At 41.9% G+C, this 144,179-nt stretch overlaps 1 protein-coding gene across 1 annotated transcript; it reads right to left on the bottom strand.

The window, feature by feature from the left end:
- Positions 1-66,591: 66,591 nt before the first annotated feature.
- On the bottom strand, positions 66,592-117,663 carry LOC126161778 (odorant receptor 43a-like). The gene is made up of 5 exons (XM_049917851.1): positions 117,587-117,663; positions 106,748-106,847; positions 82,052-82,165; positions 79,291-79,446; positions 66,592-66,701 (listed from the first exon to the last, which is right to left on the bottom strand). Exons 1-5 carry the CDS (start codon positions 117,634-117,636, stop codon positions 66,642-66,644), a joined length of 480 nt encoding a protein of 159 aa, XP_049773808.1. The 5' UTR covers positions 117,637-117,663; the 3' UTR covers positions 66,592-66,641.
- Between the last annotated feature and the right edge of the window lie 26,516 nt (positions 117,664-144,179).

The following is a 144,179-nucleotide window of genomic DNA, read 5'->3' as shown; positions in this document are numbered from 1 at the left end:
CATCAACTAACATCCGGCAGCCGTAGAACACAATGCACGCTCGTTCGCATGCTCGCATTTAGCATTCTGGCTCTTATACCTACCAGCATTTCACGTTTCCAACGGATAACTTCGAGCTTACATTAACCTGTGTCACTTTAGTGTCAGACACTTCAGTATGTTACCTAGACAAATGTATTTCCGAAACTTCATTACTCTAATTACTTTATGGTGTTGCGACTTCTTCCTGTCAGTGTATATGAAGTAAATATTTGTAATAAAAAACAGCTACACACTATATACCCAAAGTTGTAAGAAACGTAACTCAGCGCAGGAAACGATGGCGTTAAGAAACTGAGTCCGGCACATCCTCGAACCAAATCCATGAACGTAACTTTCGGAAAGGAGTTTAGTAGAAGGTAATCTGGTCCCGAAGTAACCAATCAAAACAATATCCGGCAGTCAGCATTGGTAATTTCTATGGACGGCCAATTGCTTTGTTGTGAAAGAAGTTTCTGCTTTCCTATAGATCGCGCGAGGAGCGAATCCTAGAAATTCGAAAGAAAACCGCATTGGCATTTTCAAGGACTGTCGTCGAATAGACGGCCAAGCAGTAGTCTATATTGCTGATGTCACACTGTATCATAATTTTGGAAGGCATTTTATGTTCCCGCATTATGACATTTCTCGAAACTGAAACATTCTTCTCTATTTATTTACTTACTCGATCGGAATTTACAAGGCGAAATATCAGACTAGGGCATTACACCATTAAAATGACACATTCAGCATTACTTGATTACATAATATAATATAATTTTTTTTTATACAGCATGACTTTTTTTAGGCCATTACATGGCACTGTACGTGAGGCTATGTTTATCCTCCAGTTCACCGTTAAAACTATGCACAGTACTTCATCTACTTCGTGTGCACCAACGCTGACGTTAAATTTCTCGTTGTTCCCATTCCTGCTACTTCTCATTATTTTCGTCTTTCTTCAATTCACCCTCAATCCGTATTCTTGTCCTGTAAGTCTTCACTTTCACTGAGGATAGCAATGTCATCAGTGGATTATATCACCTTGAATTTTAATCCCATTCTTGCACCTCTCTTTTACTTCCGTCATTGCATTTCGATGTATAGATTGAACAATAGGGGCAAAAGACTACATGCACGATTTACACTCTTATTAATTCAAGCAATTCGTTCTTTGTCTTCCATTTTAATTGTTGTCTCTTGGTTGTTGCATATATTATACATTACCCGTCTCTCCCTATAGGCCGGCCGGAGTGGCCGAGCGGTTCTAGGCGCTACAGTCTGGAACCGCGTGACCGCTACGGTCGCAGGTTCGAATCCTGCCTCGGGCATGGGTGATGTCCTTAGGTTAGTTAGGTTTAAGTAGTTCTAAGTCATATGGAACTGATGACCTTAGCAGTTAAGTCCCATAGTGCTCAGAGCCATTTGAACCATTTTTTTCCCTATAGCTTATTGCTATTTTTTCATAATTTCAAACATTCGACACTGTAGAACGCTTTTTCTAGGTCGACAAATCCTATGAACGTGTCTTGATGTTTCTTGAGACTTGGTTACATTATCAAGCTCAAAGTCAGGAGTGTATCTGTGTTACCTTTACTTTTCCTAAAGCTGAACTGATCGTAGTCTAACACATGATCAGTTTTATATTCCAATCTTCTCGGAACTGTGTGGATCATGTTTTTCCAGAAGTCTGATGGTATATCGCCTGTCTCAGACATTCTACAGCCCAACGTGAATAGTCGTTTTGAGGGTACTTTCCACAATGGTTTTAGAAATTTCGATGAAAATGTGTTCTATCCCTTCTGCTTTATCTGATAAGTCTTCCAAAGCTCTTTGAAGTTGTGATTGTAATACTGGATGCCCTATCTCTACCGTATCGACTCCCGTTTCTTCTTCTATCATGTCATCAGACAACTCCACCTTCACAGAGGCCTTCGGAGTACTCTTTCCACTTACCCGCTCTCTCTTCTGCATTTAAGATTGGAATTCCCATTGAACAGTTAAAGTTACCACCTTTGCTCTTAATTTTGCCAAAAAGTGTTTTAACTATTCTGTATGTCCTTGCCACAGTCATTTCTTACTCGACTGCTTCACATTTTTCATGCAACAATGTCGCCTTCGCTTCCCTACACTGCTTATTTATTTCAAGTCTGCTAACTGAAGCATTTCTTCTGTTAACCATGGTGTATCTGCAGTTATCTTCCTTGTACCTATATTTTTCTTCCAACGTCTGTGATTCCACTTTTTAGAGATGTCAATTCCTCTTCAATTAAAATGCTTGCTGAGCTATTCACTATCGCAGTACTACAGGTTCAGAGAACTTCAAGCGTATCTCTTATTACCACTTCTTTGGGTACTGATTCTTCCAGACTAGTCTCTTCAACTTCAGCTTATTCTTCATCAACATTAAATTGTGATCTAGGTCTGTATCTGCTCCTGGTTGCTCCTTACAAACCAATATCTGGTTTCGGAATCTTTGCCAGAGAATGATGTAACTTATTGGAATCTTCCCGTATCTACCGGCCTTTTCCAAGTATACCTCCATCTCTTGTGATTCTTGAACTGAGTATTCGCCGTTAACAGGTGAAGTTCAATTTAAGAATTCGTTTATTCTGTCTCCTCTGTCACTCCAACTATTATCCCGCAACCCTTTCTGCTACTTCTTCCCCTACAACCGCATTCCAGTCACCCATATCTATTAGATTTTCATCTTCCTTTACGTACTGTATTACCCATTCAGTATCCTCATATACATTTTGTATCACTTCATATCATGGTTGCGATGTCGGCATGTATACCTGAACTATTGTTGTCGGTGTTGGTTTGCTGTCGATTCTAATGAGAACAGTTTTATCAGTAAATAGTTTCCATTGACTCACTCTCTGCCTACCGTCCAAATCATAACGATTTCTTCTCCTTTTATACCGTTTTCTGCTGCATTTGATATTATCCTATACTCATCTGACGGGAATTCCTTGTGTTCTCTCCATTTAATTTCATTGAGACCCACTGTACCTAGATTGAACCTTGTATTCCCTTTTCAGATTTTCTGGCTTCCCTACTACGTCCAAACTTCTGGCATTCCATGCTTTGACTCGTAGAGCGCATTCTTGTCTTGATTTTTAAATTTTTTTTTCTCATGGTCACCTCTTACTTGGCAATCCCTTCCCGCAAATCCGAACGAGGGACTAGTCCAGAATCTTTTGCCAAAGGAGAGATCATCATGACACTTTTCCAATTGCAGGCCACATGTGCTGTAGATAAACATTATGTGTCCTTAATGTAATGGTTTCCATGGGCTTCTGCATCCTGAAGCCATTGATCATAGCTGATTCTTCTGCAGAGAGTGCCCTAAACCTCTCTCCGCTGCTCCGCTCTGCCTGATAATGCCATTGGCAGAATGAGAATGACTTCTCCGGTCGACATTGCTGAAGATTCTTATTCGAAGTCTGAGCAGCGGTGAGCTTCGAACCCTGGACTGAGGACTATTTTTGGTTGTTAGCCAAGGACACTACCCGTAGACCACCGGTGTTCTCCTTTTCCGTCACAGAAATAACCTAGTGGATTGCGTCGGAAGTTCCATTAGGCTTTCCGCGATTGGTGCTGTTATATACACAAAAATTTTGGAGCGGTATGAAATTGTAGCGAAATGCAGGAAGACCCGCAGAGTTTTGACTACTGGCGCAGAGAAGGGCACAATGTGTTATCATTCTAACAATTTGTATGAGCGGAAAATTAGTGTTACTGAAACTGTGATATAATAAAACTATTTAGTTTTACTTTCATGATAGGGCTCCAGAAATTGGTTAATTGCGACCATTCAATCGGTAGTTCCTCCTCGTATAATTCCGTCACTGCTTGTACCTCAAAATTGGATATAGTGAACGGAGTGTCCCCACAGAGCTACCCTTGTGGTTGCTCCGTTGTCCAGCCTGTCAGTATTCATTTAAATACTGCCGATAGAAACAATTAAAGGGAAACAGAACAAAAAGTCTAATTTCCGGTCAACATCGACATCATCAGAGAACGAACTCTAACTCAGATGGGCGAAAGTAGCAACATCAATCAATTTTTGGCCTTATAGAAGAAACTAGTCGGCTGTTCGCTTTAAAATATTGAAGGAAACAAAAAGTAAAAATTTCTGAAGCGTAATTTTAATGCCTATCTTCGCGAATACGAGTGCAATGTAATAATAATTTCAGTTCGTCAGTTGGTGACAAAAGAGGAAGCTGCTGCACAATGATACGGTACAGTAATTCTTAACGCAGGTGCTGAATAGTCGCACAAATATTGCTGCATATCGAATCACATTATCTCCAGAATACCTGGAAAGAGACCTGGTGGTATCTTTAGGTGAGACGACTGCGGTGTTTGAACCGCAGTTTCAGCAGCTTGCGTACCGTCAGGAGAATCTACACTTCACTGTGCGTACCACTTGGTATGTGATAGGAAACAATCAAAAGGCTCTTCATATACCGTTGGAAAAGAACGAGTTTTTGAGCTCATTGCAGATTACCGTGGACTTGCGAAAGATTGCTGGATATAACGACCATCCGAGAAAAGCAACCAAAAACAACATTGGGGTGCCTATTGCATGAAGTTGCTTTTACGGTCATCCACGCAAACTGGGAATGTTGTCGTCTTGGTAGTATGACTCGACTATAATCTGAGAGGATTATGAGACCTAAGTAGTCCTGGACTGAAATTTTATTCAGCATGCAGCTTGGCAGAAGCTGTTGGAGGAGGCTGTAGTTAGCGGCTCGCACAGCGCCTGTTGCATACACGGACAACCGTGGTCCAGAGACGTCTCCAGCAGAATGATCGCTGCCGTTCGTTTGACCACAGTCTCCTCGGTGCCGAGGCTTTAGTAATATCTACCGAGGCTCTATGTTCAGCAGGGGCATCAGCATCTACATCTACATTTATACTCCGCAAGCCACCCATTGGTGTGTGGCGGAGGGCACTTTACGTGCCACTGTCATTACCTCCCTTTCCTGTTCCAGTCGCTTATGGATCGCGGGAAGAATGACTGCCGGAAAGCCTCCGTGCGCGCTCGAATCTCTCTAATTTTACATATGTGATCTCCTCGGGAGGTATAAGTAGGGGGAAGCAATATATTCGTTACCTCATCCAGAAACGCACCCTCTCGAAACCTGGACAGCAAGCTACACCGCAGTGCAGAGCGCCTCTCTTGCAGAGTCTGCCACTTGAGTTTGCTAAACATCTCCGTAACGCTATCAAGCTTACCAAATAACCCTGTGACGAAAAACGCCGCTCTTCTTTGGATCTTCTTTATCTCCTCAGTCAACCCGACCTGGTACGGATCCCACACTGATGAGCAATACTCAAGTATAGGTTGAACGAGTGTTTTGTACGCCAACTCCTTTGTTGATGGACTACATTTTCTAAGGACTTTCCCAATGAATCTCAACCTGGCACCCACCTTACCAACAATTAATTTTATATGATCACAAATCAAATCGTTCCGTACTCATACTCCCAGATATTTTACAGAAGTAACTGCTACTAGTGTTTGTTCCGCTATCATATAATCATACAATAAAGGACCCTTCTTTCAATGTATTCGCAATACATTTCATTTGTCTATGTTAAGGGTCAGTCCCCACTCCCTGCACCAAGTGAATATCCGCCGCAGATAACGTTTATGGAACGAGATAGCCTCCCGATACACAATGTTTAAGGAGTGGACTATTATTCGTTTTGAGATAAATAAAAATCCCTTTGCTGTGGTGCACATTTACCTTTTTCATAATTTTGCTAAATCGCTTAGGGAAAATTTTGAAATGGTTCCCTTGAAAAGCCATTGTCGCCAATGTCTTGCGGCTGTTTGTTGTATTTCTCTGAATTTGTGCTTCTTCGTCATCTAAAAGCTATCCACTTGATATCGGAATCTCGAACTAGTGAACTCATCTACAGGTTGTTACATTAAACTACATTGTGTTGCGGTAGCGTTCTCGCTTCCCACGCCCGGGTTCCCGGGTTCGATTCCCGGCGGGGTCAGGCATTTTCTCTGCCTCGTGTTGGCTGGGTGTTGTGTGCTGTCCTTAGGTTAGTTAGGTTTAAGTAGTTCTAAGTTCTAGGGGACTGATGACCATAGATGTTAAGTCCCATAGTGCTCAGAGCCATTTGAACCATTTTTTTTACATTGTGTTACTAAGTTGCATACGTATTGCAAATCACTCCATCGAATCTCTGTCTCATAATACACTCCTGGAAATGGAAAAAAGAACACATTGACACCGGTGTGTCAGACCCACCATACTTGCTCCGGACACTGCGAGAGGGCTGTACAAGCAATGATCACACGCACGGCACAGCGGACACACCAGGAACCGCGGTGTTGGCCGTCGAATGGCGCTAGCTGCGCAGCATTTGTGCACTGCCGCCGTCAGTGTCAGCCAGTTTGCCGTGGCATACGGAGCTCCATCGCAGTCTTTAACACTGGTAGCATGCCGCGACAGCGTGGACGTGAACCGTATGTGCAGTTGAAGGACTTTGAGCGAGGGCGTATAGTGGGCATGCGGGAGGCCGGGTGGACGTACCGCCGAATTGCTCAACACGTGGGGCGTGAGGTCTCCACAGTACATCGATGTTGTAGCCAGTGGTCGGCGGAAGGTGCACGTGCCCGTCGACCTGGGACCGGACCGCAGCGACGCACGGATGCACGCCAAGACCGTAGGATCCTACGCAGTGCCGTAGGGGACCGCACCGCCACTTCCCAGCAAATAAGGGACACTCTTGCTCCTGGGGTATCGGCGAGGACCATTCGCAACCGTCTCCATGAAGCTGGGCTACGATCCCGCACACCGTTAGGCCGTCTTCCGCTCACGCCCCAACATCGTGCAGCCCGCCTCCAGTGGTGTCGCGACAGGCGTGAATGGAGGGACGAATGGAGACGTGTCGTCTTCAGCGATGAGAGTCGCTTCTGCCTTGGTGCCAATGATGGTCGTATGCGTGTTTGGCGCCGTGCAGGTGAGCGCCACAATCAGGACTGCATACGACCGAGGCACACAGAGCCAACACCCGGCATCATGGTGTGGGGAGCGATCTCCTACACTGGCCGTACACCACTGGTGATCGTCGAGGGGACACTGAATAGTGCACGGTACATCCAAACCGTCATCGAACCCATCGTTCTACCATTCCTAGACCGGCAAGGGAACTTGCTGTTCCAACAGGACAATGCACGTCCGCATGTATCCCGTGCCACCCAACGTGCTCTAGAAGGTGTAAGTCAACTACCCTGGCCAGCAAGATCTCCGGATCTGTCCCCCATTGAGCATGTTTGGGACTGGATGAAGCGTCGTCTCACGCGGTCTGCACGTCCAGCACGAACGCTGGTCCAACTGAGGCGCCAGGTGGAAATGGCATGGCAAGCCGTTCCACAGGACTACATCCAGCATCTCTACGATCGTCTCCATGGGAGAATAGCAGCCTGCATTGCTGCGAAAGGCGGATATACACTGTACTAGTGCCGACATTGTGCATGCTCTGTTGCCTGTGTCTATGTGCCTGTGGTTCTGTCAGTGTGATCATGTGATGTATCTGACCCCAGGAATGTGTCAATAAAGTTTCCCCTTCCTGGGACAATGAATTCACGGTGTTCTTATTTCAATTTCCAGGAGTGTAAATAGGAAGTGAGATTTTACTCCATCCGTCTTTACTCCATTAATACCCTGGAAATCAACTGTATTAGCCACAAAGCCCATTTATCGCTAAGCTGGTTACTTCTGTGTGGTCTATGGATAAAAAGTGTAAGCATTCTATTGACGTAACTATGTTTGCGTTCTGTGTACATTTCTTGCGAAGTGAAGGTCAAGAGAATATTCGGTTTAGATCTTCAATAACACGGCATCCTCAAAATTGTTGAGTGTTTTTGTCAAATGTTTTGTGACGAATTCATAAAGACTATTCTGTGAATTCGTATTTCTGTGCAGTTTTCCCTGTAAGATAGAAATTTTGACCGTGGAATTCCCATTAATAACATTCCAAAAGATAACAGTAACGTATTTTCTGTCCATGTTTTTGCCGGCCAGAGTGGCCAAGCGGTTCTAGGCGCTACAGTCTAGAACCGCGCGAACGCTACGGTCGCAGGTTCGAATCCTGCCTCGGGCATGGATATGTGTGATGTCCTTAGGTTAGTTAGGTTTAAGTAGTTCTAAGTTCTTGGGGACTGATGACCTCAGAAGTTAAGTCCCATAGTGCTCAGAGCCATTTGAACCATTTTGTCCATGTTTTTAGTTTCATCTAGTATGCCATTCGTAATGTAGCGATTTTTATTCTTCGAAATTACCTGCACTGTGTAATACTATTTATGATAAAGTGAGAGTTCTACAATGCCGAACCATCCTCAGTGACTTTCTATTCAGCTAATCTAAATAATTGATTAAGCTTATCCATTACGGACATTTTAGAAACCGTGACTGTTAACTGAATGTAAATACATAAAACTGGAACCAGTCACTGATTTTGAATAATTATTTATTATTCCATGAACAGGTTTTCGAATCTTTTTAGGTTCATTTTCAGATGTTTTCTGGAAGTTACATAATTATTTTTAGCGTAATCCTGGATGCTGGTTCTGTGACAAGAAGATGCAAACGCTTTAATGTATCTCCATGACATTGTTTGTCGATATGGATATAAATTTAGTTTTTTGCTTACTGCGACGGTTGCCAGCTTGCAAAGTTTCACTGTCACAGTGTAACTCAATATAGATTCTGTAAAAGACAGACAGACACTAACGAAAAAAGCCGCCTGTACTGTCGCAGCAAGTAAGAAACTAAATTTACATCCATATCGAAAAATAAACAATAGTCATGATTATACATACATTAAAGCGTGTTCCAGCCTCTTCTCACAGAGCCAGCACCCGGCATTCTGCTAGAAATAATGATGTAACCTCCAGAAACCTCCACCGCTTTATTGAATAATAAATAATTATTCAAAAATAGTGACTGGTTATAGTTTTATTTATTTACATTCAAATCTAAATAATGTTTTTCTGTGTTTACTAATATTTGTCTTATTTCTCATTTCTCAAACTAGTATGTTATCTTAAGGCGCTGCGTCAACAAACATTTTCTGTAAGACATAGCTTTCTTATTTTTGAGTACCAACAGACATGCTGAAACTTCTTCTTCTAATATTTTGGCCGAATACCGTCCAGCCATCTTGTGAGTGACCTGAGGTCACTATTTTAGAAACAGTCCTTGTGTCGCGAAAACATGAAGATGCAGACATGCTGAAATTCTGAAATCGGATTATTCGAAAGGTTTGTGGGATTCATTGAGCAACTAAGGTGTATTCAGTAGTAACAACTATAACAGCCATATTTTCAGCCCTCTTCTGTGATTACACAACAGCCCCTTACCAGCTGGTACCTAGCAGGTACGTAAAGTGAGTTCGTGTTTTTGCTATCCTTTTATACATCCGTTATATAAATGCACATATTAATGTAAAAAGAAAAAAATATTATATGAATTTATAATATTATTCTGGCATTATATTTATTAATTATCCTATTGTATTTTGAAACTTTGGTCCGGTAGAGAACAGGTTATCTATGTAAAAATTGCCAGCATAGAAGTAACAGATGAAGTAGAATCAGTTTATGGTGGAACGTGGAAGTGATGGGATGGGTGAAGATGGCATGTTGAATTATTAGTGGAAAATTCGTTATAGATGGCAAGAGGAAGGTGTTTTCCGTGCAGTGAGGGACGTGCGAAGTATTTTGAAGTACGGATGTGCAGTCAGTTCACCGCTGCGCTCGAGTATGCTAGAATGGACGGATATGGCTTGTGTGATTACTGGTGGAATATCAGTTAATTTTGTGTGAAGGAGCTGGTTTCTACGTATTAACGAGTGGAAGATGAAATGTGGTGAAGACAATTCGAAGTGTTGAAGTGGAGTCTAGTCCACAGAGTGATTCAGATGTATGTTAACAGATAGGAGCAAGCACGGAGTTAATGAATGGAGAATTAATTATTTTGATGAAGTTGGAACAGTTTCCGTAGCGATTGAAATAAAAGAATTTAAGACCATAAGCACATTGTACGGAGACAGAAGATGCGATTATAGTGTGAAGAGGCAATAAGATTTCAGAACTTCCTAGAACACAATTGGTTCGTCATTCTTGCAGCGGCTTACTAACATTTCGAGAAGAACAACTATGCTGAAGCTCAACACAGAAGAAGATTTCTCAAGAGTTGAAGAAGCTTGATGAAAAGAAGAATTGCAAAAGAGAAGATTTATTTCAAGAGTGTTTCAGCTACCATCTGTTTTGTATCGAGTGAAAGCAGAACTTCGACAAACCATTAAGTAAACTTGGACAAAGGTAGAAGAACGTTGTTAGCGTTCCCAAAGAGATATAATTTCGTTTCATATCAGTTACATTAGCAACAAAGAACTCTCTCTAACCATTCGGCTTTGGAGGCATACCATGTAACCAGAACTGTGTAAACATTGTGACTTGTGTATGAATTATCGTATTGTACTTGTATGTTTGTGAGTTATCAACGGAAAGGATTGACAAGGTGAAATATTACAGAAATTTCCTTAGACATATAATGTCCACTTTCCAGCACCTTTGATCTGAAGAGTTTATCGGAAGTCCTTTTGTCATTCGGTGTGTTAAGTGTCATTCCATAAAACAATAATCTGTCTCATGTTAAGTACTGTGCATACATATGAAAGCAACATTTTCAGTTGTCAGTATTCTGTTATTCACATTCAATATCAGTATCTCACACAATACCAAACAGCCAATAAATATCAGTAGTTTACATCTATTCACTTGCTGTTTGGATGACACCACGACAAACGTAACTAATAAACTTAACCACATAGTGGTTGTCAATATCAAACAGTTCACGTTTTAGTACTTATCAACAGAATAGACTTTCTGATATATGTGTATGGATATATAGGTATTCGTTATTTTGTAATAATGCAAAAAGTGCGTGAGAGAGTTGCTTTGCCCATAGCCGACAGAAGTATGAGGAAAGCTGGCCACACGACGATTTCACAAGCATGTACATTCTGATGTAAAGCATTATCTGGCTAAGCTGAATCTGGGAAACGGGCGTGGGCTGCGAATCAATTTTGGTCAGGAAGGTTTAGTTGTGGCCACGTTGTGATGTAAGGTGCTACGAATATGTGACGGTTACTATCGCTGGATTATAGGCAGCGAGTCGAGAGTACTGAACTCCTTTATACTCGTCAACTGTAACAGGAGATTTTTGTTTTATGTGAACGATCTGAAAGCTTAATAAAAATTTTGTGGAAATATTAACGAATGCAATACGGATACGTAGTTGTCAGACAACAAATAGCAATACAAGAACCAAGTAAGTTCGGACGTTTTGCAGTTACATCTCGTTTTAATTCCCCTACCGTCGAGATGCTGCATTGTTTTCTAAAATGTAAAAATGCAATAACTAAACAGATCTGTGATCTATATTTTCCCAATACCCGTCAACGAATGACTAAATGCTATCAACTAAGAGGTTTACGTAAGATTCGTAACATGGATAATCATATAATGAAAACAAAAAGTTTTCGGAATATGACTGCAGCTATCAAGACCCTTACTGTTAATATCATAGTATGAAATAAAAAGTTATATAATTAAAAATATACTGAAGACTACTAATTACGAGAAAGTAAAAGTGAGTACCGTTTTAAATGCCAAATGGAAACAGTGCTGCCATTAATTCTCAGAGAAATGAAGTATTTATTTTGAATTTCTGTACCAACGATAAAAGTTATGTCTCCCTCACTGTCTCCCTCAATGTTAAAAAAATACTGTAACTTCATTTCTTTCTTTAATATGTAAGATATAATAATAATAATAATAATACCCGATAACATCAATGCTCAAGAATAATATCTTTTTTTGTGTGGAGTTTTGGACAATAATAATGCCGTCACGGAACTGGTATATAAAATTACAGTTCTTAGAATTAATGCAAATTTTATTTATTCCTGTACTTAAATTTGGCTTTCAGATATTGTTACTTATACATTGTTATTTGCCCAAATTTTAGGAAACGGTATTGCTTTCTCACGTAATAGATAATGTTCTGCAATTGAAAATAGGTGGACGAGCTTCAAATAAAATAACTATATTATCTGTCTCTCCGCAGGAATTTAATGACGTTACGAGTTCGAATCCTTAGGTAGTTTTCGGGAACACAAAAAAGTTGTATATCATTTCTGTCAAAGGGCATTGTTTAATTTCACGATTATGACGAAAACTATTGCAAAATATGAGTATCGATGACGTATATATACTAAACGATGTAGCTGAAAATAAATTTGATGCTACATTAATCTGTTCAATACTTCATTCAAGAGATGCCGTTATTAATGTGGTAAAGCCTAGGAAATTTTTAGGAGATGTTGAAGAGGGTTACGTAAGATCAGTAATTGAATTTAGAAATCAGTGAAAGTTCGTTATATGACTGGCTCTATTCTGTTCTGACTTACGTTTTGCGCCAGTGGCTTTGAATTGATCATTCCTGCTTCTATGTTAAACGCTTCACAGAAAAAGAGGAACTGACAGTAAAGTTCGGAATACGCCGTGAAACTCCGATACAGGCGTTTGAAAATACGTTTGAAGAAGACAGCTCGCGGACATATTTGACACTGGAAGGAGAATTTCAGGACGATCTGTTGACATGAATAGCCAAAGTTCCAGATGTCAGGCAATAAGATCGCTACCAGTTGTTGTATATTGAGATAGTATCAAAGAAAGCACCGATTTAGTTTGTGCTACGTGCTCTCGTCCAGTAGAAGGTGCGTAATCCGCAATTAAAAGTAACACCAGAACTACGGAGCAGAGGGAAAACGTTTCTCTGAGGCAAGGTCTCACGTGGGTGAATTGACTGAGCGTGAGGTCGTCGCGGAAAGGGTCCCGAGTTCAAACTCCCCAGCACCATACTTACAGTTTTTTTTTAAAATGTTTACGCGTGAAAGTGTTATATGGGACAACATTTTCCTAATATTTAAAAGGACTTTTAGGAGTTTTTAGCAATGTTCTTTTGGCAGTCTGCTTTCGCTTCATCATATACTATAGAGTATATCTGTAGAGACAGGTGTGGAGTTCTGACGGACAAATACGACTCAACACCACGCCTATCTATACATATATTCTTAGAGGTTTGCTACTTTCAACTAACGTAGCGCAAGCAGACCGCCAAAAGAAAGTTGCTACAAATTCCGAAAAGTCCTTTTAAATGTCAGGAAAATGTTCCCCCATGTAACGGTTTCATGCCTAAACAATTAAAAAAAACATTTTTATCATTGGGGTTTGAACGGGGGACCTTTAGTTGCGATGACTTCAAGCTCTTCCAACTCACCCGCGAGATATCTAGAAAACAAGCACCCACAGATAATATTTTCCTGTCTCCGTAGTTCTGGTGATACTTCTGCTTACAGTTTACGCGTGTTCTACTGGACAGCAGCACACAGCATGAACCAAATCGGCGTTCTGGTTGATACTCTAGCGACGTACAGCATTTGCTATCGATCTGAGTGTCTGACATCTCGAGCTTTGATTGTTAGCACCTTACTTTTTCAGTAAATGACGAGCATGTGCGACCGACCGTGCACTTCAAGCTCAGATGTAAATCACTTTTACTTATCACTAAAAGAGCACTAAATGGACGCTAATGACATATTTATTGAGGCTCTTGAACTCTCTAGCCCTGAGACGTTTCTTGTTAACAAAAAACAGTAGCTTGACATGAGTAGAATAGTAAATGGTGTTTAAGAACGTGCTCCCATACATCAGAAGTAAACATTAAAGTGTAGTGACATGTGAAGAAGGGGAGGCAAGGCATCGATAGGACTTTTTTGGCGTGGTAAAGGGAGAAGGCTGGAAATAAAATTTCTGCAAGAAATTATCTTAAAGTAACACTGATTCTTGTCCTGGTTTTGAAAGACTTGCTATAAGTGATATAGTTATCTCAAATAAAGAAATAGAAATCTGTAAATTTACAAATCGTTCCTGACCGTCTGATTAGCTGGAATACTTTATTCTTATTTAGAATATGAGTGAAAAGAACCGGCCCAATACAGAAATGAATAAGAATAAGAAATGTGAACGTTCGATGTGTGCAGACCTTGAGTCAGTCCGTGTCACTGCTCCACCAGCCGCTGTCTCCGGCCCTCACGTGGCAATGGAGGAGAGAGTGGTCTTGCCTGCTTCGTTTAAAGGATTAGTCTTCAGTCACGTGCTGGATGCTATTTGAAGAGAAGGATGCCCCAGCCTTCTCAGGCCGTCATTTCATACTCTTAAAAATACCCAGCGTTTTCCGAAGTGCTCTCTGTATCGCCTGATACAAGGCTTTCGAGACATTTGAGTTATTCATACTGGCGCCTACAAATAGTTCGTTAACCTAGTAAACAAAAGCCTTATTAGAAATATCAGCTACACAATTTAGTGTCACGGCACGTGACTCGTTACATGTCCTCGAGTCGTTTCCGAGGCAAACTGTATTTTTTCCACACGATGGGCTGTTATTGATGCTTGATTGGCAGTTAAAAAGGACGACAATGGCGTATCCGGAATTCCGCCCTGTTGATCGTCAATAATGCCGTCCAAAGTGTACTAAACGGTTGCGTAATGCTTGTTTAGTACATGTATCATGCACAGCGGCTGTGGATCAGAAGCGTACCGTTTAATGCGCAAGCGACAGCTTTTGTAATGTATGAAATTACGTAATAACTAAGATTTGGTACGAGAAATTGCTGTATAAAAGAAAGAATGTTTGAAATATAAGACTGAGTCGTTAGAGATTGCGACGAGGTCTGCCGATGCGATTTTCACAGTGTGGAGTTTCACAGTTACTGGTATTGCTCTGCAGAGCAATTTTGGTTCGTTCGCTGAGTTCGTCAGCAACGTTATCTTGTTGTCAAAAGAGATGCATGGTCAGAGCCCACAGATGCTCTCTGACATTATTGAAATTTTGTGGAATTCATTCTATAGTGTCAAACGAATGAAACGAAAGCAAATTTTCTGTAATTATCCAGATAGGTACAGTTATAAAGTCAGCAGTAGTACGTAATGGAAAAGGGAAGTGCAATGTTGACCCAATAGATACTTCCGTGAGTACTGAACCTGAGAAGTATTTCACGAAAGAACACACTTTTGCCGATGTTTCACACATGCTTATTTCACTCGGTCTATATTCCGTTGCCAAATCCATTTTCTACTTTTACACTGCTGTAAGCATTTTATAGAATGGATGTTACCTGTTTCACTTAAGCATTAAGAAAATAAATGGTGGCATCATTACACAGTGTTAATTATTGAGTAACATTTACTACAAACACAAGAGTGTTTTGAGGTTTTATTGACCATTCCAGTCGCATTTAACTTTGGCAAGTATTACCAGAAAGCGTAATAACCGGAAAGGTTAACATAAAATAAATAAACTGAGTAGCAGGAGTGAACCAGGTCTTTCTTTAACAGTTTCTGGATTGTTAGTGACGGATATTTAGGTGATTTTAGTCTCTAGTATTTCTAGTTTCTTATATATGGAAACCGCAGTTTAAAGTGTAGCATTTTAGTTAATGTAATGTATTTATCTCTCGTCTCTAAACAATGCTTCGTGAAAGTGGAGTCAGTTTTCAATAGTTGTCGCGTATATGACGTGGTTACAGTCTAATACAGACTGATATCCTGTAACTCATTTTTGATTTTAGCAACACTCCCTGCAAGCGATATTAGGTACACCCTATATGTTTATTGGTGGCCGTATATCTTTATTAACAAACAAATTCTTGACTTCACACTCTTTAGTATAGTAGCCTACTCAATAACTTTTTACCTTCAAAATACCGCGCTTTTTAGGAAATAGTATTATGAAATACTCACAATTATATGTTTTTACTAATAATTTACAACGATTCATCAAGAACTCAAAAAAAAGTGATGTAATTGTTGTCGAGTAATGGAGAATATACATTATCTTATTTATATGTAAGCAGTATTTAGTATCTCAGCAGCTTTCAGTTTACATATTCCGTATTTATTTACTCTGAAAACCAGAAAATGTGATGAATTAAGAGCATGTGACATGACAGTAGTGATGCACGCTGAAAATTAAGCACACTGATACGATAAGAAATAATGATGTCCACCACAGAATGTATGTTACATCAGGAAATAACATCCCTCAGGAATCTGTAGACATCAAAATTACAGGGAGATATAGAGACATTGGAAAATATACGGAAAATAACTGAGAAGGTAGAGAGTAAGTGCTTCTCTAAGATGAACAGATTAGTAGGAGGGAATAAATTTTGCCGGGGCATATTTAACCATTTAGAAGAGTGTTTTGCTCTCCACCCTCTTACCCCTTCTCCCCCTTCCCCCGCCCCCCCCCCCCACACACAGACGAAATATGATACTAATCTTTGCTTGTAACATATTATTCTGATGTACGTCTGTTGCGCACTTAATAATAAAGTTGGAAATACTATTTCCTCTGCCACATGCCACTAGTGTTTCGTTTTGATAATATAAAAAGTTGTCACAAGTAAAAGGCTCTAACCTTTTGATGAATTGTGGAGTGAGGAACTTAACCCCCGTATCTGTGATTGTGACAAATTGGAACGCCTGACCATATCGATCAGCACCACATTAGTTTCAGAGATATCACCCAGTATAAAAAAGCGACGATAGGTGGTGAAAAGACACACACAGTATGAAATGAAACGAAGTGGCAGAACAGAACAGCAGAGAAGATATCGAGGACGTAGCGGGAGATCTGTATTCCAAGACAGGACACGAACAACAATGGTTCTCCATAAAGAACCAAATTTTAGTGAACTTGAAGACGTAGACATGTGTTGGGTTGCATGTAGGAGTGTAATAACAACTGGGGAACCCCAGGAGTTATTTCTGTAGCCACAGGGTATACGTCCGTGACATGTCACTGTGCTGCGACCAAAGTAAATTTAAAAAACTCGGCACTCTTCGTTTTTGTAGCGAGCTTTCTTACAGGAGTCACGGGCAAATTCAGAGCCGGACCTTATAGCTGCACAAGTAGGTACACCTGTCAGTGGAAATTTTTAGAGAACTCCAGAAGTTACCGATTTCTACTATTCAGTCCGGTCCTGACCTTATTCCAGAAACACTACGCTAGGGCCCGAGGCGCTAAATGTGGCATTGTCTGTTTCTCAAGTAAGTGCAGTTAAGAACCACGGAAATCTTAGTTAGTAGTAAGAGAGTAGCTAACTTCGTAATAACTTTAGTCAGTAAGTAATGTTACGTTAGTAAACAATGAATCACGGGGATTATCTTTCAGATAATTACCAAATAAAATTGTAGTATTACTTATAATACAAAATAAATATGACATTCGTTAATTTCTGTGTACCGGCTCCTAATGTACAACAAGCGATAGATAAATCAATCTGAAATCACGGTAGCTTTCAGATATTCCACGAAGATGCTCATTTCTTCCTAGAAGCAGCGGTGGGAAACGATAACATCATAAGACTATCGTATCGGACTGCCTTCTCGTGGGCGTGTACGAAGTGATTCGAGGGCTGCTTTTACATTTATTTAGGCCTAATGATTCCAGGGCTCTCCATCTGAGTGATTAGAAAAAACAACGCGTACTTAGCTGTACGAAGATGAACGCCCAGGTAAGCAATTTGTCATGGATGTTTGAAGGAGCCACTTTCTTATTAAGTATGGTGATTACAGAAACGTTGGAGGTACTACATGAGGCTGGCCTGACTCCAATCGTAATGAATTACAGATTCCATCTTCATACACAGAACAGATTTCTGCAAATACGTGGTGCTGTTGAGTTTCCTATCTAATTATACTATTACAGTAAGCATGACTATATCTTTCGGTTGTTATTATTATGATACTTCTGCTTACTTCTAAAAGGTTTATCTTATTCACTGCCTCTGAACATAGGACGGCCAGCCGTTGTGACCGAGCGATTCTGGGCGCTTCAGTCTGGAACCGCGCGACTACTAGGTCGCAGATTCGAATGCTGCCTCGGGCTTGGATGTGTGTGATGTCCTTAGGTTAGTTAGGTTTAAGTAGTTCTAAGTTCTAGGGGACTGATGACCTCAGATGTCAAGTCCCATAGGGCTCAGAGCCATTTGAATTTGAACCATAGATAGGACTACCATACAGTTCGCAGCACATAACATGGTGACCAAATTTTTGCTAGTTGTCTCGTTCATTAATCTTACCGTACTTATTATTCATCAATGAGAAGTTCATGTTTCATGAGCAGTAATGGACTTATAATATATGTCTCTTCGTTTATTTCTCGCAGTTCGCACTTTACTGGGAACAGTAAAGCAATTTTTATAGAATTTCATTAATCTCAAGCTTCACTCTGAAGACTTTCTTCCGAATAGGAATGATCAATTTGCTTCCAAATCCGGCAATAAATGTAACACATCCCCTTTTCTAACACAATCTGTCTTTTATACTAACATCACGACAACTATCATTGTTTGTCAGATTGTTTATAAGTCACTTTAACGTAATAAACCGCATTAATTATGATTCTCTAACATTCTGCGTGGTGTCTGTTTGTTCTATATCGTGTCTCCCAACCACTTTCGCGCAACGACGCTTTGAGCGTGTTTTTTAGGAAATTGACTAGTTTGAACCTGGGACCTGTTGCTGGTAAGGAGACGCCAGACCACACATGACATGTAGAATTCAGAAGAGTTCAGTGAGACTAGCGATGATATAACCAAATACTTAATGATTTCAGCGTCAGCTCCACTGCACTCCCTGTAAAAGAATCTTAATACTAACTAAATTTAGTGGAAGGGGTTCAAGGCTTTCCTATTTTTAGTTAGCTGGTAAAATAACGTCGAAAAAGCAGTTAAGTTTACCATTGGAAATTTTATTCTACTCACAAAACATTGTTTATAAATTGCACTATTGATAAAAGGAAATGTTTTAATACAGGATGGTTAAAACCCACTGTGTTCAACAAAAATGTGAACGAATATTCCCTGAGTGGGTTTCCAAGTTCTACAATGGATCGAAGGATGACCTATGCCATATCACATCTATAATCTAGGTTTAAATTAAGTTTCACAAGAGAGAAAACTATCAAAATGGTCTACAGTGAGCCTCAATTATCTTTAATTACTTATCTAACTTGTCGTAAATTACAGTGGCTGATGTGGCTTCTCAATAACTATATAACAGAAAAATCATCGAGTTTCAGATTTTTACTTCAAGTGGCAAATGTGAACACCATGAGCTTTAATTGACGATCAACACTAGTATTACGTAAAAAGGGGATGTAACAGATGAGACTTCTGCAGTTTTGAGTGAAGCCTTATGCGTTCAAAAATGCGGCATCGTGTGCATTCATTACCTTGTCGGTGTTCGTCAGGGGGCGGCGGTCGGCGCAGCTCCGCTCACCTCGCCGTCTTGGAAGCAACTCTTCTCCTAACTTCTCCTTACTGCAATTTACCGAAGTTGGTTTAAAAAAAAAACTATCTGGCTGTGTTTTCATCTGACCAATCAGGGTCTCAATGTTAACCTTAAGCTCCGCCTACAAAAATTCTGTCTATCCAATGAGAAACGTTATGCTTTTCGTGGTGGGGCAATGTTTTTAAAGTTTGCGACGTAACAGAGACGCGAAAAAGTCTCACGCTAAAACTTGCGGGTGGTGTGGCCCTTTTTGTGTTATCGTAAGATCTATACTGTTCTTCTGGAGGGCTCTAGCTTTTAACATGGGCTGGGGGTGGTCCTGACGTAAGAGAGACGCGAAAAATTCTCACGCTAAAACTTGCTGGTGGTGGGGTCCTAGCGGTTAGCTGGCGACGTGGGTGTCCGTCCGTCCCTTATCGTAGGGCCTTCCAGCTTAATACGGTTCTGCTCTCGGCTTCTGTTCTCGTTTCTCCCCTCGGAACTGCGTCTGTCTCATGGTGGGAAGGTATGACATGCATTTAGGCATTCTTGTGTTAAGTCTGTGGTATTCCATTTGCTCACTCGTTACTTGTATTACTTTGGTTAATTTAATGTCATGGTTTATTCGAAGCTATGTGACATACTACTGGATTTGCTTATCATGTCAGAGTTTTCATGGAAGGTACTGGATTTGCCTGACACCTTACAATTCTTGTGTCATTTAGTAGTCATTGAATTCCTAATTCTCTGTTTTGGAGGGTGTCTAGGTACTGGATTTGCCTGACACCTTACAATTCTTGTGTCATTTAGTAGTCATTGAATTCCTAATTCTCTGTTTTGGAGGGTGTCTAGTTAATTCATGTCATATAACAGAGCCAATTAGAACATATTCAGACTAAACAACCCAACCATCCTCCTACACGTCACATGTGGAATTTGTAGATGATTTGATCCTATTGCACAGGACTGTTTCGAGTCCCACCGAGCCATCATAAGCCATAAATACTCATTAATTTATTTTTTGCTGTGTACTGGTAGTGCAATTTTTCTCATTTCGTCTTTTGCTGGTACGGCAGTTGTGGAATACACAAAATGCCGGATACATGTGCAGCTACTATGGGGCGAGACTGTTGAATCTTTAACGGAACTGAACTAGGTTTCTGAAAATTAATTCTTACGGTTAGTATAATGAATAGAATGAGGAAATACATTGGCAGGTGGAAGTAACGTATGCTTTTCACCATCTGATACAATCAGGATCAGAGCAAGCAAAGTGTTGACTCTACTCCTTCCTTCTGTGGATCCATTAGCAGCCAAGATGATAACGTCTTTGCCGGCCGCTTTGGCCGAGCGGTTCTAGGCGCTTCAGTCCGGAACTGCACTGCTGCTACGGTCGCAGGTTCGAATCCTGCCTCGGGCATGGATGTGTGTGATGTTCTTAGGTTAGTTAGGTTTAAGTAGTTCTAAGTCTAGGGGACGGATGACCTCAGATGTTAAGTCCCATAGTGCGTAGAACCATTTGAACCATTCTGATAACGTCTTTTCCCAGGAAAACGTCGCAGTATGTAAGTGAGCCGTGTGCGGCTCGAGTTGATGCCATTTATAGCTTGGCACCTTGTAAATGCGATAGTTGCGTCTCGTTTTCTTAGTATGTTCACCGGCGCCACTACCTTTGCTCACCTTGCCTGTCCGTGAGTAGCAGCACCAAAGCTTATAGATAGCGCGTATTATGGTATCATCTTTGGAGTGGCCCCTAGTATTTCCGGGTCGTTGTGTGTCGAACCAGTGGTGTTTGGATAGACCAGCAGAGACGTCCGGACAGCCAGTACTCGCCCGACCGCTGGCGACACACATGCACTGTCCGGCGGAAAGACGTGGTCGCGAGGGTGAACGGTGACTGACTTCAGTGGGGGCGACCGTTGGTTGGTCGTTCGGTCAGTCGTCGCAGCGGACGACGTGCATTTTGTCTTCCGACCGCTTCTGGCTTCTCTGTGTTTGTGCCGACTGATAATTCGTCCGCGTTATTTCACAGTGACTGGTTTTAGTAAGGTGAGTTGTTGGTGGAATTGTTTTCCTAGATCCGTGTGTATCTTGTGGTTTTGAATGAGCGGTTATTTTAATGCTGTCTACATACTGGATTTAGTGAACGGTTGCGAACGGACAGCAGTTCGGCTTGGGATGGAGCAGCGAGGAGGCCCGCAGCGCTAGGGCAGCCGGGACCGCTGGTGACGTGCAGGCACTGTCGGACCGAGGGCTGTAGCCGACGACCGAACCCAGGACGTTTGAAGTTGAGTGAATTGTGTCCAGTACTGAAACCTCCACCGTTTAATATCTCGCTGTGGTTTGCGTGTTGCTGCTCCCAGGTTCGGTAAGACCAACCACAACAAGTGGAGTTTGTCAGGTTGGCGGAAGCTATTAGCCGCCTTCTGCTCCTTGATGTTAGTTTGAATTTAGTTCAAATGGTTCAAATGGCTCTGAGCACTATGGGACTTAACTTCTAAGGTCATCAGTCCCCTAGAACTTAGAACTACTTTAACCTAACTAACCTAAGGACATTACCCACATCCATGCCCGAGGCAGTATTCGAACCTGCGACTGTAGTGGTCGCGCGGCTCCAGACTTTAGCGCCTAGAACCGCTCGGCCACTCCGGCCGGCTTGAATTTAGTATTATTCTTATTAGAGAAATGCAACCAACGGTATTTTCTGCCTTGTGGTCGCTAACGCCCCAGTTACCTGCCCTGGAGCTTAGCGTACGTTACCGGCAGTGTACCTTTCCTCGTTGTGTTCATGCTGTCCGACACGGCGTGTAGTTCGACAGGCATACGACAGCCTCTTGAATTGTACTGTGCATACGTTTTTTGGAGGTCTACCTTGGCTCTAGTATTTCCTTCGGCCTTGGGTGTGTTTCTGAAGACTTGATGCTGTCCGACTCTTCGCCCTTGCCTAAATATATTCCATCGTTGTACCGGTGATCGGACGTTAGGAGGATTGGTTAGTCGGTCGGTCGGCGTTTAAGCTACCCCTAGTGTGAGTTGCCATCCTGTTACTTGAGTACAACTCTTGGCTGCCTGTCTCACCTCTTACACAGCTGTGGTCACCTTCCTTAGGTCGATCCAGGGAGCACTTTCTGTGGATCACTCCGTCCTCTTCGGGCAAGTTATCACAATTGTTTAAAATTTACCCTAATGTCTTAACATGTTATTGACTTTCTCACTTGTAATTCCGGCCTTCAGTCGTTAATTGTTTGTAACATTGCTTGTGGAATTAAAAAAAAAGATGGTTCAAATGGCTCTGAGCACTAACATCTGTGGTCATCAGTCCCATAGAACTTAGAACTACTTAAACCTAACTAACCTAATGACATCACACACATCCATGCCCTAGGCAGGATTCGAACCTGCGACCTTAGCGGTCACGCTATTCCAGACTGAAGCGCCTAGAACCGCACGGCCACACCGGCCGGCGCTTGTGGCGTCCAGCCGACAAATTATTTTCAATTTTCTGTTAATAAGGCCTGCAGCCGTCACTATAGCCTGTTACAGTTTGAAACGTCCCCTTTGAACAATTCTACACGACTGTGCTTAAACTGACACACAATATTTTTAGCGCAACGCAATCTGACTTTCAAAAATCCCTACAAAAGAATGGCCCTGACTAATATTAACCTATACCTTTCACAAATCACTTACCTCACAAAAATCTTCATTACTCGAACTACGGCAATACAGCGAGAGCCACTACTGCCAGCTAAATAAAGGGTTCAAACTACGGAAGGCACTAACTACTGATAGGGATAGTTAGCAAATGAAAGATTTTAATAGAGAAAAAACAATGTATTTAACTTAATAGTCATAATATATATAGCAGTTCATGACATCCAGTCTTACAAATTTCAAAACTCCGCCATCTCTCTCCCCACATCCACCACTGCTGGCGGCTCACCTCCAACTGCGCAACGCTACGCGCTGTTCACGTCCAGCTGCCCAACACTACAATGGCAGACAACAATGCAAACTAGCCACAGACTGCACACAGCACAGCCAGTGATTTTCATACAGAGAGCGCTACGTGGCGGCGGCGTTACCAATATAAGAACCTAAACAGCCTACATATAAGAACCTAAACAGCCTACTTACATAGCCCCCATGCTCCCCACCAAAAATTTTACAAATTGTTTTGGGCACTGGGCAATACATATGTGTTAAAATTTTTCATAATCGTAATTACAATAACAAAGAAATCAAATGCACACTTTTATTGATACAATGTTGGTCAAAAGCTAAAATTTTCTCACAGTCCATAAAGATAGTCCTGATCATTCATCATAATAGTAATTACAGTTTCTTTTTCACAAAGTCTCATTAGTAAAAGAAATTGCACACAGAAGTAGTGGATTTCCATGCAGTCTTGAAGAAGTAGTGTTGTCCTTCCAACGGAAAGACAGTGCTGACTCTTGACATGCAGACAGGTAATGGGCCACAACAGAGCAAACCCACCGCAGAGTCAGTCGAAGTTGATGAATATTGGCAGGTAGGTCATCACAGAGTAGACCAACTGTAGTCCTGGTAGAGATTGTGGTATTGGTGGGCCACCAGAGGTGCAGACCCACTGCAGTCCTTGTAGAAATAATGGGATTGATGGGTCATCAAAGGTGTAGACCCACTGTAGTCCTTGTAGAAATAATGGTATTGGTGGGTCATCAAAGGTGCAGACCCACTGTAGTCCTTGTAGAAATAATGGTATTGGTGGGTCATCAAAGGTGTAGACCCACTGTAGTCCTTGTAGAGATGGCCAGCAGCCATCTGCTGCGACTGTGCAGGTGCACAATCACCATCGAAGAGTCTTGCAGAGAAGATAGCAAGTCCATAAACCACCACTTGCGCACGCACAAAGTTTTTGGAATTGTCCTTAGAACCAGCAATGCTGTTATCCAGTCCCTTGCTGAATTAGTAACACACGTGCAAACACTAACAGTCCCAACTTCTCACATATTGTGCATTACTATGACCAGCAGAAATGTGTGCAGTGAAATGAATGCTTACAAGTTACTTAATTTGATGAAGTGGTGTCAATTACAATAATATAACATGAGAATACAATTACAAAGGTACAAAATACATCATTAAAAACATAACAATACAGATAACATTTGTAGTAATACAGGCTTTACAAAAGAATAGAAATAACATATACATCAGTGTTACAGGAATTATGACATGAATACATACATAAAAGATCAGAATAACTTTCGAAACATCAACTTCACACAAGAGCATTAAAACAAAACAGAATAAATAATGTCTAAGCATATTTACAAAGAAAATAACATATTATCAGAAAAATTCTACAACATAGCTCTCATCAGCTAAACACATAAAGACAGGAAAAAGACAAATAAACAAGGGTACATAAACACATAGTGGGATAACGCAAAAGGAAAGGACAGGGTTCGTTTTCAGTGTAACATTTGGTACTGCAGTCCAACCCAAAACTTCATTCCATAGATCTTTCGTCTTATTTCGATATTTGCTCCAGCCAAAAAAAAAAAAAATCCTATCCAAGCATGCTTTCTGTATTTTTCTCGTATAACCTCTCAGTGCATTTCTTCAAATTCATCGCAACTCATTCTCTTATAGGCTACCCCCTCTTAAGCTAACTTAAATCTACTGAGCTCAAATGCTAAATTAAGGGACGAGGCAATGCAGCAGCACAAAACAATTAACGCAAACAGCAATGAAAAAAATGCAGATTTGCGAAGCAAGCAGCATTATAGAAATTAGCAAAGCAATTGCAATATTACAACTAATATAAGGCAATGTGCAGCAAACAAGAAAAATAAATCAGTAGTAAACTGGCTTAGAAGAGTAACACAAATTAAAATTCAGCAGCACTATGCCTGGCAAACAGCACTAGCAAGTGCAATAACTTATATCTAAACATGAGAAAGCTCAAGCAGAAAAAATATTACAGTAAAAACGGCCATGTTTAATACCTATGTCACATCTTAACACTAGAGTGATGCATCACAAAAACTTACGCTAGCAGATAAGTTACCAAATCGTAAAAAATTTATTTATGCAATTCCTGTAAAGGGAAACGTCTTTTTGTGCTCCCTCATTTTTTTTGGAGTACATCCATTATAAAGTTATTTTTTACTGGATCTGTAGGCATAAAATATTTATCTTAGTACATCTATTAAATTTTATTTTAACCAATGCTGCTGCAGCTAGAAACTAGATATGAAACAAAATGAGCAATTATGAAAAGCAAAGCATAAAAATATCAGTCAATAGTCATGTGACATTTCATAAGTTAGTAGAAATTCTCTCAATTCTCATAGAAAGACGCTTGTCATAATCAGGTGTGCAGATGCAAGTATCTTTCCAAGTAATGAGCGTGTCGTATTTGCGATGTTTTCGCTAAAGGAATGTCAATGGCGAGGATAATGGCCTCTTTTTTTTTCTCCAGCTAATGGCTTTCTTTTGTCAGACGACTACCTCTCAGCTGGGTGCCCAAAACGCATTATGTCAAGGTCACTCACCTTTCTTACTGAAATATTTATGACAGCAGTTTCTGCTACAGTGGCAGTCTCATATAAAAAAAATTCCACAAGTTGAGAATTTGCGTTACAAATGTGTAGAAACAAAATCCTATTGATATAACAGTGTCCAAAAAGTTTCGTTGGCATTGTGATACATTCATGCATTTACATACATTTCATAACTCTTAAAGTACGATTCTTGGTTTCCAACAACCTTTTTCACAAATCAGCGTCCCTAACCACTACTCATTATTCCTTACCTTATTACACATATACATATTCGTCGACACTTCTTCAATATTTCATCATAACAGATATGTAGCATAATCAAATAACACATATAGCATCAGCTTATTAATCATAAACATACCTCAGCAGCATAATACACATCGTCGTTGTAATAATAACATCATAACACCTCAGTCAAATCTCATAAACGTCCTAGCTTTCTGCAATAATTTCAAAACGTAAAAAAATTCTCTGCTCATGTCAAAAGTATCATCTGCCTCAAACGTACTTTAAAAATCATGATCCCATACCAAATATATCATTCAAAGCTCTCATAATATCACAATGGTTCCGAAAAAATAAGAACATTTCACAAAGTACAGACGAAATACAATTTCATAAGTGTGAAGTTATCCAACTCTGTAATTGCATAAACATGTGTCACTGACGTAATAAAAAAGTTTGTCTCTCTCAGTTAAATGATCAGATAGCTGTGTAATTACGTGTTAGAGAAATATGGTACCGATGTGTAACGTTGTGTAAGCAAATACCATATTAGCTAGGGCTCCTTGTGCTTGCCAAACACATGATACACAAAGTAAGCGTGTACCCCCCTGAGGATAAATGTAATTATACCCTCAGGTGTTACAGATTACAGCAATGGAATGAAATGTATCACGGAAAACCTTTGTATCATTGTACTTCAAATATCTTTAAAAATAAATGTTTCAAGTACAAAATTAATCACGCAGATACGTGTACTGTAGCGGTAAACTGTGCGTCTTGTTGTAAGATAATCTCTGTGGAAGTGTCGTAGTTATTGTCCTCCAAAAGCTAAGTTCTGCGGAAGTCAATGTACTTACCTCATGATAAACAAAAGTGAAATGCTTTGCGTATAGATATCTTAGTTATTACGCTTATTGTTGTGATGAAGAAATTACTGTGCTGTAACGTATTGTTGTGCTACGGAAAAGGTTGTCTCATTGTAGCTATACCACAAAAGTTACTACTAAAACATGTTTTACTTTCCAGAATAATACAGAAAAACTGTGCAGATATGAAACAGAAACACCGCAAAAGCAACATTGTAAATTGTCACTCATTAGTAGCGTCGTGATAAAATCGTGTAGCTGTCACATAAACTAACCACTGTCTCATCTGGTATCTCACAGAAAGTACCTTAAATCCAGAATGTATTTTCAAGTAAACCAAAATGTTGCATTAGAATCTCATTAGCAGTACCAGTATATGTACTAAGTATGTGAGCCTTATAGTCATTACGTAATCGTGCAACTAACAAGCAAGAATGTACACACACAATAACACTGTGTCGTCTATTCGCAATACCAATGCATTCGTAATTTCTGTTTAAATAAGTTCTCTTGGTTCTTGACTGGATATTTAACTTCAAACATGGTTGCATGTTAACAGATTCTCAGTGTGGCAAATTGTACTAGTAATGTGAAGTGAAAAGTTTTGTGGCAAAGACTAAGTTAAAAAGCAGATTATCTTTCAATAAATGGTTTTACATGTGAAATGTGGTGCAGTCCTTTACCCTTTCTAGTGCACAGAGTTTCAACTTCAAAGCAATTATCATGTTGTATACATTGGTAAGGAATGCTAAAATTTTCTCAAAGTTAGCGTCTGTTATTTTCCTCTGAGCCAGCCAGTGCACGTGGCTGCCTGCAGTGTGAGTCATTGTCTGCTATCTCTTTGTTGGCGCGCGTCGTTATTGGGAAGAGGAGACCTAACTTCCACAAATTCACGTCGTCGAGAGTGCCCTGCTCTGTTTGAATCCCGCCAGTTCTGATGAAATTCAGGTCTGTCGTTATGATTATATCGTCTGTCGTCATGTCGGTAGTTCCTGTACTTTCTTTCTTGTCGGTTAAGTGGTGGAGAATTTCTCCCTGAATTATCACTGCACGGTGGACCGTTGCGTCTGAAGTTATTCTGTCTCCCTTGATAATAATTGTTTTGGTTCCCATATTGTCTGTTTCTAAGGTAATCTCTGTCATATTCATTACTACGGAAATGCGATGTTTCTCTGTAACTACACTCCTGGAAATTGAAATAAGAACACCGTGAATTCATTGTCCCAGGAAGGGGAAACTTTATTGACACATTCCTGGGGTCAGATACATCACATGATCACACTGACAGAACCACAGGCACATAGACACAGGCAACAGAGCATGCACAATGTCGGAACTAGTACAGTGTATATCCACCTTTCGCAGCAATGCAGGCTGCTATTCTCCCATGGAGACGATCGTAGAGATGCTGGATGTAGTCCTGTGGAACGGCTTGCCATGCCATTTCCACCTGGCGCCTCAGTTGGACCAGCGTTCGTGCTGGACGTGCAGACCGCGTGAGACGACGCTTCATCCAGTCCCAAACATGCTCAATGGGGGACAGATCCGGAGATCTTGCTGGCCAGGGTAGTTGACTTACACCTTCTAGAGCACGTTGGGTGGCACGGGATACATGCGGACGTGCATTGCCCTGTTGGAACAGCAAGTTCCCTTGCCGGTCTAGGAATGGTAGAACGATGGGTTCGATGACGGTTTGGATGTACCGTGCACTATTCAGTGTCCCCTCGACGATCACCAGTGGTGTACGGCCAGTGTAGGAGATTGCTCCCCACACCATGATGCCGGGTGTTGGCCCTGTGTGCCTCGGTCGTATGCAGTCCTGATTGTGGCGCTCACCTGCACGGCGCCAAACACGCATACGACCATCATTGGCACCAAGGCAGAAGCGACTCTCATCGCTGAAGACGACACGTCTCCATTCGTCCCTCCATTCACGCCTGTCGCGACACCACTGGGGGCGGGCTGCACGATGTTGGGGCGTGAGCGGAAAACGGCCTAACGGTGTGCGGGACCGTAGCCCAGCTTCATGGAGACGGTTGCGAATGGTCCTCGCCGATACCCCAGGAGCAACAGTGTCCCTAATTTGCTGGGAAGTGGCGGTGCGGTCCCCTACGGCACTGCGTAGGATCCTACGGTCTTGGCGTGCATCCGTGCGTCGCTGCGGTCCGGTCCCAGGTCGACGGGCACGTGCACCTTCCGCCGACCACTGGCGACAACATCGATGTACTGTGGAGACCTCACGCCCCACGTGTTGAGCAATTCGGCGGTACGTCCACCCGGCCTCCCGCATGCCCACTATACGCCCTCGCTCAAAGTCCGTCAACTGCACATACGGTTCACGTCCACGCTGTCGCGGCATGCTACCAGTGTTAAAGACTGCGATGGAGCTCCGTATGCCACGGCAAACTGGCTGACACTGACGGCGGCGGTGCACAAATGCTGCGCAGCTAGCGCCATTCGACGGCCACCACCGCGGTTCCTGGTGTGTCCACTGTGCCGTGCGTGTGATCATTGCTTGTACAGCCCTCTCGCAGTGTCCGGAGCAAGTATGGTGGGTCTGACACACCGGTGTCAATGTGTTCTTTTTTCCATTTCCAGGAGTGTATTATTACTCTGCCAGTGGTTGTCATATGGGTGGTGTCTGTTTTGGTAACGATTTGCGTTGTAAGAATAGACTTGTCGTGGTCAGTTATTGTTTCAGTCGTCACGGAATTGTGACGGATGTGACCTGTAGTGATTGTTTTCTTGTTTTTGCATCCCGCGAGTGTCTGTGTCAATTTCTAATTCTTGTAACAGTCCCTGAAAAGCTTCAATGTCGTCATTGCAACGTCCTGCTAAAATGATATGTCGTAAATGTTCAGGCAGTTTGATTAAGCAAATGCGGATGAGTTCTGAGGGGCTGTATGGGTTTGAAAGATACTGATTCTTATGCAACATGTCTTCAAAATATTTCATAAGACTGGAAAATTCAGATTGTTCGAAACGTTTCATCATTATGATGCTATGTTTTACTCAGTCTTGTGTAGCTTGCGACCAATACGCTGAGAGGAAGGCATGATAAAATTCTCCTTCATTGTGACAATCGTGAATGACCGATCGCATTCTTACAGCTGGTTCATTCTCCAAGTAGCCACACATAAATTCTAACCTGTGCTCCAATGACCAGTTGGGAGGAAAACAATGAGAAAATTTATGAAGCCATGCTTGTGGATGAATGTCGTTGTCAGAATTCTTAAATGTTTTGAATTTACGTGTAGTAATGAACAGCTTATAGTCGAAATCATCGTGTCGGCGAGTCGCACATCGCTCATTGTTACTTCGTTTCGGCGGTTCCATCTCAAGATCCAATGCGCCTTGCCAATTTCTTTCATAATTTGCGAAGTGTCCTGTATTATTATTTTGTGGTTGTCCCGTATTTCTATGTCCCTCTTCCCGTACTGGAGCGCGAGTGTCCTCTGAAATATGTAATTCTTGTATTACCTGCGTCAACTGATCTTGTACTTCCCGGATTTCTCTTTTGTACTGCGTATTGATTTGATTTTGATTTTGTTTGAATTTTCTAATTTGTTCATACACTTCTGTGTCAGTGAAGGCTATGGGTCTTGTGTCATTCAGATCATCATCTACCTTTGTAGATAAGTTAGTGACCTGATCCGAAAGTTCGGCTATTTTCTCTGATAGTGAACACATTTCCTCAGGGTGTTTTTCTGAACCAAGTTTCAGAGTGTCCATTTGTGTTGAAATCGAATCTACTGTGTCCTTTAAGTTTTCCTGAGTTTTTGCAAGTTGCGTAACCGAATCGGTAGATGCAACTGAGTCAATTTTAGCCCACAAGGTCTCATGATTTTCGTGAACAATGGTTTGCAGTTCTTTTATGGCTGCTTCGTGATTCTGTAATGCATTTTCATGCCGCGAAAAAATAGGTTGAAAATGCTCACAAATTTGTGTTTTTACGTCATTACAGACTTTTTGACATTTCGATTCAATGTTATGTAACTCAGTAGTTAAATCTTCACGTGTTTGTTCAAGTGTGGTGTCTAACTTCCAAAGATTTTGTTCCATTGTGTCTAACTGTTGCTGTGTTTGTCTCTGGTGTTGTTCCATTGTGTCTAACTTTTGAAGATTTTGTTCCATTGTGTCTAACTGTTGCTGTGTTTGTTTCTGGTGTTGTTCCATTTTGTCTAACTTTTGAAGCCTTTATCCCATTTGTCTCTGATTTTGTTCCATTTGTTGCATTAATTGCAATAATAATGTATTAGTGTCTGGAATCTGTTTCTCTATGCTTTTTGGCAGTGCATTTTCACCGGCAACATTCACATTTTGACAAGCAGAAAATGTGTCTTGACTCATTTGAGAAAACGGTGAGGACCCTAAACCTAAGTCCACAGTATTTGCAATATTGTGTTCTGTCATTTCGGATTCCTGAGGCGAGCTGTTGCCGACCGATCGATCGATAATGCTTCCTTGTTCACTACCTGTTTCACTGTCTACACCATTATTTGCCGCCCGCTCCATTTCCCTATGCACAATTACCACATTACTACTTCGAATGTCTGTTAATTCACAGTGGTGCCGATAAGCTACGCTCTTCGTCACTATTATTTCTCAGTTTACTTTGAAGCCTAGTGTTACATTTTTCACACGCCATTATTTTCACAATATTTCACACGATAACACAGAAAAGCACAATTTGAAGAGCAAAAATAAGAGAACACATTAACATAGCACTGAAAATAATGTGTAGTTAATTGCAAGCGCAGTATCGAAATACTTGGTGCAAATCTACATGCATGCCACAACTGTTTTACTGTACAACAATGAAAGACTTCAACTACTAAGGAGATTCTCTCTACAATTACACACTAGCAATAAACAATAGCTACACTAATTACACAAACTACAAGAAAAAATCAGAAGATTCCAGTGAGGTATCCTGGCAGGGTCGCCATATGAAACGTCCCCTTTGAACAATTATACACGACTGTGCTTAAACTGACACACAATATTTTTAGTGCAACGCAATCTGACTTTCAAAAATCCCTACAAAAGAATGGCCCTGACTAACATTAACCTATACCTTTCACAAATCACTTATCTCACAAAAATCTTCATTACTCGAACTACGGCAATACAGCGAGCGTCACTACTGCCAGCTAAATAAAGGGTTCAAACTACGGAAGGCACTAACTACTGATAGGGATAGTTAGCAAATGAAAGATTTTAATAGAGAACAAACAATGTATTTAACTTAATAGTCATAATATATATAGCAGTTCATGACATCCAGTCTTACAAATTTCAAAACTCCGCCATCCCTCTCTCCACATCCACCACTGCTGGTGGCTCACCTCCAACTGCGCAACACTACGTGCTGTTCACGTCCAGCTGCCCAACACTACAATGGCAGACAACAATGCAAACTAGCCACAGACTGCACACAGCACAGCCAGTGATTTTCATACAGAGAGCGCTACATGGCGGCGGCGTTACCAATATAAGAACCTAAACAGCCTACATATAAGAACCTAAACAGCCTACTTACAAGTTCGTTAAGATTGTTTTAAAAAGATTTAGTATTTTAACCTGCAACTGCCTTCCTTACTTGTAATTCAGGCCTTCAGCCGTTGAGTATTCTGAAAACTGCTTGTGGTCTTCAGCCCCCAATAATTTTGAATCCTTTCTTAATCAGGACTTCAGCCATTAATTGTTTCAAATATTACTTGTGGCCTTCAGCTGACAATTAATTTTGAATCCTGTTTTAGTGAGGCCTTCAGCCGTCACTACAGCTTGTTACAGTTATTAAGATTGTTAAAAGGGTTTTTGGAATTTTTAAGGTGCAATTAACCGGCCGCGGTGGTCTAGCGGTGCTGCAGTCCAGAACCGCGGGACTGCTACGGTCGCAGGTTCGAATCCTGCCTCGGGCATGGGTGTGTGTGATGTCCTTAGGTTAGTTAGGTTTAAGTAGTTCTGAGTTCTAGGGGACTTATGACCTAAGATGTTGAGTCCCATAGGGCTCAGAGCCATTTGAACCACTTAAGGTGCAATTGTGCACCTTATTGGTAATTCAGGACTTCAGCCGTTGTGTATTTTTGAAATTGCTTTTGGCCTTCAGAAGACGAATAATTTTGAACATTCTTAATCAGGCGTTCAGCCGTTGATTGTGTGTAACATTGCTTGTGGCTTGCAGCGGACTAAAACTTGCAATTCTTCTAATAAGGCTTTCAGCCACCAATGTGGTAAAATCCTTTTAAAAATGATTGTTGAGAGTTTTGTTTTTTATAAATAAAGTATATGTGTTTTTCTGTGCAACCAGCGGTAACTGCAGCCCCTAAGTCCCACGTTCAGTAACTGTGTTTATTAACGACATTATAGCTATCGCCGATAGAACAATTGGTGAGGCATAATAGCACGACAGTCTTAGGGAAAATCTTAGGGGTCTGACACAGAAAACACAATGAATCAGTGGAGTCATTGAGTCGTTCTCGGATAGAACCCGGAACACCAATGCGCAAAAGTATGCACTGGTGCAGAGGCTAACAGAGCCATCCTGCATGGAGCTGAAATTAGGGCTCATGATGTTTTTGTATTGGGAATGCCTGCTACCATGTCATACAGAATTAGAATGGGGAATCCGTCTGATGTATTTGCGGCTATTGGAATTCCATACAGTTAGAGGAAATTGATATTGCTTCTAAAGGGTGTAATGACTCTCAATTCCCGCCTCTGGAGTAAAATGTTACTGATTTGGACGTCAGGGCCATCTATAGAAGCACTGGCGTCAGCCGCAGTGTTAAGACTCTGGACAAGTGAAACATGAAGCACGGCAGCACAGATATAAGGAATAGGAAAAATACACTCCTGGAAATGGAAAAAAAACCACATTGACACCGGTGTGTCAGACCCACCATACTTGCTCCGGACACTGCGAGAGGGCTGTACAAGCAATGATCACACGCACGGCACAGCGGACACACCAGGTGTTGGCCGTCGAATGGCGCTAGCTGCGCAGCATTTGTGCAACGGAGCTCCATCGCAGTCTTTAACACTGGTAGCATGCCGCGACAGCGTGGACGTGAACCGTATGTGCAGTTGACGGACTTTGAGCGAGGGCGTATAGTGGGCATGCGGGAGGCCGGGTGGACGTACCGCCGAATTGCTCAACACGTGGGGCGTGAGGTCTCCACAGTACATCGATGTTGTCGCCAGTGGTCGGCGGAAAGTGCACGTGCCCGTCGACCTGGGACCGGACCGCAGCGACGCACCGATGCACGCCAAGACCGTAGGATCCTACGCAGTGCCGTAGGGGACCGCACCGCCACTTCCCAGCAAATTAGGGACACTGTTGCTCCTGGGGTATCGGCGAGGACCATTCGCAACCGTCTCCATGAAGCTGGGCTACGGTCCCGCACACCGTTAGTCCGTCTTCCGCTCACGCCCCAACATCGTGCAGCCCGCCTCCAGTGGTGTCGCGACAGGCGTGAATGGAGGGACGAATGGAGACGTGTCGTCTTCAGCGATGAGAGTCGCTTCTGCCTTGGTGCCAATGATGGTCGTATGCGTGTTTGGCGCCGTGCAGGTGAGCGCCACAATCAGGACTGCATACGACCGAGGCACACAGGGCCAACACCCGGCATCATGGTGTGGGGAGCGATCTCCTACACTGGCCGTACACCACTGGTGATCGTCGAGGGGACACTGAATAGTGCACGGTACATCCAAACCGTCATCGAACCCATCGTTCTACCATTCCTAGACCGACAAGGGAACTTGCTGTTCCAACAGGACAACGCACGTCCGCATGTATCCCGTGCCACCCAACGTGCTCTAGAAGGTGTAAGTCAACTACCCTGGCCAGCAAGATCTCCGGATCTGTCCCCCATTGAGCATGTTTGGGACTGGATGAAGCGTCGTCTCACGCGGTCTGCACGTCCAGCACGAACGCTGGTCCAACTGAGACGCCAGGTGGAAATGGCATGGCAAGCCGTTCCACAGGACTACATCCAGCATCTCTACGATCGTCTCCATGGGAGAATAGCAGCCTGCATTGCTGCGAAAGGTGGATATACACTGTACTAGTTCCGACATTGTGCGTGCTCTGTTGCCTGTGTCTATGTGCCTGTGGTTCTGTCAGTGTGATCATGTGATGTATCTGACCCCAGGAATGTGTCAATAAAGTTTCCCCTTCCTGGGAAAATGAATTCACGGTGTTCTTATTTCAATTTCCAGGAGTGTAGCATCGGCGGAAGCGTCCGTTGCACACAAGCAGGAACGCGTCGCCCGTGAAAATGCATTCTCAGTAACACGTAATACTGCACAGACATATGTTTCCTAGGCTTCGTACATGGTAAGCAACATAAAGATTTAGTAGACACGGGTGTGCACGTGTCGGTGATTAATCTGGACTGCCGGCCTTTGGTGGCCGACCGGTTCTAGGCGCTTCCGTCTGGAACCGCGCGACCGCTACGGTGGCAGTTTCGAATCCTACCTCGGGCATGGATGTGTGTGATGTCCTTAGGTTAGTTAGGTTTAAGTAGTTCTAAGTTCTAGGGGACTGATGACCTGAGATGTTAAGTCCCATAGTGCTCAGAGCCAATATCTGGACCTCTTAGATAGACAGATACACAGGTCTCCAAATTACAGGTGCCCAGCGTAGGTGAAAATGTCGTAAAGTAGTTAGGGATATCACTGCTCATGTTAACCATTGGATCTAAGCGTTTTCATAAACACATGGATGTGTTGGTGGGGGTTATTTTGCAGTTATCAGACTTCAAATGGTTCAAATGTTTCTGAGCACTGTGGGACTTAACTGCTGAGGTCATCAGTCCCCTAGAACTTTGAACTACTTAAACATAACTAACCTAAGGACATCACACACATCCATGCCCGAGGCAGGATTCGAACCTGTGACCGTAACGGTCTTGCGGTTCCAGACTGTAGCGCCTAGAACAAATCGGCCACTCCGGCCGGCTATCAGACTCACTTACTAGACAAACATCACGGTAAACTCTATCTTTTGCGAACCACAGTTGAAGTCGGCAGAACTTTATTTCCCCTGGCAGCAACAATGCCATGCAAAACAATGCGCAAGGTGCACTGATGATCAAAGTGTTGCCAACTGATCTCCGAACATGTGCCCTAAATACTGGTTCACATGACTACTTTCCATCAGAAACGGATTAGTTTGCGTTACTGTGAGTACCGTTACGTGAACAAAGTTAGTAAGGGAACGTGAGAATGAAAAGTTTCGAACGGCTGGCGTTACTCGTCCACTAGAGATTGTAGCCACGCGCAAGTCGAGAAGCATAAACATTTCGACACTGTTACTGTATCAGGCAGAACAGCTGCCTTGCCACCCTTAAGAGAGACTGTAAGTACACTACTGGCCATTAAAATTGCTACACCAAGAAGAAATGCAGATGATAAACGGGTATTCATTGGACAAATATATTATACTAGAACTGACATGTGATAACATTTTCACGCAATTTGGATGCATAGATCCTGAGAAATCAGTACCCAGAACAGCCACTTCTGGCCGTAATAACGGCCTTGATATGCCTGCGCATTGAGTCAAACAGAGCTTGGATGGCGTGTACAGGTACAGCTGCCCATGCAGGTTCAACACGATACCACAGTTCATCAAGAGTAGTGACTGGATTGTTGTGACGAGCCAGTTGCTCAGCTACCATTGACCAGACGTTTTCAATTGGTGAGAGATCTGGAGAATGTTCTGGCCAGGGCAGCAGTCGAACATTTTCTGTCTCCAGAAAGGCCCGTACAGGACCTGCAACATGCGGTCGTGGATTATCCTGCTGAAATGTAGGGTTTCGCAGGGATCGAATGAAGGGTAGAGACACGGGTCGTAACACATCTGAAATGTAACGTCCACTGTACAAAGTGCAGTCAGTGCGAACAAGAGGTGACCGAGACGTGTAACCAATGACACCCCATACCATCACGCCGGGTGATACGCCATTATGGTGATGACGAATACATTCTTCCAATGTGCGTTTACCGCGATGTCGCCAAACACGGATGCGACCATCATGATGCTGTAAACAGAACCTGGATTCATCCGAAAAAATGACGTTTTGCCATTCGTTGAGTACACCATCGCAGGCACTCCTGTCTGTGATGCAGCGTCAAGGGTAACCGCAGCAATGGTCTCAGAGCTGATAATCCATGCTGCTACAAATGTCGTCGAACTGTTCGTGCAGATGGTTGTTGTCTTGCAAACGCCGCCATCTGTTGACTCAGGGATTGAGACGTGGCTGCACGATCCGTTACAGCCATGCGGATAAGATGCCTGTCATCTCGAATGCTAGTGATAGGAGACTGTTGGGATCCAGCACGGCCGTCCGTATTACCCTCCTGAACCCACCGATTCCATATTCTGCTTACAGTAATTGGATCTCGACCAACGCGAGCAGCAATGTCGTGATACGATAAACCTGAATAGCGATAGGCTACAATCCGACATTTATCAAAGTCGGAAAGGTGATGGTACGCATTTCTCCTCCTTACACTAGGCATCACAACAACGTTTCACGCCGTTCAACTGCTGTTTGTGTATGAGAAATCGGTTAGAAACTTTCCTCATGTCAGCATGTTGTAGGTGTCGCCACCGGCGCCAAGCTTGTGTGAATGCTCTGAAAAGCTAATTATTTGCATATCACAGCATCTTCTTCCTGTCGGTTAAATTTCGCGTCTGTAGCACGTCACCTTCGTGGTGTAGCAATTTTAATGGTTAGTCGTGTAGTCCGGCAGAAAATTGTTAGAACAGTGCAAACAGAAGTGCGTTCTTTACTTACGTAACGTTATGCAAGAAACATCAGGTAGTACGCGACAACGCCTAGCGAAGATTTAATTAGTAAAGACCGTCTAACAAACTCGTTAAGCAAATGTAACGGAACTAAAGATCGATGACGACTCGGAGAACAGAATGAATTTGGTCGTCAAAAATGACGCCATAGAGCACAGTGTCTTTCTGGCGACATAAATACCCCACCCGATTAGCTTTTGACACTCTATCAGTACGATAGATGGCGGTCATGTCGTTCGCACTCGATTCTCTGGTTACAGTATAGTAACATTTTGCGTGTGAGATTGTTCTAGTGTTGATCCTGAACTTGCTGCCCACTATACCGATATCCGAAATTCTGGTCCACCGGAGGTATCAATGTGAGCAGTGACCTGGGAGGAATCGAGAACTTCGCAAAACGGCGTATGAATCAAAACACACGTGGTCTCTGCCCTCTCCCAAAGCAGAGCTCCCGTCAGGGTGTGTCTTCATCGCCAGTGGCTGCAGCAGTGAGTCATCAGCTTCCGCTCCATACTGGCACAGCGGTTTTCGCAAAAAAAAAAAAAAAAAAAAAAAAAAAAATGGTTCAAATGGCTCTGAGCACTATGGGACTCAACTGCTGAGGTCATTAGTCCCCTAGAACTTAGAACTAGTTAAACCTAACTAACCTAAGGACATCACACACATCCATGCCCGAGGCAGGATTCGAACCTGCGACCGTAGCGGTCTCGCGGTTCCAGACTGCAGCGCCAGAACCGCGCGGCCACTTCGGCCGGCGCGGTTTTCGCAGCAGCGATGTCTCTACTGCCAACAGATTCTTCTCTGGATGACGTAGCTGCCAGTCGGAGTCCAGCGTCTAGTACTGACTACAGCATAGTATCCAGCGCTGATGATATACTAAGATCACTAAAGTACATGCTCTACGTTCCAGCTTCAAATGAGTCTGATAGCCTTCCGTACCGGCTGCCCAGATTCTCTACTCAGCACGGCGACATGACATCCGACATTGCGGTTCACCTGAAGATGCAATGTGGGTTGTGATATGGAAGGGACCGAGAACTCGCCAAAATGGCGTGTGAACCAAAAGACACGCATCTTCGTCACTGCCATCACAAATGGCTACCGACAGGGCATGTCTTTCTCGCTAGCGGTCGTCAAAACCACTGCATCAGAGAGACACTGGCTTCCGCACCATGCTGACACAGAGTTCTTGACACCAGCGAGTCCGCTACTGGCTGGATTCAGTGGATTCTTCTCCGGATTATGTAGGCTCCAGTTGGAGCAGGAGAAGCAGCAACTACTTGTATTTTCAACAATAAATGTAATGATTATGAATATTGTTTTATTGTGTTTGATGGCACTGCACAGGTCCTTGATGTGCATCCTGATAATTAAGTAGGAATTTCCAACCCAGCAGAGGGCGGTCCCTACAAGAGGTATTTAGCACAAGAAGTTTGACGCAGAAATACTAGAGAATAATGAGGAATTGGGTAAAGTGCATTGTCGTGTGCACAGAAGAATTGTGTAGTGCCGCAACAGTCTTTGGCCAGAAAATTATTGGTCTTTAACAAAATTAGCATGGAAGCGCCATAGAGCTTCGTGTCAACAGCCGCAGGTCACTGTCCGCCAGTGTGACGACAAGTGGATCACAATATCAGGCTCTCCAGTAATTTCGGCGGTGAGGATAACCAAGTGTAGCGGTAAATGGCACCATGCATTGGTAACTATGTACGAAGCAGGGAGGTGTCACCACACGAGGAGGAGTCTCTTGTTAGGGCTCTGTGACTAAGCGCCGGCTTTAAAGAAGCAAATCGACACAGGAGCCATATAAGTAAATTTGGATTTTGTGACAGGGATCACTTGTCATTGCTGAAAGCATATAGTACCACAATGACGGAAGGGTGCTGCCGGACAGGGAGACGATAGGGTTCTGGGAGTCACTACTCACTGCCAACTGACCACTTCATCTGACGTCAGAAGTGAGATCTTCATGACCATCAACACGCCGTTTTGGTGACGCAATAACGCCTTCGTTGTGTGATAAGTGCAGTCTCTTTGTTTTTTCTTTTTTTTTTTTTTACTACGAGTCTCAGGGAAAAGGATTGGGTTTTGCCATGGGATTAGTTGTTATTGCAAGTTGCGTGGGTGACTGGGAGTTGCCTAAAGTATAGGGAGGAGGCTAAAGACAAATGTTGTCATGAGCGAGAGGTATGGCACAGTGTCTACTAGTATATAGGCTGCTAACCATGAGTAGTGATTTTAGAGGTGAGGCTGAATTAAATCATTGTTCCAGTGTATAACAATAGGGAGTACGAGCAGCCACGCAGATGAGATTAATTAAGTTGTCGTGAGGAGTAATATGTTAGTGTTACGGTTAGGTATCCTTGTAATTTTATTTATTTATTTATTTGGTGTGAAGCAACGAGTATGACACAGTATTTTAGCATGTATGTTAGTAAGGAGTATTTGGATAGTAGTATGTTTTAGTGTTTGTTTCTTTCTCTCTCTCTTCATCGTTGTGTAACTGATAGGAGGACCTCCAGAGTATAGGGAATATAGTAGGAGGAATGCATAATGGTAAGTGGGCTTCTGGATGTGAAGAATAGGTTAATTTTTGATAGGATAGAAAGAACGAAAGAAGAGGAAGCAGAGAGAAAGCAGGAGGAGGAAGCTAAAACGAAGAGGAGCCGTGGATGGTTTACCCACTACTGCAGAACATCCTAATACTGTTGATGAAGTTAAACCTGAAGAACCTGGGAGGAGTAGGACAGGATGTTCCATTTATTTGACGACTTTTTTAAATGGGAAGATTAAATTGACTGTAGATGGTGTTGAAGTATGAGTTCCGGAAACTTCAATTAAGGCAAAGAATAATTACGTTATAGAAATGAAGGAGAGTTGTGTAGAAGTACCAGCTCCAATGCCATGGAACTCTGAGGTCTAAAATGACTGTAGTGCCAAACAGAATGTGTGTGGGTGGCACCAAAGCTATTCAGTGTGGTGGTTGCGACATGGGTAATTGCAGTGCAATAGTATCTGCCCCATTTGTTGACAATAGCTGTTCTCTGGAGGCCATGTCGTCTGAACTGGATGCACAGGGAAGTGCAAGTGCTGGTGGTTTTTGCGTCGTGCAGAGTGGAACTGCAGACGATTTGTTGTTTTAGATACTACAAGGAATTCAGAAGAATTTGTTGATAGCTATGTTTCAGATGCTGTGGATGAATCGGTACAGGCACATATCCATCTTGGAAAGCAGGAGGAACAGAGGAAAAGGAAGAGGAGGCGAGCTAGGCAAATGCTTACTCAAGTAGACAGAGAGCTGAATCTGTTAAAGAGAGTACGCCAGAGGTTCAGAATTTAGCGCGAATGCAAGTACTGCGTCACAACCTTGCAGGGAAAACTGGTGACATGCGCAGCGAGCTGTTTACAGCACGACAAAGTCTGATGTATAAAACGAGTATGAAATGGGCGAAGGGGAAAGAACCAGAAGCAAAGGTTCTGACTGAATATCGTGCCAAAGCTACGCCTCGGCGAGAGAATGCTGTTGCCCATGTAGGGTTGTCATGAGCTGAGTATAGTGTACAAGAAAAACCAGTTAAAGCGTAAGACGGCCAGGGTGGCCGAGCGGTTCTAGGCATTACAGTCTGGAACCGCGAGACCGCTACGGTCGCAGGTTCGAATCCTGCCTCGGGCATGGATGTGTGTGATGTCCTTAGATTAGTTAGGTTTAAGTAGTTCTAAGTTCTACGGGACTAGTGACCTCAGAAGTCCCATAGTGCTCAAAGCCATTTTTTTAGTTAAAGCGTAATCAAATACATTGTAGCGTAATTTTCATGATGCACACCAGGAAGTTGTATTGGGTGAGCAGGAATACAAGCATTTTGAGGAGAATTCAACCTGCGAAGAGTGCTACAGTGGGAGAAATAAGTTCCAAAATTGCTCCAAATAAAGGGATAAGAAACCGCCAGATGGACATATGAGATGCCAAGCACAAGAATTTAATGAAACCAGACAAGGTTTTGTTGAAAGTTAAGTATAGTTTACTAAGAAAGAAACAGTTTTATTTTTAGTTTTTGTGTTTTAGTATGGGAAAAGCCTAAGCAGTGAAATATGTTTCGGAGTATTTAGGTTAATGAGTAGAGCAAGGGACCCTTGATAGATGTGAGATTAACCAATGTGAGCGAGGGATGAATGATAAATTTACAGAGCTAGGGGCTAATGCATTAATTCGTGTAGTGGTTAAGAATAGTCGATTTAGTATCGGGTATTTGTTTTATGGAGTATAGGTAGAAGTCTTCCCCCTATGAACCATGGACCTTGACGTTGGTGGGGAGGCTTGCGTGCCACAACGATACAAATAGCCGTACCGTAGGTGCAACCACAACGGAGGGGTATCTGTTGAGAGGCCAGACAAACGTGTGGTTCCTGAAGAGGGGCAGCAGCCTTTTCAGTAGTTGCAGGGGCAACAGTCTAGATGATTGACTGATCTGGCCTTGTAACACTAACCGAAATGGCCTTGCTGTTCTGGTACTGCGAACGGCTGAAAGCAAGGGGAAACTACAGCCGTAATTTTTCCCGAGGGCATGCAGCTTTACTGTATGATTAAATGATGATGGCGTCCTCTTGGGTAAAATATTCCAGAGGTAAAATAGACCCCCATTCGGATCTCCGGGCGGGGACTACTCAAGAGGACGTTGTTATCAGGAGAAAGAAAACTGACGTTCTACGGATCGGAGCGTGGAATGTCAGATCCCTTAATCGGGCAGGTAGGTTAGAAAATTTAAAAAGGGAAATGGATAGGTTAAAGTTAGATATAGTGGGAATTAGTGAAGTTCGGTGGCAGGAGGAACAAGACTACTGGTCAGGTGAATACAGGGTTATAAACACAAAATCAAATAGGGGTAATGCAGGAGTAGGTTTAATAATGAATAAAAAAATAGGAGTGCGGGTAAGCTGCTACAAACAGCATAGTGAACGCATTATTGTGGCCAAGATAGACACGAAGCCCACACCTACTACAGTAGTACAAGTTTATATGCCAACTAGCTCTGCAGATGACGAAGAAATTGATGAAATGTACGATGAGATAAAAGAAATTATTCAGGTAGTGAAGGGAGATGAAAATTTAATAGTGATGGGTGACTGGAATTCGAGAGTAGGAAAAGGGAAAGAAGGAAACATAGTAGGTGAGTTTGGCTTGGGGCTAAGAAATGAAAGAGGAAGCCGCCTGGTAGAATTCTGCGGAGAGCATAACATAGTCATAGCAAACACTTGGTTTAAGAATCATGAAAGAAGGTTGTATACATGGAAGAACCCTGGAGATACTAGTAGGCATCAGATAGATTATATAATGGTAAGACAGAGATTTAGGAATCAGGTTTTAAATTGTAAGACATTTCCAGGGGCAGATGTGGACTCTGACCATAATCTATTGGTTATAAACTGTAGATTAAAACTGAAGAAACTGCAAAAAGGTGGGAATTTAAGGAGATGGGACCTGGATAAACTGAAAGAACCAGAGGTTGTAGAGAGTTTCAGGGAGAGCATAAGGGAACAACTGACAGGAATGGGGGAAAGGAATATAGTAGAAGAAGAATGGGTAGCTTTGAGAGACAAAATAGTGAAGGCAGCAGAGGATCAAATAGGTAAAAAGACGAGGGCTAGTAGAAACCCTTGGGTAACAGAAGAAATATTGAATTTAATTGATGAAAGAAAATGTAAAAATGCAGTAAATGAAGCAGGCAAAATGGAATACAAACGTCTGAAAAATGAGATCGACAGAAAGTGCAAAATGGCTAAGCAGAGATGGCTAGAGGGCAAATGTAAGGATGTAGAGGCTTATCTCACTAGGGGTAAGATAGATATTGCCTACAGGAAAAATAAAGAGACCTCTGGAGAAAGGAGAACCACTTGCATGAACATCAAGAGCTTTGATGGAAACCCAGCGCTAAGCAAAGAAGGGAAAGCAGAAAGGTGGAAGGAGTATATAGAGGGTCTATACAAGGGTGATGTACTTGAGGACAATATTATGGAAATGGAAGAGGATGTAGATGAAGATGAAATGGGAGATATGATATTGCGTGAAGAGTTTGACAGATCACTGAAAGACCTGAGTCGAAACAAGGCCCCCGTAGTAGACAACACTCAATTAGAACTACTGACAGCCTTGGGAGAGCCAGTCCTGACAAAACTCTATCATCTGGTGAGCAAGATGTATGAGACAGGCGAAATACCCTCAGACTTCAAGAAGAATATAATAATCCCAATCCCAAAGAAAGCAGGTGTTGACAGATGTGAAAATTACCGAACTATCAGTTTAATAAGTCACAGCTGCAAAATACTAACGCGAATTCTTTACAGACGAATGGAAAAACTGATGGAAGCCGACCTCGGGGAAGATCAGTTTGGATTCCGTAGAAATGTTGGAACACGTGAGGCAATACTGACCCTACGACTTATCTTAGAAGAAAGGTTAAAGAAAAGCAAACCTACGTTTCTAGCATTTGTAGACTTAGAGAAAGCTTTTGACAATGTTGATTGGAATACTCTCTTTCAAATTCTGAAGGTGGCAGGGGTAAAATACAGAGAGCGAAAGGGTATTTACAATTTGTACAGAAACCAGATGGCAGTTATAAGAGTCGAGGGTCACGAAACGGAAGCAGTGGTTGGGAAGGGAGTGAGGCAGGGTTGTAGCCTATCCCAGATGTTATTCAATCTGTATATTGAGCAAGCAATAAAGGAAACAAAAGAAAAGTTCGGAGTAGGTATTAAAATCCATTGAGAAGAAATAAAAACTTTGAGGTTCGCCGACGACACTGTAATTCTTTCAGAGACAGCAAAGGACTTGGAAGAGCAGTTGAACGGAATGGACAGTGTCTTGAAAGGAGGAAATAAGATGAACATCAACAAAAGCAAAACGGGGATAATGGAATGTAGTCGAACTAAGTCGGGTGATGCTGAGGGAATTAGATTAGGAAATGAGACACTTAAAGTAGTAAAGGAGTTTTGCTATTTGGGGAGCAAAATAACTGATGGTGGTCGAAGTAGAGAGGATATAAAATGTAGACAGGCAATGGCAAGGAAAGCGTTTCTGAAGAAGAAAAATTTGTTAACTTCGAATATAGATTTAAATGTCAGGAAGTCGTTTCTGAAAGTATTTGTATGGAGTGTAGCTATGTATGGGAGTGAAACGTGGACGATAAATAGCTTAGACAAGAAGAGAATAGAAGCTTTAGAAATGTGGTGCTACAGAAGAATGCTGAAGACTAGATGGTAGATCACATAACTAATGAGGAGGTATTGAATAGAATTGGGGAGAAGAGGAGCTTGTGGCACAACTTGACTAGAAGAAGGGATCAGTTGGTAGGACATGTTCTGAGACATGGAGGGATCACCAATTTAGTATTGGAGGGCAGCGTGGAGGGTAAAAATCGTAGAGGGAGACCAAGAGATGAATACACTAAGCAGATTCAGAAGGATGTAGGCTGCAGTAGGTACTGGAAGATGAAGAAGCTTGCATAGGATAGAGTAGCATGGAGAGCTGCATCAAACCGGTCTCATGACTGAAGACCACAACAACAGGTAGAAGTAATCACAACAGAGGTCTAAGCCACTTTAAGACCCGGACTGGGTATTCTTCATAGGGGTGTGCACTATGGCGATGTGATCCAATCTTTGGTCAGAAAATTCTTCTTCTTTAACAAGAGTAAGGAGAAGTAGCATGGAAGCGCCATAGAGCATTACGTTAACAGCGGCGGATGGATAGCCGCCAGTGTGACAACATGGGGGTCACAAAAACAGACACAGCAGTGGATTGCGCAATGAGGATAGCTGAGCTCAGTAGTGAAAGGCGGCATGCAGCGGTAACCGTAGCAGGCATGGATGTGTCACCACAACAGGGCGAGTCTCTTGTGGCAACAGGGCTAGGACCCATGTTCTAGTGAATCACATGGGCACTGGAGGCAAATGACTAACTCTGAATTTTAGGGCAGGGATGAACTGTCATCGCTGGAAGTCTGCAGTACCACCACAATGCCAGGGCGCCACTGCACATTGAGATGACTGGGCCTTACCAGTTGCATCTATGGGTTTGAGACCGTGCTGAACCTACTATCTACACTAAGTCCCTAACGAGACCTGACGTAACTGCCCTGCCAACCTGCTACCTATGCCTGCCGCCCATGCCAACCACTGAGTGTCTTTTGGTTGACATAGTGGGCTGAAACTCGTGCATAGCAGACTCCACATACTGACACCATGACCACATGCAGAGCTGAGTGGCTGTCTCCTGAGTGGGACACCGTCGCGGCACAACAGGGTGTGCAGCTGTAGTCAATGGTCGTGGCCTAAATAGGCCTCTGGCATTAGCAGCGCTGGACTCCAGCACATCAACAACAGGCAGAGAGGCATGCGTGCCTTACTGTGCCATGTATCGAAATCTATAAAATTTCTTTGTAACTGTTAATAGTGTTTGCCCTGGGCCCCACAGCCTGTCACCGCCATTTGCTGCCACCCGACCACTTCACTAGTGTCATTAGCAATATAGTTGATGAGTTAATTTTTCCTGTTAGCCTACATAATTTTGGCATGGATGAGGTTAGTCTAGCAAGGAGTTTAATTACTGTAAAAATGTGAATCACTTACCAGGTTGTGATCAACAAACGATGCAAGTTGTACTGCTATGATTCATAGTTTTGTTTAGTACAAATGGCATCTGCAGAGATTAATGGAAAAATTCATTAATAAGCAACGAGCAGAGGGAACAACAAAACATCGTGATACTCCGTAGGGTGCAGTGGCAATCGTTACCATTCCCAAAAAATCAGCAGACAGCACTGCAAAATATAGATTCTGTTGTGACTACCTACATCTGAACGAAAAAACTGTCACTGACGTACATCTCATCCTTAATACCACCGAGTGTTTGGACAACGTAGACCAATTCAGTTGCTTTTCATTGATCGACCTGAGGAGCAGATATCACCAACTAAAAGCAGTCCCGGAAGACGGATTATAAACTGCTTTCACAATATCATGTGGCTACTAACAATATTGTAGAATGCCATTTGGACTCGAGAATGCAACAGCTACATTTCAGAGACTGTTATACCGAGTACTTCCTTGATTAAAGCCAAAGATGTGTACGGTATTCTTGGCTGACAGCTCGAAAGATATGGAAGAACACACAACATTCGTGTCAGAGTTAGTTGATACACTATGAACAGTGTAGCTAGTGGTCGTCGTTAATTAAAGCCATTTTGCAAAGACAGAGGTGAACTTTCTCAGACATGTAATTAGTGGAAACGATTTAAAAACTAATCCTGATTACGTCAGCAGTCTTTGAAATATCGACACCACGACCAATGAAGCAGTTATCATCGTTTCTAGTCTATGTGACTATTAAAAGGGATGAAGTGTCATAAATTTTGCAGAATTCGCGAAGTCAATGAATCGTTTATTAAGTAAAGGTGAAAAATTTGAGTTGTCGACGGAGAGCCAATCAGAATTTGAAGTGCTGAATAAAGATTTGTTATCAGATCCTGTACTGATATTTCCTGACTTAGAGAAAGAGTTCTCTTATTGTGTGATACCAGCAATGTAGTGGTTGGCTGTATTTTAAGTCAATAGACATGGGGAGAATGCAGCTATCCACTACATAAAAGGAGACGATAGCCATTAGTTTTGGGATCAGCTACCTTTTACGCTATTTGTATGGTCAGAATGTTAAGTCAGTAACAGATCATGTATCACTAAAATGTTTGTTAGAATTAAGAGGATCTTCGGGCAGGTGGACGAGATGGGCATTAGAAGTGAGTGAATTCGACTATGAAGTGCATAAACGAGGTAGGAAGCATACGAATGTGTGTACTTTAAGCAGGAAAATCGGAGTACTGGGCAAAAGCATGGCTGAATGGCAGAAAGTGCCAGCACCTGATGCAAGCTGTCAGGCACTCAGTTGAAACTTCAGTTTATATCACATGATTTATTGAGCTCCATGTAAAAAAAAATGGACTAAGTTACCCTGCGTCTCCACATACGAAAATGACTAATTATGTTTGTATTGTGTTTACCGATTGCTGAAAAGTAAAACCTCTAAATTTTTTATGTAGAAACTCTTAAGGCTCTTGAAATAAAACAAAAGTTATTAACATTCTACATATTTATGCTTCATATTTACCTTTTCATTTATCAATATAGGCGCCCCAATAACTAACGCATTTCTCCCAATAAGAGAGCAGGTTGTTAACAGCGTCACTGTAGTATATAGTCACCTTTGTTCGCACCGCTTCATGACTATCAATGTGAGGTTCTCGAAGGTGTTCTTTAAGTTTTGGAAGCAGACGAAAATTGAATGTACACACATAAGGACTGTATGGAGGATGATCAATGACAGTGAACCGAAAGTTTTGGTGTTGTTGTAGATGTCGCAGCGCTTGTGTTTGGTCTGGCATTGTCATGTTACTGGAGAAGGTGCCATGTGTGGACGAACTCTTCGAATTGCAAAGTCGAGTGCAGCACACTGTTTCTCACACAATTACATAGTTGCGTTACACACTACCGTGCCACACGCTACAATTCAGAACACTCTGGCAGCAGAGGGCTGCAATTACTTGTACGTAGGCATAAAGAATGATGATGTAGAATGTCAATAATGTGTTTTCTTAAAGTTTTAAGACTTTTCTCATAAAATATTCAAATGCTTTGCGTTTCAGCACACGCTAGTGTTTAGGAAAATTCTCTGATAAAATAACATTGTGTGCAAGTTTTCAATATTGCTTTTTGTTATCTCCTAACACCTTCTTGCTCGTTTGCTGAATAACGTATCAAAATACAAGAAAATTTATTTTCGTCTTGAAAGGTGACTGTTCATTTTCATGGTCATTTCTCTTCATTATACTCTGCTCCTGGTAGATCGTGATATTTACCCTTGATATACTTAACACGAGTCTACTACAATCAGCTATGATGCACTGTAACAAACTGTTTGCTTGCTCACTGACGTAATTTTACATCTTCGAGGCATCAGTTTACTTTGAGCTATGGAAATACTTTGTGGGCCTAAGGTGCCTTTGCTTTACATTCCAGCCTGTGTGCTGTTCTGGCTTTGGTAGAATGCTAGTTGGTGGAGTTGTGTTTGCAGAGAAGTCTGCCTTTTTTTTGGTGGAGGTCCAGGCTGTTGTGGAGACTGTCCAGTAAATGACGAACTGCGTGAGACCATTTCAGTTTAATAGCTGTGGCGAAGCTTAGTTGTTATGATGGGGTTACACTGACTTTACCTGGTTCCGATCACTCTCGGAGTAGAAATCGAGAGACATGATTATGCACTGAAAAATGTAAGCTTATAGGCTGCTTATACTTAGTTGAATAAGAGGATTAAAGTCTCGTATATTATTATTTCAGTCCCCCGTGCTGTAAATTCAAAGATGTCTCATCTCCTAAAAGTATAAAGTAGTGTTTATTTATTTCAAGTACTGTGAGATGATAATGTGATGCAATTATTGCTTGTCATACTCTAATTCTTGTACCCTTAGCTTTGAGTATTCCTGTTGGGTTGTAAAATTATTTTCATCTGTTCCGTCAAAATGAACTTTTACTCAATCTACTTCTTTCTGTTACTTTGCAAAACATACACATATCATTCTTTGTTTAAGGCTGCTCTAGTGCGACATGTTGCACAGGCGCTATCTTGGTAAACCTTGTGGAGCAATTTGGGATCCACAATCAGTTAGGGTATATCGGAAATAATTTACTGAATTCTGAACTCACAAAACATTGGTAGTAAGCGATTTTTGTTTGAGTACTATTAGGTTTCAGATACAGTCAAGTTAGGATAACGGTAGCTGTTCCTCCACTTGCTTTTCAATTGTTTGTCATACAGATAGATTTCTAACATATAATTTTTATACTACATAAAAGCGACGCTTCTGAATTACCTTTGAGTAAGATGGTTTACAAATCCAGCTCCGGTGGGTGCTATAAGCCAAACAGCTATAGCAAATTTTCGTATTTACAGTTCTTTATGAATCAGTGCTCTGTCTGCCATATTCAAGTATAAGCTATGCAACAATATTTATTTTTGTGCTGAGTTATGAAATTACTTGTGTGTGTGACTATATACATTCACCTGCACGGACCAAGTAGCGTTTGCAAACTGTTTCTCTGGGACATGAGAATTCTACTTCGTGCGGAACATGAACGATTCTAGGCTTGATTACTTACTGGATTGGTCTTCACTTTTTATGTCACAGTCATCTTTCATACCGAAATATAAAAATTTTAATTATCTTTCTTCGTTGCCTTCATTTCCTGTGGATTACGTGAATAGTCTGTTCTGCAATGAGAACACAATATGCTGGTTGCGACCTTTGCCAGGACTAACTGTAGCACACCTACATTCATTGCCCTCTAGCAATTCAAGCTGTTTCTCTCCAACTAAATGATTAATCTTCATCATTCCTGTTCTAGGGATAGAATTTGGTTTTTCTCTCACAGTTATGGTCTTTAATAAAGTGTCCTTAATGACAGAATGGTCCCAACTTTTGGATTTAGTTTTTATTAATGAAACTTATTTGACAGTAGTCTAGATTTTTTTGATTGAGTATATTGATATGCATTTCTAACCAAAACAAGAAATGAATTTTATGGAAACACTGAAATGCATCTCGAAGCACAGAGTACACTCTGCATCTCACAAAATTCATCGACACAGCGATTCCAATAGTCACGGGAAGAAATGAAATATGGCCTCTTAGCAGGGAGGCCATGAAGTGTGGGTTCAGCTAAGTAATTATAAAGAGTTTTCTTTCTCTTTGCACAACAATGCTTCCCATGTGATGCGTAAGAGTTCTACCTTATGCATTTCAGTTAAGTGTAAATGAGTCTAATGGGTGGACATAAATACCTGTTTTGATATTTAAGGTTTCATAAAAAATAGCAAATATAACATTTTTCTTGTAAATGAAAAATATTGTTGTGATCTAGGGAGCTGGTCTCTGCTTGTGGACAGGACGCCGATCATGGAGTGTAGATGAGTGGTCCAGTTCATGCCTGGAGACGACAATGACACAGTGATCCCTGCAATAACATTATTTATCACACAGAGTGTACAGAGTTATAAGTGACTTCAGAATAACAACTGGCAGCAAGGTGTAAACATGCATGCAACGAAGAAGTTCTGATACATTGTCATTGGTCGTAACGTCATCCTGCAGGTCAGTGCCATGGCCACAAACTGTGCTGGCAGAACTGTAGGGACGAGGCGTTGCCTGCCTAAACATTCTGTGATACAATGTGGTTCCCACCTCAGCATTGCCGTAGATAGCCTGTTGCACATTCAGGTGAGGACAGACTGTGGTCCAGGATGTCAGTTGTGTTGAAGACTAGATCCTGGTCTTCCACCATGGATCGACCAAGACTAGAGCAGACACTCGGCTATGAGGCTGCACAATTGTGCCAAGTCTGGTCAGGTGGAAATGGCAGCTTTCAGGTCATCCACAATGACCTGGTATGGAGGAGGGCTGCCTGCACACCAGTTGTCTCACCATGATGAACCACTGCACAGCAGCATCAGTCCATGGCTGTGGTATGCATCAGGTTGGCTGAATCTCAGTGCTTAAGTGAGCAAGCAAATAGCAGGCAGACCGTTTATCGAGCAACTTGTCGTTGTTTCACTGAAACTCATAAGATTTATTCTCTCTGGTTCCAGTGACACTGGGAGAAGGCAGCATGAGTGATTGTGTCTCTGAGTTCTGAAAGCCTCGTTATTTGTATAGCTAAGCTTCTGCCTCTGACGCAGAGGCTCTGGATGTGGTATGCACACTTATTTTATCAGAGTTATCATTGCTCCTTGCCTCCTTATGATAACTCAGTAATTAATTTCTGACAGAGAGCTCGAATCTTTCTGCCTTCATTCGATTTTATAGTGGCACATGGATGTGGAAGTAACATAGTGTTATGTCATGGTATCTTGTTATGTAGTATGGCAACGCTTTATGTGCTGTCAGGTTGTGTGACAATGGGCGCCTTTTGCCCTGATGTCTGTTTAAATTAGTGATATTTCTTGTTGACATACTGACTGGCTTACTAGCCTGCAGCTAACCTTCTCTGTTTGGAACTCACCACATAGAAACTTCAAAAAATTTGAACATGTGCAGTAAACATATTCTCCTGTGCAACAACAGGATTAAAGGAAGACGAGTTGCATGGAGAACCTACAACTGAATTTGTTGGACTAAGACTAAAAACATATGCACTGGAGATAGAATAACAACATGTAATGTGGACATAAACTTTACACATTTATTCTTCTTATTGGGAACTGTATTGTTAACTTATTTGAACTGTAGACAGTCAGTTAGGCGTTCAGTATTTCACAGTTATATTCATATATATATATATATATATATATATATATATATATATATATATATATATATGCTGGTATAATCATAAAATCCTTTTTATTTGCCTCAGTCATCTTACATTATAATTATCGATTATGCTAACTTGTCAATGGGCTGTCATTTGGCTGTTATCGAAGACGTGTACAGCGTGGTGCATACATATAACCACTGGATAGAGTAAGTGGAAGAGGACAGTTACAGAGTGAAATAGAAGTGGATAGGCAGTATGAAGTGAAGATTTGGAAGTACCTGTGACCACCACTAAAGAAAGTGCCATTGTGAGAATAGCTGTCCCTCAGCACACACAGACAGAGGCCAGAGTGTGAACTCTGGAGGCGAGATGGCAATATTGTGATGGCAGCCCTGTCTGTTGGTACCAGTGCCACAGACCTACATTGTTGTGCATGAATTTGGAATGCATCCACCATGAATGATGAACATTGAAGCTGGCGATCAACTACTTTGCATAAGGACACAGTGTGTTAACCTTGACAATCTTCAAAAGACGTTGTGAAGATTTAAAGCAAATGTATCGGTTATGTGATATTTCACACCAGTAGGAACTGTTTTCGTTGAAGAACATAATAGGACTGTATTATAGTGCTGTGTCTGTTCAAGTGTGACCGACCTGACAAAGAATTGTTGCACTAGTTTTAATAATAATGAAAATTGGCTTTAACAGCTGCTCTGAAATTTGGGTCTCATTATTATACACCTTGTTAACTTTAAGACCACAGAGATAGGATACTAGAACTGCTAGGAACCTCACCATTCATAACAGGTCCACAATTTTGTATTTTTATTGGTAGATAAGTGTGATATAAAATGTGTTTAAAAGTTTTTTATTGACAACCAGTAACCATCCAGTATGTTCCACTTCCCAATATCTGTGTCTCTTCCTGACTATTTTCCTTCCTACCCCCTCAAGATCCACTCATTCTGTTCCTCTTTCTTTCTTTTTTTCTGTGGTACTACACCATATTTATTTTTCTCTTCCTTTGTACTGTGTAACTTGTCTTGTTTGTGTTGCGGTATGGGTTTTCTGGTTTGTGTGTTCATATGTGTTACTGTTTTGAATTAGTATATCTTGACTGTTCTTTTTTATGATGTCCTCCATTGGCATCTTATTTTAACTGTGTTGTGTAGCTTGCGTACTATAATGCTCCTTTGTTCATTTCTTATGCTATGTTCACGAACTCGCTTAGCACTTCTCAGTAGTTGTGTTCGTTCAAGGCGTTTTATGTTGCCTGTATACCGTATGCCTGATAGCTACTGTTTTTTGATAATGTGGGTGGTTTGATGTCTGTAGCTGTTTAAATTCTGAACCTGCTACAGGTGTCTGTTGTTGGTAATATGAACTGAATGTAGTGTTGTATGTTACACATCTGTACATGTAAACTGTTTGTATTTTCTTGTGGGTCGTCTTTGCACTGTACAGCTAAGTGTCAGCGTGTAAACTTCGCTGTGTGGTAAGTCAAAGCGTTCTAGAAATTGATAAATGGTTACATGAGGATACTGTCTTCATGTATTTTCGTCTGGTGCCTGAGTGCTATAGTTACTGAGTTGTTTTTATACAATACTTTGTTTCTGTATTCTTGTAACTTTTTGACGTCTAGGTTTGGGATCAAAATTTAGTTTGTAAATATGATTTTTTGTTGTGATATAGCAGCGAGATTGATAACTCCTGGGTAAAGTTTGTGTAGGAAGTCTTGATATATGGTTATGTATATGTGTTCCACTGCAGTTGTTCCCTCATGATCATTGAGTGCCATAGGACTTCGGTAAGTTGCTATGTATAGTGGGATCCTCATCCAGAGCATAAAGATCCAAGGGAGTTCTACTAACCTCTCGCCATCCCTAGTGTTGCAGCGCTGTGTGTATGTAGACTGGATGGGCATGTGATCAGCACACCGCTTTCCTGGACATTTTGCAGATCTTGTAGCCGCTACTTTTCGCACAAGTAGCTACTCTATTAGCATCACGAGGTTGAGTGGACCCTGCACCAATATTCCCATCATGCAACATAGTTTGGTAGCACCCCAAATCGAGTACAGGTCCTCTGCATGCCAGCCATATATGCTGGCTACTCAACTACTGAGGCGGACAGGTTGCTGTGTGCTGGCAGAAACTGTAAAGTTTTTTTGTTTGGTTTATATTTTTTTTGCACAATGTTACCAAGTGTTATGTGACCAAGATGTATCCACGAATCTAGCTTTGCATACTGCTTGAGAATCTTGTCCTGTGGAGTTGGGTGACGGTCTTCTTGTGTGTGTTGTGGGTCTGAGATGGAAATAATTGGCAGGGAGCAATAATGTTTTGAATATCTACAGCCATTCTTCATCACTTTTTACTTCAATTATGTCTGTCACTTAAATCGGATAAATGTCACAGTGGAACATAATTTAAAGTAGACCTAAAATAATAAAATAATTTGAAGCTATATTAACCAGACAGTAACGTCAGGTATATTTATGTAGTGTAATGTGATGAATTATAATCTTCGTCCCTAAAACAGTGTTTTGTTAAGTGAACCATTACTGAAAAACGCCTAACAGTGTCAGCTGGAGAGAGACTTTATGATGTACCCAACGCTCCTTGAACCTTACTTTGAGTAAATGATGCAGCTCACATAACAAAGATAGCATTGTTACCAAATATAAGTGCAATTAAAAAGAAACATAGTGTATTAGTAGCACAAAATTGTAGTATATAATAAGTACACAGTCACTTTTATATCTGAATCACATTTACTTTCAGATATAGCAAAACAAAAATCGGTTATTGGTTAACGTATGGAATACTCGAGAAAGAAAAACAGTTCTGTGGTAAAATAGTTAGGAAGATGATACTTGTTGCAGAAACAGTAGTAAGTATGAGCTGACGAAGATGTAACTTGTTGTATGCGCATACTCATGTGCCTATGCAGACGCGCGCGGGCGTTTCTGTGTCTGTGTGTGTGTGTGTGTCTACGTATCAACTCCCATTTGCAACATTTACTGTAGCTTGTAAAACAAAACGTCTGTACAATAATGTGTTTACTTACCGAACTTTCATTATTATTGTGATGAGATGTGTTATGGAAAAGCATGTTCCCTTTACTACAAATAACTTTTTACTTACTCCACTGATTACATTGAAGTGGACCTCGCTGCCTTCTTTTCAGAGGACTGACAACGTTCACAAGTCTTGATTGAACGAAGAAATGTTTCCATGACTGTGGATGTTTGATGAATCATTAATTACAAAATTAAATAATATATCTACATCTTCAACCCTTTGTCCTTTCAACTCTTTAAACATCAGGTTGACAAAATTTAACATCCATTCACACCCCTGAGCCACTACTTCCAACTAAACGTATCTGGTTTCTACGTAATGACAGGCATCATTTGACTCCATTACACAACAGCTTCCCACCAAGTGCAAACAACAAGAAAGACCAAAGATTACATTTAAAGCAACTTTTAGCTTATTGTGTTACATGAATACAACAACGACGTCAATTAATTGGATTTTAGCAACGCTTAGTAGAAATAATTTCACATTTTTATGTTAAAATTTTGCATTCATCCGAGTCGCAGAAAATAAAAATAGCTATGCATGAAATAACGAATTTTATTTAACAAGTTTTTATATTTATAAACGAAATTATCGATACCCATTGGTACTGAAGGGTTCAAAATGTGTGTCAGACTCGATTACATCACAAGATGCAGTGGTGTCAGATGGCCGAGAGGCACATGACATCACTGTTGCAGTACAAAGAACAGTACGATGGTAACTTTAAAAAAAAATGGTTCAAATGGCTCTGAGCACTATGGGACTCAACTGCTGTGGTCATCAGTCCCCTAGAACTTAGAACTACTTAAACCTAACTAACCTAAGGACATCACATACACCCATGCCCGAGGTATCATTCGAACCTGCGACCGTAGCAACAGCGCGGCTCCGGACTGGAGCGCCTAGAACCGCACGGCCACCGCAGCCGGCCGGTAACTTTAAAAACCGGGGGTCAGGAGCTGTGTGACCTTACTTCCAACGTGACATTAAAAAACAGGGACAGAAGCCTGTACAGCCTTACTTCTAAAGTGACATCAAAGGAGAGGGTAGAAATGTTGTGGTAATTGTGGCGAATTCAAAGTTTGTGGAGGAAGCCAATGTATGAAACGGGTAGTTCAGCCACGACCACAACAAAGCAATTAGCGACGCCAAGGTGAAACTATAATGCAATTGCATGACGGACAGTGATGAAAGTTTAGCAGGAACAGGAAGAAGTGCAGGAAAGAAACTTCAGAAACAGAACCAAAGAGGCAAACAAGTGAAAAAGGATATCCGTTAGTAACTGGAGAAACTGTTTCATGCAATACGAATAAAGCAAGTCAGGATCGAAACGAAATACCAGAGCTTCAAGGTGAGATAGCTGAGGAACTCACCAACAAACAAAAAAATTTAAACAAGAAAAGCAATAATTTAAATGACAATTGATTACCTGTTTTTTAAGATCGGTATGTGGCCGAGCGGTTCTAGGCGCTTCAGTCCGGAACCACGCGGCTGCTGTTAGTTAGGTTTAAGTAGTTCTAAGTCTAGGGGACTAATGACCTCAGATGTTAAGTCCTATAGTGCTTAGAGCCATTTGAACCATTTTTAATATCGGTAATGGCAGAATACAAGTATGTGACCTTATGAATATACGTAAAACTGTTATTTATTGCGTCAGGTTCAACTTACGTTGGGTTGGTGCATAAATTCGTGCCGCTTTCCCGTAAGCTTAACAAACACAACATATAACACAGACTTATGTAATAAATAATATATTGTCCTTCAGAATTTACAACAATCTGCCAAACCTGGGGTAACTTTTCGATTCTGCTACAGTGGAAATCACGTGTTTCGAGGCCAAGAACTCTTCGAACCACGTTCGCATTTTCACTCGGAAAGGAAATGCGGAAAACGTGAAAAACTGTGGGAACGAGACTAGATGAATAAGGGGGCGGGGATGTGGGGGGTGGAATGACTTCTAAACCCAATCCCTCTACAGCGTTTTCTGTTGGTCTATTAGAATGTGGGAGGGCGTCATCGTGGAGTAGCATCACTTCATGCAGTTTTTCTGGTCGTTGTTCCTAACTTTCGTTTGCAAGACGCCTCTGTTGTCGACAGTAAAATAATGTCACCAGTGATGGTTACAGCTCGGGAAAGCAATTCGTATCGTTGTGCCACCAGATGCATAACATTATCTTTCGCGATTGGGCTAAGGCCTTTGTACGGCAAGTTGTTGTTTTGATTGGCTTCAGTCACTCCTTTCTTTTCCTTACGTTAGCGTTAAGACACCATATAACGATAGAGGCTAGGAATGGTCGGTATTGTTCACGAGCCAGTTGACGACGATCAAGCCATGATGTATACATAACCACACGCTGATTTTTATGGTTTTGGTTTAGAGCGAGCAGTACCTATACACCAGATGTTTGAACCTTCGCAATTTCGTGCAGATATCGCACGATTGTGATATGATCACATTTCATCACATTTTCCAATTCTCAAGTACACATTCGAGGATCACTGTGGATTAATCCGTTTAAACGATTTGCATCAAACCCCGAATGTTTTCCTGAACGTGGTGAGTTACTAATGCCAAAACGATCCTTCTTAAAACGAGGGAACCATTTTCCTGACATGCTCTATCCAGTGGCATTATCCCCATACGAGGCACAAATGTTGCTGGCTGCATCCACTGCTGTCAGGCATCTGTTGAGCTGAATCAGAAGAATTTGTCGGAAATGTTCCGATTTCTGCACTTGTCGATCCATTTGTTAAGGTGCATAGCTCCACTCACTATCTCCAAATGAAAAAATGGCGATATGTTAATTCAAAAGGCAATAGTGAACTACAAATAAAAAATGACAGTGGAGAAATAAACCCATAGCAACCGGATTACCGACATGCAAAATAAAAACACAACAAATTTATGCACTAACCTAATAATTCGCAATGCGATGAATGTAGTTCTAATGCGATCTTGACGTAAGCATTAATAACCGTGTAAGCGTACAGAGCAATGTTAGAGAGACCGGTCAATCTACTAATACATCTAAGACATCATTAATAGTAAGTGAAAAGCGCTAGAAGACCCCAGATTCGAACTGACAAAAGTGGAGAGAGAGAGCTGCCTCAACACCCATCTTAAAGTATTTAGGGAAAAAAAATCACGATGTCCTAACGCTTACTTGGACAATGGTCTTCACGATCTCGTGTGTAGTGCCGTAATTAATGTAGCACCTCATTCGGTGGGAGGATATTCTGGATTGTGGAGACGACCAGATGTCATTTTCAGTATTTTACATATTCAGCTGCGTTGCCAAGTCTACAAGTATTGCACCTTCCTTCTCTAACCTACATGAATCGTTGCCCTCATTAATCTATTTGGCAACATTAATCTATCTGGCAAGAACATTTCTTCCGTATGTAAAATTCTAATGACAAAATGCTGCAGGAAAGAGGACGAAAGTAATACAAGCGGGAGCAGTGATAATCATGGAATTATGTTCACTACTTTGAAGCACTCCTTGGCATTCCATTCATCATTACAGTATTACATACGGAAGAAATTATCTTCCTAAATAGATTAATGAGGGCAACGATCCACGTGGATGAGTGTGATGCAGTGTATTGTCCCCCTGCAGTTTAGGGAAGGAAGGTGCAGTACTTGTATGCTTGACAACGAGGCTGAATATGTAAAATATTGAAAATGATATCTGGTCGTCACCATAATCCAGAATATCCTCCCACCGAATGAGGTCGTACATTAGTTTTATAATGTACCTCTGTATATATAGCTTTTGTTTATAAAAGAGTATATAGCTTATTGTAATTTGTAAATACGAATACCTTCCATAACGTAATTGTATAAATTTAGTTTAATAGGGACCACTGGATAGTTTATGTAAATTTAATTCGTAATTTTCTTAGCTACAATTCAGTTCTTAAATTATTTTGGTAGCACCCAGATTGTGAGATCATGAGACAGGGGTAACGAACGATGCGGTATCCAAACAAGAAACTAAACGAAGATGGCATCTAAGTGAGGATAGGATCAGGCTTCGATTACAAGGGGACAATAACGTGGCTCTACTGCTTGCTCTGAGGAGGTCCGAAAGCTACGGGAATACGAGTGGAACTGTATTGGAAAGATGAACTGACACTACGGTATTGCTTTTAATCTATGCTAGATAGTCACGGACGTAACTAAGTAAACTAATTGAAACATCAGAATCCGCATCCGATCTCTGACAATTACTATACGGGTGGGAGTGGGAGAAAAAGGGATGGACGGGGGCGTTGGTGGTGGCCATCACAGGTGTATGAGTGTGTATCTGTCTAAGCCACTCTTGGATCCCACTTTGTATCAGCAGTCGTCAAAACTTCCCAGCCGGTCTTCTTCAGTAGACAGAAATTCTTTTCAATACCTTTCTGGGCAGTTATCCATGATAGAAAGATTGTGATGAAGGAGTAGTTTAGCTGCTGTAGTTTCCTCGCCAAACTCGCGCAGAAATTGGCAGGCAGTCTGAAGTCTTCAGGAAGCTATTGTTAGACGCTGTCTGAACGTATGTTAACCCTGCTACTGGTAACTCGCATGAAAAACTGCTGAGATCATTCAGAACAGCTTTTAGGGCATCCCTGATCTATCTGTTTGTTACGAGTGATCCAGGTCTAGAGTTTCAGAGTAAAATCGTGCCACTTCGGCACAGTGTGCCTTGTGACAGGTATCTCGTATTGATTAACTGTACAGTTACTGTTAGCGACTTTCCTACTATAAAATGGCAGCCGCACGGTACAATAAACTCTTATAGTCAACGAAGCGAAAGGTGTGCCGTCTCCGTGATAATTTCTATGTCTCACTCTTCTTATCATTACTGTGCTTTAGCTGAGCTACTTTGTTAACGCACAGTGTCGTAAAAACATACAGAACAAAATTTAGAATAATTCGAAGCTATTATTTTGTTTTGAGAAATAATGTTAAAAGAAATCTATGCAGTCGATGCGTCTCGGATCTGGAAAGGGTCCAGCTGCATTCTTGGCTTCAACATTCCTGATTGTGAACATCCAAGGGCTTTTTTAGTCGCCAGTGCAAGACGGGAGAAGCCTGAGAATGTAATTCAGTGCCCTGGAAGACACATTACAGATTCTTAATAGAAATAAAAGATATATTCAAAGCAAAAACAATGACTAATTATAACTGAGATATAACATTAGCTACATTTCAGTAGTGATCTTTTGCATTTCTTTAGTTATTTAAAATTTAAACTCACAAGAAAGGAAGTCCAAAACACATAAAAACTGCTGACCTATGAACATAATTTCCGTAATGTACAAGACAGTGACTAAAATTCTCATCACCTGCATATAACAAAGACTGGAATTTAATCAAGCCTAGAAACAGTCACAATTTAAAAATGGATGTAGCGTAAGAGTCCACTTACATGTTATGAACGAAACTCTAAATCGTTACATGTGTAAATGATCTATTTGCCTAGAATTCACAGATTAAATCTCTACTAAGAGACCTAGAAAACAAGGGAAAGAAACTTACGTGACTAGAATGTGGAACATGTACGTAAATGCTTACATTAGAGTTCATCAGGATATTGACAGAAGTCGTCATCAAAACATTTCTTAACTACAATAGATTCCAGATCCTTAAATGGAAACATTTGTCCTGTTTGACTGTAATAAGTGTCAACAAAAGCAAAGCAAGTTTTCATGTGGGTCTGAAAGTGATTCGAACAAGACTACAGTAAAGTAAAACTGACTAATCGAAAATAAGTTGGTACTAATTAAATATTGTCACAAAGCAGTCGATATTTTTTTTGTATTTAGGACAGTTGAAGGCAAAGACTGTAAGGAGAGGGAGATAAATACACAAACAAGTAAAGATGATTAGATATACTTCTCTTAATCTGGAAAGGTTTTCCAAAACTCAGTTATCGAAATGCTTCCAACAGAAAGTTTGCAGTCCGTGTCACGCAGCCTGTGGCTCAGAGAGCAAGACTATTTGCTCGCTCCCACAACTGCAGGAGCCACATACATTCAGCAGGCGGCGAGTCCAAGGTCTCCTCGGCTGCATAAAGCTGCCCACTCTGCGACCACAGCTCACTGTCGTACTCCGTCTACATTAGCAGTCGTCGAAAATTTTTGTTCAGGAGCCAGTACTGAGACTGCACCTACCCCGTGCCGCATACCTACCGATCTTATCATTAGTTGGTTACCCACATATACAGTATTACCACGTTGTGAGCCACCAATAGACTACCTGCAACAAGGGTGGGAAGACTTGGCTGCCGGCCCCCAAGTACTAATCCTTAAAAGTCAGCACCCTTCGGAAGACATCGTTTCGACTGCTCTCCATTTCAGATTGCTACCATCCTCAGCAATTCAAAAGATATGAGACCGTAATTGCCTAACTAAGTGTTTTTGCGTTGTCTGATTGACCGGATGATTAACTGGCTAATACCAGTATTTGTATTTGTATTGTATAATGGATCTAAATCTGAGACACCATGAAAAGTGTTTAATAAATGATCTGAATGTCATTTAACTTCTAGTCATTTCATTCAATTAGAACAGCGTTAATTTAATTTAATATTCCTTGGTATAACTATGTACCGCATTTGATGATGACCGACTGTATAACGTACATTCTAAGTAATTTCCATTTGAAACTTTTACTGTAGCACCTGATGGGTACGAGGCACATAATCGGTGAGTTGTCAGTCCTGGAGGACAAACAATGTAACATTCGACCTGTTCTCATCCTCTAACGCAACTAGGGCCGCAGTTCTTTCCCCTCTGCTCCTGAGGTAAGTGGCCAACTTTACTTAGCTCATGGCGAAATTCACCAACGTCCATTATAAGCAGCACATTTTTATGTATTAATGTGTCTGTACGTATTTTTGTTTGTTACTGAACACTCTCAAGAAGTTCCGAAGGATTTTGGATTGCGCTGCTAGTTGCTGTATACATATTATTATAAAATACAGCTGACAAACGCGGGCTGCTGCACGAATAATTGATTCACGAGCAGCAGTTTGACGGACAATGATCTACATGCTTACAACATTCGTGTTGACTGCCCTCTTGCTGACGAATTGAGCTTTGTGCTTGGACTATGTTTGGTGCTTGACTGTGGCTGAGAATTTGCATGGGAGTACTACGGATTGTTGTTTTATTCACAGACTTGCTGTATTTTACAGTGTTTACTCTTTGCAAAACTGCAGGCAACAGAAGTTTGTGTTGTGCACCGAACTATTAACCTCTACTGAAGTTGTACGTAGGTCAATAAGTGTTTTTGTTCAAACAAAAGGAGCGGAAGCACCATTAATACACAGTGTCTTTTTACCAATTATAATGTATGCCACGGAGATAGAGAACTGTGGTTTACACATCTTCGAATGGGGAGCTGCGCCTTGGGAATAACTAAGAGAGACACGAAGACGCACAAATGGACCATGGAAACTGACTGAGTGGAAGATGTAACAATAACTGTAATGAAAATGTTTTTCAGTTGGGCAGGATTTGTAATCAGCCAAATGGGTGGTAAATGAATAAACGAAGTTCTTTGATGGATTACAAGATACGAGGAATCAGCACGAGCATGACACAGTATTAAGTGGACAGAATGCATTAGGGAAGATCATGGAACAGAACGGATGAGCATAGATGAAGACCATCTTGTGTGGAAAAACCGTAAATGAGGCACTTATCCTGCTGTTCTTCGTGATGGATAATAACGATGATTTAACAATTGCTGCACATTCCGTTTAACGCATGAAAGACACCTGATACACTGATGAATCATTCCATTTCACTAAGTAGTACCATATACGTGAATGCAAACCGTCCAGTCTCACTAATGTGATCTCCTGTCAAAGGCGGAATAATCCCTTTCTTTAGCACGGACCGTTGCGAGACGTATAGGAAGAGAGTCAGTGAAGTTCTGGAAGGTATCGACAGGGATCTGGAGCCATGCCGACTCCAGGGCCGTGGCCAGCTGCTCTACGTTTCTCCGCTGAAGAACGGCGCGTACATCTCGATCGAGTTGGTCTCACGGATACTCGACTGGGTTTAAACTTGGGGAGTCTGATGGCCAGGGAAGTACGGTAAACTCATCCTGGTGCTATTCGAATCACACACGTAAAGTGCGAGCTGTGTGACACTCTTCACTGTCTGCTGGTAGATGCCATTGTGCTGAGGGAAAACAAACTGCATGTAGGGAAGGACAAGATCCCCTAGGTAGATGCAGACTTGTAACAAACCACTGACCTTGATTCATATGGCCGGCAGGTGTGGCCAGGTGGTTCTAGGTGCTTCCGTCTGGAACCGCGCGACCGCTACGGTCGCAGGTTCGAATCCTGCCTCGGGCATGGATGTGTGTGATGTCCTTAGGTTAGTTAGGTTTAAGTACTTCTAAATTCTAGGGAACTGATGACCTCAGATGTTAAGTCCCATAGTGCTCAGAGCCATTTGAACCATTTGGTTCATCTGGGCAGTCAGTTGCTCATTTGTTGCAAATTTATTCGCCTGGACACATTGATCCTTGTCATCTATGGCCTTTGGTGTACCACAGTTGTTTCGGCACCAGTCCCGTATAGCACGATTTCGCCCCATTTTGCACGTTGGCATTGAATGTAGTCGGTGATCACGTAAATGTGATCGCGTAAAGTAAGCAACAGGTGGCGTCTATGGTTACAGTGTCATAGGAGTTCAGCTGCACCACAACACAGCCACATCTCCCTATGAATAATAACACTGGCTGGTACCTATTGCAATAAAACTGGTCGGCGTCCACCACTGATGTATACAACATGCTTAATGGCTGCGCTGAGAGGAGAGCTGCACAAACTCGCAGTGCCAGCGTCTCTTCCCCAGACCGTGCGTTGCGACTGGTGGGACTACAGTCAGTCGACTGTTTCACTAAACCGGAGTACCACGCTGGATTTCGAACAAACCGTTCCACAACTGATAATCTGTTTACTATACGACAAATATTTGAGAAATACTGGGAATTGAATAAAAACATCCAATGTCTCTTCATTGACTTCCAGCGAGCCTACGACAGCATCCACAGAAGTAGCCTCTACAACCCTTTACGAGAATTTACTATATCCAGCAAAATTGTTAGGATGATACAACTGTGCATGGATGGCTCCCAGGCAGCAGTGAAGTTCAGAGGATCCACATCCCCCACCATTACAATTAAAACAGGCTTACGGGAGGGAGACGCTTTTTCATGTGTCCTCTTCAACCTTGCATTAGATAAAGTGGTTCGCGAGAGTTTTTACACCTATAAAACGGTCTCCGATTGGAACACAGTGCAGTAAAACTGCTGGCTTATGCAGATGATATAGTGTTGCTCAGTGAAACTGAAGAACTGAAAGACATGTGCAGATCTCTCAGGCACAGTGCCAGCAAAATGAGGCTTTTGATTAACCAAGAGAAAACCGAATATACGGAAATAGGTAGAGTCATAAACCCAAATGCTTACTCTGAAATTGACCTGTATTCTAAATTCAGAAAAGTTCTCCAGTTTAAATACCTTGGATCACGTTTCAACAGTAAAAATACCATAACAGTGGATATAAATGAAAGAATAGCCTCAGATGTCTGTACTCACTAAGCAGCTCATTCAAAAGTAAAGCTTTGTCTATCACCACAAAGATGAAGATCTACAACACTATTATCTGCCGCATAGTACTGTACGGTTCAGAAAGCTGGTCGCTTGCAAAGAATAAAAGAGAAAAACTGAATGTTTCTGAAAGAAAAGTAATGAGAAAAATCTGGGGACCTGTGTTGGAGAATGGTGTATGAGGAATTCGAGAGAACAATAGAATTTATCAGTTAATGAAGCAACCCAATATCATCCAGAAATTAAAAAGTAGGAAACTGCAATGGGCTGGACATGTGGCTAGAATGGAAAACAACAGAGTCACCAAGAAAGCATTTGAAGGAACTCTCCAGGCAACAAGACCAATGGGCCGACCCCGTACAAGGTGGAAAGATGACAGAGAGAAAAGGATATCGCAGCATTAGGAATTTCCACGGGGTGGAGAGAGGCTGCGAGAGATAGAAGGCGGTGGAAGCAGATCGTTGATGCAGCGCGTGGTCTACAGGGCCTGTGAGAGAGAGGTATTGTGCTCGCCTGGGAATGGGCCAAGTGACCTTTCGTGCAGTGCATGTTTAAGAGACTGTACCACACCTAGCCAGCCAGTACCAATTGCGGAGCAGTACTGAATACTCTCGACTACAGTGTGTTCAATGAATAACCAAGTTGCAGCTGTTGCTCCCGCCATTTACCAATTCCTTGTTGGACTCCGCCTGTAACGGACAGTAGACTTTTAAGTGGACTTAGCCTCTCCATAAAGACCTTCCTGAATTTAGCATTGGTGATAAATTTTGTAGTTGATTTAATGTGGCAGTGTTTAATTAAATATACATTTGTACTTAACTGATATGTGCAGGTTTGTTTCTGCTTTTGAACTCTGCGTGAGAATATTTATCTACTAAGTGAATCAGTTTTAGTTATGTGGAATTGTGTCTGAACTAACTCTTGTATTGTGGTTAACTGTATGCAAAATGACTTAAAAAAGTGATTGTTTGTATCTGTCTGCTTCGGTCACAACAACGGTGTTCACACCATTACAAGAATCCTCCTGGTCCTGATCTGACAGACTGATCTGACAGACTGATCTGACATTGCAACGCAACTCCACTGTGCTGGGTCGACTTGCTTGTTTATCGCCTCGTCATACTTTATGTAAACCAGTAATACTATTATAATTTTGTATACGTGATTTCTGTTCGTCATACTCAGCTAGTTAATGTAAAGCTACAGTGTTTTTACACAGTTTTAGATTAAAACTAGATTTTCCATATGATGTTGTAAACTTACATTAGTAACACACTTTTTTTTAGTTCACATATACTTCGGCCAAGGTCTAGGGAATCATGTGCTGTTTCTTAGTTTATGGTCTTATTTTTTTGTCTAATGTGTACTATGAATTCACATACAAGGTAAGAGATATAGATGTGAAATAATCTTAAGATACATTTTGCCTTTCGACGAAATTTATTCTCAGATATACATACTTTTCCCTGAATGTTATGCTGCTGTTTTATTACAGAAAAAATAGGGAATTTTTCTACATTTGATTTTGAAAATTTGGTTTGGGCTCTGCATATCTGATTTCCGTCGATATATCAAAGCTTTGGTGACATGAAATTACATTTCATGCATGGCATTTCTACAGTGGTATGGATTTCATATCTTGTCCGTTTTATGTCATTTCACTGAGTACCATGAAAATGATACAGCAAGTTCAACAGGCCGTATGTTCCATTCAGCACCTGTGGTGAAAAAAGGACACTTTAGTAGCAAAATCCTTGTTTATTCTTCTATTATTCTTAAATATATTGTATTTTATACTTTTAGAGTGCCTGTGATGAATACACCACAATCACTTGAGGTAACAAAATAGTCGTCGAAACAATCTGACTGGTGTATCTTCACTTCGTGTAATGAACATCAGTTTTTGTAACTGACAACACTTATGAAGAAAAGTTACAAGTAGCAGGTGAGTTTATCTCGTTTATCGAATCAGTACAGAAAGAGAGTACTTGGTAAGGGAATGTTAGGGAACATTTGATAGCGCTATTCTTGCTCGCGAATGGGAATACACACGTTCGTTAATACGAAAAGAGTGCAGTGTCAGTCACGACAATGAATATGCTTATTGACACTCGTAACTCTATTTCTGCTTAATTTGATGTTAGGTACAAGATTGTACTTTAGAGACTCAAGATAACATTTCACTGAGTTGGGCTATTTCATATTTATTTTTCTTGACCTTGTGTGACCAATATCTAAACACCGTTGTTTACAAAATTCTAACAATCTGAATATGGATTTGCAAGGAAGCCACTATAATTGAAAGTAATACAACAAAATTTAGTTAGAGATTGTCGTTGCTTTTCCTGCTATAATTAAACTTGAATATTTTCACATTTCTTACTTTAGGAAAGCTACAGTTATGCTTCATTTCAGCGGGTCGCTGCAATAGAAGATTAACACAGTGTTTGTAAAAATCTGCGCTCTCGCACTCACATATGCTGCACAAGGGTACTGTATTTTACAGTAGTCCGAAGAATCAACGTAACGCTGAACAAAATTTAAATAATTAGTTGGGAAATAAACCTTAAAGTTCAACAAATTCTGTGTTCAGTAAGGTCCTGCTTATACATATCTACATATCTAATGAAAGCTTTCACAGTATCGACCTGGAAATGAATATGTCACAGTTAGAGGTTCAAAGCGGAGATAAAAGACAAGTCAGTCAAAGAGACAAGGAAGTGTTCGTCGACAAAGATATAATTAATCGATTTCAGTACATTAAAATAAATTCATGCGGCTTCTCACTAGAAATAATTACTATGGTTCTCTGCATGAAAATTTCTGTGGTACGGAAGATGCGTGTTACTTGTAGGATGTGGACAAATAGTAAAATCTTAAATGAGAAAAACTCCTTGAAGATACAGTCCCACGCGAATGAAGACATTTACATGTTATACATATTGTTTAGTGTATACGATCACTGGGCCATAAATCTAACATAAGAAGAAACAGCCTTAAATAAAAATTTCTGATTTTCTATAGAATGGTAGAGTTGCAACACAATCGTATAGTTGGGCGCGAGGTGATGATACATTCGTTAGATGTCGTCGTAGAGAGTGTGGTGTGGCGTTCAGCTAGCTGTACATAGCGTGTGGGACATTGAGCCATACTTTGTCGGTCATGCTCCATCTCGTATTTTTAAAAGTATCGTCTTCTGAAAGGGAACATGTGAGTTTTGCAAATGAACTGAAAAACTGTTCCAAAGCACGAAATGGTTATGTACCTAACAACTGTTGTTTTAATCACATTTAAAAGTGTCGCAATATAGAAAATTACTCTACTACATACCAATAATCAACAAATGAAACCAAATTAAGAGGAAGTATTATCAAAAGACTTACAAGTTAGAAACATTTTGAAGTAGAAGCAATTGTCAGATATTACAGATTTCCATTTTCAACATAGAAAAAAGATTTTAAGACATTTAACAAACTCTTTTCATTTGAAAGTCTCACGTGTTCCATCGCGGAAGATTTTCCAATTCGTGATATAAGATCGTATACGACCGAGGAAGTAAAGCTCACCTATCCACACGTCGTGTAACTAGTTTTACATGCATACATAACCGAGCGAGGTGGCGCAGTGGTTAGACACTGGACTCGCATTCGGGAGGACGACGGTTCAATCCCGGGTCCGGCCATCCTGATTTAGGTTTTCCGTGATTTCCCTAAATCACTCCAGGCAAATGTCGGGATGGTTCCTCTGAAAGGGCACGGCCGACTTCCTTCCCTAATCCGATGAGACCGATGACCACGATGTCTGGTCTCCTTCACCAAACAACCAACCAACCAACCAACATGCATACATAGTTTTAGTTACCACAAACTCTGTAACTGAAGAATTAACGACAGTATCCAAGATATTGTGAAAGGTTATGTAGTACTTAAATAGAACTCATTATATTCAGAAACACTTCACATAGATCACCCTCCTATCTTACACCAACAAAAAGTAGAAAATGCCGGAAATTGGTTATGCCAGTTTTTGGAGCACGTTACTTCATGTGATTCTAAAAGCAGTGATCAGACTGGAACACCGACCAGGTGTATTATCCTTCAGGTACAGCAATCACCCAAAATCTTGATCTACCGCTCTACTTTGCCTCAAGGAAACACATGGGAAAATTTCACATACTAACCGTAATAGGGGAAGAGAAACTTACAGAAGGTAGGGCATTAAAACTTTACCGTGAGGTAAATGGTGAAATTAATATGCAGCTAGAGTACAAAGTGTCAATAAAAACAGCTGCAAGGCATATGAACGGTGCGAAGTACCATTATAGATGCTACTGCCAAACTTTTTGTGTACCAGATCAGTACTACGGATTCTTGTCTAGGATTCAGGATAGAGTTTTATATTCTGGTGCAGTTGCTGACAGAGGTACGGTTTACACTGGAAATTCCTAGATAGGCTAAAACTTATGTGGCCTAACCATTCTATCAATTATTTATCAGATTAATTGGAAAATATAATTTAGGAGTAAAGTTACTATTATACAGATTTGTAACTCACCCTGTATGTAGATAGTTGATAATGATCTCTGAAATGAATAAGGTTACGTAAATTCTTAATTGTTTTTTGCCGGCCGGAGTGGCCGAGCCGCTCTAGGCACTTCAGTCTGGAACCGCGCGACCGCTACGGACGCAGGTTCGAATACTGCCTCGGGCATGGATGTGTTATGTCCTTAGGTTAGTTAGGTTTAAGTAGTTCTAAGTTCTAGAGGACTGATAACCTCAGAAGTTAAGTCCAATAGTGCTTAATTTTTAATTGATTTTTGAGTTATCAATCTTCTGACTGGTTTGACGCAGTCCGCCAACAATTACTCTTTTGTGCCAACCTTCTCATCTCAGAGTAGCACTTGTAATCTACGTCCTCAATTATTTACTGGATGTATTATAATCTCTGCTTTCCTCTATAGTTTTTGCCCTCTATAGCTCCCTCTAGTACCATGGAAGTTATTCCCTGATGTCTTAACAGAGGTCCTATCATCTTGTCCCTTCTCCTTGTCAGTTTTTTCCACATATTTCTCTCCTCTCCGATTCTGCGCAGAACCTCCTCAGTCCTTACCTTACCAGTCCACCTAATTTTCAACATCACTGTGTAACGCCACATCTCAAATTCGGGTTCCCACAGTCTATGTTTCACTACCATACAATGCTGTGCTCCAAACGTATATTATCAGGAATTTCTTCCTCAAATTAAGGGCTATGTTTGATACTAATAGACTTCTCTTGGCCAGAAATGCTCTTTTTCCAGTGCTAGTCTGCTTTTGCCTTGCTTCGTCCATCGCTGATTATTTTGCTGCCTAGGTATCAGAATCCCTTAACTTCATATATTTCGTGACCACCAATGGTGATGTTAAGTTTCTCCCAGTTATCATTTCTGCTACATCACATTACTTTCGTCTTTCTTCGATTTACTCTCAATCCATTTTCTGTACTCATCAGATTGTTCATTCCATTCAGCAGCTCCGTAATTCTTCTTCACTTTCACTCAGGACAGCAATGTCATGAGTGAATCGTGTCATTGATATACTTTCACCTTGAATTTTGATTCCAATCCTGAAGCTTTCTTTTATTTCCATCATTGCTTCTTCAGTGTACAGATTGAACAATAGGAGCGAAGTACTATATCCCTGTCTTACATCCTTTTTAATCCGAGCACTTCGTTATTATTCCCTCTTGGCTCTAGTACATATTGTATATTACCTATCTCTCCCAAAAGCTTACCCCAATTTTTCTCAGAATTTCGAACATCTTGCACATTTTCCTCTTTGTCGAAGTCTTTCTCCAAGTCAACAAATCTATGATCGTTCTTGATTTTACTTTAGTCTTGCTTCCATTATCAACTTCTACGTCAGAATTGCTTCTCTCGAGCCTTTACCTTCCCTAAAGCCGAATTGATCGTCATCTAATACACTATTAGTTTCCTTTTCCATTCTTCTATATATTACCCTTGTAAGCGACTTCGATGCATGAGCTGTGAAGCTGATTGTGCGATAATTCTCGCACTTGTCAGCTCTTGCAGTCTCCGGAATTGTGTGGATGATACGTTTCCGAAAGTTAGATGCTATGTCGCCGGAATCATACATTCTACACACCAACGTGAATAGTCGTTTTGTTGCCACATCCCCCAATGACTTAAGAAATTCTGATCTAATGTTATAAATCACTTCTACTTTATTTGATCTTAAGTCCTCCAAAGCTCTTTTAAATTCTGATTGTAATACTAGATCTCCTACCTCTTCTAAATCAATTCCTGTTTTTTCTTCTATCACATCAGACTAATATTGTCGCTCATAAAGGCCTTCAATGTACTTTTTCCACCTATCCGCTCTCTCCTCTACATTTAACAGTGGAATTTCCGTTGCACTCTTAATTTGACCACCCTTGCCTTTAATTTCATTGACGGTCGTTTTGACTTTCCTACATGTTGAGACAGTCCTTACGACAATCAATTCTTTTTCGATTTCTTCACGTTTTTCATACAGCCATTTTGGCTTTGATGCCTGCACTTCCTATTCATTTCATTCTTCAGCGACTTGTATTTCTGTATTCCCGAATTTCTCTGAACATTTTTGTACTTTCGTCTTTCATCAATTAACAGAAGTATTTCTTCTGTTATCCACGGTTTCTTCACAGTTACTTTCTTTGTACCAATGTTTTTCTTTCCAGTTTATCAAATTTGCTTTTAGTAGATATCCATTCCTCTTCAACTGTTATGCCTACTGAGCTGTTCGTTATTACTGTGTCTACAGTCTTAGCGCACTTGAAGCGTTTCTCTTCATTCTTTTGTAGTCCTCTATCCCACTTCTTTGCGTATTGATTCTTCCTGACTAATCTCTTAAAATTCAGCCTATTTTTCATCTCTACTGTATTGTGAACTGAGTCTGTATCGTCTCCTGGGTACTCCTTACAATCCAGTATCTGATTTCGGAATCTATGTGTGACAATGATGTAATCTAACTGAAATCTTCCCGTATCACCCGGTCTTTTCCGTGTATACCTCCTCTTCTTGTGATTCTTGAACGAAGTATTCGCTGTTACTAGCTGAAACTTGTTACAGAACTCAATTAGTCTTTCTACTCCCTCATTTCTTGTCTTGTCACAAGCCAATACTCTCCTGTAACCTTTTCTTTTACTCCCTCCCCTACAGCTGCATTCCAGTTACCCATGACTACTAGATTTTCATCTCCCTTTACGTACTGTATTACCCTTTCAGTATCCTCATACACTTTCTCTATCTCTTCATCTTCAGCTTACGACGTCGGCATGTATACCTGAACTATTTTGGTCGGTGTTGGTTTGAGGTCGATTATGATAAAAACAACTCTATGCCCTGCGGATCGACATGTCGTGTAGATACACTTTGTGTGTCTTCCGCTTCCTCCTGCCGTTGATTATTGCTGATTCTTCTTCCTTTAGGTGAAGTTTCCCACCCCAAGGACAAGAAGTGCCCTGACCCATTGTCCGCTCATCCGCCGTCTTTGACAAGTCCGTTGGCAGAATGAGGGTGTCTTCTTATGTCGAAGCCTTCGGCCGTCAGTGCTGATTATTAACCAAAATTTAAGCGGTAGCGGGTTTAGAACTCGGGACCGAGGACTTTTTGATTACTAATCAAGGTCGCTGCCCCTTAAACGCTTATTAAGAAATAGTACAAGGGGCAATCAAAAAGTTTCGATTTCAGGGCGTTCCTGCAGCTTACATGCAGCGTAGTGAGACTCCGAAGCGGTTGTATAAGCTCCTACATCTAGGCAAGAGATTAGTCTGGTATTTGTGTCTTTCCGACGTGCTTGTTGTACATTCGGAAATGAGAACTATGGCGACGTTATTACCAAATGGGTCCAGACAGGACTAACGAGCTGCCACTCTTCTGGAGGACAAACACCGTTAGACATCCATCGTAGACTGAGGAATGTGTACTGGACAGTTTGTCTGTAGCAAACCAGCTTCAACAAGGAGTGCTGGTGGTTCATGATAACGGAAGTCCCCTCATCGCAAATGTTGCAAGCAGAAGTTACACCAACTAAAGTATGAGGTAGTCGAGATAGTGCTGCTCTCACACCCATACAATTTTCGCGCCTTCAGCCCCACTAAAAAGCCCTTGAAGTGTCAGCGATACCTGTGCAGCAGGTACTTGCGGACTTCTTCTCAAAGCAGGATACGGTGTTTAATCGAACGGGTATCTTCAAACTGGTGCGTCGGTGGGATGATTGCCTCGAGGCCGACGGACACTTTGCCAGATTACCATACCGATTCTCGACTGTACGGCCTTCGTACGGAAAGTTTTTGATTTTCTCCTTATAGTTAAAAACAGTAGCTGAGTATCGTGTAAGAGTAAGAGCAGTGGCTTTTTTTTTCATGGCAGCTTCTTGGACATCCACCCGCATACCCATAGACAGACACCCAGTCACCTACACAGCTGTAATCACACACACACACACACACACACACACACACACACACACACACACACACACACGTCCGCAGCTCGTGGTCGTGCGGTAGCGTTCTCGCTCCCCACGCCCGGGTTCCCGGGTTCGATTCCCGGCGGGGTCAGGGATTTTCTCTGCCTCGTGATGACTGGGTGTTGTGTGATGTCCTTAGGTTAGTTAGGTTTAAGTAGTTCTAAGTTCTAGGGGACTGATGACCATAGATGTTAAGTCCCATAGTGTTCAGAGCTATTTGAACACACACACACACACACACACACACACACACACACACACACACATATACACATGCGCACACACCCATCCCCCCCCTCCCCCCCCCTCACACACACACAACACAAACATATATTTCCTGGCCTTATTCTATGTCTTAACGGGATATGACTGGTAAAATGGATTTTGCAATGTTAGTGGTCCGACACTTTGAGCTTTCTTTAGCTAACTGAAGAAGGACTTACCATTGTGACGATGGGAGCATAGTTCTAGAGTCATAGCCACAAGTGCAATGCTCGTCACCTTCCATAACATTTGAAATAAAGTTTGAGTGGTTATCATTAAAATTTTCTGGTTACGGTACTGCGTCGTAGTGTAAAAACTCCACAGTAAAAATTGTATCGTCAGTGATAATTACTTACAATATAACGCTTTACCGTACCCAGAAAACTTTCATGTCAAGTGACTCTGCCCACGGAAGCCTAAGATATTATAAAAATCTGGATCATCATGAGGCAGTTCTTCAAGTTCCCTGCAGAGTCGTGACACATATTTCGACACAGTCCCTCCCATGTTTAGTTTCTGTGACTGTATTTACAGTCTACACATCATTTCCTTCTCCCTGTTTTTCTGTTCCAGTCGCAAATACTCTAGACGAAAGTTTGTTGGTAAGCCTCTGTATGAGCTCAAATCTCTCTAATTTTGCTTTAGTGGTTTTTTCGCTAGATGTACGTAGCAGGAGGCAGTATATTCGTTTACTTTTCTGGGAACACGCGCTCTCAGAAACAGATAGTAAACCGCACAGTGGTGCACAACACCTCACTTGTAGCGTCTGCCACTAGAACTCGATGAGCATATTCCGTAACTTATTGGCAAGATGCTTCAGAGGTCTTGGATGATCTGTCTTTGGTCTTGCAGAATCAAATACCTCGCTTTCTTTGCTCTCCGTCTGGCGACAGCTGAAAGGCCCTCATCGCCTGTCACTGTTGGCCAGATTTTGAAGTGATTATACCAGTCGTCACACAGCGTGTGAGCTAAAATACTAAGTTCAAGCACTTGCTTCAACTTTTGGTGCATATCTCCTGTGTTCATTTCAAGTTTAAAACAACAAAACTTTACACAGGCAAGCAACTCATTCAAGTCAGCGTACTACCTCATATATATGAGTATAGGGTCTTATAATTGAACTTTCGCTTCTTAAAGGGGCCCCATGAAAAACGAGTGATCGTAGGAAATGAAATTTTGTGGAAACATTTACGAGTATAAGAACACGCAAATGACAAACGACGAATAAATCATTGAGAGAAACACTGGTCACTTTCCACATAAGAGGTTAACATTTGCTAATAGCGCACCATGTTTACGTTCGAGAATGGAAGCGTTGCTCATAAAGACCATCTGCATTAACGACAGCATGAAACTGCATGAGACATTGCTCTACTGCCATCCGAAACATGTCATGTGGGTTGTTGGCTACTTCCCTCGCTACACTCATCTTCAACCTCCAAAGCGTATTAGTGTCCCGCTGATAAACTCTGTCCTTCGGGTAAGCCCACAGTCAGAAATCACACTGTTTCGAATGTGGTGATCTTGTTGGCCATACTGTTTGGAACGATTGGCCAATGATTCAATTTTCTCCAAACGTGCTACCGAGTAACCGAGTGACTTCACGAGCAATGCGAGATGGGGAGCCCCATCGTGCATCAAAACAGATCAGTCAAAACCACGTACAGCAGGGATCACATCTTGGCGAAGCAGATAACAGACGTATGCCATTCACGTTGTATGTCCTTGGTCCTTGCGGTCCGAGTTTCTTCCGCTTCGCTCAGTCTGTACCTGCCCCTGACTGCAGGTCATGACACTAACACTACCAACAACACAAATCCTACAGCGCACAGTCTGAACATCATTCCTATAAATTTGGATACTCGTACAGTAAATAGTTTCCCATTTCACTGGCTCAAGAAGTTAAATTACAACCATTCTGTACATAGGCTCCAATAGGTATAAGTGTAGATATCTATTGGTGACTGACGATGATGTACTGTACAATATTATAGCAATATTTACGTCATTTGCAGACGAATAAGTATATTTATTAGGAGTAGTATGGTTTTAGGTTGGTTAGTACCATCAAGAACGTGTGGCAGGAGGAAGCCGTTAATGCTTATTTTCCATTTTGCAACATGTCAGGTGCAGAAGTGTGGTCACCTGAAAGGAAAAGGTTGATCCATGCTGAAGGCTTAGTTCACTTTGTCTTGTAGCCATGCCCATGGACAAAACATCAGTTAGTAAATTATATGGGAACTCTGTTTGGTGCACTACACTCAGCTGGCGGCTACACGGGTAGCAGAGGCTGTGTGGCGTGGACTGGGCGGTTTTTTAGGTTAGAAGGCCTCGGGAAAGTACGGGGTGGGCTGCAATCTCAAAGGGTGCATGGCAAATACAGGACGTGCTTGGATCAAGGAACAGTCGGAACTGTAGTTGTGCTGGGAAAGTCCCTGATCTTCAAGCGCTAATAGAAAGCACAGAAGCTGAAATCGTTATAGGTACAGAAAGCTCGCTAAAGCCTGAAATAAGTTCTGCAGAAATTTTTACGAAGTCTCAGACGGTGTTCAGGAAAGATAGATTAGGCAGAATTGGTGGTGGAGTGTTTGTGTCTGTCAGTAGTGGTTTATCTTGTAGTGAAGTCGAAGTAGATACTCCGTGCGAATTGGTATGGGTGGAGGTTATACTTAACAGCCGAACTAAGTTAATAATTGGCTCCTTCTACCGACCCCCAGACTCCGATGATATAGTTGCTGAACAGTTCAGAGAAAATCTGAGTCTCGTAACAAATAAATACCCCACTCATACGGTTATAGTTGGTGGGGACTTCAACATTCCGTCGATATGTTGGCAAAAATACTTGTTCAAAACCGGTGGTAGGCAGAAAACATCTTGCGAGATTGTCCTAAATGCTTTCTCCGAAAATTATTTCGAGCAGTTAGTCCACGAACCCACGCGAATTTTAAATGGTTGCGAAAACACACTTGACCTCTTAGCCACAAACAATCCAGAGCTAACAGAGAGCATCATGACTGATACAGGGATTAGTGATCACAAGGTCGTTGTAGCTAGGCTCAATACAGTTTCTTCCAAATCCCCAGAAACAAACGCAAAATAATTTTATTTAACAAAGCGGATAAAGTGTCACTAGAAGCCTTCCTAAAAGACAATCTCCATTCCTTCCGAACCGACTATGCAAATGTAGACGAGATGTGGCTCAAATTCAAAGATATAGTAGCAACAGCAACTGAGAGATTCATACCTCATAAATTAGTAAGAGATAGAACTGATCCCCCATGGTACACAAAACAGGTCCGAACGCTGTTGCAAAGGCAACGGAAAAAGCATGCGAAGTTCAGAAGAACGCGAAATCCCGAAGATTGACTAAAATTTACAGACGCGCGAAATTTGGCACGGACTTCAATGCGATATGCCTTTGATAGGTTCCACAACGAAACATTGTCTCGAAATTTGGTAGAAAATCCGAAGAAATTCTGGTCGTATGTAAAGTACACAAGCGGCAAGACGCAGTCAATACCTTCGCTGCCCAGTGCCGATGGTACTGTTACCGACGACTGTGCCGCTAAAGCGGAGTTATTGAACGCAGTTTTCCGAAATTCCTTCACCAGGGAAGACGAATGGAATATTCCAGAATTTGAAACACGAACAGCTGCTAGCATGAGTTTCTTAGAAGTAGATACCTTAGGGGTTGCGAAGAAATTCTAATCGCTTGATACGGGCAAGTCTTCAGGTCCAGATTGTATACCGATTAGGTTCCTTTCAGATTACGCTGATACAATAGCTCCCTACTTAGCACTCATATACAACCGCTCGCTCACCGATAGATCTGTTCCTACAGATTGGAAAATTGCGCAGGTCGCACCAGTGTTTAAGAAGCGTAGTAGGAGTAATCCATCGAACTACAGACCTATATCATTGACGTCGGTTTGCAGTAGGGTTTTGGAGCATATACTGTATTCAAACATTATGAATCACCTCGAAGGGAACGATCTATTGATACGTAATCAGCATGGTTTCAGAAAACACCGTTCTTGTGCAGCTCAGCTAGCTCTTTATTCACACGAAGTAAAGGCCGCTATTGACAGGGGATCTCAAGTTGATTCCGTATTTCTAGATTTCCGGAAAGCTTTTGACACCGTTCCTAACAACTGACTTCTAATCAAGCTGCGGGCCTATGGGGTGTCGTCTCAGTTGTGCGACTGGATTCGTGATTTCCTGTCAGGAAGGTCGCAGTTCGTAGTAATAGACGACAAATCATAGAGTAAAACTGAAGTGATATCAGGTGTTCCCAAGAGAAGCGTCCGGGGATCTCTGCTGTTCCTGATCTATATAAATGACCTGGGCGACAATCTGAGCCTCTTAGGTTGTTCGCAGATGATGCTGTAATTTACCGTCTAGTAAGGTCATCCGTAGACCAGTATCAGTCACAAAGCGATTTAGAAAAGATTGTTGTATGGTGTGGCAGGTGGCAGTTGACGCTAAATAACGAAAAGTGTGAGGTGATCCACATGAGTTCCAAAACAAATCCGTTGGAATTCGATTACTCGATAAATTGTGCAATTCTGAAGGCTGTCAATTCAACTAAGTACCTGGGTGTTAAAATTACGAACAGCTTCAGTTGGAAAGACCACATAGATAATATTGTGGGGAAGGCGAGCCAAAGGTTGCGTTTCATTGGCAGGACACTTAGAAGATGCAACAAGTTCACTAAAGAGACAGCTTACACTACACTCGTTCGTCCTCTGTTAGAATATTGCTGCGCGGTGTGGGATCCTTACCAGGTGGGATTGGCGGAGGACATCGAAAGGGTGCAAAAAAGGGCAGCTCGTTTTGTATTATCACGTAATAGGGGAGAGGGTATGGCAGATATGATAGGCGAGTTGGGATGGAAGTTATTAAAGCAAAGACGTTTTTCGTCGCGGTGAGATATATTTACGAAATTTCAGTCACCAATTTTCTCTTCCGAATGCGAAAATATTTTGTTGAGCCCAACCTACATAGGTAGGAATGATTATCAAAATAAAATAATCAGAAAGGTTTAGGTGTTGGTTTTTCCCGCGCTCTGTTCGGGAGTGGAATGGTAGAGAGATAGTATGGTTGTGGTTCGATGAACCCTCTGCCAAGCACTTGAATGTGAATTGCAGAGTAATTATGCAGATGTAGTTGCAGAGAAAAAACAACCAACACACTCACGTGTGTACATATTGAGGTACTACATATAAAAATATGTACAGGTATACCCTTTACGGCCTGTATATTCCTATAAGCATGAAAGTGAGTAGACAACATTAATTCCGATTTATTGTTAGTGCCTGACAATAACCTTTTAATATGTAACGAGGTTTGTTCTACATCCTTGAAGGTTCGCCTTCATGGTGAGATTTATGGAACGTGTGGTGTAAAGGCAAAGGAATGACTGACCATTAAACTATTCAATTGTGCAAGGAGCGGAAATCTTGAGTACCGCGCTTGTAAAGTCGCCTGACAAGCTTACTTTTGCGCAAGAATACTTCAGACTGTTGTCTACTGACCTGTACTAGCATCTCCTTAGACAGCTTGCTCGTCTTGCCGACCGTGATCTCCAGAGGCCTCCCGGCCACCGTCATGAAGACGAGGAGGCTCCTCTTGAAGCGGGCGTCGCCGTCTGCCCAGCCACAGCTGGCAGCCGAGTTGACTAGCTTCTCACTCTGGAACACGTACATCTTTATAAAGGGCATCCAAGTTAGCTTATTGACAAACAATTACATCGTAAGTAAAACTATTGTCACACTGTATATCAGTGTCACATCAATTCATGTAAGTTACGCCACTACTTGCAGTCATTTAATTCACGAAGTTACATACTGTCATGAAAAAGAAAATGTATTAGCGGAAGATTTAAAAATGTAACGTAATCAATATTTTGCACTGCGAACTACTACACCACGAGATACTCCATTAGCACCCGTGCTTTTTTTCGTACTGATGACGACGCTGCTATGTATTCATCGTTACGTATTTTATTTAAAAGCAGCAGATGTGCCCATTAAATTTTATTGTGTTCACGTGTATTTGTTTCAACTAAGAATAACTAATGGGATGTATGGGAGCAGCAGTACGCAAAGTGCATAAACTAACGCAAAGAACATAAAATTCCGTATAAAATTTGATGTGTAAATATTTAAAACTAAAAACTATAAATTATTATTAGTATAAAATTTGATATTTTCGTAAATTGAGCGCAAAACGAAAGAAGTAAATACCTAATAATAACGGAAAACAGCACACTTGCTGAAAATATATCATTGTTACTTGGAAGCAAATTCTGGTGAAAGCACGTGTCATTTACGCAAAAGTATCAAAATACACTGTATTTTATTGACAGTCTTTTCTGTGCGCAATAATACTTGGTTCAGTCATCACGGCGTCTAGCTGGGAACAAAATTTCAAATGAAATGCATGCAACGCAATCTTTTCATATACCAAAATGTATGGGTATTCCCGCTATAAACAGTTGCACACGCTGGTTTTTTTCTAATGTCGACGCACAAAACAGCTGTTTCTGTCGTTCTTTCTTTCTGTGCTGATCTATTAGTATTGTAAGATCCTTACGTAATTTTCGTTACCATACACCTTCTTAACTGATCACATACAGTTTAGTGAATTCTTTTTATGATTGTTAAAACTTTCGATAAAAGCTTTTTTCTGCTGTAAATTTGATTTAATATTCGGTGTAACCCTCCTTCACAGCGTGTAGCAGTCAATTTCTGCGTGTATACCTGAATTCAGATCAGATTATCATTAATAAATATCAGTATCTAGTACGCCGCACTCACTTTTCAATGTGTTTTGAAACAGAACTGCTTTGAAAGGATCAATTACGATTTCTCTTATTTCTCACATGTTTCTTAATAACTACAATGCTGATCTCCTCCATAGTCTCGATAGCGGAAATCGCAGACACTGTACTCAAACAAAATGCAATTTTTAATCATGATCGTCATTCCTTGTAAACTGATTCAAACTAATGATATCGAAAAATCTTACTGACACATTTATTGCAGATTTCTCTAGTCCTATAATGACAAAAAAGCCTGCAAGATTTTGAGTTGGAGTCAGATCTTCTCATCCCACTGTGCATGAACCTAAGTGATTAAATGAATTAGTTGCACGCAGTGTTTCACTGTTTTCAAAAGTGGCATTATGATTTTTGCTTGTTCATCGATTTCAAACGTAAATTCTGAGTCCAGTCTTCATACATACGAGGGATATTCGGAAAGTAAGTTCCCGTCGGTCAACGAATGGAAACCACTGTGAAAATCTAATAAAGCTTTGCAAATATGTGTTGGACAGTGTATCTAGTATCCCTCTCGGTTGAATCACTTCCGTCTTTTCAGTTCTGAGCGCATGGTGAGCACATAAAGATGCGTGGAAGATAATGTCTCCCGCCAATTATGAGGTCCTGGTGAGAGATTTCGCCTCATGTTATGCAGCCCACATTACAGGACTGTCATACGGTTCATACTTCGTGACAATTCTAGGTCGCAATCTGCAGGGGCAATGAAAATGCTCCTGCTGTGTTTTCGATGAGAAGTGTTTGATCACCCGCACTGCAGCCGGTAATTGGCTCCCTCTGTGTTTCAGCTCTGCTCACGTTAAATACTGGCTATGAAGACAACATTTTCGCACAGACAACGAGCTATAGATGAGCTCAGGGAATTGGCGGGAAGCACGGGCGGTTGCCTTCTATGACGAGGTTATTGGAAAGTTGTTATAATGGTGCCACAGATGTCCTAGCTGGAGCGGCGACTATGTAGAGGAGTAGCTGGAAGGTGGAGCCAACTGTCGCAAATAAATCATTTCTGATTTTCAGTGTAGTTCCCATTTCGCGACTGATCCGAACTTCCTTTCTGGACAAGCCTTGTATTTTGTAGGTGGGTTTCTGCTGTTCTGTAGCTAAAAGCTATACCTCAAGTACTGAGTTTTGGGAAACTACTTTTAGCTTTTTAATTAACAGTTCGTAATACTAACACTAATGGAAGGTAGATGGATGACAGTAGAAAATGTGTGGCAGAAACATGGATGAGCACAGCTGAAGACCACAACACGTAGAAAGGTGTGGAGGAGGCCTTTGCGCAGTGCTGATCGTCTAACGGCTGACGATGATGATGACGATGGTGGTGAATACTCAGTTCCCATAAACAATTACCATGTCATCTTCAGAGTAATTATATTACTAATGGAAATGTATTAGACAATTTTGCTGCGAATAATGTGTGCATTACGCAGAATCCATGCAGTAGTGGCACTCACCTGATCAGTTAACATCTGCCCGGCAATGCAGTACAGGCCGGTTTCATACAGTATAGGAGGGATCGTCATCAGTGGCTTCAGCGCCTTTGTGATATGCCCGTCTCTCTGCAACACCTACAGGGCTGATAACATTAAAATTTCTAGCAAAGCACTAAATAATACTACAAGGGTACTGACTAAATAAAATATGGAATGAATAAAACTGTAGATTAATGAAAAAAGATCCTTCATCAGTTAACTTTCGCCTCTAGCCAGACCCATAACAGAAGTTTAATGTATTTTCTTACTCCATTTTCAAATGAATGCATTCACATTTTACTTGCTGCATTCATTTCTGAAATTAAAAAAATTACACCAGAAAATTAAGGCTTCTGCAAATTAAAAAAAATAGCCAAGATACAACATGATCAAGTACTTAGCAACAAATTTGCAACTTCAAATTGAAAGCGTTGCGATCAAGATAATCTTGTCAGTACTGTATTTAGTCATCTATCTGTTACGTGGTTTGCAGTAATTAGTAAGTGAAATCGATGTAACCGGAAGTATTAGCAAAAGTGAGTTTCAAATTAAATCGATTTTCAAAGTGAAGTGATTGGGAACCAACACAAATTTCCATTTTCAAGACAGGTAAATTGTTAAGATGTTACGACACCAAGTTAAAATGCAGAAATATCACGTTTTCCGGTGTAGAATACCTTCTTCCGTGTCACGGTTCAGGATGATGCATGACCGACAAACTATGACTTAGTTGTCGCCAGGTTATATATCTAAGTTTCAAAAATATATGCTGTAGAATTTTACTTGCAATGAAATTCTGTAACCGAAGAATTAACAATGTATTCCCAATGATTCTGATATTTTATACAGCACTTCATTATGTAGAACTAGAAACATTTACATATACTGCGCAAAAGACAACCTCAAGTCTAGCAACAAAAAAATTGTAGAAAATGGTGGAAAAGGCTTATGTCGAATTCTATGGCGCACCTCTTCATATGATTCTTAAATCAGTCACTAGACTGAAGTACCGAATAAAAACATTATGCGTTCCTAGTTACACTACCTTCTAGATACAAAATTCTCCCCTAGTATAGTTTGATTAAAATTATTTTCCAGCGAGAGGGAAGTCGACATGTCCACCCCTGCCAGTGTTCCGCCATAAAATGCGTGCCAGCACACACATATACACCGCAGTGTTCTAGCTGCACTCCCGCTGACGGATTCGGAGCATATGTCTGTTCTAAATATATTTCACATTGCACTGAAGTATCTGGAGTACTGAGATTCCTGGAGCGCTAAGGTATTAGCAAGAAAAATTAGAGTCACTTAGGTTATCATTCCAATATCCGGTGTGTTAATGAAGTAATTTTTACTGCTGGACAGCTATATCCTTGTTACATTGAAGCTACTTTGTTTACATCAGAGTTCTGTACTATGTATGTAAAGTTATAAAAGACATACTCGATTTAGACCTGTCTAAAATGCAAATATCGAGCGGAAATATTCAGGGTGTCCGGAAAAAAGGTTCCAATATTTACAGAGGATGTAACATGAATCAAGGGAAGAAAAAATATTCCTATGAACATTTGCTGTAAGCCTTGTATCTTCGGAGCTATGATCTGCATTTGTGCAAGAAGCATAGACTACACACGGAGCTCTTTGTCATGGGCAAATGAGGAAACACATAGGTACTAGAGTTTTATGGAGTACACCGTGGTTGCTTTGGTATCAAACCCATACCCATGTAGTGTATCTATCAGATGTGTTAATTTCACCTGGTGTACCCGTAGTGTTCATACGGCGCGTCGTTCGTTGTGACACAACAGTGCACTATCGAAGTTTCTTACTGTGCCCGTTACTGGACCTATAGCTCCCAGTTCAACACGGGAGATGGCAGATATGGCCTTCATCTACAAGAAAGCAGATGGAAGCGTACTATGCGTGGGATGCAATCCGGCATCAATCAGTGGTGTTTCACCGAATGCGTGGCTCCATGAGGTGTAGGGTGGAAGGCCGCGTGGCAATGGTTGACAGTCACATCGAGAAAATGTTGTGGAGAGTAGTGCAGAGACATGGTAATGCTTGACAGTAGTGACAGTAGACAATAGCTCCGAAAATAAGAGATTTAAAACTAATGTCTGTAGGAACTTTTCTCCTTTCTTGTGCATATTGTATCTTCTATAAATATTGCAACCTTTCTTCTGGACACACTGTACTTATAATTTAGTCTTGACATATAGTGGGAAGTGCAGTATTCATTATCATAATAAATATTAATTTTTTAATGAAACTACGATTGGAGTTACAAGTACTAACCACCACGAAAATAAAATTAAATTACAAAAATATTTCTCCTGTAGCTGCGTTTTCTAATCAGAGCGAAAACATTACACAAGGAGACTGTTACACTTTAAGCATATCAGCAAAATATGTATAAAAATTGAAACATGATCTTCCAATAGCACTTTAAATGTGTTTTCTTTTTCCCAGTAAGAATGAGACGGCAGTAGGTGCACAAGGGCTGTTCTAGGACAGCTGATCCAAACCCCCTCTCGCCTCTATACAGGGTGTTAGAAAAAGTTACGGCCAAACTTTCAGGAAACATTCCTCACACACAAAGAAAGAAAATATGTTATGTGGACATGTGTCCGGAAACGCTTACTTTCCATGTTGGAGCTCATTTTATTACTTCTCTTCAAATCACATTAATCATGGAATGGAAATAACAAGCAACGGAACGTACCAGCGTGACTTCAAACACTTTGTTACAGGAAATGTTAAAACTGTCCTCCGTTAGCGAGGGTACGTGCATCCACCCTCCGTCGCATGGAATCCCTGATGCGCTGATGCAGCCCTGGAGAATGGCGTATTGTATCACAGCCGTCCACAATACGAGCACGAAGAGTCTCTACATTTGGTACCGGGGTTGCGTGGACAAAAGCTTTCAAAAATGGCTCTGAGCACTACGGGACTTAACTTCTGAGGTCATCAGTCCCCTAGAACTTAGAACTACTTAAACCTAACTAACCTAAGGACATCACACACATCCATGCAGGATTCGAACCTGCGACCGTAGCGGTCACGCGGTTCCAGACTGTAGCGCCTAGAACCGCTCGGCCACTTCGGCCGACGACAAAAGCTTTCAAATGCCCCCATAAATGAAAGTCAAGAGGGTTGAGGTCAGGAGAGTGTGGAGGCCATGGAATTGGTCCGCCTCTACCAATCCATCGGTCACCGAATCTGTTGTTGAGAAGCGTACGAACACTTCGACTGAAATGTGCAGGAGTTCCATCGTGCATGAACCACATGTTGTGTCGTACTTGTAAAGGCACATGTTCTAGCAGCACAGGTAGAGTATCCCGTATGAAATCATGATAACGTACAGTACATACTGACGAAACTAAAATGAGCGTTTCCGGACACATGTCCACATAACATCTTTTCTTAATTTGTGTGTGAGGAACGTTTCTTGAAAGTTTGGCCGTACATTTTTGTAACACCCTGTAGTTATGTTAAGTGGTTTTTCATATCTCACCGGTGTCCCTTTTATTTTTTTGGAACAAAGGGATATTGTTCTATAATCCCCTTGTGTTCTGTAATGACTTTTTCCATGTCCTTCTCATCTTTGTGCGGAAACACAGGTCTATTTCTGCCTAATACCCTTATTATTCAGTTAAGTGGTTTTTCACATCATAGCTCTCCCCAGCCTCCTGTGCTTCTCAGCTCTGAAACAACGGGTATTCTTTCCCGAGGTCACCCCTGTGACAAAGGCCAATTGAACTATGTATAAAATGACGGAAAAATCATATTTTGGTGGATAATTTTAAAAAAATTATGTGAAATTCAGTATTAGCCCAATTCCGCTACAGGATTTTCCTCCCACACCTATGTTGTTATTGTGGAAGTAGGGCTATTATTCTAAACTGGCAGTGAAAACATCCGAGATGGCACATGGCCATGCTGGAATTCAAGATTGCTGACCTGGAATACTGGTGCAGCCTGCATTGTAGCCACACCTCCTGGTGTTCCTCCTGAGACAAAGGATGATTGTTTCCCCTATTGGTCCAACGCTGTGGTTCTGGGACAAAGGACAAGGTCACCTCTCTCTCCCTTTGTTAGTCATAGGAAAAGAGTGTGTTTCTTCTTCCTTGAAGTCCAATGCTATCCATGACGCAAGAGATGGCAGTCTCATCCCATATTTAACATTTTTTCTCCAAGTTATTGTTCACTCAGAGATGGATGGATATTTTATTGTCACTTCTATAATTGCTTTGTACTGCTTCTCCAAACTACAGTTCCTGTAAGCTGTGATCATTCCACTTGCACTCTTTTTATATCTTTCACATAACACTAGGAGGAAGAGGTCCCTCCATGCCACTACCCTCACCACCCCCACCACATCACACCACCCCCATGAGCCTCCATGTCACTCTGCACCATACAGGAGAGCAGGGCTGGGTTGCTGTTGATGTGAGGCAACCTTGGCTGTCGCTACTGCTGCAGCACTCCTCTTCAGGCAGCAGTCATTGTGGCCACAGCCGATTTAAATGCAGTGTGCATTTGATGTTCAAGTGCAGAAGTCCATATTTCAACGCACTTCTAGAGAAGTGTAAATGACCGCCTTCATACAGAAAAGTGTAGGCAATGCAGAAGTCTGTCGTAAGTCCATCGTAAAAAAAGGAACACTTTATGTCGATGTGTACACATCTGTGTACAGTGACAAAAAATAAAGTGTAAACACACCCATTCTTATAGAAAAAGATTCGTGCAAAGCAAATGTAACTGCACATTGAAAACAATTTTGTTTGTTGAGGAACTCGGGGCGGAACGGGATACTTAATGTTTAACAATTTCTATAAAATAAGGGAACACAAGGAAACACTTCTTAAAGTGATACAAAAACACCTTGTACTGTAGCCTAATGTACCTTATCTTAAAATCGCTTAAAACAATACATTTTGCAATTTTTACAATTTTTCAAAGAAAGTCTTGCATATTCCGCTCCACTCACGGGGCAGAATGGGATAAGGGTATTTTTTTGTTAAATTATTGCATAAACGTTGAATTTGAATTACGAATAGCCGGCCGCGGTGGTCTCGCGGTTCTGGCGCTGCAGTCCGGAACTGCGGGACTGCTACGGTCGCAGGTTCGAATCCTGCCTCGGGCATGGGTGTGTGTGATGTCCTTAGGTTAGTTAGGTTTAAGTAGTTCTAAGTTCTAGGGGACTTATGACCTAAGCTGTTGAGTCCCATAGTGCTTAGAGCCATTTGATCCATTTTTTGAATTACGAATATCGTATTAAACTGTGACAAAATGTTGAATAACAGGCAATTCAGACTAAGGAATGTGTAATTTAAACAACTGAAAAGTCATTCTTCAAAATAAGAAAATACTTGAATGTCATTCTGAAAAATGTACAATGCCTAATCACCACCAAACCACTAACTACTACCTCTTTAGACAATAGTTACAAATCAGTATTTCCTCTTCATCTTCACTGTCTATGCCAGCACATGAATTGTGTGCCCACTCTGGCATGCGACCCAGCCCTCAATAGAAACGGAGTAGAAGTCCCCACAGTAGAGACACTCAGCATCCTCTCTCTCTGATTCTCTCTTCTACATCATTTTCTTCCTTTTATTTTTCTTAAGGTCGTTGATGTCCTCTGTTTTGGTTTTTTGGATTTACAGTTTGATATTTTTGCCTTAAGTTGCATTGCACCTGACATCTCTGTCCTGACGTTGTTTACATTTGTGCACCGTCCTCGTTTCTGTAGGCCTACTTTACGTGCGACAGCATTCTGCAGTTCCTTTTTATAAGGAAAATATATTAATACGACGATTTTTCCTTTTCGTCTTGTAGTCCGCTGAGTATTTTGACATATAAGTGGGATAGGAATGACAGCCTCGGGCGATATCTGGAAGCTGAGTTGTTCGGTGAACATAGCTGGTTGGGAGAGTCTGGCATCCATTAACATCCAGGCTGGGTTTGCTTTCTACTTGCATCAAAATATGACGGGGCAGAGCGGGACACTATCCCATTCTACCCCGTCCCGTTCCGCCCCAAGAGCACTTTTGAGGTTAACTACTTTTATGGAGTGTTATAACTGACGTATTTAAACGCATTAAATAACTAAAGTGTAACAAATGCCATGCACTTTAAGGGTATGTGTCATTTTAGGGTATACAATTAACAATTAACAGCTTACCTGGCGTTGAAATTCACCAAACGTTAGAACAACGCAAGCGGTAACGTGACGGACAACAATTCACTTAGATCTCGCACTTCAAACTAAATCAAAATGGCTGCCCTCACTTCCCTTCCATTCGGAGAAATAGTTACACGCCCATACAACAGGTTGCAACACTGTCCAGCCTAGAAAAGAGCAATTTCCCATTGTGCCCCGCTATCCCGTTCTGCCCCGAGTTCCCCTATATATGACAGGTTAGAATAAAAGAAAAAATGACTATAATTTAAGGAAGACATTTATTTGTTTTTCCTTACAAAAATACGTTCTACATGTTAGATAAATCACTTCACATTACTATATATATATATATATATATATATATATATATATATATATATATATATATATATATATTAAAAATGTGAATTTTTGTGTGTGAGCATGTGTCTTACTTGTTTTTGATGAAGCAGCTGTATGAATTTGGGTGAAATTTGGAAGTGTATTAATTTACAAGCTGAGTTAACACATAGGCTACCTATTATTCCAAAAAGAACACTGTTACCATGGCGTGGTCAGTGTCACTGCTGTTCCTGTAGGATGGGTAACGTGACTAAAAAGTCATCCATAAAGTTAACTATGAAGTGTATGCACTAAATTTAGCATGCAGATATTGGTTCCCAAGAATGAATCAGTGGAAAATGTCACTAAAACAATTATTGATTAAGTACCTGGTGAGGTGACCACCTACACATTAGTTGATTCAGTGATGACACTGTTGCATACACCGTAGAGTTTCTAAACTCATTGTAGTTGTCGGAGGTACTGTCCCCAATTCCACTTGCTGCTAAAGGTGGGCGTGTCTGTCTTACTGATGCACAGCCTGTATGCCTCAAGATTGTGCAGTGGCACCAGGTTATACATCGCAGAGATGAGGAAGCATATCATGCTGGCTACCATTATCGCCAGCGGAGCCAAAGGATAGACGGTGTTGATACCATGAATTCAAATCATCCCAAGGAAGTGACCTTTCCAGTTCAAGCGGTTGCAGTTTCTCTTAAAAGTGGCATTCTCGATCACTGTAAATAAGATTCAAGAACAAAACTTGAAAGTGGCAGGTATCTGTTCAGGCACGCCATATTTTTCCCACCGGTAGCCCTGCACTGGCTGCTCATGTGTATCGAGAGCCAGAAACTTCTAACCATATCGAAGGAACAAGAAGTCTGTGAACGTTGTTTGCTGGCACATATTGCAGTAGATTTCTGGCTCTCCATAGCCCGCATCTCGTGGTCGTGCGGTAGCGTTCTCGCTTCCCACGCCGGGGTTCCCGGGTTCGATTCCCGGTGGGGTCAGGGATTTTCTCTGCCTCGTGATGGCTGGGTGTTGTGTGATGTCCTTAGGTTAGTTAGGTTTACGTAGTTCTAAGTTCTAGGGGACTGATGACCATAGATGTTGGGTCCCATAGTGCTCAGAGCCAGAGCTCTCCATACACATAAAAAACAGTTACGATCTATCCTGTGCAAGGGATATTGCAAACATTAGTGAAACTATGTACTCCATTTCCTGGCACATTTTGTAATTGTAATTCACTGCTCGGTCGTGTAAAAATTTTTATTTAAGTAGATGAGTCAGTTGTGCTTCTCCTATACTCTCAAATCTGGTAGCATATTCTTTTTTTTTCTTTTTTTTAAGTCACACAGTTTGCTGAGCAGCAAGTTGCTCGCGCATCAGATCCTGCAAGGGACAAGTTTTTTGATTGCGCATACATATAGCGTGGATAATATGTTTTGACATTAACATTTTGTTATGAATAACTGTTTAACCAAAGGTGACACTGCTGAAGAACAAGAAGAAGAAGAGCACGCCATGGTATTTGAGAATATGTATACATTTCTCACTGGCTGCAGCGGAAAGAACATCAAAAGAAAAACTGATTCAAACGCCCAAGGTCCTACCGCTGCCAAGTGCATCAGATGGAATCGTCCTGTTATTAATTCCAACGCTGACTGGACTTTCAACAGTTGGTTCCCAGCAGAAAGTGTGGCATCAGTAGCCAGAACAGTGAAAAACGCGGAAAACGCACAATAGCAGCTTAACAAAGATAAAAGGCATGATACACTCCAGGAATATATAGCTACTGGGAAAGGACTGTTTTAAAACCTTGCAGGTTAGGGCTTGGATTGTTTATTAAAAAATAAACTATTAGCTATACTGCTTGAGGGACCATTTACAAATGTCGGCCTGCTTAAATTCGTCAAAACGTTTTCTGTCCCAAGATTTCATGGAGTGTTCAAGAGCAATACTCTACTAGAGAATGTACGAAAATCTAATGAATAAGCAATTCCTTATTTAGAAGTTGTCGGAGGACCCGGAACGTAGTGGATGGCTAATGTTAGAAGAAGAGCACCAAACAGATTCGTTTGGCAATTTAATACTTCCAGAATAATTACACAGCTACTTTGCTGGTAACCATATTTTTCACAATTTTCAATATTACCAAATATTCAGTACATACCTCTGCCAAGATCTATGTCTCATGTTGATCCTGACAGCCGCAAGGAAAATATAAAAACGGTAATTAGTACACCAGTTCTTCAATTGAGCTTGGGGAGTGATGTTAGCCACTTTGACTTTAAATGGTCGATCGATGGTGTTAAGCACGGATTACGTCTCACCAATCGAAATGAACAAAGGAGGTTGGAGTATTGTGCTGATAGGCTTAGAAATACAGAACATAATCCCAAATATGATTCCATGAAACTGCAATATACATCTGCGAAATAGTGAATTTGTGCATCTACCTCATGACGCAAGTGACACTGATGATGATCTGAACGATTATTTAAAATGGACTGTACCAGATTTGGAGCCACGTGTGAATGTCAACACATTTCAAACAGAAAAAAAGAACAACCGATAATGTAATAGATATTACACAGGAAAATTCAGTAGGCTCACTTACAGGTTACTCAAAGGATCGAATTATGCAAAAAGAGCCAAATAGATTTTACATGTCAGCTCATTTAATGGATATACTGTCCGTTAGTACAACTCGAGTCGAGTACAATATTGCAACGAATTCATTTCTGAACAACAAACAGATTCAGACTATTTACGGGTTCTACCCTACACTAGATCCAGGATAAAAAATTGTGGAGATGGCAAGCAATGTGATTTACCTCACAGTGACTGCTCGGTCATTAGATCATCTTCAGTGAAGGTTGTGGACTAGAGCAACAGTATCATTGGTTTATATGACGAACAGATCGTGATACGCATTCATTGAGTTAGTATCGACATATGGTATGAAACCGGCACACACAGCCAGCAGCGCTTCACTTTACAATCAAAACACGATGCGTTAACCCCCAAGAACCGTCAATTCCTTAAATCTCTAGGCTCTAAAAGTGAAACAACAATGTCATTACCCAACATAAATGCCCCAATCGAGTACAATGAATGACGCATTTATCAGGAATACTTCTCACACAACCTTTTAACTTCAACAACGTCTGAGAACAGTGATGAGATCCGCATACAGAAGCAGAAACACCACATAGTACATACCTGTTTTCATCTACAGATTAAATGTGAGCTGTGCTCACTACCTACTCGAGCCTTTCCGTGACTACGGAAAGAACAGAGATTAGGTTAGCGTTCTACCACTTACCAATGAGAGAACATTTTGTTTTCAAAGAGAATTACCAGTGAAGCTACACTAAGATGTATCGACTCACTGAGGTTCAAGCAGGCACCACTACACAAACTTGCTGAAATGATGAGTTAGGAGGACTTACCGTTTACTCGAGCTGCGTTTCTCGTAACGAAGCAGGGCGATATCTCATATCATTATCTCGATTCGTAAGAGAGACCCTACGAAACCACACTACCGACATAACTGCATTCTCCAGCCAACATTAAGCCACTTCCATATCGGATACAGAGTTTTGGTACGTGGTGAGTTCTTGATGTGAATTTTACATCCTTAAATTAAAAGCATATGCAAAACTTTATATGGACGCAGATTTGCATTTAATTGCAGATCCTGTCGAACAATACCAGAATGTAGATCTGGACATAATCGAACAGGCTCCTGACAACTTTGACACCATGCAAAGGTATTCGTGGAATGCTATGTTGAACAAAACATGTGTCAACACTGAACAACCGATCGATGTTGAAATACGTTCCAGAAGTAGATCTAACGTACGCTGTCAGTTTGCGTGATGAACACAATGACTTGCTGCTGTGTCTAGAACACCGAGTTCCAGAAAACAGTTCCCATCCCCAGCCTGATGAAAGCGCTGAAGGGAAAAACAAGTTATGTATTACGTTACTGTAATATACAGTTTTACTGTACGCTTAAATGATGATAGTGTTCCCTTGGATAAAATATTCTGGGAGTAAAATCGTCCGTCATTCGGATCTCTGGGCGGGGACTACTCAGGAGGACGTCGTTATTAGGAGAAAGAAAACTGAGGTTCTGTGGATCGGAGCGTGGAATGTCAGATCCCTTAATCGGGCAGGTAGGTTAGAAAATTTAATAAGGGAAATGGATAGGTTAAAGTTAGATGTATTGGGAATTAGTGAAGGCAGAAGGAACAAGACTTTTGGTCAGGTGAATATAGGGCTATAAAAACAAAATAAAATAATGCTAAGGCAAGATTAGGTTTAACAACGTATAAAAAAATAGGAACGCGGATAAGCTTCTACGAACAGCATAGTGAACGCATTATTGTAGCCACAATAGACACGAAGCCCACGTCTACCACAGTAGTACAAGTTTATATGCCAACTAGCTCCGCAGATGGTAAACAAATTAAAGAAATCTATGATGCGATAAAAGAAATTATTCAGATTACAAGGGAGACGAAAATTTATTAGTCATGAGGGACTGGAATTCGACAGTGGGGAAAGGAAGACAAGGAAAAGCAGTAGGTGGATATGCATTGGGTTAAGGAATGAAAGAGGAAGCCTCCTGGTAGAATTTTGCACAGAGCATAACTTAATTATAGCTAACACCTGGTTTAAAAATCATGAAAGAAGGTTATATACTTGGAAGCTGCCTGGAGACACTGGTAGGTTCCATGTAGATTATACAATGGCAAGACAGAGATTTAGGGAAAAGGTTTTACATTGTAAGACATTTCCAGGGACAGATGTGGACTCTGACCACAATCTATTGGTTATGTACTATAGATTAAAACTGAAGAAACTGCAAAAAGATGGGAATTTAAGGAGATGGGACGTGGATAAACTGAAAGAACCAGAGGTTGTACAGAGTTTCAGGGAGAGCATAAGGGAAAAATTTACAGGAATGGGGGAAAGAAATACAGTAGAAGAAGAATGGGTAGCTTTGAGGGATAAAATAGTGAAGGCAGCAGAGGATCAAATAGGTAAAATGACGAGGGCTAGTAGAAATCCTTGGGTAACAGAAGAAATACTGAAATTAATTGATGAGTCTGTCCACAGTTCATTGGTTATAAACAACAGATTGAAACTGAAGAAAAGGGAGCAATATACTGCGTGACTCCTCGGTGAAGGTATGTTCTCGAAATTTCAACAAAAGCCCGTACCGAGCTACTGAGCGTCTCTCTTGCAGAGTTTTCCACTGGAGTTTATCGATCATCTCCGTAACACTTTCGCGATTACTAAATGATCCTGTGACGAAGAGCGCTGTTCTCCGTTGGATCTTCTCTCTCTCTTCTATCAACCCTATCTGGTACGGATCCCACACCGGTGAGCAGTATTCAAGCAGTGGCCAAACAAGTGTACTGTAACCTACTTCCTTTGTTTTCGGACTGCATTTCCTTAGGATTCTCCCAATGAATCTCAGTCTGGCATCTGCTTTACCGACGATTAATTTCATATGGCCATTCCATTTTAAATCACTCCTAATGCCTACTCCCAGATAATTTATGGAATTAACTGCTTCCAGTTGCTAACCTGCTATATTGTAGCGAAATGATGAAGGATCTTTCTTTCTTTGTATTCGCAGCACATTACACTTGTCTATATTGAGATTCAATTGCCATTCCCTGCACCATGCGCCAATTCGTTGCAGATCCTCCTGCATTTCAGTAAAATTTTTCATTGTTACAACCTCTCGATATACTAAAGCAACATCCGCAAAATGCCTCAGTGAACTTCAGATGTTATCCACAAGGTCATTTACATATATTGTGAACAGCAACGGTCCTACGACACGCCACTGCGGCACACCTGAAATCACTTTTACTTCGAAAGACTTCTCTCCATTGAGAATGACATGCTGCGTTCTGTTATCTAGGAACTCTTCAATCCAATCACACAATTGGTCTCATAGTCCATATGCTCTTAGTTTGTTCATTAAACGACTGTGGGGAACTATATCAAACGACTTGCGGAAGTCAAGAAACACGGAATCTACCTGGGAACCCGTGTCTCTGGCCCTCTGAGTCTCGTGGACGAATAGCGCGAGCTGGGTTTCACACGATCGTCCTTTTCGAAACCCATGCTGATTCCTACAGAGTAGATTTCTAGTCTCCAGAAAAGTCATTATACTCGAACATAATACGTGTTCCAAAATTCTACAAATGATCGTCATTACAGATATAGGTCTACAGTTCTTCACAGCTGTTCGACGTCCCTTCTTGGAAACGGGGATGACCTGTGCCCTTTTCCAATCTTTTGGAACGCTACGATCTTCTAGTAACCTACGGTACACCGCTGGAAGAAGGGGGGCAAGCTCCTTCGCGTACTCTGCGTAAAATAGAACTGGTATCCCATCAGGTCCAGCGGCCTTTCTTTTTTTGAGCGATTTCAATTGTTTTTCTATCCCTCTGTCATCTATTAGATGAATGTGAAATGGGAGATACGATATAACGTGAAGAATTGGACAGAGCACTGAAAGACCTAAGTCGAAACAAAGCCACAGCAGTTGTCAACATGCCATTAGAACTACTGACAGCCTTGGGAGAGCCAGGCATGAGAAAACTCTACCATCTGGTGAGCAAGATATATGAGAGAGGTGAAAGAATATAGTAATTCCAATCCGAAAGGAAGCAGGTGTTGACAGGTGTGAAAATTACCGAAATATCAGTTTAATAAGTCACGGCTGCATAATACTGACACGAATTCTTTACAGACGAATGGAAAAACTGTTAGAAGCCGACCTTGCGTTAGTTCAGTTTGGATTCCTTAGAAATGTTGGAACACGTGAGGCAATACTGACCCTACGACTTATCTTAGAAGATAAATTAAGGAAAGGCAAACCTACGTTGTTGACTGTTCTGCCTGCTTGTCTCAGAATGATTATGGGTAGATGATTTCACGACCTTGTCCACTCTAAGAAGCATAATGACGTAATTACTCTGTTGCTTAAACGTATCACCTTTTCAAAATACCCAGGGAGTTTGGATGGTATTATCCGTCATTCAACTGCGTCATTTTATTGAGAGCTAAAATGTTATACTGTGAATGATCTCAGAAATCTCTACATAAAGTTGTAAAATCATCGAATATAGTGTCATTTCATAAACGTGCCTGCTAAATGTCATTTGAATTCATATTACACTGTCTGAAGGCAATAATAAGGTTCACATTATCTCTTATCAGTTGCACTGGGATCTTCAGATATATCTGGCTTAGGTAAAAGATATCAAGAACTCTATCACTACCGAAGCAGAAGTATTTGCGTATTTTCCACTATTTCATTATCGAATATAAATACTGTATTAGATTTTACACCTTAAAATGGCAGGACATCACTATTTTGGATGAAAGTCTTACTTCTAATATAGCTAATACCTGAAAGTATTTCCTCAAGTTGCTGACAGTTAGGCTGAAACAGTGTTTTTGAAAATATATATACATTATCGAAGCAAACACCATTTGGATGCGTTAGTAGAGACATGAGAACATTCGTCTTCCCACAGTCAGATGAGACATCGATAACCGACAAGATACTGCTGGGCAATAAAGATCCATTCTTGTCATTTAGTTTTTCGGAATATTCTCTGATGAATCAGATAGAACGAAGTCCTTGTGAAGACGATATTTCATCTATCTCCTTGTATTGCATACTACATGACTACACTAGCCTACAAAGGGGTTTCATGGCACAAAAGAAAACAGGTGTCGTACACACGCCTCATTTGTTTCTGTAGGTAGCTTGGTATATATACATACTCAAATAAGATCGCAATTCTATGCTAGTATCAAGTGTTTCAAGCTCATACATAGTTCCATGTACTGACGTGCTATGTGCTTTGAATTACTAAGCTTCATTTTGTTCTGTGATATTCGGAGTTTGCCAAGAAAGTTCTTATAAATTGGTTCCCAGTGTTTCGCAGAAACTATGAACGAAAGGCTATCAGTTCGATCTCTGGTGAGTGCTGTATGGCAATATTGATGTACACTAAATTCTTCTACAGTCTGGAGCCGCGTGACCGGTACGGTCGCAGGTTCGAATCCTGCCTCGGGCATGGATGTGTGTGGTGTCCTTAGGTTAGTTCGGTTTAAGTAGTTCTCAGTTCTAGGGGACTGATGACCTCAGAAGTTAACCATTTTTGACCTAAATTCTTGAAGGTCTATTCTTGCATATGAATCGATTCTATTCCGTTAAAAATTTTGATTATTCTTGGGAAGTCGCAAGAAATGATCTTGTATTCACCCAGTATCACTGCAGGGGTTTGAATGCTTCGAGTAAACATACTTACAATCGCCATTGAGTTGTCACATAGCCTACAACACTCTATCAGGTTATATTACTTTTGTATTGGAATAAGATGGGTTTTAAAAAAATCACTGCTGGGTTCAATTGCCGATCAGAGAACGTTCCTATGCTGGCACGTTTACAACCCTTTGAACTGAGGGTTAAAGACGTATTGAAAATGGATATGTACTTACGCTGCAACGTTTTCGTTAGATGGTAATGCACAACATAATCTGACAATACGAAAATCAGACGAATTAAACTATGCACTCAAAGTTCATTCTCCTACACATATACACATGAACACTGATTATGAATTATATGATATTGATCGTCCAGGTGGAGCTTGACGTTTCACGATGTTGATATCTTATGTATTGCACATTGCTAACTGAAATCATTACCGATCGTTCGTATATATGTCAATTTCGCAATGCAGTGTTGGTGAGTTCATGAGGAATATTGTTTGATCGATGTACTGCAGCTGTACATCGAGGATAGAATCTTTACCGAGTCTGAAGATCTATGGAATGAACATGTTAAAACAACTCTATGTGGGACCTACTACTGCGACCAAACCAACTGCGCTACATTGGTCATACGACTTATATCATTTTTAGGTATTAATTTATGATGATCATCTTCAAGCTTCTTTATTCTCTGACTGATTTTACTGGCTTTGAATCAATGTATTCTTTGATTATCACATCGGAAGTTTGATTTATTATTATTAATTGACGAACTGTCTCGCTCTTTTGACCCCAGAAAACGTCCATTATGTGGAATATTACCTTATATCCCTGAGAAGTGAATTTTCTTGGGTCTGTTATCATTGAATCCTACATCTTTGCAATTAAATTATTTCAAATGTCTAGCTGGAGTCAGACCAAAGAAATTCTACTCATCATATTGTTCAAATGGGGACCAGCGTCGAGCAAAACTTTGGTTTGTTTTTCATTACAAAGAAAATAATTTCTGATGTGGAATTGTGTGTGTCCATTCGATAGTGCTGTCGCACGTTAGTCTAGTGCGATGTTTGGTTTTTCTATATGCGTTAACGGTGACAGTAAAACACGAAGAATAATCAATACTCCAGAAGCGACTGAGCAGCTCTTCTGCATGGCGGTAGCAGTCAGCACAGGCCAGGACGATGACGTCGCTGCTGCAGTACTGGTTTTACTCATCTTATTAATATACGTCGATAAAACAAATATGGCAATAGACTATTTTGGGACCGCTTTATGGAATGGACACATAAAATTTGACTTTAAAAATCATTTTGTTTTTAATGGCAAACAAACCGATGCTTTCGTTCGACGTTAGGCGTTACATCAAAGTCTTGACGAGTAGCATTTGTTTGAGCTGCTGGTTGCAAATAAAAATTGAAAATGTCTACTGAACACCAGACAAAAATAAGCCTGATGGCGCATAGGAGAGACAACCTGTGTATAATACTGGCGGAAGTGAAAAACATGGGGAAAGACGCAGTGGGTTTACACAAACGTCCATTATTTTAACTATAAACAGTAAATAGTCTAAGTGTATTTTTGTGTTGGAATGTACTACAAAATTAGTATGACATCATTTGTGTAACAGACATGTTTCTACCTACAGACAGGAGCAAGCACTGCGTATCAATAACAACACATTTAGCTACGAATATAACTTCGCCCATTAGCGACAATGTATCTCACATGGTTGGGTGCAGTGCACGGCGCTCAGCATTAGGGGGAGCGAGGTGCGGGGAGTCTGCCTGAAGTCAGCTGGCAAGCCCGCAGACCACGGACGACAGCAGAAGGAGATTAGCAGGTGTAGTGGTTGGCTTTGATACTAGGATAGTCAGGGTCTCATGGATAGGGAGGTGAGTCAGCTGCAGCTGGAGCAGCTGCTGCTTGGCCCAGGGACAGTGACTGTCGTGGCTGGTCCTGTCTCACATCGGCAGTGACCCAACCATGCTTCCCTGAATGGTGCAGAGTGGTGGAAAGGCTTACTGAGGTGGTACGATGTGGTGAAGTACGACAATGCGGAGGCTCCTTTCACTCGTGGTGTGGTCTTAAAGATATAAACATCGTGAAAAATGGTTCAAATGGCTCTGAGCACTATGGGACTTAACTTCTGAGGTCATCAGTCCCATAGAACTTAGAACTACTTAAATCTAACTAACCTAAGGACATCACATACATCCATGCCCGAAGCAGGATTCGAACCTGCGACCGTAGCGGTCTCTCGGTTCCAGACTGTAGCGCCTAGAACCGCTCGGCCATCCCGAAACATCGTGAAAGTGGGAAGATTCAAACTTAGAGGAACTGGAGTTAAGAGATGCACTTTGCAGGAACTCCATAAGTGACCATAAAAATAGCCATACACCTCTGGATGAATAATAGCTTAGGGAAAACATGCCAATTAGGTCGACAGACTGGCATCCTCTGTTTTATAGACAGGATTGTGTCCACAGGAGGAACAATCTTTAGTCCTCGATCTGGTACAGGGGTAGGTGGGTGACCTTGCCCTTCGCTCTTTAATCACAGACTTAGACCTCTTGAGGACACAAAAATGTTTTGTCTCCTTGGGAGAGTCCAGGAATATGGCAACAGTGCAGGGTAGGTCAGTATTACAGGACAGTCATCTTGAATTCCACAAAGGAGAACGGTCCTAATTTCACAGTGACAACATAGCAGTTGGAGAAAAACCCACATTTTGAATTTGCCACCAAAATCTGAATATCCCGTCATTTTATACTTAAGGCAATTGTTCTTTGTCGGAGGGGTGATCTTAGGAGACAATACCCTTCATTCCGGAGCTGGGAAACCCAGGAGAAGCAGGAGTGAGTGTGACATGAAAAACCACTTAACAGAAAACCAGGTGGATTAGAGAGCAATAGACTTTGTTCCAGAAAACAGAGTGCGACGACATGAAAAACAACTCTACAGAACACTAGAGAGATTAAAGAACACTAGTCCCTTGTACTAGATCAACAGAGTGGGACAGCTGAAATGTAAAAGCACTTATCAGAACGATAGGGCGAGGAGGGGAAGGCGGAGGATGGCATACTTACTCCCACAACTCCTGAGCCTATCTAGTCATGACCTACAATGAAATGTTGGCGAAGATAAAAGTTTAACCACCATATCCCTCATCAGGTGCAGAGCAGTGCATGGCGGGACAGTCACCGACGTTACTCTCTTATACACATAAAAAGAGAATCATAAAAGAACTAGACCTCCCTGTTTTTGTCTCCAACGTAATGTTGACAGAAGTAAAACGACTCAGAACCCTCCGATACTGACCAAAGTATCTGAGACGTTAGTTATAAGGCAAATGCTGGAACCGGAAATCATCTACCAAATATTTACAATTGGAAGCACCTTGCCCCACTACCACCTCGCCTGTGACTTGGATAAATTGAACGCCGTAAACGACCGAATCGCAACAGCCTCCTTTCATCTTCCAATGAAGGAGCCTCCCCGAAGATTGCGACAGAAAGAGACAAACGAGAACTGCAATCGGGCGCACCCCGGGCAACGTTGATCTATCAGCGGCTAATCCTTCAACAACCGGAACGGACTTCTGAGAAAGTCTGAAGTCTAGTTCCGGACACGGAAAGTAAGTATCTTCCACCCCAAGCTCCGTACTCTCTAGGGTAGCGTATGAAACGTTTTTTAAAAAATCGAAATCGTCTGCAAAATATTTCCAGTGGGGGCATATTTATACCAATCTCAGTTTGCTGCCATTTGGCTGAAAGAGTCCAGCATTTCTATAACAGCACGCCATAACTACTTGGGTTGGAAAAAAAAAGTCAAAAGAAAAAAAAAAAAGGAAAGACAATGATAAGAGCAGACACAAGATAAGCGACTTTCTGCAAGCGCTAAGCCGTGGGATTGCTTTATTGTTAATCTCTGTTGAATTGCTGATTACTCAGTAAGATAACTGTAAGAATTACGAACGATCGAATTAAACTGGGAGTGGGTGCAAGTGCTAATTAATGAGCTATTGAGGAAATTTGAATTCAATGCTTCACGATATTTACTGGATAAATTATGTAAAACGTGTATTATTTGAGTAAAAATGTATTAATGCTCAGAAATCTGCAAAACGTGCAAAATGTGAAATGAATTTCCTTAGAAAATAGATCAGATGCGTAATAAGATGTGGATGCGCGAGGGATGCTAAGAAAGCTTTAATTATTAGCTCGAAACAATAATGTAACGTAATTAATTTGTTATTCGCCTTCAGGTGCATGTTAGAATCATTGAATGCATTGAAATCCGGCTGTCACAGTACCGTACCACGCCGCTAGAAGAGACCACAAATGGCATAGCTAACTGATATTGGACGGTAAATTGTTTTCAGTGTTTGGAAGGGAAGAACGCTGTGACAGTCCATGTTGAATAGATAGACGTATAGACAGTAATGTACCATAGTCGTGTAGGCGCTTCCAGTGTGGTCAAACAACTCTGAACGGCGTGAATAAACAGGGAAACCATCTATCTACGAAGAACGTGGAATCGCAAGAGAAGAGAAGACCTCGAAGTTTGGCGTACCCCGTCAGTGCGACAGTGGGAAAATAGAAATGAGTCACGGATCAGTTTTAAAGATCTTATACGACATTTTCAAAATGACAAAGGTCTCCACCTGCTCGGTGTTAGGAATGCTTACGATCATTCAAAAAATTCTCCTACACAGTGGCAGCAGCAGAAATGTTACATCTGTGTCCAGTCAATCCAGAAGACGTCTTTAGCCGCCTCTTCACCACGGACATATTCTGGCTGTATAACTGTGATCCGACATAAACGAGCAAAGAAAATTGTGGTAAAACGTGGTTTCACCACTGCAAAAGAAGGCGGTGACTGAAACTTAATCGGACATGTTGATGCGAAGTGCTTTCTAATTTGTCATGGTATGGTGACAACAGAGTATGATCGTAAGGAGCAAACTACTACAAGAGTCTAAGCATAGGCTTTCGCGGCCGTTGTCACCGTCGACAAAATTCTTCAGGGTACGCAACTGCATTGCCAATATGAAAAATCCTCCGACGTTTCAGCCACTGTTGCAAATGTCTTTTCACAGGGTGTTTTGCTGAGTCATGAAAACATCCTGCGGCAGGCTATATACAACAGTGGCCGGAAAGTCGGAGAATTTTACATACTGGCGATGTGGTCACATACTCCGAAGAATTTTGTTGACCGTTACGGGAGTCTTAATACCCGAATCTCTTCACGAGGAACGCTGCGAAGACGAAGCATCGTGGGAAGCCCCACGACGACACCCCAGCTGATTCTGCACAGGACACAGCCACACACACTATTTCTCTGGGCTATCAACTTAACATTGAGGCAAACGAACGATATTGCCGCTTCTTAATAGCTAGGATACTAAACCAAAGCGAATGAACAGGCTATGGCCTTGTATGGAACAGACATTGTGAACATGTTTAGTGGTCAGTTTACGGAAGCGGAGCATACTGTCAAACAACTTTCCAATGTGCACTTTGCGCGACAAGAACAACTGAAAAGTTTCCTGGTAACAGGAAATTGCATATTGTGAATGAAATAAAGAATAGGAGCGATTCAATTTGTCATCAGTAACGTAGTGTAACTACAGTATATGAGCATATTAGTGTGAGGCTGGGTGGTGAATAGCAGCAACACTGACAGAAGGCGAGCGCAAGATCTTGTCACTGTACTATGTCAACAAGGCCAACGCAATGTTGTGAGGCAGGTTAGTTTTCATAAATAGCAAACTCGTCGCTACGTCAGAGACTAGTATAGCAAGGGAAAAGGACATTTCCACACTGAAATGGATGTACTGTTTTCAGATATGTGACCAGTAGTGGCGCGTATGCACAACAAATGCGCTGCTGCCGACTGTAGAGTATTGGTCATTTTTGTAGTAGAATTACTCTAAGTCTCTTTCTTCACATTACACACACAGTATACACAATGAAGTCCCGACTTGTGTTCTCTACAGGAGGTGGTGCACATATCGCCCCTGCTGTTCGTTGTACAGGATGTGTCTCCATCACATCCTTTCATACACTCGGATCTCAAACTCCAGGGCGCTGTGAAGTGGAAGACTTGGAAGTGATCGGATTTTTAATCTTATTTTATATCCAAACCTCACATTTCCGGACATGCTTTACTTGTCAAATCTTTGTCTACTATGTCCCTTTCATAATCCCCAGAAGGCTGTAAAAGATTGTGAACATCCTGTATAGTAGTGTACCCATATTACAGTAGTTCGCCGATGCAGTGTTTTATCGAACTTTCTGCCTACTGAAAATCCTGTAACAGAGGCATCAGACAGTGCAGTGCGTTGATAAGCGGAAAAGGGTGAAACGGACAGCAGAGTGTAGAAGTAGCGCTTAAGAGGCTGAACTTATAAAAAAGTACAGACTCTGTTTTTGTTATCTACTTGCTACATAAGAACTTCACAATTAATGAAGAATGTTTCACGGAAGTATGATATACTGAAATTGCATGAGTTGTATTCAAAACGATATGGGAATTTTCTAATTACACGTGTTCTATTATTTCACGCAACTTTTTTCGTTTTTGTGTTGGTAAAAATATTTGAAAATTATCCATACAGTGTTAGCTATAGCAGATATGTAGTCTGTTGTCAGCTGACAAATAAATTACGTATGTTTGGGTAGTATCGACATACATTTATTTTGTGTGAAAATAAATTAAAACATTTTAATTACATTTTGCTATAAGAACGGATTTAGTGCAAATTTGCAAGCGACTTCTAATCAAGCTGCGGGCCTATGGGGTATCGTCTCAGTTGTGCGACTGGATTCGTGATTTCCTCTCAGGAAGGTCGCAGTTCGTAGTAATAGACGGCAAATCATAGAGTAAAACTGAAGTGATATCAGGTGTTCCCCAGGGAAGCGTCCTGGGACCTCTGCTGTTCCTGATCTATATAAATGACCTGGATGACAATCTAAGCAGTTCTCTTAGGTTGTACGCAGATCATGCTGTAATTTACCGTCTAGTAAGGTCATCCGAAGACCAGTATCGGTTGCAAAGCGATTTAGAAAAGATTGCTGTATGGTGTGGCAGGTGGCAGTTGACGCTAAATAACGAAAAGTGTGAGGTGATCCACATGAGTTCCAAAAGAAATCAGTTGGAATTTGATTACTCGGTAAATAGTACAATTCTCAAGGCTGTCAATTCAACTAAGTACCTGGGTGTTAAAATTACGAACAACTTCAGTTGGAAAGACCACATAGATAATATTGTGGGGAAGGCGAGCCAAAGGTTGCGTTTCATTAGCAGGACACTTAGAAGATGCAACAAGTCCACTAAAGAGACAGCTTACACTACACTCGTTCGTCCTCTGTTAGAATATTGCTGCGCGGTGTGGGATCCCTACAAGGTGGGATTGACGGAGGATATCGAAAGGGTGCAAAAAAGGGCAGCTCGTTTTGTATTATCACGTAATAGGGGAGAGAGTATGGTAGATATGATACGCGAGTTGGGATGGAAGTCATTAAAGCAAAGACGTTTTTCGTCGCGGCAAGATCTATTTACGAAACTTCAGTCACCAACTTTCTCTTCGGAATGCGAAAATATTTTGTTGAGCCCAACCTACATAGGTAGGAATGATCATCAAAGCAAAATAAGAGAAATTAGAGCTCGAACAGAAAGGTTTAGGTGTTCGTTTTTCCCGCGCGCTGTTCGGGAGTGGAATGGTAGGGAGATAGTATGATTGTGGTTCGATGAACCCTCTGCCAAGCACTTAAATGTGAATTGCAGAGTAATCATGTAGCTGTAGATTCTTTGGTGTTGTGAGCAAAGCAATGTTTTTTGAGTGGTATGAGCGATTCGAATAAGGAGATGAAGACGTTGAAGATGACGAATACCCTGGATCGGCTAGTCACAATCAGCGGATTTGCTGATGACGTTCGCATATCAACTGGTTCATTCCATTTTTCAGATGTTCTGTTCATATGGCAGCAAAATGTTTTCCATACTCGGTAAATTTCGACCGAAACCAGTGGCAACGCAAGATGCTCAGGAGTCGATGCATGATGCCAACAACAATGGGGAAGTACAAAAACGAGTCTCAACAGGGAACGAATCATGAGTACACGGACATGATGTCAAAACCAAGGCTCACTCTGCACCAGTGGGAGGACTCTGGATTGCCGCAGCCTCAGAAAGCTGGGCAAGTGCAGTCAGATGCGAAGGTTACGCTCGCTCGATTATTCGATTTTAACGACGTAATGCACCAAGGGTTCTTGCCACATGTTCTGACGGTCAGTAAATAGCACTGTTTACAAGATTAACGCCGTTTGCATGAAGCAGTCCAGAAAAACGTGCCCGGCTATATAGCGGAACAATTGATGACTTTTGCACCACAATAAACACCTGCTCACACTTCCTTGCTTGTTCGTGAATTTCTGTCCAAAAGCTGTCATGTAATGATGCCTCAGTCTCCATATTCGCCAAGGATAACTCCATGTTGTAAAGAAAACCGCAAAGAATCATAGTTTTAAAACAAGCGCAGAAGAGATAACAAAGTAATGCTGAGATAGCTAAAAGTTATCTCAAAAGATCGAGTTCCAGGAGTGTTTCGGGGACTGGAAAAAGCACTGGTATGTAATTATATAAAATGTAATGGGAACTATTTTGAAGAGGATGCTATGGATACGGGGGAGTAAATACGATTGTTTCCAAAATACGAAATTTAATGTTGTGCTTTTACCACGTCTCGTATGTCCTATTGTCGGTGAAGCCTATCTGACGACCAAATCCTGGTCATAATTCACATTAACTTAATGGTATGGCACGTAGTGTCATCGCAGACAACATCTAGACAAGATATAGATGAGGACTAACGATAAGATAAGCATGAAACACCAGCTAAAGCGTTGTAAATCGGACACTTGTGAACTGGGAAACGAAACCTCACGAGATGAAGGTCGCTGAGTATTCGACCTCTTTACACATACCGGTAAACTGTTAAAACGGGATTATGTACATATTTGTGGACGCAGATGTAGTTGTGGCAGCCATTATCCCACAAGTCAACAACTCTTTCCAGTTTATTTATAACATTTGCTCTCTGATGTCGTGGAGCGTGTTGTTTTATATAACATGGAATCCCTTATCACATAACTTCCTATGTACAAGTACTTTCGATGATAATCTTTATGACTCTCCAACAGGTGAAAATCTTGTGTTACTATCCTGAAATGGAACATTGGCGCAACACCGAAACCAGTATCCGAGCAGAAAAAAAGTAAAAATGTTACGTGTCGTGGTTCAAATGCGGTGCGAAGTGTGATTCCGCTGTGTTAGAGTGTTATCAGTTGGATGAAACCTATCCTTTCTTTAGGCGGAGACAACTGTAGTTCTTGTGTGACATGTTTCGCACCCACAGATTTCGACCATACAATAATAAATATAGAATACTTACATGTGTACAAGCAGAAGAAACATTAGCTGCCTGGACACATTCAGTTGGCATTATACATTGTTACAGCAGAGACTAACAAGAGTGCGTTTGGATCGTTGTGTGTGGCATCTCTTTCTTTACTTTTTTTTAATTTAAAAAAATATATATTCATATGCAGAGTAGTTACGTAGTTATATTCAGGTTTTAGAGTCTCAATTAGGTCTTCAGCTCTACATAAGTATTATAACGTGATTTTGTAATACACAAACCGCAGTACAACGTTTGTAATAATTATTGGAATGACGTGCTACTACAGTCTAGAAGGCGGATCAATAAATAAATTTTACAGAAAAAAGTTTGAGATCTGTTAACTGATATGCTTTTATGGAACAAGATGTACGAAATTACTCACCACAGCGGAAACAAAGATACAGGAACACAAGTCCGCCATGTTGACGAAAAGAAGAATGAAGATTGATACATTCATTACTCCCTGCAAGAAGGAGACAGATCTGTAAAAAAATAAGTAAATAAATAAATAAATAAAAAAATTACAAGAAATAACAAAAAACACTGTCGTTATTTATGAATTAAAATGTTTTAGCATTTCGGTTTTATTGGAAGTAGCACATATTACCGATGTTAAAACTGGAAACAGAGTTAACGTACTGCATAATAGTAATTACAAAATAAGTGACGAACGTCACGTGCATTATACTCAGATAAACTCTGTCAGTTTTAAACTCTTGCCCGAGGAACATCCAGAAATCGACTTCTGCGCTTGTGATTAGTCAATATATTGTCGTTAATGTACGTCTTCTTTCAATGTCTCTAATTTTCCAGCTTTTATTACATTGTGGAATTTACTTGTGGCAGATAGATTAAAAATTGTCTCTTGAGTGACAACACGAATAAACAGTGTTGTGAAAATACAGGAATGGACCAAAGTAATCGGAATGCAAGAAAACTTGACTTGATAGGGTAGATTTACTTTCGTTTTTTATACGGGATTTTCAATTAACTCACTTTTATTAAACGAGAAGCGAATTATTGTGAGGAAACAGGAGAGATAATAATATGTGAATTGCATTTTGTAACATCGGTAGAAATTTACCATTATCAATCTGGAATTGTGAAATACTCTGTATAAGAAGTTATATCATTGCAACAGAAGTTTTCAAAATACAGGCGAGTTATGCGGTAGCACATTTGCACCAGTCACCGGTTGTTATATGCGAACTGAAGTAATTTGATTCGTAAATAAATGAACTGCTGTGGATTGAAGACTGAAATAATGTTAGTCGGAGGCGACTTCAACCTAACTAGTATAGATTGGGATGTCTATGGATTCATTAAAGGTGGTATAGACAAGCCGTCGTGTGAATTACTTTTGAACACATTATACAAAAACTGTCTTGAGCAGCTAAATCGGCAGCCAACGCGTAATGGAAATATTTTGGATCTGGTAGCCACGAACAGACCAGACCTCATCGACGGTGTCAGTGTTGAGACAGGGATGATGTTTTCATTACGACTATGGTTACGAAAGTTAAAAAGACGGTCAAAAAGGCTAGGAGAGCATTCTTACTAGAAAGAGCAGATGAGCAGTTGTTAGCATCCCACTTAGTAAATGAATCGACTTCATTTACTTCCGGTACGATGGATGTGGAAGAATTATGGGCAAATTTTAAACGCATTGTAAATCACGCATTGGACAAGTATGTGCCAAAAAAGTGGGTTACGGACGGAAAAGACCCACCGTGGTTTAACAGCGCAATTCGGAGAATGCTCAGGAAGCAAAGACAGTTGCACACGCGCTTCAAGAAAGATCGGGAGAATGAGGACATGCAAAAGTTAGTAGAGATTCGTGTTGCTGTAAAAAGAGCGATGCACGAAGCATACAACCACTACCACCGTCATACCTTAGCAAAAATCTTGCTGGAAACCTAAGGAAATTCTGGTCCTACGTAAAATGGGTAAGCGGGTCGAAGGCTTCCATCCAGTCACTCACTGATCAGTCTGGTCTGGCAACGGAAGACAGCAAAACGAAAGCTGAAATTTTAAATTTAGCATTTGAGAAATCTTTCAGGCGGAAGGATCGTACAAACATACCGCCGTTCGAGTTTCGTATAGATTCCCGTATCGAGGACATAGTGATAGACATCCCTTGGGTTGTGAAGCAGCTGAATGGGTTGAAAATAAATAAATCGCCAGGTCCTGATGGGATTCCAATTCGGTTTTACAGAGAGTACTCTATTGCATTGGCTCCTTACTTAGCTTGCATTTATCGCGAATCTCTCGCCCAACGTAAAGTCCCGAGCGACTGGAAAAATGCGCAGGTGAAGGACGGATCCTCAAAATTACAGACCAATATCCTTGACATCGGTTTGTTGCAGGATTCTCGAACATATTCTCCGTTCGAATATAATGAATTTCCTTGAGACAGAGAAGCTGCTGTCTATGTATCAGCACGGCTTTAGAAAGCATCGCTCCTGCGAAACGCAACTCGCCCTTTTTGCACATGATATCTAGCGAACCATGGATGAAGGGTATCAGACGGATGCCATATTCCTAGACTTCCGGAAAGCGTTTGACTCGGTGCCCCACTGCAGACTCCTAACTAAGGTACGAGCATATGGGATTGGTTCCCAAATATGTGAGTGGCTCGAAGACTTCTTAAGTAATAGAACCTAGTACGGTGTCCTCGATGGTGAGTGTTCATCGAAGGTGAAGGTATCATCTGGAGTGCCCCAGGGAAGTGTGGTAGGCCCGCTGTTGATTTCTATCTACATAAATGATCTTTTGGATAGAGTGAACAGCAATGTGCGGCTGTTTGCTGATGATGCTGTGGTGTACGGGAAGGTGTCGTCCTTGAGTGACTGTAGGAGGATACGACTTGGACAGGATTTGTGATTGGTGTAAAGAATGGCAGCTAACTCTAAATATAGAAAATGTAAATTAATGCAGATGAATAGGAAAACGAATCCCGTAATGTTTAAATACTCGCTTGACACAGTCACGTCAATTAAATATTTGGGCGTAACATTGCAGAGCGATGTGAAGTGGAACAAGCATGTAATGGCAGTCGTGGGGAGGGCGGATATTCGTCTTCGGTTCATTGGTAGAATTTTGGAAAGATGTGGTTAAAAAAAATGGCTCTGAGCACTATGGGACTCAACTGCTGCGGTCATAAGTCCCCTAGAACTTAGAACTACTTAAACCTAACTAACCTAAGGACAGCACACAACACCCAGCCATCACGAGGCAGAGAAAATCCCTGACCCCGCCGGGAATCGAACCCGGGAACCCGGGCGTGGGAAGCGAGAACGCTACCGCACGACCACGAGATGCGGGCAAAGATGTGGTTCATCTGTAAAGGAGACCGCTTATAAAACACTAATACGACCTATTCTTGAGTACTGCTCGAGCGTTTGGGATCCCTATCAGGTCGGATTGAGGGAGGACAGAGAAGCAATTCAGAAGCGGGCTGCTAGATTTATTACTGGTAGGTTTGATCATCACGCGAGTATTACGGAAATACTTCAGGAACTCGGGTGGGAGTCTCTAGAGGAAAGGAGGCGTTCTTTTCGTGAATCGCTACTGATGAAATTTAGAGAACCAGCATTTGAGACTGACTGCAGTACAATTTTACTGCCGCCAACTTATATTTCGCGGAAAGACCACAAGGATAAGATAAGAGAGATTAGGTCTCGTACAGAGGCATATAGGCAGTCATTTTTCCCTCGTTCTGTTTGGGAGTGGAACAGGGAGAGAAGATGCTAGTTGTGGTAAACGTACCCTCCGCCACGCACCGTATGGTGGATTTTGGAGTATGTATGTAAATGTAATGTGAAAGAATTTTCAGGAAGGTATTTTCGCTTAAACTTGCAAGTGAGTTTGGTCACGTTCTAAGATACGCATGTTCCCGACGAAAATTTGTTGTTTAAAGAAATATGCTGGAATTTAGTTTTTCGTTTTTGCACGAGGATATTACGCCCAGTTATACTGCGGCTTTAGGGAACACGATGCGGTGGATCATCATTTGCTTTGAAATATCACATCCTGAAGGATTAGAAACGCGCTATCGGAGAGAGCACATAACCGAAAAAAAGTTTTGTGTTCGAAAGTGAAAGTCGATTTCCCGATGGGTTTAGCAACTAGCGAATGGGTGAAGTATTGCGTAGATTACTCTGCGTATTCGTCCGGAATTTATGTTCCTTGATCTGAAATGAAACTGAGCGGTGGACAGCTCAGCATGTGTCTCAACATTTCTGTCCTCAAGAATCCAATTAACTCCTCCAGAGAATTTCCTTATTGTTTATCAGAAGTCGGTGGGTGGATAGTTATTGTTGAGTAGTGAACATTTACTTAAATAACAATAAATATTTTACTCTAATTCATGCACCGATACAGTTGAAATTTAGTTGGTTGGAGGGAACCACGTAAAAATATTTTTATGAGTAGGTAACTGGTGAGTCGCTTATATTTTAAACCTTTATGGGGTGCGGAAATAATCTTCCACCAAAACAGAATGTCGTCTGTTTGATTGTATCTACATCATTCAACTACTGCGTTAACAGAACAGCTAAGGCTGAACAAAGAAAAGTTTGACTCATTGTCACTTGTTGGTTTAGTTACAGTGAAAGTTTCGCTTAAATGTCCAATAAACTGCAATAGGAAATGCCAAACGGAAGATGTACGTCGAGCAGAAATTGTTCTCAAAGTTGTTGGAAGCCCAAGAACGAATGCGAGTCAACAAAAACATTTTTTGCTCAAAATGTGTCTCTTATAATGATTATGACGGTAAAACTACAAAAGCACAGAAGTACCAATAATTCTTGCCATGGAGCATCCATGAACTAAAAAGAAGAGGGAGGAAAATGACATTAATACACAATATTTCCTCCGCTAAGCCGGCCAGTGTGGCCGTGCGGTTCTAGGCGCTTCAGTCTGGAACCGCGTGACCGCTACGGTCCTTAGGTTAGTTAGGTTTAAGTAGTTCTAAGTTCTAGGGGACTGGTGACCACAGATGTTAAGTCCCATAGTGCTCAGAGCCATTTCCTCCGCTATGTAGTGTACAATTTGTTGTGGGGTGCTGTTGTGCAAGGAGGCCTAGAGATAGTGAACCTGATAGTTACAGGTAAAAAAAGTCGTAGAGACATTTCTATTTTTTTCAGCATGAAAGTAACTTCGGTTACACTATAAATCAGTGAAATCCAGAGGCCGTAAATTCAACTAGATACTAGGAATCAACTTAAATTGGAAGGAACACTAAGAAAGCAGCGCGGGGTAGCTGCTTGGTCTGTGGTCTGAGACGCCTTGCCACAGTTTGCGAGGCTACCCCCGTCAGAGGTTCGACTCCTCCCTCGGGCATGGGTGTGCGTGTTGTCCGTAGCGTAAGTTAGTTTAAGTTAGATTAAGCAGTGTGTAAGCCTCGGGACCGATGAACCACTTGAACTTACCACAAATTTCCAAAACACATAGAAAAAGTTGTGGGAAAGCGAACCAAGACTGTGTTTTATTGGCAGAACACTTAGAAGAACAGATCTTCTCAACAGATTGCCTATACTAAGCTTGTCCGTCCTCTTTTAGAGTACTGCCGCGCGGCGTGGGGTCCTTAGCAGATAGGATTTACGGAGTACATCGAGAAACTTCAGAGAAGGGCAGCACATTTAGTATTATCGTGAAATAGGAAAGAGAGTATCACGGACGTGATACAGGATTTGGGGTCGACAGCATTAAAACAAAAGCGTTTCTCGTTGCGGTGGGATCTTCTCACGAAATTTTAATCGTCAACTCTCTCCGCCGAATGCGAAAATATTACTTGACGCCGACCCACATATGGAAAAACAATCGTCATAATAAAGGAAGGGAAATGGGAAGGGAGGAAGAGATTAGTGTTGAAGGTCCTGTCGACAACGAGGTCCTTACGACGGAGCACAACCTCGTATTAGAAAAGGATGGGGAAGGAAGTCGACTGTGCCCTTGCAAATAAACCATCCCGATATTTATCTGAAGCCATTCAGAAAAACCACCAAAAAAATCAAGATGGCCAGGCACATATTTGAATCGTCGTCCTCGTGAATGAGAGTCCAGTGTCCTAACCACTGCTCGACCTCCCTTGGTTGGGAAATCACAACTCGTACGGAAAAATATACGTGTTCGTTTTTCTCTGTACGTCGTTTGACAGTGGATTAACAAAGAATCATTGTGAAGGTGGTTCGATGGACACTCTGCCGAGCACTTAAGTGTGATTTGCAGAGTATCCATATAGATGTAGATGTTACTGTTTGATGACAAGCACACACATCTAGCATAGCGTAGCAACCTCTTTTGCTAAAATGACAGATCAAGCCAAGAATTCCGCGAAACGAAGAGAGGTTTGGGGAACCAATTTTGCCTGGGACTGCTTAGCAGTGGTCTATATCGGGCCGGTACGGTCGGGTGTACCGCTAGTTACGCCGACCGCCGCGTCCGTCTCTGTGTTGTGACACAACAGTGCGCCCTGCTGTGCCGCCGAGTCGCGTCTCTCGGGTACAACCGGGTCTGAGCGGATACGGTCGGGCGACTGTTACTTCGGCCGCCGTGCAGTGCAGTGTTTCGAACAACTGTGCATGCTGCTTCACTATTCGGATATCTCTGGCATTTGCGGATCTGAGCGTATCTTTAAAGGACACAGGCTCCGTAGTGGCTTTATGACGCATTTCACGCATTGTTCAGCAGTTGATAATTCTTATGTCGTTCGATACTGCTCGTGGTGATTCCTTAATTATTTGCCGTGAACTGGAATTTTGTATTCTGAATGCTTTTACTGTTGACTCTACTGAGAAGCAGTGGCTGAGGAAACAAGGAAAAACATTAACCTTTAACTCTTAGCGTGGGATCTGACAGATCCCAAGCACATTTAGTTTAGCTAAATTTATATGACCAAAGTTGGCAACACTGCCTGCCGTCTAGCAGCCCTGTCTCACATCTTTTTACTCCCCGTCACCAGTTTTTCACTGTTGTATTGCTCATTGTCGGTAGTGTTTGACAGGTATTTAGTGGCTGGGAAGTTCCTACCCCTTCACGTCAACACTTCCGTTACAACATAGTGCCGAACAAGTAGGCGTAAATTCGCATACTCACGCTTTCCTAAAAGTCTGCATTTGGAATTCTCATTAATTGATTTCATTCTTGTAACAGACGATGGAAGAAGACGTTTCCAATTGCTTCACTGAGGAAATTTCGGATGAAGATAACTCTGTAGATGGATGGGCTCCTCATTCTGTGTGTCAGGTTACTGTATGAGTATGAGCGTAGTACCGCCGGTGAGTATTCTGGTGGTTCAGATGGTGTAGACTCAGACCTGTCTAATTTTTTCATAGGTAAAGACAAGAGTACGCAATGGAGGAAGATTCCTGCCAATCAGAGAGTAAAAGCTAGAATGAGAAATATCATAACTCATGTTCCTGGAGTAAGGGATCGGCAAAGACTTGTATATCTCCCAATGATTGTTTCTCTGAGCTAATAGAAACCACACTCATTAGTGTTAGTACAGTCAGTACAAACATAAAAATTGATGAAGACAAGCAAAAGAATAAAAATGACAGGACTGCTTGTTTGACTGATGATACTGAGGTAAAACCCATCATTGGATTTCTGATTTTAGCAGGATCTATTCGCTCAGGTCACTGAAACTAGCGCGACTTGTGGAATATACAATGAATAGGAATTCAAGGTTTTCCATCAACAATCACCTTGAGTTGTTTCCAGTTTCTTCTGAAGCACATGCGGTTCGATGACGGATACCCCACCACAACGGTAAATAACGGTTTACATTTGAACATTTCATACGCAACTGCAGAGTCAATTACATACCTACTGAATATCTGACAGCAGATGAGCAGGTTGTACCATTCAGAAGTCGCTATAGCTTTCGACAGTATTTGCCGTCTAAATCAGCTAAGTGTGGTCTCTAAGTCTTCTCTCTAATAGATGCGAAAACTTGGTATACTATTTCCATGGAGATTTACCTTGAAAATCAACATAATGGCCCATTCGAGGCGTCCACCTCTGTAGCTGATGTGGTTTTGAGACTGGTAGAACCACTGAGTGGCACAGGTAGGAACACAACTGGAGATAACTGATTTTCTGGTGTTCCTCTTGTCCTAAGATTGTTGGAGGAAAGCCTGACATACAGGGTGATAATTATTGAACTACATGAAATAAAATCGTCAAAACTTCTGAACGGTTTCTTCAAGACGTTCAAACCGCATGGTTGGCCGCGGGGCGTGATGGGAATTAGTATGCGCATGCGCGCGCGCCTTCTTGTCGGTCACTTTCATTTGTATGGGTTCGTCAATAAGCTAAATTGCCGCATCTGGGGGACTGAGAATGCGCATTGCGCGATATAAAAGTGTCTTCACCCTCAACTGGTGACTGTGTGGAGTGCAATGTCCAGTCACGGAATAGTCGGTGTGATATTCCTGGCATGGTGACTACCGATTGGTATGTGATGGTTTTGGGTGATGATTTTAGCTTCATTACCCAAAGTGACCCCGATTTCGATAAGATGCGGTTCATACAAGACGGAGCTCGACCACATCGAAGTAAAGAGTGTTTGATGCCCTGGAGGAGCACTTCGCAGACCGCGATTTTCCGACACTTCAACGGCTCATTAAGAATTCGCCATTTTTCTGCGGCACACCATCACCTATGAGGGTAGGCGTATCGAACATATCATAACCTTAATTGGAATATCTGTAGCGACATTTACATGTTCAAAAAGGTATGTGCACGCCGTAGTTTCTAATTAAGTTACGTTGTTTTCATATAGTTCAATTATTGTCATCTTGTATGTCGGTACGCTGAAGATCAAGCGAGAGGTTCCTCCCAAACATGCGGCTAAGTAGAGAGATGTGAAATCCACAATGTTTGGCTTTCAAAATGACTTCTCTTCTTACTCCTATGCCCTAAAGAAGAATAAAAATGTAATTTTAATTTCTTTTATGCATCTTGAAGACACGTCAATAGACCCTACCACCGGTGTTAACAAGAAAAAAAACATAATCACATTCTACAACGACAGAGAAGATAAGTGGGGGGAAAGGGGGCGGGGTTGATGGCAAGTTGTCTACCACATAATCAACTGCAAGGAAGTGCAGTGGATGGCCTATTATGATATTCTTTCTCATTGCAATTTTTAGCAGCAATAACCCCGAAAACAAAATGCCAAGGAAAGATTTTCTTTGGGAAACTGGATTCGGCTTGGTGCAAGACCAGCTACAGTAGAGGGCAATAATGGATCACTTACTCAGAGAAATTCACCAAAGGACAGCAAAAACGAGTGGACCAACATCTGCTGTCAAGAAATGTCAGTTGCGAAAAGGAGGTGCATCACCTACCCTAGAAATGATGAAAAACCCTGATTTACATCCATATGCATGAAACATTTCCTTACTGTGTGTGATCAGTGTATTAATGGTAGTTGTAAAGAGTCATCAGTAGAAACTGTTGAATCACTGAATGTTTAGTTTATATTGTGTGAACGTAACTGTAAGTATTACCTGTTTCCTAACGTAATGAAATACGTTATTTCTTCAAACAAGCATTAATTTATTCAATTTCATAATTTATAAGGTTTCTTATACATTATTTTGTATTAAATAACCTAGTTATTAATATTCTATGTATACAGCAACATTAACACATCATGGGGATCCACTGGACCTCACTTATATAAAATTCTGCCACGTTAACAAACAAAGATTAAGAAGTGGGAGTTAATACCAAATCCAAGAGCAAAAAGCAAAGTTTGGCACAATTTTTACGTAGTGAATAATAAAGTCAGCGCTATTATTCCTGGATGTGTTGAGTTTGTGAAATGCAAACACATGTTATCACAAAAGTCATCATCGGACAATAGGAATTTGGTTATGCGGGTGGACACAAAATTCCGCTAAAACAAGCGTGTAGCAACAGAATAATAACATGTTAGAAACAGGTAAAGAAAGCATGTATAACATTTATAAATACTGCCTTGGACTTCATGTTATTTTTCATGATGTTGCTGCGTTTCGTTGGAGACTTTATCGGTGAATATTATCGGTAGAATTCTGAACCCTTCACTGCTTTTGCAGTTTTGTATCTGTACCATTAACCAAGAGCGATCGTTTCAAGAAAGCCAATGCACAATATGTGAAACTTGATGTGCGTCCAGTCCAAGCTGTGGAGAGACGAGGCTTCATTAAACCCATCCAGGATTCTGTCACCGTGGGGGCAACTTCCGGAATGGTATTCGGCAATTAACTTGTACCTCACCCTTGCTTGAGCACTCGCCAACAACGCATAAATTGCAAGAATGACCATCCTTCAGGAAATTATTGCAGCAATGAGACAATGTGGATATTCAGCCAGCACAGATGTGTCGACAGAAGGAAAAATTGTGGGAAGTACTATGGGACCAAAGAACACAGTCACAGAATAATATGAGTCTGAATCGGATATTTTGTATGAAATTGGGCGGATACGGGCGGGGATAAGCTTTCGGGTACAGATCCGACTCTGTCTGTCATCGAGCCGACTGAAATCTCCCGTAATCCGGCCTTACCCTCTGCCGCTTACTCATTGCTATCCTCTGTATGAGATGGTCACAGCTGCGTCGCTCGCTCAGTGTCTTCCGGAACATACTCATTAGAATCACGATCAGCTAACGTAGGAGCCAACACGAACAGCATCATGTTACGATGTATCAACACGTACTTTGTCCTAACAGACGATTAGTTAGCTTCATTCGAGCTTCGACCACAGAGACACGCGTGTAGCAGTGATGATGTGTGGGGAAGGTGGGGTGGGGGGGGGGGGAGGATTCACTTAAATCTTATCTAGAAGATGGTTCTGGATGAATGATATGGATGGACTCCGGAGCTGTTGTCAATGAGCATTAAAAGTTGTTTTGTGCCCTGTCTACCCGCTGCTGCAATCCACGCTATTCAACTGCTGCTGCTATTGTCACAATTTAGGTCGTCGCGAAAGCTGATAATGACAGCTGAATTGAGGTACTTATTGGACCGTGTCTGCGATAGGAGCAAGATTACTATTACACTCCTCGTATTCAACGTACAATCAATGTTATTCATAGAAATGTAAGGTTTTCTAACCATAACTTGAATTGGGACAACATTAAAGCAACAACAATAACAGTAAATTGATCTGATTAAGTTTATCAAATACGTTGCGTGTCAGTATCCTTGGAAGTGATTTTGCTTACCTGAGAATTTCATGATGATGGTGAATGTTCTTTACCAGTTGTGGATACATATCGTTTGCGATGCCCTCTAATGACACGTGCTCAGTACTTTGAAGATAATCATTGCTTTCAACGGTCGACCCGTCGCGTTTAGGTACAGTCCGATGATTCCTCTGTTGATATTCCGTTCCTTGAACCGTAAGGCGATCCTTCTGCATGACTGTAATGTTTTCGTTCAGAACTTCTAGCTCAGCTGCCACCACCAGCATTATGTGAATAAAGAAGGCGTCCACGCAGGTAGCAGACTGCGTCCCTACTAGTAGGCAGAAAGCTTGAACAACATAGAGTATTTCATACGAGGGTGAAAGATACATATACTCAGGGAACCAAAGGGGTACGGGGAACTGGCGAGCAGATTCAAGTGGCTCCTGGTCTGAGGCGAGAAAAGCGCGAGCCAGCAGCGGAGTGGAAAGCCACGCGACGAGACCCTGGATGAGCGCCACCTGCGGAAAGAAGCAAGATTTGTACGTCTCTGGTTGAGCTACGCTGCAGCCAGACACTGAGAGCCTGGCCTCACTAACACCAAACTTCTGCAATAAATACAGGGTGATTATAACGTTCTTCCGATTTCACAAGAGTAGGTCTTCTACATGAACGAAGATAAAAGTGTAGGGTGGACTTTATCATAAGTCTAGACTTTTTTTTTCAAACGAAGAAATCGATTTTACAAGAGTATACAGGGTGGTCCATTGATCGTGATCAGGCCAAATATCTCACGAAATAAGCGTCAAACGAAAAAACTACAAAGAACGAAACTTATCTAGCTTGAAGGGGGAAACCAGATGGCGCTATGGGGGCCCGCTAGATAGCGATGCCATAGGTCAAACGGATATCAACTGCGTTTTTTAGATACGAACCACATTTTCTATTACATATTCGTGTAGTACACAAAGCATTATGAATGTTTTAGTTGTACCACTTCTTTTTTCGCTTTGTGATCGATGGCGCTGTAATAGTCACAAACATATGGCTCACAATTTTAGACGAACTGTTGGTAACAGGTAGGTTTTTTAAATTAAAATACAGAACGTAGGGACTTTTGAACATTTTATTTCGGTTGTGCCAATTTGACACATGTACCTTTGTGAACTTACCAATTGTGAGAACGCATGCTGTTACAGCGTGATTACCTGTAAATACCACATCAATGCAATAAATGCTCAAAATGATGTCCGTCAACCTCAATGCATTTGGCAATGCATGTAACGACATTCCTCTCAACAGCGAGTAGTTCGCCTTGCGTAATGTTCGCACATGCATTGAGAACGCGCTGATGCATGTTGTCAGGCGTTGTCGGTGGATCACGATAGCAAATATCCTTCAAATTTACCCACAGAAAGAAATCCGGGGACGTCAAACCCGGTGAACGTGCGGGCCATGGTATGGTGCTTCGACGAGCAATCCACCTGTCATGAAATATGCTATTCAATACCGCTTCAATCGCACGCGAACTATGTGCCGAATATCCATCATGCTGGAAGCACATCGCCATTCTGTCATGCAGTGAAACATCTTGTAGTAATTACGTAATCGGTAGAACATTACGTAGGAAATCAGCACACATTGCACCATTTAGATTGCCATCGATAAAATGGGGGCGATTTATCCTTCCTCCATAATGCCTCACCATACATTAACCCGCCAAGGTCGCTGATGTTCCACTTGTCGTAGCCATCGTGGTTTTTCCGTTGCCAATAGTGCATATTACGCCGGTTTACGTTACCGCTGTTGGTGAATGACGCTTCGTCGCTAAATAGAGCGCGGGCAAAAGATCTGTCGTCGTTCCGTAATTTCTCTTGTGCCCAGTGGCAGAACACTAGACGATGTTCAAAGTCGTCGCCATGCAATTCCTGGTGCATACAGATATGGTACGGCTGCAATCGATGTTTAATCTGAACACCGACGTTTTTGAGATTCCCGATTCTCGCGCAATTTGGTTGCCACTGATGTGCGGATTAGCCCCGACAGCAGCTAAAACACCTACTTGGGTATCATCATTGGTTGCAGGTCGTGGTTGACGTTTCACATGTGGCTGAACACTTCTTGTTTCATTAAATAACGTAAGTATCCGGCGAACGGTCCGGACACTAGGATGATGTCGTCCAGGACACCGAGCAACATACATAGGACACACCCGTTGGCCATTTTGATCACAACAGCCATACATCAACACGATATCGACCTTTCCGCAATTGGTAAACAGTACATTCTAACACGGGTAATGTATCACGAAGCAAATATCCGCACTGGCGGAATGTTACGTGATACCACGTTCTTATACGTTTGTCACTATTACAGCGCCATCTATCACAAAGCGAAAAAAGTGGTCCAACTAAAACATTCATATTTCTTTACGTACTACACGAATATGTAATAAAAATGGGGTTCCTATTTAAAAAAAAAACAGTTGATATCCGTTTGACCTGTGGCAGCGCTATCTAGCGTGACAACCATAGCGCCATCTGGTTTCCCGCTTCAAGCTAGACAAATTTCGTTCTTTGTAGTTTTTTCGTTTGACGCCTATTTCGTGAGATATTTGGCCCGGTCACTATCAATGGACCATCCTGTATATTTCATATCTACGTACATACGAGGGGCATTCTATAAATAATGCAACACATTTTTTTCTCGATCTGTTTCGGTAGAAAAGACGTGGAATGTGTATGGGACATCGTGGAATATTCCCGTTACAGACGCTATAGTTTCATGGAGTTGCGATAGGGGTGGCGCTATACGTAGTCTTTAAAATGACGACCGTAGCGGCGTAGCAAAGAGCTGTCATTGTGTTTCTTTTGGCGGAAAACCAGAGCACCGCAGATATTCATAGGCTGCTTGTAGAATGTTTGCAGAGACCCGCCAGTGAACACAAGCTCGGTGAATCGAAAGGGGAGGTGTCTTCCCTCATCGCAACAAGGTCGCACAGACCTGTCCGATCTCCTGCGTGCCGGCCGGCCCAACACAGCTGTGACTCCTGCAGTCGTGGAACGTGCGGACACTCTCATTGGAGGTGATCGACGCCTCTCAATTAAACAGCTCGTCGCGCAATTTGAGGTCTCTGTTGCTGACATACTCGTCCACTAGTAGGGGCCCTCAGAGGTTTGTGCCACTGGGTTCCTTGTCGCCTAAAAGAAATCAGTAAACATTTTCCTTCTGTTTGGCCCAATGAAGAATGCACCCCGCTGGAAACCAAAGCATTGAACGGAGATCATGTTTAAAAATGGGATTTTGTAGTAAAAAGAGTGGGGAAAAATATGGTGTACTGGAATCTTGCATTAAACTAACCTACTTTAAGAAAGAACTATGTAGCATTACTTGTTGAACGTCCCTCGTAAAACCTTTGGCGACTTTTTACAATTACTTTCACAATCAAAAATTTTACTTAAGTCTCACAAATGTCAGTGTGGCCCACATCACACGCATGACAAAAAAAAAAAAAAAAAAAAAACAAACAACAGAACGACAGTTAAACTCGTTACATATTTTTAGCGAGCGCATCTAGGGTTACTGTGTTGACTACCGTTGTTATGAGGCGTCTTATTTTTCCCAAGGTCGTTGGAAGCGAAGACACGTAAATGAAAAATTTCACAGACACCGATAATGAAAAATTTCATACGACGAGAAGAGATGAAATTGGAGGCCAATGGTGCATCATTCGTTTGTGAGCAAAATGCTCTTAGTGCAGCTATCAGTTCTGTGATGCTACGGCTCGTAGAGAAATGGAGTTTTCATCATAAAATGAACTTTCAGATTCGCTGAATAAATTAAAATGCACCGGAACTTTCTATCTCTATTCGTGTAGTAGACATAGTGTTGTGAAATCAAATGATGTTTTTTCAAAATCCGTATGTCTCATTTTCTGAAGCTGTTTCTCACTTACATGTAAAATAATTTACGTATTCTGTGTTGTCTTGTAATATTTCAGCGAGTCCTCTCAAGTGCAAATATATATGTAAATGGTTGAAATGGCTCTGAGCACTATGGGACTTAACTTCTGAGGCCATCAGTCCCCTAGAACTTAGAACTACTTAAACCTAACTAACCTAAGGACATCACACACATCCATGCCCGAGGCAGGATTCGAACCTGCAACCGCAGCCGTCGCGCGGTTCCAGACTGTAGCGCCTAGAACCGCTCGGCCACCCCGGCCGGCTATCCAAATGGGACAGATAGAAATGGGTAAATGTTATGCACATGTACTGACGAACAAATGATTGCAGTTTCAGAAAAATCAGATGATTTATTCAAGAGAAAAAGTTTCACTTACTGAGCAAGTCAACAACGGGTTCTTCCACCCCTGGTCCTCATGCAACAAGTTGTTCGGCTTGGAATTGATAGGCAGAGCTGCTGGCTGTACTCCTGAGAGACATCGTGCCAAATTCTGTCCAACAGGCTCGGTAGGTCGCTCTGACCCCAATGCTCCAATTGTTCTCTGTTGGGAAGTGATCTGGCTGGCTACCTTGCTGGCGAATGTATTGTTTGGCAAGCACGAAAACAAGCATCAGAAACTCTGGCAGTGTGCGGATGGGCATTATCTTGTTTAAGCGTAACCCCAGGATGGTTTGTTACGAAGGTCAACGAAACGAGTCGTAGAATATCGTCGTCGTGCCGCTGTGCTGTAAGGCTCAACCAAAGGAGTTCTGCTATGAAATGAAATGGCATCCCAGAGCATCAGTCCTGGTTGTCGGGCCGTATGGCGGGCGACAGTCAGGTTGAAATCCCATCGCTCTCCGGGAAGTCTCCCGACAGGTCTGCGGCCTGGAATCTTATTGACTGGAGTAGAATTGTCTTCAGCGATGAGACCCGCTTGGAACTGAGCCCCCACGACCAGTGAAGATGTGTCTGGAGACGTCAAAGACAATGATGAGACATCAACTTGTATTTTGTCGGCCATGCGGTCCGACAACCTGGAGTGATTGTTTGCGGTGCCATTTCCTCTCGTAGCAGGATGCCTTGGGTCGTCATCTGCGGTACCCTTACAGCTCAGCGGTAAGTCGACGATATCTGCCGCCCCGTTTGGTTGCCCTTCATGTCAAATCATTCGGGCTTACATTTCAGCAAGATAAAGCACGTCCTCAAATGGCGAGTATTTCTACTGCTTGCCTTCATGCTTGCCAAATTCTGTCTTCGTCAGCAAGGTCGCCAGATCCCTCCCCAACTGAGAACGTCTGGAGAACTGTGGGCAGGGCCCTCCAACCAGCTGCGCACTTTGACGATCTAACGTGCCAACTGGACAGATTTGGTACGATATCCATCAGGAGGATATTCAACAACTCCGACAATCAATGTCAAGTTGAATAACTGCTTGCACTGTGGCGACAGGGACACGAACGCACTACTGACTTGCTCAATTTGTGAAGCACTTTCTCTTGAATAAATTATCAATTTTTTCTGAAATCATAATCATTTGTTTGTCTGCAAATATACATAACTACTACCGATTTTAGTCCCATTCGAATAATTTCTTCGTGTTGCGTCATTTTCTTTAATATTTTTTTGTATCTTAGAGTGTATATGTAACTAATTAGGGGCGCCAGAGCTTATGTGCTTATGCATCAAATTTCATGAAAATACGCATAGCTCAAATTCATCTGAAAAGCAGAACAGTTTAATCAACGCTTAGCTTACTGACAGAATCACAAGGGATATTAAAGTATTTATTGCTTATAATCAGATCGTTACCAGAAAATGGACTGCTGAGCTTTAGACCAATGGAGATATACAATGTGCTCGAACTCGTCAACGGTCACACTTTTTCTACGACAAGTTCGTATTTAAATGTGGAGAACACCATACAATTTGTGTTGTACTCTTTCCGCTGTAAATGATGATGAATGTTGTTCGTGCTTAGGCTTCCACGTTCAAAATCGCTTGATTTAAAAGTTACCTAGGTTTAGAGGAATGTCCCATTGTCAAATAAGTTGACTTTTAACCAGGTGCTTTCCTGTGGTCTTCTAATGGAGAATAATGAGAAATAATATATTTAACGATAGTATTTTTTTCAGCGTATACTGTGAAAGAAGATGAAGGTGCTGAAAGTGGATATAAGGTCAGTAGTCATTTTTAAGTGACAGTAATCAAACAATAGCATAGGCATAGCTTTAACCACATGGCTGCATCGTCTGAGGTGATAATGCTCCGTGTCACATGGCATTCAGAGCAGAAGATAGGCACGATGAACATGAGAATGAAGGAACACGTACTCCCCAGCGTCGAAACGTTCGTATCAAGATATAAGTGAGACACATGAGTGTCTACTGAAAAAATAATTAAAGGTGTTAAATGAAACAACAAATATACTTTTAGCCGTCACTGTTTATCTCCACGACGCGTTTCAAAGGGTTTGTTTACAAAATAAGGCCGTATAAATGTGATGTGTTACGACAGTGAAAGGAATCTGGAGACAGTGCCACAAGTTCCTCCAAATACGTAGCACGACACACACATAAATGTCACATCAACAAATGTAAATCCACCTGATGGAGGTTTAAACCTTTGAAACGCGTCGTGGAGATAAATAAACAGTGACTGATAACAGTATACTTGTTGTTTCATTTAATGTCGATAACAGTCACGGTAAAGCCTACCCTAAAATGTTCCCATTTAAAATTAAGGGTGTATTGGGATACTGAAGCACCTCTCAAGAATTTCAACACTTTTTATGTAAGAATTAGTATAAAATTCCACTGATCACTATTCAGGATTTACATGTGATCCTCAGATAAGTTAGGCCTGTTTCGGGGAGCAGAGCTATTCCCGCGACATATTGGGAAGGTGTCCATATTATTATATGCAAGCTCAGTAGACAGTTATAAAAAATAGCACAAATGATTTAATGGTAGAAATTCGGTAAACTTGAGATAGAGTCCTTACGCAAAGCCAGTGCGCTTCTTCTCGCCACATCCTAAAGCTAAAAGTTTTGCTGATGAACGGATGTCCTTCATACAGTCGCATCTGTTTGGCATCACATTAAAAATTGAAACATTATTGTACGAATCATATTTTTAAACGTTGTTTTTGGATATCTGTAACATTTACACTGAGTGTTGGTCAGTACCTGCATGAATATGTACAGGCGGCGTGACAGCTTTTGGTTTCGGCTCCGGATCCTATGACTGCTTTTGCCGTTACCATAACTTCCCCTGACGTCGGACAGAATCTGCAGCAGCTCTCGCAGGGCGTCACGTTTGTAGATGAAGAATGCAACCTACAAACAGATAGCACCGATTGCCACAGTAACACTTGGTTACAGTCGCAACGACGAAGGGGTTAACTCATATAGTCCTACAAAGTCTAAAACGATACTGCTAGCTAATAGTGAGGTTACAATACACTTTGCTAGTACTTTTACCAAAGCGTGCAATAACGACTCTAACAAATGGTAGAACAACTATGCCAGTGAATGCAAATAGGACATTACTCAACAATGCATCTTACTAGAAGGAGTGTTGTGTGTAGATTACACTGGAATACAGTTACTCACTGTGTCTACAGGAAAACGTTGTTCTACTTTCCTAGACGCTAGGGAGCTAGCACGTAATTACCTATCAGCAGATCCCATTGCGTCTGTTGTGGACTGCTAATACGACTGCATCTTTCCTGTCACATAATGGCAGCCTTGTACTGTGATTAATGGATGAGATAATGAGACGGACATTTTATTAATAAGTAATTGTCTATTCTGGCCTGCCGTTATTTTCTGATTCACTAATTGTTCTTTGTATGTTTTTTTTCATAGTTATTGGCCTACTTCTAAAGATGTGAATTATCTATGAATGTATTTTGATATCTAAAGTTCCTGCTTGTAAATACATTCTTGCTATGAAAATTACTATGATGTAGTAGTTTATTGTAAATCGATTCAAGTGCCAGGCCCAGTTAGGGTTAAAAGTTGTAGTAACCACAAACAACAGCGGGAACGCCTTGGGCTGTGGATCGGAGCCTCCAGGCGGCGAAGCCGCCGGCGGTGGAGCACACACCACCGGGTAAACACAGGACGGGTCGGACGACAGACCAACGACAACTGACAACAACCGACCACGACCGACTATGAGCGACACAACAAGGAAGAGATAAACAACGGGGGCTTGTGGAAACCACACCACCAAACACCAAACACCAAACGTAAATCCACTCGGAACCAGAGCCAGGCAAATGTCATCAACGAGCAACGAGCAGAACGCAGTACTGCCGAGATAGACTGGCTGGACTAGTTTTTTTTTTTCTTTATTGTGATTTCATTCCCTTGCCCCATATGGGCAGGGGAGGGCTGTCAGCGGCACAATCCGCTGCTCTTCAGCCGAGTGACACGACAACTAAAACAAGATTTGAATGATACATACATAAGGAGATAAAAAAGGGGAACATAAAACAGAGTAAGGGGAGAAAATGGAGGTAAAAATACATTGACATGTAGACGTTCATGGGGGACAGTTAAAAAAATCACCAGAAAGTTAAAAAACACAGTTAGCGATTCTTAAAAGACAGAGAAGACACTGAATGCGTGTGTACAGGTTAAAAGTTGGCCACAGTATTAAAAACACTCCAAAACAACACACTTAAAACCCACTTGGAGCACACACGACGAAGAAGAAAACTACCAGGTGGGACCTGACGAGGGAAAGGTCAGAGAGGATGGAAAAGGAGGGGAGAGCATGGGGAGCTGGGGAAGCGGTGGGATGAAGAGAGGAGGGGCACCTGTGGGTCCACAAAGAGGCAGGAGACACGTGGGGTGGGAGGAAAAGGGGAGACAGGGCAGGAGGGAGCGCAGAGACACTGAAAGGAGGCACAAGAGATGGAGGGGGAGTAGGAGGGGAAAGCCGCTCAGAAGGAGGGAGGGGGAGAATAGGGAGCCCTGAGGAGGAGGCAGGAAGAGGGGGTTAGAGTTGGTAGGAAGGGTAGATGTCAGGGCGAAGCTCATCATCTGGGAGGGGTAGATGGTGGAAGTTGTGTTGGGAAAGGAGATGGAGTGTGTGGAGATGGAGAGAGGGAGGGACACACGGTAAAGGCGCAGCAACTGGTTGGGGGTGGCGAGGAAGGGAGACACCAGGGGGTGAGGGGGAGCAAGGCGGTGGACAATATATAGTGTGCAGATGTGTTCAAGGAAAAGGATGAAGTCGTAGAGGATATGCGTGGGGGACGGAAGGTGGATGCGGAATGCGAGGCGGAGTGCATGGCGTTCGAGGATTTGGAGGGCTTTATAGAACCAGGGAGGGGTGAAAATCCAAGCGACGCTGGCATAACAAAGGATGGGGCAGATCATGGATTTGTAGATGTGAAGGATGCTGGAAGGATGCAGACCCCACGTCTGGCCAGACAGGAGTTTCAGGAGGCGGAGGCGGTTGTGAGCTTTGTTTTGGATGGTAAGGGTATGGGGAGTCCAGGTGAGGTGGCGGTCGAGTGTGAGGCCAAGGTATTTGAGGGTAGGAGTGAGGTGGATAGGACGGCCATAAATGGTGAGGTAGAAATCATGGAGGCGGAAGGAGCGGGTGGTGTGGCCTATGATGATCGCCTGTGTCTTGGAGGGATGAACATGGAGGAACCACTGGTTGCACCAAGCGGTGAATTGGTCAAGGTGGGTTTGGAGGGTACGTTGGGACCGTTGAAGGGTAGGATAAATGGCTAGGAAGGCGGTGTCATCAGCGAACTGGAGAAGATGAACAGGATGGGGAAGGTTTGTGCATATCAGCAGTGTACAGGAGATAGAGGAGAGGGGAAAGTACAGAACCTTGGGGCACACCGACAGAGGGGTAGAATGTACAGGAGTTGGAATTGTGGATAGTCACATAGGAGGGACGATGGGAGAGGAAGGAAGCAACGAGACAGACGAAGTTGATGGCGAGAGCATAGGTCTGGAGTTTGAAGAGGAGCCCGAGATGCCAGACATGGTCATAGGCGTTCTGGAGATCAAGGGAAACAAAGATAGCAGAGTGATGGGAGTTAAGTTGGAGGGAAAGAAGATTGGTAAGGTTAAGGAGCTGGTCGTCAGCAGAGAAGGAAGGCCAGAAGCCACATTGGGTAAGAGGAAGGAGGCGGTGCTGGTTAAGGTGGCAGTGAATACGGCGAGAGAGGATGGCCTCAAAGACCTTACTGAACACGGAGGTGAGGCAGATTAGACGATAGGAAGAGGCAGCAGAGGGGGGTTTGTTAGGCTTAGGGAACAGCAGGACACGGAAAGTCTTCCACAGGTCAGGGTAAAATCCAATGGAGAGGAGGACATTGTACAGGGTAGCAAGGACAGACAGGAAGGATGGAGGGGATTCCTTGAGGTGACGGTAGGTGACGCCATCATGACCAGGGGCAGTGTTGCGTTTGGAGCGAAGGACGAGTGTGATGTCTTGTGTGGTGATGGGAGTGTTGATGTCTAGTGGGGTAACCGATCCAAGTACTGGAAGCTAGGGCGAGTGGGGGGACAGAGGTGTCAATGTAGTCAAGGATGGTGGGCAAGAGGGAGTAATCAAAATGGGGATCGTCAGGAATGGAGAAGACCTCGGATAGGTGGGAAGCAAAATGGTTAGCCTTACTGAGGTTGTCAGGAAAGGGTCGATCGTCATGGAGGATGGGGTAATGCGGGGTGGGATGGCTACCAGTAAGGCGGTGGAAGGCTGACTAGTACTTGGAGGAGTTGACAGGGAGGGTGGAGTTGAGACGTGTGCATGTCTGGCGCCAGTCCCGGCGTTTCTTTGCAGTAAGGAGGTTCCAGATATGTCACTGTAGTTGCCGGTGGCGGGTGAGAGTATCCCAGTCACGAGTGCGGAGGAAGGAGCGGTAGAGCCTGTGAAGGTAAAGTGGGCCTGGTTGTGGGAGTATGTGGCGTAGGTGTTTAAGTGGAAAACAGAGCGGGCAGCGAGGGAAATCTGCTGGAGTGTGTGGGGGCGCTGGAAGGGGTGGATGTTCTGCAGGACGACGGTGAGGAACCGGATGATGTCTTCTGCTGTAGGGGGCGAACGGGGACAGTGAGTTCAGGATTGGTGGGAGGGGTCTTGGCTTTGCATTTGGATTAATAGGTGGGGTGAGGTTCATTGTAGGTGTTGCAGGGTGGGGGGAAGGCGAGGTTGGGACACTGTTTGAGGAAGTGGGAGGCTTTACGATGGGGGCAGGTGGGTGGGTTCTTGCAGTTTTGGGTGAGGTGGTCATTGTACAGAAGACAACGCTGGCAGCGGTAGGATTGAGGAGGGGAACGGGATGGGTCAACAGGGTGGTGGCAGTTGAAAATCAGGGCTCCCTGCGTGAGGAGGTGGTCGGTGGAGGAGGCGGACTCTGTAAATATACGCATGAGGAAAGTAGGGCCAGAGGAGTTGTAAATACGGTGGGCAGAGCGGACTTCCAGGGTGGGGTGGGCATTCAGTTCCGTCAATACCTCAGTCTCTGTGACCACAGGGCTGAGTTTTGTGATGACGGCAGTGAGGTCAGTGGACGACGAGGTGGTTGGGGCTGACGAGGAGACGAGGATGTAAGGAATGGGGTGAGGGATGCATGGGGCCCAAAGGTGATGTGGGGAAGGCGCCGGAGGAGATCAGTATGGAAGGATGGAGAGGGAGACTTGATGAGAACAGAGTCCCTGCGAGGGATAAGTTGGGTGATGGGTGCACTGGGGATGTACTTCCGGATTTCAAGGGTGAGGGTGTGGGCATCCAGGAATTTCGGATCAGGGTTGGCTAGGACAAAGGTATACAGGGAGGGGGCTGGAGAGGAGGGAGGTGGGGTGGTATCCATAGTGGGGTCAGCGGGAGGTGGGGTGGGCAGTGGCTTTTTGGATGAGGGAGTAGAGGAGAGATCGCCACTGGGCCGTTTGGAAGGTTTTTGGCGGGTGTTGCCTGGGAGGAGGGATGAGGGACTGGATGGATGGGGAGGTGGTGGGAGGTAGGGCCCTCCTGTGAGGCAGTAGCACCGGATGAGAGGGTAGGGCGCTCTGTGGCGGCGACTGTGGCGCGGCGGGGGGAGACTCTGGCAGGGGAATCAGTTGTAGTCGCATGGGGGAGGGGGGGGGGAAAGTCGTGTCGGCAGGCGACAGGAGCGGGAGGGGGGTTGGGAGTAGGGACAGAGGCAGGAGCAGGAGCAGCAGCAGGTGCAGTAGCAGGGGTAGGAGCAGGAGTGACGTACAGGTGGGGATACAGCGATGGAGAGGAGATAGATGGGGAGGAGACTGTGAGTAGGGGAGGTGCATGAGACGGGTGAATCCCAGAGGAAGCACTCCATGACGTTACAATGGGGGCAGGTGAAGGGGAGGTGTAGACGATGGTGGTAGTTGGGGCGTCCATGATTGCAGGCGGCAGCGAATACCGAGAGACGGCGGCAGCGGCGGCGGCAGAAGCGGCGAGCACCGAGAGACGGGGACCAGGCGGCGGCGGCGGCGGCGGCGGCGGCGGCGGCGGGCAGCAGTGACGGCGTGCAGACGGGCAACAACGCGACAGGCACGGTTGGGGCTCTTCCACGTCGAAGATACACCCTGAGAGTAGCCCAGGCAGTGCGAGTCCTCGATGAGGAAGTGAGGGAATTCAACCCTCGAATCCGCTGGACTAGGGCAGAGTGGGTCCCTATATACGAAACCGGAGGGAGCGGCTATTGACCGCATGTGGCTTAGCGGTGGCGCCCTCGCTGCGCGGAATAGCCGCCGCGGAGGCGGAGCCCTCTATGGGCTGACCACGTCCATTTGTTCTGCCGCCTGTTCGACTTCCGCGGCGGAAGGTATTAGAAAAGTGACCTGTGCTGACAGCGGAAGAAGAAATGACGACTTCTTGACAGCTAAGAGTGACCTGCAGTGGACATAGGCCGGTGTTAGCGATCTTATGAAATTCGGTAATGCGGAAAAGTGAAGAAACAGGAAGTTGGAGCGTGTCTCGCAAAAAGGAGTGTTAAATGATGTGCCTGTAAAAGGTGAACTGGGTCTCGAGAGGAACCGTCGCGTATTTAAAATTTCCGTGGTCTCGGCTCATCATAGTGATGTTCCAGAACTGTTTGACTCTGTGCCGAGGTACTGTTTAGTTAAAGTTCACGAGTAAATGAGGACAGTCGATATACTGCAGGAAGCGAGACTAGAGGACACAGAAATTGGAGCGTGAACGGAAATACTTCCATAGTGAAGATTCACCATCAAGAGAAAAAGAGCTGAGGATTGTGGGAATGTTAATGACGGACAGCATATATTTTATGTTTCAAGAAGTTTCGTAACTTCTTGAGACTGAATTATTACTTACAGGAGGAAGAAGCATGAAGAATTTAATTGATCATGCCTTAATATACTTTGGAAATTATTACTTTCTAACAAATCAGCATGCAAGGAAACTAATAAATTTAGTCTTACGTGTTTTGCTGCCACTAAAATACCTCGTTTTTCAAAAGTCTTTCAAAACTCGAGAAAAACCAGTAAAGTTATGTTGAATATATTTTGATTTGATATTGGACAAAAATTTGAAATTATCAGAATTAGGATGTTATTATGATTACTATTATTATTATTGGCATAAGTTGTGGCTTAATCTGAAAAGCGTTTGTAATGTAACTTCTATAAAGTATTACTGACATGTAAGTTTTAACTTTGGATGTAAAGATCCATATGTAGTTATAAATATTTCTGCGTTGTGTATTGAGCATCGCTAGTCTCTGTAGTATAACTGTTTCGTCTGATCAGAAGTCAGTGGTTGTGGTCTAGATGTAAAACATTGAACTTTCGTGCTGCAGATGTTGCATTGTTAATGTAACTTTTTTGCTTGATTTTATCTTTTAGAAGATTCAGTAAATGTGATACATAATGAATACACACTTCTGCAACCTTTATTGTTAATATAAATACGTAGAATCAATGGAACAAATAAAAAAAGAGACTTCTGCACCACGTATTAACAATTCATACCTCCATATGACTGTGTCAAGCCAAAAAGAAAGTGTAATAGACACTGCGAAACAAGAGAATATGTTCAAATATTAGTCTGCAACTTTCTGACTTATTGAGATTCAGATTCTAAGTCATTACAATTTGGCTTCAGATTTTGTTGCTGTTAAAGAGTGGTGAGCCAAATCGTTTCACAGTTAGAGCGAGGTTTGCAACATTATGATTTTATGTGGCCTAGTTATGTGAATAGGGTTAGAATGTTCACCGATAAATATTGATATTTGTGTTGCAGTATAGTTCCTTGTTTTCCCCAAAAGAGTAGAAAACAGGACCATCAAATGGCTGAAATCACTGTTTCTCATTGGAATTTTCAAAGTTTGAATTTTCTGTATGTATGTCGTTCCTGCATGCGAGCTTTCCGGCGTCTTAAGCTCGGTGCTGTCTCGCAAACTACTCGTAGCTAACTGCAAAGTCCCCCCCCCCCCCCCCCCCCCCGTCGACCGCGTCGCATGTTGTCGTCGCACTACTGCGCTCTGTTCTGCTACCACTAGCAGCCAAGAACTCTTATTTCACTTTACGTGTTTCTTATCTGTCATTTTAACCTTCTTTAGTCACCCTAACAACATTATTTTCCTCCTTCGTTGTCCCCGCCCCCCCCCCCCCCCCCTCCCCCGTCGACCGCGTCGCATGTTGTCGTCGCACTACTGCGCTCTGTTCTGCTACCACTAGCAGCCAAGAACTCTTATTTCACTTTACGTGTTTCTTATCTGTCATTTTAACCTTCTTTAGTCACCCTAACAACATTATTTTCCTCCTTCGTTGTCGCAGGAAGATACTAACTAGTAACGGAGAGTCGAACAAATGACCCCTTAGTGCAAGGATGTTAACGTAAATCTTTCCATAAACCGACCATTCTAAGATTCTCATAACTTCTTACTATTATTTGGAGAATTTTAATTTCGAGTCTCTGTTCATGAATGCATAAGCTGTTTCTCATGTTAGCAGGCTGCTAATTAGTTATTTTGAGATATTACTGTAGTCAATTAAGCCTGGCATTTATTTTTAAGAGTGTTTAATCACTGCTTGTATTTTCGAATTGTGTTACACGTAGAATTATGATTACCGAAACGCTATTCCTGTCAACTCAATTTCGATCAAATTCGTCTGACAGATTTTGTGTTGATCGTTACTGACGGTTTCTTCACTCTTCTGAGCAGTAGCCATTAGGTGTTGTCTAGTATAAGAAACTGTTATGCCAATGAAAAGTGTTCTAATGAATATATTATTTGCCTTCTGATAAGGATTTCTGAGCAACCATACTTGATACATGTCTGCACTTTCATGTTCAGTTTAAAGTATGATGACTTGTTGCCAGAAATTACTAATTCTACAAATGATTAATTACATCTTTGGAACATTTATTACATGAAGAGAAAGAGCAAATCTCGTTGGAAGAGGCAGCTGTAGTCTGGATTTGTAATATCACAGTAAATTATTCAAACCCGTTTTCTTCATTTAAAATGGGAATTTTTTTAATAATAGGAGAGTTTGGATATTGTTAGCATACAAAGGGCTATAGCAGAAAGTGACATACCCCATGTCCTAATACTGACCTGCCCAAAGCTTCCTTAATCATTGGCCATGTTTCACTATGGGTTTTCCCGAGCTTAATGCAGATCTTAATGTTCACTCTTTCCTAACAATCGGCATCTGTTGTGTCACCACAACTAATGCACCAAGCATCCAAACAGTCTCTTGTCAGGCACAACCCTGTATCTAGTGAGTTTGCGTGGAAACGTGGCCAAGGTCATTTCAAGAACGCACATATACCAGGTAACATATGAACAGCTTTTGTTCCTTTTTAACATTCCAAAGTCAGGAGTGAAAAACATGTCCTGGAACTTTTATGAGAAAGGGGGTATGTTATTAGTATGCTAAGTTTATTCTTCTTCTACTTTTTGGCCTGTTTCTGTTTAATACAAATGTGAATTATGAAATAACGTGTAGCATCGCATTCTGTCTTCGCAAACGCGAGTGTACAGTGGTATATAAACATTCCATGTGGCTAGTGTTTGTTACTATTATTGCTCTTTGGCGAGAGTGATATAGACGATCCCATGCCTGTCTTAACAGTTAATTGTTCAGCCTTCCATGCTACTCTGCATAGATGTGTTTTATGCGGAAATAAATGTTCATTTCCACCAGATACCACATATTTGCTGACCCCGCCGATAACACAACAACACGACAGCATCGGCTTCAGCGTACCATCACGCATCGTAACGTGGAAGTTCCTCACTTCCGCGTCAGCCGCGCCGCGCTCGTTCTCGCAGGAAAATGGACAATCCGCCAGTCACCGCAGAGCTAGCTACAGGCAGCACAGTTAACAGGGTTACAATTAAACTGCCGCCGTTCTGGCAACATAACCCGGTGTTGTGGTTCGCGCAGCTTGAAAGCCAGTTCGTCTCCGGACAGATATCAGCAGACGAAACGAAGTATAGCTATGAAGTCGCAGCACTAACTGAAGACTCAGCTGCTCAGTTACAAGATATCCTTGCAGCACCTTTCAACGCCGAAAGGTATGCGTGAATTAAGAACGCGCTAGGGACGCGCCTATCACAGTCGGAAGCGAAGCCACTAGAGAAGATTTTACGGACTGAGGAGCTCGGCGATCGAACCGCGTCCCAGCTTTTACGCCGTTCGCGCACGCTGGCAAGCAACTCAGAGAGCGACGACGTACAGCGCAATATTTGGTTGTCCCGATTACTTTCGGACACTCAAAAAATTCTGACAGTGTGCACGGGTGATTTAAATGCACTAGCGCTAAAAGTAGAGAGGATCGTCAGGATATATCCCGCAACAAACGTGTCAACATCGACATCAACGCACGAGAATATGTCTTCAGTGACACCAGCATCACTCCAGTCGCAAATAGCGGAGCTCATCACGCAAGGAACCGCATTACAAACGACGCACACACGTTATCGACCGCGCCGCCGGTCGTCGAGAAGTCGTAACCTCTTGCCATCGGCACAAAATTTGTATTGGTACTTAAAGAAACTCAGCAACGACGCGTGAAAGTGTACACTACCATGCAAGTGGAAACATGGAGTGGAAAAGTTGCAGCAACAACTACTCATACCGGTAATGCATGTCGACTTTTTGCCACAGACCGCAACACGAAAGTACAATGCCTAGTGGACGCAGGGGCAGCAGTGTCCGTGTACCTGGTAACTCGTGTACCTGGTAACTCGTGTACCACGCCGGAACTGCGGCGATTCTTGCCTGTTTGCCGCTAAGAGCTCTAAGATTAAAACATACTGTCAGGTCACATAGTTGCTTAACCTAGGACTACGTGGCAGATTTGAGCTGCGCTTCACTGTAGCGTATTATCGTAGCCTATCATACGAGCGCATTTTTTATCCTTTTATGATCTGATACCTGACCTCCGACGCAAGCGTCTGATTGATTCCACTACAAACCTGCGTGCTAAAGAAAGGTGTGCTGCATCACTCCGATGACGGTACGTACGGTAGCAGGAGATACAACATACACACGATTACTAAGAGAATTTCCCGAAATCATGCAGAAGTCGCCTACTCTCCCTCCGGTTAAACACACAATTCCATGCCCTAGGCAGGATTCGAACATGTGACCGTAGCGGCCTATTGACCTAGTCCGGGCGTATTATCAGATCCCCTTTGCCTTAGAAGATATTCCCAGGACAGCGGTGACAACACGTTTCGGTCTGTTCGAGTTCACTAGGATGACTTTTGGTCTGTGCACAGACGTTTCAACGTATCATGGACGAGATCACTAGCGGCTTAGATTTATGTTATGTTTACACAGATGATATTTTGGTCATGTATGCGACGGAAGAAGAACATTTACATCATCTGACTCAGATATTTAATCGTGTACGGTTACAAAGCTTAGTAATTAATCCTTCAAAGTGTACTTTTGGAACGAGGGAAGTGCAACTTCTGGGTTACACGGTAGACGCCCATGGTATTCGACCGCAGCAAGATAAATTGGAAGCCATAAACAAGTATCCTCACCTCACTCGCTACGCCAGTTTTTAGGGTCATAAATTTTTACCAAAGATTTGTATACAATTACGCAACGATAACGGTGCCCTGAATGAATTTCTCAAGGGCACACCAAAGCCAAAAGACAAGTTTCATCGGACAAACGAAGCAGATAGCCATTTTCAGGCCGTAAAAACGGCAGTTGCAGAAGCTGCACACCCCATGGCACAGGCTCCACTGGCACTTATGGTTGATGCCTCGTCTACAATCGTTGGCACTGCTCTGCAACAACAGCTCTAACATTGTTTGCAGCCCATAGCATTCTTCAGTCAGGGTTTGTCACCTTCACAGCAATGTTGGGCAACCTATGACCGCGAACAGTATGCAGCTTACGCCGCAGTCAAGTAATTCAGGCATTTACTAGAGTGCCGGCAGTTCACTATTTTAACAGATCATAACCTGCTTACGTACGCCTTTGCTGTAAAACAGAGAAACCCTCGCCGAGGGAACTACGCCATTTAGATTACATTAGTCAGTTCTCCACCTGCATTGTGTAAACACAAGGGAAGATGAACATACCAGCAGATGCGCTATCACGTGTAGAGGCTGTGAACGCGACAGCAGACACATGTTCGCCTGTTGAAGCTGTAACGGCTACCATTGATTTTGATGCCCTCGTACAGGCCCTGCAGCGTGATAATGTGTTGCAAGATTTGTTGAAACAAACGGGACGACTGAAATTACAACGTGTCCGGATGCCTGGAGCGAATGTTGAATTGTATTGTGACCTATCTGGAGTAAGAGCACGCCCATTTGTGCCGTAACACTTCCGAACACAAGCTATTGAATCGGTACACAATCTGGGACACCCAGGAGTACAAGCCACTATTAGATTGGTCAAAGTTTCGTCTGGCCTGCATTGCACGCCTCCTGCAAAACATTTGTTAAGTAATGCATTGCGTGTCAGAGGAACAAGATTACACAATATGTCACATCACCACTCGGCTCATTTCTGCCACCGAATCAACGTTTCTAACATGGTGCACGTGTATTTTGTAGGCCCGCTCACAGTCTCAGAAGGCTATAATTATAATCTTAGAGTTGTGGAACGATTTACCAGATGGCCTGAAGCATTCTCTATGAAGGATATCACAGTCGAAACCGAGGCGCAGACATTGTTTCGTGGTTGGATCCTCCGATTCGGCATATCACTAAGGTTTACCAAAGACCAGGGACGACAATTCGAAGCCTACCTTTTCAGAGCATTATTAGGCATGAAGCGTATGTGCATCACAGCCTATCATCCTGCATCAAATGGTATGGTTGAACGCCTGCCAACTGAAACAGCTGTACGATGTCACACGATGCAAAATTGAATGGAGCCACTACCTGTTGTACTCCTTGAACTACGAGCATCATTCAAAAGCGATAAAAGCTACAGCAGCAGAGGTAGTGTACGGGCAAACGATACGTCTGTCAGGGGAATTCTTGAACAGCATGGGAGAGGATACAGTTGATACATCAGACTTTTCTGCTAGATTACGAGAGCACATCCGCCAGTTTAGACCAGCGGCGCCCAGAAGCCAGGCTGGGAAACATTCGTTTGTGTTCGCATATCTTGAGAACTGCGCGCACGTTTCCTTATTCAATGATGCAGTATGCAAGCTGTTGCAAGCACCGTAGGACGGACCGTATCCAGAGATTAGCAGAGATTGCCACACATTCCAGATTAGAGTAAATGGTATGCCTACCAAAGTCGCACTAGACTGACTAAAGCCCACATTTTTCGACACATTAGATACAGCCTTCCACACTCGCAAGCTACTCTGTATAGAAGTGTTTTATGTGGAACTAAATGTCCAAGTCTACCAGATACCACAAACGTATTTCGTTATTTACAACTGTTGTTTCCTGTTATAAAAATTTGTGAGATATAATAATGTAAATCGATACAAGTGCCACGACCAGTTATGTTTAAATGTAATCTCTGTTGGAAGCGAAAGAGGAGGACGATGACAGTTGACAGTTGAGAATGAGTTCGAATGGTTGTACACTAGTTTTCGCGTTTTCGTGACATTCGGTAACGTGGAAACACGGAGGAGCAGTAGCTTGGATTTTGTTTTGAAAAAAGAAATGTTAAAGGAAGTACCTGAGGATACAGTAAATGGTGAAATTGAATTCGAATGATACTGTAACATGTTGAAAACAGCTGTGGTGTCATAGCATAATGGTTATGTCTTACATACGTTTGATGAAGTTTATATCTTTCTGCCTTTATGCTAAAAGATTGTATAACTTCAAATCTACATCATACGAATGGTTTCCTGTTAAAAGAGGATCATCAAAAGTTGGATCTTCCTTCCTTTATGCTCAGCTTATCACAAGTTCAGATAACCTAATTGCCTTATTGATCAATATACACATACCGGTACATATGTCCTGACGTAATCGTCGTTACTCAGAAATATGTATAAGAGAATTACTTCCAGTTTCGGGGCAAGTATTATAGTCGGTCTGATGGCCTAGTTATGGGTTCATCTCTTGGTCCTCTATTACCTTAAATTTTCACGGACAATTTCGATCAAATTTTCTTAGGGAAAGAGCCACGGAACTGCAACATGAGGTACTGGTTCAGAGATTTGGATGATATTCTTTGTTTGTGGACCGGAACCACTAGACACCTATGTACATTATTACAACATTTAAAGGTGCAACATTAATATGTTCGGTTTACAATGGAGCTGGGAGGCTCTACTATAACTGTCTTGGATCTTAGCGTAGTCATTAGAACAAGAGGACACATGTTTAGCGTTTACAGAGAAAGAAAACATGCTACAGATGTTGTAAACCGTAAAAGCTACCAGCACCCACAGAGTAACAAACGAGAAGCTTCATATTCGATTGTACATCACCTCATTGGTGTTACGTTATCTGAATCAGAGGTACAGACCATCAAACATGTCACTTTGTAATCTCCCCCTCACTTATCGACCTTAATGACAGTGAAAAATTAAACCGCGTGTACCTAATGGGAATTTGGGAAAAGCAATCGTCACCGAAGTTAATCTGTCGGTAAAGAGGGAGGAAAGGGTTACATCTAAATGAAAGGAAAAATGCAAATGAAATTGGTGGAAATTAATTTTGAGAAAAGGGTAAAATTAATAAGGAAAGTAAATGTGCGGCCGTTAACGTTAACAATTAACTAGCGGTAATTAGATATTTGAGATTTGGGGAAAATTACAGTCGCCAGTCCTATGGACAATTACTATAGTGACTGAAAAAGAAAGGTTATTGCACATATAATTAGCACTAGAAGCGTGGCAACTGAAGGTTGACACGTGTAGTGTGAAAACTGAATGTTTGTCAGAAGTAATAAATTTCTCTACACTCTGACTTAACTTAGCAAAAGAATTAATAAAAACGGAAAATTGAAAGTTATTTTAGTGACTGAAATTAATAGTGAGCTTTGTTTCTATGAAATTCAATAAAATAAGGTTAGTCTTGGGCTACCTCAACAATCATTTCGAAAGCTACTTGAATCTATGCAATTTAGAAATGAGAGATTTAACTTTGAACTTAATTAAATGATTCAGAACAATTAACAATAGTAAAATTTAGTACGTACCAAACTGAGCTGCAGTCACAGGTAAACTAAAATATGGTAACAAAACTCGAACTCTTAATTTGTGCTTGTGTAATCTAAATATTGTAGCCAGCTATGAATACTTTAACTGAACTTTGAAATTGAAGCTGTGAAATGGAATGATATTACTTTCATACTGGCGTATGAATTTCAACGACACTCGGGTTCATTCCGGAAAAGGAAGGGACCCTGCTTGGTAATGCAATTGGGACAATGAGCAAGAAAGGTTCATGCTACGTTGCTGTAATTTTGTGATTTGAACAGTTTGAAAAGCTGAGGTCTGCCATACAGTTCTAAAACTTTACGTGCTTCCAGTCTTCCTTGTTGGTTGATTGAAGGTTTGAAGTCGTCGATCGAGGAAGTGGCGAAAGTCACTCATTGTCGGACGTCGCTGTTGCAGAAGCTGGATGTTGGCGCGCCTTCTTCTCGACACGATCTCCAGCCGAAACGGGCTCTTGATGTGTGCCGGCTAACGGTTCCCGTCCGCGACACCATGTCAGAAACTATCATAGCAAGTCGAGCGCAATTACACGCTGCCAAACCCCGAAAGCGCGGCAACTCGCGGGAGCGTCTCACAACACACCTGCTCCACTGCACTACTCCAGCCAGAATCCTAAACACTTTGGTTCTCCACACGACCTATCGATGTATTCGTTCGATAGCATAGTTTTCCCTAGGCCAGACCCAGCGTATAAATACAAATAATATTCACAAAACAAACCAATTATACATCGACATACATGCATATATATATATATATATATATATATATAGTAAAACAATTACAATATGTAAAGACACAGAAACGTCATAACTTCGGGTAACAAAATATGGAAAAAATTTGCAGTGCAATAGATGGAAATAGGAGGATATGCATCTCGGCGTTACAACTTCCAGCAATTGCTATAGCACTGACCTGATTGATAATACATGACTGTAGCTACAAAGACTGGTGTAAACTTCTATATATCTGCCTCCTCATAAATACTTTGTCTCCCTTTTCTGGTTAATGTAATCATTTATACATGAAAAGAATAATAATCATTTTCTATGCAAACAGTCTAAGTCATTTTTGTGTCTTCCGTACAAACAATTTTATCTTTCTTTGCGAAAGTCAGTTGTCTCCTGGAGATGGCCCAAAACGCCGAATGACGGTTTGCGACCTAATGAATATAATCGTGCAGAGCGTTATGAAGTGCTTTCCTATCTGATATTAACGTTGTGCAAATGTTAATGGTGGACAGCAAGTGCGTTAAGCTACGAGAGGTTTCGTAACTTATGGACACAGTGTCAGGACATAACCGAAGGAGGAGCGTGTATAATTAATTTTGCGAACATTAATTAGCACATTAAGGAACGAATTGATGTATCTGTGGACTTCGGCGATTTAATGAACTGTCTGCTTGGAGAGATAAGAAGCATTATGTGGACATTACAATTTCGGAGAAGCGTTAAGTTCAGTGAAGCGAAAATTTTTAACGAATGAGAGCGCAACTAAACTGATAATTTCCATTTTGCGTGTACTGTTCTCATAAAATACTACGTTTTGCTAAAGAAGCAAACCATATCTCCTCCAGCAGTTTCCTTTGTGTTTTGCGAAATTTTAATTTAGCATTTAATGACAATCATGCCTCGGACTTTCAGAGTAACAACTTCCAGGAGTGCTAGTTCTGTAAGGTTCGCAGAAGAGCTTTTGTGAAGTTTGGAAGTTAGGAGACGAGGTACTGGCAGAATTGAAGTTGTGAAGACGGGTCGTGAGTCGTGATTGGGTAGCTCAGATGGTAGAGCACTTGCCCGTGAAAGGCAAAGGTCCCGAGTTCGAGTCTCGGTCCGGTACACAGTTTCAATCTGCCAGGAAGTTTCAGCTTCCAATTAAATTTGTTTAAAATGATTCCCGAGGGCCGCTAATTCAGGTTAACAACGAGGAACGACTACGAAAGGAGCAGGGATCACACAACATCCCACCGCAATACCATTGACGTGAACAATGTGGGAAATGATTATAAGCACATCTTCGGTCACAGAAGAAAAATTATGCAAGTCCATCACTTACGAAGAGCGAATTGTCTCAATTCCGACAAAATCAGTGTTTTTGGTTACGTTAATAAGAGCTGCTATTAAATTGTTGGAAATTTGGAATTTATTTGCAACAAGAAATATATAAACATAATAGGCTATGCTCTTAAAGTGAGATTCAACAGTGAAAGGTACTGCTACTTTAAGTGTCCATAACGTTTAGTTTCATACAATGAGAACAGAAAGCCTTTTCGCAGGCTAAACTTTGTTAAACCTCGACAAAACTCTGATTAAATTCAGATATGTTAAGAAGAATTTTGAGAGTTGCTAATGGCATCTCTTTCACATCTTCGTATTCGATTATTAGAAATCAAAGCTAACATTTTCTCTTGCTGTCTAAATTTGACAATACAGTGTACGTCTTAGTAAATCAGAATAATTTGCTATTTCTGTTATCTTAATTCTTCACAAACCATTAACTCCAGACACAGCAGTTTGTCATTTTATAGCTACATCTGATGCACGTGCTCCCTTAAGATAAAATGTTACCATAAATTTATGCTATGCTTTGGCAGCATGTTTGAATGAATGTGCACATGTCATGCATACATCTACGCTACCGTGTAATTAAATTTTATAGTAAGTTCATCCATTTTACTTTACGTGTGTTAGAATAAAAGAATGTGGATCTTTTGCGTAGAGTCTATGTATTTAGAAGAGTAAGAAGTGCTACAACAGAGAGTTGGTGATCTTATAATGTTGGATTTCATCAAGTTTATGTGTGTAGAAAAGTAACAGAATATAGTCAACGTTGACTTAAACATTGAGCGAATGCATAAGAACTATTTTCCCTATCGAAAGACGAGAGGTTACTGAAGAAGCAGTCTCTTCGAGAACTGTCGTTTACTGAAGAAGAGTTACCAGTGGGTTTATACAAAGGCAAAGGTATAGCAAAGAGGATAAATAAATTCTTTTTGCAGTTTTAGTGCGGAAGTCGTCAGTTGCTCCCATGCATGACGTTTGTTCGCATTCTCAGGTACTGTGTGGCAGATCTATTGAACCCAAGATTTCCTTAAGTATTTCTTGAGTCATTGTAAACGTCTGTATGAAACAAGTCTCCATTCCTGGGGTTTTACGGGATATTCTATAATTAAAAATGTGCCTGGCTTACAGAGGGGAATGCTGTTAAGTGAGCTAGGATTCTCTTAAAACAGAGAAGACGGTATTAAGAAAAACATGACGAATATAACATGTCATACGGAACTGTGGAAGAAATTTTTCTGCTTTTGCAGGAGCATACCCGGTGTTAATTGCCTGTGAATAGTAAAGTCACAGTCGCAAATTATAATTATGTGTAGAATCAATTGAAAGAAAATCAGCCCTCGGTCACTATTTTTAACAAATTAACCTGGTTTCGACACTGCTAGGAATGTCTTCCTCAGAATATTATTTCTTATTCCAGATACGGTGATGATATTCTAATCATCTACAAAGGACCCACTGACGGTGTTGATCGTATCTTTAACCTAATCAATGATCTTCATGAGAAAATTTCTTTCACTATCGAATTTGAAAATGAGGCCCGTAAATTAAATTTCCTTGACTTGACGCTTACTATAGAAACAAATAAAATTTCTTCCAATATTTATCATAATGTAACATATACCGACCAGATCGTTCCTGCATCTTCTACTCATCCACAATCGCATAAAAAACCCTTCTTTCATTCTGCTGTTCACCGAACCATTTCTATCCCACTTTCTAAAGAAAGTTTCAACAACGAAATCAATTTACTTAAAACAATAGCAGTTAACGAGTATAAACTTAACATAGTAGATGACGTCCTTAAAAAGAAAACTGCTAAAAGACTTACTACGCTAGATACTTCTGTTATCGAGTCTAACTCAAAAAATTATTTCTCTGTTCCTTTCGTGGGGCCTATCTTTTATCAGATCCAAGCATTCTTCGAAAGAAATACGTCTGTAACGTTGCTTTTTCTACTGATAACAATTTGAAAAAAAACTTCATTCATCATTTACATTCTGTGCATTGTCCTTTAGAAAATTCTGGTGTCTACAAAATTTTCTGCGATACTTGCTCCTCATACTATATAGGACAAACAGGAAGTGCCTTCACTACCAGATATAAAGAACACTTGCTAAGAAAAAATGGCACTAGCCCCCAAAATTCGTCTTATGCCGACCATCTTCTAATTACAGCTCATTCACCTAAAGCCATCTGCGATAGCAACGTTATGCACACCGAAAAGAAAGGGCATAGACTAGATATTCTAGAAGAATTAGAGATTTTCAAGCATTTTGCTCGAAAGGATAGCCTCATCCTTAACGAACAGCTACAGCTACGTAACAAAAAAATTTTCAACGGTATAAAGCCGTTCCTCTATATCTGACTTATGGTCTCTTTGTGCACACTGCCGAAATGTTCTTTTCCTTCTAAAGTAGTCTTATGTTTTTCAATTATCAAATGTTTCTTGGCTGCATTTCACGTCAATATTGCTTTCTAAAAGTTGTCATCCATCCTATCTGCATTTTCATAATGATGTTTTCATGTTTCGTCTTACTGTTGTAAGCTTTGGTGTAGACAAAATGTTACGTTGTATGCTACTATCAAACAAACATTGCTTTCCATTATGTACCAAATACTGCTTATTTATAATCATTTCTGCCTATATTTCAGTGTGGAGTAGCCTAATTGTATCTACGGCTACTAGATGGCGCGCTCGTTGCAGTGCCATGTTCACCTGGCTGCATTTGTTAACGCGGGCACCTCAGTCCGTTTTGCAACCTGCAGCACACAAGTGACGAGCAGCCCTTAGTGGCTCGCCATCACAGTTTTCTTTATCTTAAATATCTTTGTGACTAATGCCCTTTTGGCATACTTATTATTTTATAAATGGCATATAAGTACTGCCACTCTTTCACGACGATTCCGTACTTATACTCTATCATACATTTTTAGTCATAATTCTGTGACCATGTTATAGAATATAGACCATTCTTTATTTTCAATTCTGAGGAA

The sequence above is a fragment of the Schistocerca cancellata genome, chromosome 1 (assembly GCF_023864275.1).
Source record: "Schistocerca cancellata isolate TAMUIC-IGC-003103 chromosome 1, iqSchCanc2.1, whole genome shotgun sequence".
Taxonomy (NCBI): Eukaryota; Metazoa; Arthropoda; class Insecta; order Orthoptera; family Acrididae; genus Schistocerca; species Schistocerca cancellata.
The sequence above is the reverse complement of the archived record's forward strand: the minus strand, read 5'-3'. Positions and strand labels throughout refer to the sequence as shown.

Excerpts from the sequence above, each read along its gene's own strand:
- LOC126161778 (XM_049917851.1), bottom strand. The coding sequence starts at position 117,636 with ATGTATCCACAACTGGTAAAGAACATTCACCATCATCATGAAATTCTC. Across the intron at positions 82,166-106,747 it reads GTATCTTTGTTTCCGCTGTG|GTGTTGCAGAGAGACGGGCA; the intron begins GTGAGTAATTTC and ends TCAGCCCTGTAG. Across the intron at positions 66,702-79,290 it reads CTAAGGAGATGCTAGTACAG|GTGCTGAATGGAACATACGG; the intron begins GTCAGTAGACAA and ends TTTTCACCACAG.